The sequence below is a fragment of the Brachyhypopomus gauderio genome, chromosome 18 (assembly GCF_052324685.1).
Source record: "Brachyhypopomus gauderio isolate BG-103 chromosome 18, BGAUD_0.2, whole genome shotgun sequence".
Lineage (NCBI taxonomy): Eukaryota > Metazoa > Chordata > Actinopteri > Gymnotiformes > Hypopomidae > Brachyhypopomus > Brachyhypopomus gauderio.
In genome coordinates, this window is record NC_135228.1 from 692,932 (window position 1) to 837,110 (window position 144,179).

The 144,179-nt window shown below is 41.8% G+C and overlaps 3 protein-coding genes across 9 annotated transcripts in view; all 3 read right to left on the reverse strand.

Moving 5' to 3' along the window:
• Positions 1 to 24,091: 24,091 nt before the first annotated feature.
• LOC143481604 (Fc receptor-like protein 5) lies at positions 24,092 to 80,820 on the reverse strand. Of its 4 annotated transcripts, XM_076979676.1 has the most exons (8): positions 80,708 to 80,820; positions 77,104 to 77,139; positions 76,545 to 76,610; positions 71,527 to 71,802; positions 68,638 to 68,976; positions 64,760 to 65,044; positions 40,373 to 40,621; positions 25,623 to 25,983 (listed from the first exon to the last, which is right to left on the reverse strand). In XM_076979676.1, exons 1-8 carry the CDS (start codon positions 80,736 to 80,738, stop codon positions 25,757 to 25,759), a joined length of 1,509 nt encoding a protein of 502 aa, XP_076835791.1. In that variant the 5' UTR covers positions 80,739 to 80,820; the 3' UTR covers positions 25,623 to 25,756. The 4 variants fall into 4 exon arrangements, with proteins under 4 accessions (XP_076835792.1, XP_076835791.1, XP_076835793.1 ...); XM_076979677.1 differs by lacking the exons at positions 76,545 to 76,610; positions 77,104 to 77,139; positions 80,708 to 80,820 and adding exons at positions 24,092 to 25,328; positions 75,071 to 75,568 and having other exon boundaries at positions 25,867 to 25,983; XM_076979678.1 differs by lacking the exon at positions 76,545 to 76,610.
• Positions 80,821 to 95,253: 14,433 nt separating this feature from the next.
• Positions 95,254 to 129,720, reverse strand: LOC143481602 (Fc receptor-like protein 5). Of its 4 annotated transcripts, XM_076979674.1 has the most exons (12): positions 129,614 to 129,720; positions 127,740 to 127,775; positions 122,562 to 122,900; positions 118,757 to 119,035; positions 108,781 to 109,029; positions 102,750 to 103,016; positions 102,015 to 102,116; positions 101,456 to 101,506; positions 101,272 to 101,343; positions 97,301 to 97,378; positions 97,041 to 97,100; positions 95,254 to 96,606 (listed from the first exon to the last, which is right to left on the reverse strand). In XM_076979674.1, the coding sequence occupies exons 1-12, from the start codon at positions 129,642 to 129,644 to the stop codon at positions 96,599 to 96,601; spliced, it is 1,572 nt and encodes a 523-aa protein (XP_076835789.1). In that variant the 5' UTR covers positions 129,645 to 129,720; the 3' UTR covers positions 95,254 to 96,598. The 4 variants fall into 4 exon arrangements, 1 of the variants encoding a protein (XP_076835789.1); XR_013122041.1 differs by lacking the exon at positions 95,254 to 96,606 and having other exon boundaries at positions 97,039 to 97,100; positions 97,301 to 97,766; XR_013122039.1 differs by lacking the exon at positions 95,254 to 96,606 and having other exon boundaries at positions 97,559 to 101,343.
• Positions 129,721 to 137,252: 7,532 nt separating this feature from the next.
• The window catches only part of ermp1 (endoplasmic reticulum metallopeptidase 1), an 18,464-nt gene continuing 11,537 nt past the window's right edge, over positions 137,253 to 144,179 (reverse strand). The window contains exons 14-15 of the mRNA XM_076980705.1: positions 143,993 to 144,156; positions 137,253 to 140,599 (exon numbers count right to left, since the gene is read on the reverse strand). Of these exons, the coding sequence (XP_076836820.1) occupies positions 140,432 to 140,599; positions 143,993 to 144,156 (332 nt within the window). The 3' untranslated portion in view covers positions 137,253 to 140,431. The remainder of the gene's footprint in view (positions 140,600 to 143,992; positions 144,157 to 144,179) is intronic.

Below are 144,179 nucleotides of genomic sequence, written 5' to 3' on the forward strand. Positions count from 1 at the left end.
AGTGAAAATAGACAAGCTTATGAGACAAGAGCTGCAGATGCCGCTGGAAGAGTCTGTGTTTTGGTCAGACAGTACTACAGTGCTGAAGTACATTTCCAGTGAGAGTATCGAATTTAAAACATTCGTGGCAAACAGAGTATCACTTATCAGAGACAACACAGAACCAAGTTAATGGATGTATGTTAGCTCAGATTTGAATACTGCTGACCATGCATCAAGAGGAATGAACACAGATGCTTTCCTATGGAGTCACGACTGGATCACCAGAGTTTCTAATAAAGAACAAAGAACACTGGCCAGTCTCACCGGATATGAAAGAGACTTTGAGAGATAAGATAGCCTTTTATCCCACATGGGGAAATTGTGGTGTTACAGCAGCTTAGAGAGCATACAAAAAAAGAGTTAGAAAAAATTACTTCACAGTTTAAAGAATATTGCACAAGTTCCGATAAATTATAATGGGTTACGAAAAAAAGAAAATTGTACACATTACAAATTACAGTCTTCTGTTTATGTTTTGGGGCAGTGCTGGTTGTATAGTCTGACAGCAGAAGGAATAAAGGAGCTTTGATGTCTTTCCTTTGAGCAACGTGGATGGAGAAGTCAATATAAGGTGATATTGAAGTTAAAACTACAATCTGTACAAATGTTACTGAGGTGATTGAAGATATTCTTAGCAAATTCATCGGTCACTATTCAGAGTGGTTTAGGTTAAAAAGGGCAGTTTCTTGGATAGTCAGACACATACATCACGAGACTGGACACAGTGGAAGAAACTGTTATCACGACTGAGAGAAAGGTTTGGGATTCCGCAGGCTGACTCAGTCTTCAGAAAAGTACAGTCTAAGTGTGTGGTGTGCAAAAGAATCACAGCAAAACCTGGAGAGCAAAGAATGGCTAATTTACCACCAGATCGGTTGACACCTGACAAGCCTCTGTTTACAAATGTGGGGGTGGATTATTTCGGGCTTTTTGAAGTGAAGCAGGAACGGAGTACTGTCAAGCGGTATGGTGTATTGTTCACATGTCTCTCTATTAGAGCCATACACATAGAAGTTGCTCATTCACTTGAAACAGACTCCTGTATAAATGTATTCAGAAGATTTGTTGCACGAAGAGTCCAGGTGTCTGTCATGAGGTCTGATAATGGATCAAACTTAGTGGGAGCCGAGAGAGAGATGCGGGAAGCAATGAAAGGCTGGAATCATTCAAAAATCTCAGATGTGCTCCTGCAGAAGAACATAACCTGGACCTTTAATCCACCCGCGGGTTCACATTTCAGGGGTGTCTTGAAAAGATTGATGCCTTCTGTTCGAAGAATTCTACATCAGGTTTTGAAACAGCAGCTTCTTGATGATGAACGCCTGCAGACATTGTTTTGTGAAGTGGAAGCTGTACTTAATGGTAGACCAATAACAAAGAGTGTCAGCTGACCAGAATGATGTGGAAGCACTCACTCCAAACCACTTGCTGCTTCTGAAATGCCAGCCAGTTCTGCCCCTGGATTGTTCCAGGAGGACTTGTATGCAAAACGGAGATGGAAACAAGTTCAGTACCTTTCTGACATATTTTGGAAGCGTTGGATGAAGGAGTACTTACCCCTTCTACAAGAGAGACAGTAATGGACAGTCATGAGACAAAATTTGAAACCAGGAGATCTCATAGTGGATGAAACATCACCAAGAAGCACTTGATTAATGGGAAAGGTTGAAAGGACTGTTACAGATTCAAATGGACTTGTTCAGCTTGTGTTCGTTAAAACTAAAAGCAGTGTCTTGGAAAGACCAGTGGACAAGTTATGTTTGCTGTTAGAGATGAATGTTTAAAGGCAGAATGTTTAACCAATTTGTGACATTGTTGGAGCTAAATTTTGAATAAGATGTGTCTGTATGTGGATTTGTTGGATAAACAAGAAATTTTAATGTGCAAGATTAAGAAATGCACCTAATGTTACATTATTGCAACTAAGTTATAGATGATGCTTTCTTAGTTATTAATTGTTATTGAGCCAGTAACAATTAGGGGCCAGAATGTAAGCTTCATATATTTGTTATGCAATTTTGGTTTAGTTTCTAAGTTCAAGTCATGTGTTGTGTCTTTGTTTGTTTAAGCATGTTGGATTTGAAGTGTTTTGCCAACGTTTGGGCTTCTGTGCTTTAGACAGGAAGTGATGTCATGTAAAAAAATAAAATAAAAATTCAGCTGAGCGATACGGTTGTTTTACCGTTGGTGACAAAAAAAGAAAGGAAAATAATAAGATGCCGCAAAGCGTAACTCAGTGTCCGCTCCTTATTTCATAGTTTAACATTTAATAGAATGCAACAAGAGTGAGGAGGAAAATTAAAACTTCGATTCTACAATGCTATGGATTGCTATGGACTGTCCGCACCCCCCACAGGAGCAGTGGAGACCCAGGGCCGCACTTCACGGGGGGGCTGGGGGGGGGGGCGGCTTCGTCTGGTTCCCCAGGGCATGCACTCCATAGTTGTGGGGGTGCTGTCCGGGGTCTCCCTCTCACAGCCGCTGAGGCGGGCATGCGGGTGTTACCAGGAAGTGCGGCCCTGGGTCACCACTGCTCCTGTGGGGGCTGCGGGCATGCAGGATTCCCTGGTTTTTCTCTGCCTGCCTCTGGCTTCTGGGGGAATGTTGTCGCTGCTTTCTATCCCCGCTATTAAGTGCATTCTGTGCATTTATCCTCTGTTGCACTTACATAAACTTTTCTTCTCCCTTTTTACTTTCTCTCTCCCTCTTTTCTCTCCTCTTCTGTGTGGATACAGTTGAACTGTATTATATAATTTTATTATATATTGTTTTCATTTGATGTTTACATAAAAACAAAGTTGTCCTCCAAAGATGGAGGGGAGGGGGTGGAGGTGGGCCAAAAAATAAATATGGGGAGTATAATTTCGGCAGGTGTTCTGTTGGTATTGCCAAAATTATACTCCCCTTACTAACCCCGCCCCTGTTGAACATGGAGACGTGCTTTACCAAAATAAAAGAGAAGTCAGTCAGACACTGCAAACCTGAGATCATGAGGGGAGTATAACTTTGGCAGGTGTTCTGTTATTTCCAAATTTATACTCCCCTGTTAATCGGGGTGGGTTCGAGTACTGTGATTATAACTTAGCTCACTGAGCACTCTAGGTTTGTCCTAGCTACATAATAAGATATATTTAGGTAATATTTGTCTTTTTTACATTTTATCTTATTAAAAATGAAATGTCAGGTTGTCATTAAGATATGCAAGATGCACAGTTGTCAGTAACGACGTGGAACAAAGTCATACGGCGAGGTCACGTAGTCGGAGGTGAACTTTGGTATAACAAGTATGTTACTGTTCTCGTAATTCTTAGTTTGAAAGGCATTCGCTCCTCCCGAGTACCACGGTAACAACCAATCTCGTACATTACATTTTATTACAAATATTTAACACCCGTGAATCAGTGTCTTTATTTGGTTATAGATAATGCTGCATCGTTTCCTATGGTAGATCGTTAAAAATTAGTCCTTATTTGTGCATAGACATAACGGAAATTGCGATTATGATCCGAAGCGCCTATATGCGCGTGCACGCGAGGGGAGTAGGATTCTGCACAACACCTGCTCATGCTGACAGAGAGATAGGTAACGCCTATCATCAGTGTGAGAGAAAGTCACGAGCACACAGTAGAAAAAATCAACAAATTGACGCTGATACTTCAACGCTTGCAAAACGAAACTTAAACATAGCGAAACGTGAAAGAAAAAAATAAAGGCAAAACAAAAGGACGCAGAAAAAACTCAATGCGTATAACAAAACAGAGGATGCCAGGGGAAGAGCTGGCAAAACACGCCGCAGAAAATAAAACCTTCCCAAAATAAAGGCAAAAACGGATAGGAATGAAAACAGTGGGGGGGAAACTTGAGAATGGCTAGAGAGCAGCGCAGGCGATAGAGACTCGAATAAGTGAAAGCAAAGCGAGAGAGTACGGTGGCGAGACACCTTGCGAGCGAAAGCAACACTAGAGAAGGCAGGGAAAGGCTAAAAGTGTAACGGCATAACCACAACGATTCAGCAGTGATTCGTCTCCACAAACTTCTTTAAGAAGCTTATAAAACAGCTGATACGAATCACTGCTGATTATGCTGATTAAGTCTGGGACTGACGGGTGCCTCTTGCAGAGGTAGAGGGCGTGGCACCCGAGCCAGCCCTGACAGTACATAGGTATGTGAATGGTTTATTAATGTGCCATTCAAACCAGTTGAAATGTCTAGCAGTGTTTTATTTACTTAATATTCTTATATTGCATTGACAATTAACATTCTAAAATGCAAATATAAATCTAGGGAACATGACAATTATTCTGCCAGTGCTTTTGGGAAAGTAGTGAGTAATTAAATGGATGTCAGCTTCAGGTTGAACACTGTTGGATTGTCATTGGTCTCATTGTATATTACTAGTATGTCAGTGTCATTTCAGTGGCAATGCATGTTTAATGTAAACCTAATGATGAATGTAAACAAGGTAAACCTATACTATTGTTATACTAGATAAAATAGTCAACATGTACAGATTGATTAGTCCTAATTAAATGTGCACTAATAGTACAAATGTACAGATTCACTATGACTAAAGAAATAGTAAAGGGTTTGGGGCATCAGTTTAAACAGGTGAAGTTCTCTTCCAGTGCAAATAACTGTGGCGATAAACCCCAAGTATCATATCTGTTGTAACGTGGCTTGCGCCACGGAGCGAGGAGACGGACACAATTGCTGAGATGAGCGAGATTTAATACGGGGAATACCATAAGCAGAGTCGATAACATAGGCATGGGTCATAGCAGGCAGGCAATCCGAACAAGAAACATGAACTGACAATCACAAGAACAGGGAGGACTTACGGACCAGGGAATAAACAGGCTGACAGTAAACGCACACCGACGGATACGACCAAACAAAGTACAAGGCACACAGTAGACAAATAGCATGAACAACTGAATAGACAAAATCACGGATGACACGACTGGGGAATGACGGGACTTATATACATAGAACTGAAACAAGGGACAGGTGATAACAATGACACAGGGACGTGGTAACAAACAAGGAATCACGAAGACAAACGAGCGGGGCGGGATTAACGGGCAAGGAATAACAGAAAACACGAGGAACAGACATTGGAGTGACAGCGGGGAGAGGGGGCGTAGCCCTACGTGACATCTGTAATTTGCTAGTTACATGCCAATAAAGGTATATGAGTAAAATAAATTACAGGAAACAGGCAACACACCAAAAGAGGTCCTTTATTCAACAGGGCAATAAACTCATGGCACATAAAAATACACAAAGCTTATAAGGCACATATAGGGTGATGATGTCAAATGTCATATCCAATCCGAGGACACCTTCCTCCTGGGACCATACCATCTGATACATGTGGGGGAGACTAGTCCACGCCAAAAACAACACAGATGAAATGCTGAAAAAACACCCAGTAATTAACAATTTACAGGAAACATTTGAAATCTACCTCATCATTGAGGCCAGGATATTTATCAGCTTGAAGTCTGATAATCAATCTGGTTTCTTGTTGTGTCAATTTTTTAGGTCGGTCCCCTCCTCTAGTTAGGGGGGCCACCTGTTCAATACCAATGACACTGATGGCATGAGTGGTTCCTTCTGGCTGGGGCAAGAGAGAGGTGTTTGGCCATGGCGTAATCCTTATTCTTTTTTCTTATTGCATACTTGTGATCCCATAAACGATCGCGTAGCCGTCTTCTGGTCTGTCCCACATAGAAAACACTGCAGGTGCACTTTAAAAGATAAATAATGAAGCAAGAATTACAGTTTATAAACTGCCGAATCTGATATTCTCTCCCTGTTCTTTGTGTTTTAAAAGATTTACACTGTTCCACCTCATTGCAGTGATTGCATTTTAAACATTTGAAACATCCTATTGGTTTGGAGAGCCAAGGTGCAGTATTATTGGTATTAAAATGGCTGTGAACAAGTTTGTCCCTCAAATTTGGTGCTCTCCTAAAATGCATCTAGTGGTGTTAGGGAGGAATCTGCTTTTATGATTTCCCAATTATTTTTAATAATCCTTTAAAATTTATAAGATAATGTATTGTAGGTGGAGATGAAATTAATATTCTCCCCATTCTCAACATATATTTTATGGTCTGTTGTTAAAAGTTCGGACTCCCGGGCCTCTTGGATAACAGTGGTATCATAACCTCTCTGAATAAATCTTTCTTGCATCATGTTAGCTTGTTCTCTAAATTCATTGTCTGAGCTACAGATGCGTCGTGTTCTTAAAAACTGACCCTTTGGAATATTCCGTTTTATGAATAGTGGATGAAACGAGTTAAAATGTAAAATAGAGTTAACATCAGTAGGTTTACGATATAAGGTGGTGTTGATCACCCCATTCAACAGGCCATATTTAACAGGCCAAAGCTGAAAAGTTGAGAAACGCTGAATTAATTGTGGCTTTTGAAACTTCACTACAACAGATAGACACCAATACTGCCACTCCTTTTCTACAGAGGATATCAGCGGGGCTGAAACAGCTGGAGGAACAGATAAAGATCATTAAGGTACGAAAAATGAAAAGAGATAAAACTGACTATGCCCAAAACTATGTGTATCAATGGCACAGATCCTCAAGGGGACCACAGCGACACAACAGGCCCAGGCCTGAGGCCTCAACATCCTGGGACATGGAGCCATCCACATCACAGCAGGATTCCAACAGCTCTACATCAGCATTATCCACACCTTCTTTTTTGGAAGAAGACTGGCCATCTTTGGGGGCAAAGCCAAAAAAAGACCATCAAGACAAGAAGAGGTAAGAAGAGGAGTAACATACCATCACAGACTGCGCAGCCACGACAGGCCGCACCCACCCCCACGGGTACAAAATCCAGGTCGCAGACCCAGAACTTAAATGTGGTTAACCTCTCGGACTGTACATTGTCGCCAGCATAGCTACGGGTCTTATCCAAGGGTCTTACTTTCTCCCCTACCACTGGTTCGGACCTCTGTGAAGTCAAAATAGACCTTCACAAATTTTACCGTAATTTGAATTTAAAATTATGGTTTAGCAAGAATACTAACAATGAGGAGGTAAATTCACCAACTAGGTCGAAGTTTATTTTCAAACCTAAGTCCACCTTCCATCCTGTGTCTAACAATGCTAGCCTGACAGCTTTCAAGAGGAAAACTGATCATGATATTGAAACACTTATACAATTAGAAAAACACTCTTTTGGGCACCACTCTAACCTCACCAAAGTGGAATTTATAGCTATTAAGAGAGGAGTCCACACTGTTTCCTGCTTGTGTGTTAACTCGTGCTCAGGCAAAGAAACTGAGTGATGTAGTTCCTTTATGTGGAACATTTATGGATGATTCAGTAGTTGGTGGTGATGAGGTCCCTGTAACTACTAAGGAATACGGTGGGGATAATGTGGATGTTTCACATTCAGTTGCAAATCTTGACCATTCTGTTCACATGACTCCAAAGGAGTTGGCTGTGGGTCAGAGAACTGATAATACTCTTAAAAATAGTTTTCCTTGGCTATGATGAGGATCGAAATGGCTACAACAGTGAGTATTGTGTTGTGGATGAGATTCTAATGAGGAAGTGGGCTTCATCTGCCTCTAAGGAAGACTGGAATACCATGATTCAAATAGTGGTTCCTGAAAAGTATAGATCGCACATTCTGTTTTTGGCCCATGATCATCCTTTATCTGGACACCTGGGTGTGAGAAAGACCACCCAACATATATTAAATCATTTTTTCTGGCCCTCAGTTCGACATGATGTGGCACAGTATTGTTGATCATGCCATATATGTCAAAAGACTGGAAAACCAAATCAAGTGATTCCTCCCGCACCTTTATGTCCGATTCCAGTGGTAGGTGAGCCATTTGAAAGGGTTCTAGTTGTCACGTATGGCAACGCCCCCTCTCCTAGCTGTCACTCCAGGTTCCCTCGTGTCTGTGTTCCTTGCCTGTTTATCCCGCCCTGCTCGTTTGTCTCCGTGATTCCTTGTTTGTTACCACGCCCCTGTGTCATTGTTATCATCTGTTCCTTGTTTCAGTTCAGTGTTATAAGTCCCGGTTATTCCCCAGTCTGGTTATCTGTGGTTTTGTGCTTTGTACTTTGTTCATGCTGTTGGTTTGTGCTTTCTGCGTTGTTATCCTGTTCTCGTGAGTACTTGCTGCCCAGTTGCCCTGTGTTATCTGTTTGTTTCAGTTGTTCTGCGTTTTCCCGTGTTTCATTTCCTAGTGTTAAGTATGTCGCTCGTGTTTCGTGTTCAGACTCCCTCTCTGATTTGACCTCTGCATTCTTATTCGACCCTGAGTTTGGTATCCCCTTTATTAAATCTCGCTCTCCTCAGCGTTTGTGTCCGCCTCCTCACTCCGCAGCGCGTGCTGCGTTACACTAGTAGATTGCGTGGGTCCTTTGCCAAAAACCAGGACTGGTCATCAGTATCTGTTAACATTAATGTGTGCTACGACTAGGTACCCTGAAGCAGTCCCTCTCCGTTCGCTTAAGTCAAAAACAGTGGTTAAAGCACTCATTAAATTTTGTACAACTTTTGGTTTGCCCAAGTGTATACAGTCTGACCAAGGAATGAATTTTACTTTGAAACTCTTTTCACAAGTAACTCGTGAGTTAAATATTGACCATCAGCTGTCTAGTGCCTATCACCATGAATCACAAGGTGCCTTAGAGCGCTTTCACCAAACACTCAAAAAATATGTTGAGGGCTTATTGCGTGGAACATAAAAAAAAATTGGGATGAAGGAGTTCCCTTGTTGTTATTTGTAGTTCGTGATGCGACTCAGAAATCGCTCGGGTTTAGCCTGAATGCTCTGCTCTAGCCCGAATGCTCTGCTCTTCGGACAAACGGTACGTGGTCCACTTCAAGTTCTGTATGAACGATGGTTATCTTCCTCTGGTAGTACCAGTGTTCCTTTGTGTGATTTTATAGCAAAAACATTTGTGTACAGTAAGAGACATCGCTCAATGTAATTTGGTAAGTTCTCAAGTTAGAATGAAGGCTGCATATGACCGAAAAATGGTGGTTCATTCATTCAACATAGGCGATAAAATGTTGGCATTTTTGCCCAATGCAGGATCAGTCTTGAATGCTCGATTTGCAGGTCCTTATGTAATACAGGACAAGTTGTCCCCTTTGAATTATGTGATTGCTACACCAGACCAGAGAAAGAAAACTCATTTATGTCATGTGAATCTGCTCAAACCGTATGTGGACCGAGAGAAAAGGAAGAACATGACTTCGACTATGATTGCTTCAATGTCTTCTCCTCTTTCCATGGCTATAGTCACTGCTGTCAATCATTATTCTCCAGAGCACGATGATTTACATTTAGCTATAATTATCTCCTAAATGCTGGTCTTGCAGTTCCAAGTAGGAGCCCCTGGTGTTCTCCTTGTCTGCTGGACCCAAAACCAGACGGAAGCTTTCGGTTCTGCACAGACTACCGTAGGGTTAATGAGGTAACTGTGTCTGATTGTTTTCCTTTGACCTCGTATGGAGGACTGTGTTGATAGGATTGGAACATCAAACTTTGTTAATAGTGTATTGGCAGGTGCCACTGACTTCTCGTTCCTCTGAGTTTTCTGCTTTTGCAACCCCTGACAGATTTCGTCAGTACAACGTCATGCCTTTTGGTCTTAAAAATGCCCCTTCAACCTTTCAAAGGCTTATGACAGTTGTGTTAGGAAATGTGCCTAATTGTGAGGTCTACTTGGATGATGTGACTGTTTACACAAAGACTTGGGATCAACACATTCAAGTTTTTTTACAAGATGCTTCCCTTGTTTTAAATTTGGAGAAGTGTGAGTTTGGAAAAGGTGAGGTGGCTTACTTAGGAAAGATGGTTGGTCATGGCATGGTTCAGCCTGTGGATGTCAAGGGCCAAGCCATCCAAACATTTCCTCCACCAGATAATAAAATAAGTCTCTGACGTTTCCTTGGCATGTCAGGATTTTATAGATGCTTTTGCAGGAACTTCTCTATTATAGCAACACCTCTGACAGACTTAATACGTGAAAAAACAGGAAGACATTACATTACTCCTCTTACAGGAAGACATACATGGTTTGGAACATCCCCTATGTTATTATTCAAAGAAATTTATGAAGCACCAACTGGCTTATAGCACAATAGAAAAAGAAGCTCTTGCTCTTTTACTAGCACTGCAGCATTTTGAGGTGTACCTTGGAGACAGCGTACATCCCATAACAGTGTATATAGATCATAATCCTCTAGTGTTTCTTCAAAAAATGGCAGCCACTCCCTACCTCCAAAATGTACTACAGTACCATCAAGAAACACAACAGATATACATAAAGGCTAACATAGAAACAGACATTAATGCTCACACAAACAATAGGCTCACCAATTCTGTTCTAAGCTCGAGGCATTATTTACAGAACAAAAGTGCCTGCTTGCAGCTGATAATAGGGTGTTAGCTAAAATCCTTCAGCTCACTCAACCCTTTTCTGGGTTCCAATGGTAGAAGTGTTGCAAGACCCTTCTCTGGGCCTTCTAGTGGTAATATTGTGTAATTACTCTAAATTGTTAAGACACATTGTAAAAAATCACAAAAAGTAGCAGATTTATTAGATTTTCTGTAAAATCCCGCTGCACGTAGGTCGCCATTTTTATAACTGCCGACGGGCACAGTAGGTAGTGACGTCAAACGGTTGCAGTGACTGGCCGTAACTTTTGTCTTACCGGTATTTCTATGCTGATAACGTGTAATAGCGAGCTCTTATTGAAGATTGACATTGCATATAAGGTCAAAGGGCTTTCTTTTATACATGTCTAGTTGTGATGCACATTTAATTAACCCTAATCCATTTGGCTGCTGAATCTGATGTAAACGTCCTGTCTGAGTTGCATTATCCATCTTGCATTATCCATCTCGACTATCTGTAATTGATTCGTATCTAGAAGATCATCAGATTTATCAATGACCGCTAATGCTGTACCTTTAAGTTCAGGATCCGCAAACGAGGGAGAAGCAGTAAACCAGGGGTGCTCATTACGTCGATCGCGAAGGAAGTGTCGGTCGATCGCGAAGGAATGTGCGTAGATCGCGTCACATAAAATAGTAGTAGATGAATCGCACATCTGCACTGACGGTTGTATTTAGATTGACATTCACGGTAGCCAATCTGCAATCCACTCAACAAATTACGTTCGCCACCCCCCCCCCCCCCCCCCCCCCCCCCCCCCCCCCCGCTCCACATTCTGGGGCTTTTGGACTTTCTGTGTGGGAAAACTGTGGGCACTGCATTGTGTTTTAGTCTATGTTTAAAACCAACAGCATCCGTCAACTCTCTCACCAGTCGGGCTCTACTGAATGATTGAAACACATCGGGACTGAAGTGATGAGAGCAGAGCCGCGGGTCTTTTGGTAGCTGTGTTCGTCCACACGCTGCTTCCCAAATTTTTCTCCTCTTTTTATCTTTGGGAAAACTGTGAAGACTAATATCAGTCTTCCCACTGCCTTTCGACTGGAAATAACATCCAACGGCAACACACTGTGGCATGGTTTTCTTTAGGGTAGCTTAGCTAACTAACATTAACTCCTTCCAACAGCAGTCAAGTTTAGCGCGCTGACGTCATCTACCCAGGAGGTATTGCGCGTCAGAAAACATGGCTGCACCCATATGTCAAATATTTCGAATAAAAGCATTGATTTGTAAATAAATCTGCTGCTTTTGTGATTTTTTTTTTACATGTCTTAATAATTTAGAATAATTACAGCATATTAAGGCTTACAAGTGTTACCAGCCGGGGTTCCCTTTAAATACTAGTGATGCGGAAAAACTAATCCTTGCATTCATATCCTCTCGTCTAGATTATTGCAATAGTCTTCTAGCTGGATTTTGTGGTAAATCAAATCAAATCAAATATATTTGTATAGCGCTTTTCACAACATATGTTGTCACAAAGCGCAAATCGATAAACAAACTCCAGCTGGTTCAGAACGCAGCAGCGCGAGTTTTAATGAAAACTAAAAAAAATTTATCACATTAGTCCTGTACTATCGTCATTACACTGGCTGCCAGTTAGATTCCGTATTGACTATAAAATACTTTTATTAACATATAAAACACTGCATGGCTTAGCTCCAGAGTATCTTAGTGAACTTATTGATCATTACAACCCAGCACGTTCACTTCGTTCGCAGGACACTGGGTTATTAACTGTTCCTAGGATCAAAAAGATCACAGCAGGTGGTAGAGCCTTTTCTTTTAACACTAGAAGCGCCGCGCCTCATTTACATACTTATACCTAGAAGCGCAGAGGGCCGGTCATCTGACCGATTTCACCACCTCCTACTAGCGCCGTGTTGTTTTCACCTACTTAAAGCGCGCCTCGGGCGGTCAAAAGACCGCTGAGTCTTTACACAGGGGAGTTGGTACTGACACATAATTAACGCTAGATGGCGTTTTGCACAAAAGGAAGAATGAGCTGCCCAAACAAAATATTCGTAATGGTGACATTTGCACGTAACGTCAATATGTTAACAAATTAATGTGACTAAACCTTTTAGAATCAGTGCCTTGTGACCTTGTTCTCAGTAGCTTTCCCATTGTCAGTTTTGTTTAGTTTCATATTGCATTTCCTGGTTTGTGCGAAAACGTAAATGCAAAATATAGTTTCAGTTTTGTTTCTTGGTTAGTGTAATAGTTTGCTTGGTTAGTGTAATAGTTTGCTTATTTGTCTGTGTGTTATTCTGTTGGCATATATGTCACTATATTATCATGTACGTTCGCCACACCACTAACCCACTGGCCCGCACCCCCACTGTGAAGCGTTCACGTCTTTTGTCTTGCTAATGAAACAGACTGCGCTGCAGCCTTCCACCCCCACATCCACAAAAAGCTTGTTCGATACTCAGAGTAGCAAAGTGAAGCCCATAGACCGAGCTAAAGCAAGTTTGTTTGTATACTCAATGTTACGCCATTTCAAGTTTTAATGTCTAAAAGTTGTGTATGTTAGTGAATTGTAGGCTATGGTGAACATAACAAATCTACAAATAAATGTTTATAATGTTTTGTGTTAGACAAAGAACAAAAAGCATAAATAGGCAAAATAATTACAAAAATATCATTATAAAAGGTAGGCTATGTACCTTTGCGTAACAAAACGCAAAATTATTAAAATGATACGGATGGCTTCACGAATATAGTTGCCTCTGTCCTCTCTAATGTTCACTTTTTTATCTCGCCGTATTGTGTTGCCGTTTCAAATGAGGTGTTTGATCGGTGAATAGCCGATGTGTGATCCCACGTCCTAACGACCGCGTTATCACCGAGCGTTATCACCATTCGGTGATTTACATGTAGCGTATATTGCATAAGTTTCGTTCCCCACCTCAAATTAAGTTCCATTTATGTAGTGAATTGTGATCTTGAGAATAAACCTCCGCCGCTGTGGTTAATGTTCATGCACTGTTTGAACAATATTTATTAATTACAGCCAGGTTTTGGAGGTTGTAGAACAGCTACAGGCCAACAACGGGTGCATCCCATCTCTCTTTAGCGTATATTGCATAAGTTTCGTTCCCCACCTCAAATTAAGTTCCATTTATGTAGTGAATTGTGAACTTGAGAATAAACCTCCACCGCTGTGGTTAATGTTCATGCACTGTTTGAACAATATTTATTAATTACAGCCAGGTTTTGGAGGTTGTAGAACACAGCTACAGGCCAACAACGGGTGCATCCCATCTCTCTTTAGCGTATATTGAATAAGTTTCGTTCCCCACCTCAAATTAAGTTACATTTATGTAGTGAATTGTGAACTTGAGAATAAACCTCCACCGCTGTGGTTAATGTTCATGCACTGTTTGAACAATATTTATTAATTACAGCCAGGTTTTGGAGGTTGTAGAACACAGCTACAGGCCAACAACGGGTGCATCCCGTCTCTCTTTAGCGTATATTGCATAAGTTTCGTTCACCACCTCAAATTAAGTTCCCTTTGTTTTGATTTGTGTGTCAGCTTCACACAACTCAACATTCAAAACACAGCTTAGGTGCAGTCTTTGCAGGCTTCAGGTAAAATTCGCTTTTGTGCCACTGCCCTAGCCGCTTTCGCCATTTTCTGCTGTGCACACAGCTCCTTTACCAACTCGAGAATAAACCTTCGTCTGCTCAGGTTAACATTCATGCACTGTTTGAACAATATATGTGCATTTATTGCAGCCAGGTCTAGGAGGTTGTAGAAAACCGCGACAGGCCAACGACGGGTGCCTCCCTTCACCGAATACAGTCGTGCCATTTGATCCATAACATCAACGCCACATTTAGTCGTGTTGTAATATGAAACAGTTTCAGGCAGTTTCTTTGCGCCATTATCAATTGAAACTGTCTGATGCATTGAGCTCAGGATGCATACATTTTTTTTTAGGTTTTGCCTGGTAAATCGTTAGAGTTATTTTTCCAGCCCGCAACACCTTGGTGGAAAATCTTTCAGACTGTGCCTGTGTACATGGGGGCATCTCACGTCTCATTTTATTCATCGTACCAACAATAGTGGTTTTGTTCGCCAAAAGGGTGTTTGCAAGTGCCAATGATGTGAAGAAATTGTCAGTCGTTACATTTCTTCCTTTACCCGTGAAAGGCTCCATCAAACGCAACACAATATTTTCAGACAACCGTTGACCAGCCGGCCTGCTTTCATCTTTTCCTAGATAGGGAATGGCGTTCAACATATATTTTGTTTCAACATCAGCGGCCACCCAGAACTTAATCCCAAATTTATCGGGTTTATTGGCCATGTACTGAGTGAAACGACAGCGAGCTTTAGTTGGGAACAGTTGCTCATCAACAGTTATGTTCTCACCGGGCGTGTAAGAAGCAATACCGTTTTTCACAAATTTATCAAATATCTCCGAGATCATAGCAAATTTATCAGTCGCAAGGCGGGCAGCCCTTGTGCTCTTGTCATCAAAGCGCAGATAGCGCATGATATCTCTGAATGTCTGTCTAGACATTGTCTCTTTGAAAATGGGATTTCCTAAGTCAGCAGACCAGTATTCATCAAGTTTCATGCTTTTACCGGCTGTTATACCTCTCAAATAAACGAGACCCACAAATGCTTTCAATTCGTCAGCTGTTAGTTTGAACTGAGCATTATTTCGTTCAGCCTCTGCCTCTGTGTATTTCAGAATTGCGCCCCACATTTCTGTGTCAATCAAACACAGTAAGCTGGTCAGTGGACTTTTAATTTTGTCCTTGGCATAACACGTAGGCCCTGGGGTTTCTCTCACAATATTGCACTCTTGTGCTCTACCCCGAGGTTTGCCAGCAGTTTCAAACCACACCGTACCGTCTTTGGCCTGAAATGAGTCACCACCACACTCAGTTCAGAGTCCGATTCTGAATCAGATTCAAGATTCAGATCCATTTCACTTTCGCCCTCTCCATCCGACACCTCACATTGTTCGCCCTCCGATTCCATCTCATCAATATTGCACAGCATGTCCAGCACTTGCTTTGGGGTGTACATGATTCTCTGTGCCATTTTTATAATGCACTATGCAACCTTTCAAACGCCCAAACCGAGGAGTCACGCAAACTGTGTTGCTGTTCGATCACACAAACCGAGCTTTCAAGCAAACTGTGTTGCTGTTCGATCACCCAAACCGAGCTTTCAAGCAAACTGTGTTGCTGTTCGATCACCCAAACCGAGCTTTCAAGCAAACTGTGTTGCTGTTCAAACGCCCAAACCGAGGAGTCACGCAAACTATGTTGCTGTTCAAACGCCAAAACCGAGCTTTCAAGCAAACTGTGTTGCTGTTCGATCGCCCAAGCAGTTTTCACTCAAACTGTGTAGCCGCGTCCCGACGAATTTATAGCTCACGTTGCCTCATGAATGCTATTGTGAATAAAGTGTTCATAACAGCACCGCCCATGCCATCATCTCAGTTTCGCTCGCAAAGGTATGCATTTACATACGTAACTTGCATTCTGCTTAATTCTTTTGTAATGCCAGTGTGTCAAAAGCAGCCATACATAATGTATGTATCTAACAGCTAGCCCTGGCGAAGAGGGATTATACCCGAGAGATCATTCCTTTGAGATATTGACTTGATAGTTAGGCTAATTACCATTCGCAGAATTCCTGCAAACTACTAAAGCATTTATTAGGCAAAGCAAGACGCTCTCATGGTTTGAAAACCATTGATGTAAACTTATATATAGTATATATTAAATAATATTAATAAATAAAGTATATATTTTAAGACTTTGGAAAGTGAAACACTTTCACTTTCGTTCAACGGACGAATTCCGTTTTGTCTTTACACAATAATCAGTTTGAACTTTGTGAATAATTTAGTTTTGAAAACTATTGATCTTTATTTAGTTATACTAAATATTAAATGACATACGAATCTTTGCGACACCCGCTGGCAGAAAAGAGAATCACAGTCTTGAAGTGTAGGCGACGACGACAATATTACAGAGATACGAGCGAAATCGATTGAAACTAGCATGTGCAGGGTTTCTTTTAACAATGTAAAAATACTAGTTTATTAAAAGGACAATTCTGGGAAAAGTCATGAAAGGAGGGTTCTGAAATTGGATCCAGTGCAAAGATATTATTTTTTTTTGTGCTGCTGCGGTCAAGTGACCGGTGCTCGGCGCTTCTAGGTATAATTAGGTCGACCAGAGGCGGCGCTTCTAGTAGACGTCACAGCGGTCAAATGACCGGAGCTTTGGCGCTTCTAGTGTTAAAGCTCCACAACTGTGGAATAATCTTCCTGCCTTTATTCGGGACTCAGACACAGTCTCAATGTTTAAAACTCAACTAAAGCCTTATCTGTTTAGTTTGGCCTTTGAATAATCTGTTACATATTTACCACATCACATATCTTTCTTCTCCGAGGTTCACTTGGGGAGTAACACTGCAGTTGGAGCCTACAATACCAGTATCATCGCTCCGACACGGAATGAAAACCTGGCGTTCATCATAAGACATTTACATTGACAATATCAACACCCAGAACTTTCATTCTAGTTACCTTATACTTAGTCTGATTGTGTGATTTGTGTGTGACTTGTGTATTCGTCTGTATAATTTGTTTTTGTGTTATTTGTGTGTTAACGGGCCGCCCAATGGAGGATGGGTTCCCTTTTGAGTCTTGGTCCTCCCAAGGTTTCTTCCTATTCCCCACCATCTAGGGAGTTTTTCCTTGCCACTGTCACCTTTGGCTTGCTCATTAGGGATTTGGACCAGTGGTGATTGCTTTAAGACTGCAAGGGAAGCTTAGCTTCCCCTAAAATGTAAAAAAATAAGTGATCAAACAAACTGTTGTGTGTACATGTCATTGATTAAATATGCGCTACAACGCGCTCAACTTTTGTTCAGGATCAGCTTCTTAGCACTGGTAACGACGCGGCTTTCCTCTCACTCAGTCCCGCAGCTTCACAGTGCTTTAAACGGTGTGGACGCTGAGCGTCAGAGTTCAATAGCGAAACAAAGAGTGCAGCAAAACGAGACGAGCCATTGGATAAATGCTGGGCTTTGTCCCGCCCATCGGACGCTCAGCGTCTCTGGGGGTCTATGGGGCAGTGGGCTGGCCTCGGCTGGCCCGGACGCTCAGCTTCTGCATGATGATTGGATGATCTGTCTGAGGCTGAATCCTTTTTTGATTGACAGCGAGATGAGCGAATCAGCAATCTTTTGGTGTAAACCTCTGTGGGAGCATTTAATTTTAATTTTTTTTTATTTTCATTCTGTTCTGAGTTGAACCAGAGATTTTCCTAATCCTCTTAGCGACATTTTCCTCATTAAAAACGACTAGCGACAAATCGAGCTTCTATTTCTGGTGGTTTTTGTTGTAGTCAGTTTGGAGACTGACTTCTATCACTCAATCCGAAATTGAGCTTCCCCTCCTTGAAAGACCAGCATCCGCCACTGATTTGGACCCATAGTATTGTTAAACTTGTAAATCCTGTAAAGCGCTTTGTGACAACATGTGTTGTGAAAAGCGCTATACAAATATATTTGATTTGATTTGATGTTTGTCTCCTACAAAAACGATATTAAAACAAAAAATATATTTCTCTCCCCCATCTTTTTACATTTTCAAACATTTTTGAAAAAGCGGGTTGCTGACCCCCGGCCTACTATTTTCCAGAGAGAATTGTTAATACAAAAGCTGAATGATACAGTCAGTGAATAAATATTTTTTTAATTGGATGAAAGCTTTGTTTAAAAATTTAAAACTGAACTTTATTTAGACATTGTACCAGATCCAAGAAGATTCAAGTCAAATTGAAATAATTTTACGTGCAGTGTTTTGAAGGTTCTCACTCCTCTGTCACTGCATCCTGGCTTTGGCTCTCATGAGTCTGAGCTGTAGAAAAAAAAATGAACTGATTAAAATTGTAGGTGTTTTGCTGATTGTGCCATTGACATTCATATTATACAGATGTGTGACATGACACATGGTTCAAACATCGGTCTTTGGACTCAACACCAAGAATTTTGTTGACAGCTACTGGTCAGTGACCCTCAGAACATTTCTACAACCAACTTATGAGCTTCTACTGCCATTTTAATTACTTTCTACTGCTGTTTACATTTATTAATGTAAATCCTGTGATGACAGAGTATTTCTTGATGACTGTGCTTTTATTCCACTGTGTGTAACATATAGAAGCATAGAGGAAGAGTTCTTACCACGAGCTCTGTAACATTTTAGCCCCAATATGATGGACACTAGCAGATATACAGAGACAACCAGTAGGCTGCTGAATACCCTAAGAACTGGGAGTGATGTTTCTGAATAACACACACACACACACACACACACACACACACACACACACAAAGTATTTCAATGTAAGCACTCTCCATTAAATGACTAAACCATGGATAAGGACACAGTTATAAAATGTGTTTCCTACTACTGGAAAAGTTATTGTGTGGTTAACCATCTGTGGTTGGTTTTTAAACATTCTGGGTACTGGGGAAACTTTTCACTTCACATAAAGGTTTTGATAAGATGAGTGAACTCTACTGCTCCTCTGTGTTTGACCCATGGCTGGATTACTGGCCGGGCCAGTGCGGCCAGCGCCCAGGGGCCCTTGAGGTCAAAACATTTTGTAATGCCTATCAACATTTATGATACAATATATTTTAATTTCTGAGGGTCCTCCACTAGGATCCTCTGACTATAAGGGACCTCTTGGGGCCCTAGCCATGCTTTTGGGGCCCTTATGAAATTGGATGAGGTGTTGTGGCACTGCTCTGACTTCAATTTCTGGCTATTAGGGGGCCTAGGAAAGAGAGGGGCATATATTTAGAGGGCATATGATTATGAGCCCCTACCAGGGGGCCCTAGAGACGAGCAGAGCATACCAATAGAGGGCCCTTGGTCACGAGGGCCCCAGCTATGGGGCCCTTGACTTCCATAGAAGTCATTTACCATGGCTCTTTGACTTTCTAGGAACCAACAAATTGGCAGGCAATCTACCAAATATGCGATTCAGGCCCTTACTTAATGTTTCTGAATTTGTATTGATTCCAAAATAATTATGTTTAATAATTAACATAAAGGGCAGCATTGTGGTGTGGTGGTTAGCACTGTCGCCTCACAGCAAGGCGGTCTGGGTTCGATTCTCGGTCTGGGCTGCTCTGTGTGGAGTTTGCATGTTCTCCCTGGGCCTGCGTGGGTTTCCTCCCACAGTCCAAAGACATGCGTGTTAGGTTGATTGATCACTCTAAATTGCCCGTAGGTGTGAGTGTGTGCGTGTGTGATGGCCATGCGGTGGACTGGCGACCTGCCCATGGTGTACCCTGCCTTCGCCCGGAGATGCTGGGATTGGCTCCAGCCCCCCCGTGACCCCGACTAGTGGGATTAAGCGGTTCAGATAATGGACATTAATTAACATAATTAATTAAGCTGCTCTTAAGCACAGAGGCACAAATTAATTTAGCAATTTTACAATTATTTCAATTTAAATCAAACAATTTGTCTAATGAATGCTATTTTTGACACCAATTAAATTTTCCGTGATACTGATATCAAACTCACACTCGATGGTACTTGATGGAGCACACAAGCTGAGTCAGCTAAGACTCTTTGGAAATATTATGCAGAGCTGAGAGAGACATTGAATGACGTCTAAAGATGTGGAGGGGAAAAGTGTAACTCGAAGTGAAGCCTCTGCACTCTGTGTCAAATTGGACACGTTGGAAATGGCCTTCATGACATAATTCTGGGACACATTACTACAGAGGTTCCAAGCCACAAGCCTCTAGTTGCAGAAGCATGATGTTGACATATGTACAGCTACACAACTTCTCTTGTCTTTACGAGACTTTGTGGAAGCACAGAGAGATAACTTTGAGGTGTTTGAAGGGGCAGCTTTAAATGTCACCACTGCTGTCTCCCAAGAGTACAGGCATGACCTCCAGCATGCAAAGCAGTGCACAATTATGTCTGATGATACTGCAGAGGCAGTGTAGCATTTAACAGAAAGAAGAAGTTTCTGATCAAAACTTTCAATGTTGACACTGACAAAATGGTGTCCTTTCTCAAACATTGTTTGAATGCATACACACACTTAAATGAGCTATTTGATGTTATTTTCATGCCTAGCAATATGTCCAACAGTGAGCTTACTTTAAATGCTATCCTTAATCTGTCCTTGGTTTGATCTCTTCAGACAGAGGTGATTCATTGTTATAGATGTTGTGTATCACTTTTAAAATCCATCAAAATTGGGTAAAGAAATGTTAAAATGTTACAGTAACAAGACAAGAAGTAGGTTTGCATTTCACAGCTCTGATAACATAGATATTACCTGTAATTACTGCTGTTGGAGATGAAGCACAATTCAATTGTTACCATAGTAACTACTCACCTTTAACAGAGAGATGCACTCTGTTACTGTCCTGTGATGATGTTGGTCTGTAATCTCTCTCTCCTCTACACCAGTACTGATCCTAGTCTGCTGGTGAGCTGATGGTGAAGGTGTTTATCTCAGACTGATGGACTGCAGTATTACTGCTGCCTTTATACCACTGATACCTCCAGTTATTGGAAGACTCTATTTCACACTTCAGAGTGACTGACTCTCCAGTGAACACAGGACTCTGAGACTCCAAAGTAGGGACTTGGACATTTTTTTTCAAAATTATTTAATCACATTTAAAATAGTTTTATTAGATGCAGCATAATATAACAAAAAAAGATGCCTCAATTGTCAAATTTGATCAAGCCAGTCCAAAGATATTCACATTTAAATCGGCCCTATTTTTTTAATGCAATTAACCTAAAACTTGTGATCAAGAAATGTGCGCTAGTTTTAGCATGTGGCCATAGTTGCCAGGTTCGCGGTTTTCACGCCAAATTGGGCTTGTTTGAAAATCCAGCCACGGGTAAAAATTCTGGGGTCGCGGGGTGCTGTTTTTTGGGCTACTTTTGAGTTGGGCCACCGCAGGAGTTACAAGTCAACACAAAGAATCGATCGCGATATAATACTTAATTTGTCTCCATTTTAAACACTCGCCACCACCCCCCCCCCTCCCCCCCATCAACAACTTTGTGCTTTGGGCTAGTTTAGGCTGCTGAAGGGCGGGTTTTACACTGACTTTGTGCGGGATATTTTTGTAGGACCTGGCAACCCTAGCATGTGGCTAGTCCGTGCCCGCTGTTATCATGGTTCATCGGACCAACACGTTGTCTTGGGAGCCTTAAAAACTACTTTAAACTGTACAGACTGGGATAAAACTTCAGGAAATATAATGTAACGGTCCACGTATCTATTAATATCTTTTGAACAGTCCCACAATGTTTTTGAACAGTCCAAACGCAAAGTTAATTTTCAAGCAGGCTCAAAAAGAAACAGAAGCACGAAATGTGGATTCTTCTAACGGGATGAGAGAAAGAGGACATTCAGTTATGTCCTATTATGAAAACTCTGGGAAGAACCTCCTACAAACCGATGAAAACAGCGATTTTTTTTACCACGCGCTTGCGATGACTGATTTCGCTTAAGCCTGCTTTATATTTCCGGACACAGACGAATTTCGTCCGTCCGTACCAAACATAGCCTCCGTAGGGGGCCACTATACCTCTTTCCGGTTCCAACGTTGTTATGATTTTTTTAAAATACATCCTCCAGAGGGCAGTATAGTCAAATTTCCGGCACCGGTCTTCAGAAAAATGGCATCGGTAAACAAGTTGGTTTTGGTTTATTAATAGAAAAAGACAAAAGCAGAAAAAAACACGGTCTATGCGGCGGTGGCATGTGCGACCACTTAATGAAAATCGCCACATCAATGGAGAATTTTTCTCATTAGTTTTGCCTATGCGGCAAATTGATGACGAAAGACACTTTCAATATTTTATATGTTAAATATATTATATATATATATATATATAATATATATCTCAATATATTTCACTGACAACCCAAGCGCACCAGCAATCTCCTCCCAGCTGTTTTTGCATCGCTGTTTATCGCGATGACCTGGCACCGTAGCATCATAGAGGTGAATGTAGCCTCTAACCAACTCGCAAAGTTTCTCTTCTAACTCGAGCGCCATTTTTAAAAGTCCAGTACTCTTCTTCATTGATTTTCCCGAATTGGTGTACTTCCAATGCTTCTGACTCTCTACTGCCCCCTGATTTCCGGTTTATATTGCTCCGTTACGAATACTACAGATTCGTAAGTGCTCTGGCAACGGACCCACTGACGGATGAAACGACCCCCGGAACCGGACGAAAGGGTCCGTATCCGTAATTACCGTAGGGTGTGAATGGGCCTTTAGATAGCGCGACCGGAGAAAAATGGCCGCGGCTCAATCAATCATGCTGAAATATCCAAGTCCCTATCCAAAGTCAGTGTCATTTATTTGTTTACATATAAAAATATAAACCATTAAACTATTTCAATACATATTGCAAACAGCTCAAACCCACCGTGCAAAATAAAATGGACGCGATCATGCCAAGTCTCAGGGAAAAGGAGGGTTTAATATATGTATATTGTTGTGGCTACATTAGATAAATATGTGTTCCACCAACTCAATTACATTGTATTACACCGGGGTATTTCGGTTATTGTGGCTACATTTAATGAAGATGGGTTCAACTAACTCAATTACGTTGTGTTCCATGGAGGTATTTAGGTTGGGTTGAGGCTACACAAAGTTGATGTGTGGAAATCCTGCCCACAATTCAATTGAGTTAATCCAATGAGTTATTGGTGTGTTGCACCACTCATGGTGTTCTAATACTGCTGCACATTCATGAGTATTTGTGAGAGTTTGTGTATCATGTAGATTAAGTTAATACAGTAACTGTGATCAAGTGAGAACAAGTTTTGGTGGGATTTATTTACAAGGTTTACTGGTGTCAACACAAAGAGGTGAAGGTCAGAAGGGAGACAGACATCAACATGAGGACAGAGAAATCAGCACAGAGGAACAAACACACAGACCATAGACACAGCTGAGGAGAGCAGGTCAGAACTCCCGATACAGACCTGTTGCAGTGTTGCACCTACAACTGATTCACCTCAGATAAATGAGGTGCAAAAGCACTGATGTGTTCAGGTCCTCAACCAGTTTTATTACAGTATTCCTGTTAACTGAGTTTTAGAAACTATTAGTTCATATGCATTCTGTTTCCCCATAATAAGTAAATGCACTACATAGAGATTCACTGTGTACTGTCAACTGTGTTGACAGAATTACTGCTCACTCCAGATTCAGACTCACACCAGTACACTGCACTGTGGGATGTGTAGAGGGAGCTGATGGTGCATGTAGATCCTGTAACTGATCCCTGGAATGTAGAACACTCTGACACACTCCTACTGTGTGTGTATCGTATCATTCCCAATTCAGTAGAGTCACTCACAGATCAGAGAGAGTCACCATGAAAGTGTTCAGTTCTGTTGGGACTGATGATCAGAGAGACTGAAGGATACTCACAAACAGAAAACACAAACAGAAAATCATCAAATCAAATTAAATCAAAGTTTATTTGTATAGGGCTTTTTACAACACATGTTGTCACAAAGCGCTTTACAGGATTTACAAGGTTAACAATACTATGAGTACAGAACCCTAATGAGCAAGCCAAAGGCGACAGTGGTGAGGAAAAAACTCCCTATGATGGTGGGGAATAGGAAGAAACCTCGGGAGAACCAAGACTCAAAAGGGAACCCATCCTCCATTGGGCGGCCCGTTAACACACAAAGTACACAAAATACAGACAAATACACAAGTCACACACAAATCAAATCACAAATCAGACTAAGTAAAAGGTAAAAATGAAAGTTCTGGGTTTTGATATTGTCACTGTAAATGTCTGTTGATGAACACCAGGCTTTCATTCCGTGTTGGAGCAGTGATGCTGGTATTGTAGGCTCCGACTGCAGTGTTACTCCCCAGGTGAACCTCGGAGAAAGGATACGTGATGTGGTAAATATGTAACAGATTAATCAAAGGCCAAAGTAAACAGATTGTCGAAATTTAAACATTGAGTCCGTGTCTGAGTCCCGAATGGAGGCAGGAAGATTATTCCACAATTGTGGAGCTTTAAAAGAAAAGGCTCTTCCACCTGCTGTGATCTTTTTGATGCTAGGAACAGTTAATAACCCTGCGTCCTGCGAGCGAAGTGAACGTGCTGGGTTATATTGTTCAATAAGTTCACTAAGATAGTCTGGAGCCAAGTCGTGCAGTGTTTTATATTTACATTTATGGCATTTGGCAGACGCCCTTATCCAGAGTGACTTACATTTTTTACGTTGGTCTCTATGTACATGTGACAAGTTCAAATGACTGATACCAACACAGAGCTGCAGTTGTCACAGAGAAAAGAAATGAGCACATGAATGGAAACTTCCAAAGATTTGTTATTTTACTCAGATGGAAGAAACTTCCATTTCCAACACTGTTTATTATGTTTAGACATGGGTATTATATTACCAGCACATGTAAGGTTATATATTGAAATGAAATAAAGAAAAAAAAAATTCAGATTTGACAGATTTCACACACACACACACACGCACACACACACACACACACACACACACACACAGTAGAATACATGTAAATTCAGCTTGTTAAATCAAGATTTGTGCACAAAGCATAGGAATTTGTTAGCAGTTAGTTGGCAGAGATTAAAAATTATTCAGTCTCTAAACCAGAACTGAACAGATTTAAGTCCAACAGAAGTCACTGTGTGTCCAGTTATTCTTTAATATTCTCACTCCTCTGTCACTGCATTCTGACTTTGGTTTTCACCAGTCTGAGCTGTAGAAAAAAAGACTGAACTGATTAAAAGTGCAGGAGTCAGAATGTCTCACTATGATACACTATTACATCTGGGTTATGCTACTTGTGTCTGTGACATTCACACAGTACAGATGTGGTGAGAGATGTTTCAGACACAGAACTCTGGAAACAACATGATCTTTGGTGACAGCTGTGGGCAGTGGCACAAAAGGGGGGTATGCAGCGTATGCGATGCATAGGGGCGCTGCACTAGAGGGGGCGCCAAATCGATGGTAGAAAATTATTTGCCGAGTTGGTGGGGGTGGGGGGTGGAGTGCGGGGGGGGCGCCGATAGTATGTTTGCATACACCTCAGAAAGTATGTAGTTGCAACCCTGGCTGTGGGTCAATGACCCTCAGATAATTATTACAACAATCTTATGATCTACTGCTATTTTAAATTACTTCCTACTGCTGCCAAAGTGTATTAGTCCAAATCTTCTGTTGACTGTTTCTAGATGTCTGAGCTTTTATTCCAGTGTGTGTGATGTGTACAGGCAAAGATGAAGAGTTCTTACCATGAGCTCTGTAGCATTTGACCCCCAGTATGATGGACACCAGCAGATATGGAGATGCTGCCAGTAGATTACTGAGCAGTCCGAGAACTGAGAATGGAGCATCTGGATGTGACAGACCTGTCAAAACATATGCACACACTGAAAATATTTTAAATGTAAACACTGCACCATTAAATGCCTTAATAACAGAGATGTAGAGCCAGTAGAGCCAGACTTATAACATCCGTTTAGGCCGGCTTATCATACAGTATATAATTATGTACAGTCCTGATCTGACACACGCGCGCACACACACACACACACACACTTCAATTTAAAGATTAAAAATGTCAGTATATAACAAAAATGTCAGTTATTAACATTTTCAGTATTACGGTAGGCTAAGCCAGCCCCACAGGGGAGCCACCCACTTCACATTCCACACATTCCTCTACACAGCCACTCCCACTTTCCAATTCACCCGCCTACACCTTAATCACGAGCACCTGTCCCTCATCAACCTCACTCGCTACTTCAGCCCACAGGTCCAGCCAGTCGTCGCTGTGCATTCCTTGAGCTTTGAGGAGTGAGTGTGCTGCATCGTCTTCGTTTGCCTCCCTCTGACTGCCAAGTCACACACTCTGCTCCTACGGCACTTTGCTTAATTCTGTTTATCGCTGTGTGCATGTGGCTTTACTTTATTTCACTGTGTATGATTGTCATTGCTGTGCTATGAACATTAAGGATTCAACGGCACAATACTCAGCGTCTGCTGCTTCTGTTACATTGAGATTAAAAGCCAATAGCTTCCAAATTTTTTTATTACATATAATCACAGCACACTGTGATTATAATCGATGCAGCACACTCATAAATCCAAGATGGCGGCATGTCCTTTTGTCTGTCTTTTGTCTGCTGAGTGTTTGCCTGTTTTTGGAAATTTTTAATTGAATTAGTCACCCCTTTTTATTTTAAAAAGAATAAGAGTTCTTTAAATAATTGGCCGCATTGATTGCCTGTTGTTTTTTGTAAGTACTTCTATGCTTTGAGGATTTATTCCTGCTTGGTCCACCTGCCTTGAGGTCTATCCTCTAGCTGCAGCTAGTAACATCTATCCAGTGGCCTTGGAATTGTGGTGTGGTTTGGCTTGTTTTTGACTTAGTGCACTGACAGCTGCACAGTATTGGAACTTCACTGGTAAGAAGAGTTTTCAGTCATTGCAGTGAAGATCCTTTTCAGCCTAAATCCACAGCAGCAACTCAAATATACTGGCTATGCTTAGGCCTGTGCTACTAAGGCCTGTATTGCTGAGGCCCTGTGCTGTCTGAAGACACCATCTACCCCACGCTGAAGGTTGTATTGCTTGAAGACATAATCTACTCTACTTTGAGGTTTGTGCTCTTTTGAAGACACCATCTTTATCAGATCGAAGCCTGTGTATCTTGAAGGCACCATCCATCCCAGAGTGAGGCCTATGCTCTGCATTTATTTACTCTGCATCCATTGGTGCTGAGTACTTTGCAAAATGAAACTTCTAATAACCTTACTATGTCTTCTAACTGCGCGGGCTATGGGATCAAGCACTTATTCCTGGGTGAGTACAACAACTACTGTGGTCAATCTGTGGGTTAACACCCAGGGCTGCACTAGTACCAGGACAGCTATACATTCTGAGCAGTCCCCAGTCCATCTGGCACAGGACATGAACTTATCACCGGACTTGCCTAGAGACTTAACTCAAATTCAAAGCCTTTTTGCTCTGCATAATTACCTCACACTCCATGAGAAATCTTGCTATCAATCAACTGATTCAACACGTACTGCAACAAGACAGAATCTATTGATTGTTTTATTATTACTTTTATCTGGTAATGTCCTGCCTAATCCAGGTCCTGAATTGGTATCTATCTCAACACCTTTTGATTTTAAATCATTGTCTGGTCTTAAATTTATTCACCTTAATGTTCGCAGTTTGTTTTCTAAGATGGACATGGTTAAAATTTGGGTTAAATCAACTGGTGCAGACATTGTTGTAATTTCTGAAACCTGGTTAACTAAATCCATTGCTGATGATGATATTAACATATTTGGGTACAATGTTTATCGCACCGATAGGCCTTCAAAGGGAGGTGGTGTTGCCATATATGTTAAATCAAGATTTGACTCTTCAGTTGTTCTATCTGAATCAATCTGCAAACAACTGGAACTGTTGGCAATAAATTTGTAAATTGCCAAAGGACTTTGTATAACTGTTGTTGGATGTTATAGGCCTCCATCTGCTGCCAAGAAAGCCTTACATTCTTTAAAACAACTTCTATCCAGATTAAATTATGGTGAACTTGTTTTATTTGGGGACTTGAATTGGGATTGGTTTAAGCCTGTATCAGAAGATTTGAAGTCTTTTTGTGACTCTATGAATTTTACTCAGTTGGTCAACTTACCCACACGGCCAAACCCTAAAAACCCGGAGAATTCCACCTTGATTGACCTGATCTTGACAAATGTACCCCATAAATTCTCATCTCTGGGTGTCTTTTGCAATGACTCAAGCGATCACTGTGTTGTTGCTGTCACTAGAGATACCAGAAAACCCAAATTTAAACCTTGTGTAATTTATAAGAGGAGTTTGAAACATTTTAATGAGCAAGCATATCATCATGACTTGTCTGCTGTTGATTGGAAGAAAATACATCTGATCCCTGATGTAGAAACAGCTTGGACATTCTTTAGGGATTGTCTTGTGGAAATTGTAAATAAGCATGCCCCTTTCAGAAGACTCAGGGTTAAGGGCCGAGAGAATCCCTGGTTTTCCCCGGGATTAGCAGATTTTATTCATGAGCGTAACCTGGCCTGGGCCAAGGCTAGAAAAACTGGCTCCGTCAGTGATTGGTTGGTTTTTAGACAACTAAGAAACAAATGCTCTTTTTTAATCAAGAAAGCTAAATCAGAGTATTATTTGTCAGTGACCACTGAGAACTTAAATAATCCTCGGAAATTCTGGAAAGTCATAAATTCTCTCTCAGTCAGTAAGGACTCCCAGATTCTCCCTTCATATGTTCTGATGGATTCTGTTCCTGTCTATGACAGGATGGAAATGCTGAATTGTTTTAACAAGCATTTTATTTCTTCTGGCTTCTTATTTGACTCAGTTAAAGCTAATTCAGTGACCCCTTGTTCTTATCACCCAGTTTATACTGGGGAGCAATTCAATTTTGCTCCTTTTACTGTTAGTGAAGTCCATAAGGCCCTTGTAGCTTTAGATCATAGGAAGTCTAGTGGACCTGATTTGTTAGAGCCGTTATTTCTCAAGATGGCAGCTGATTTTATAGCAGATCCTCTTACTATCCTTTTTAACCTCACAGTAAAAAAAATCAAATTCCGTCAGTGTGGAAATCAGCCTTTGTTTTTCCCTTATTAAAAGGCGGTGACCCAGCGGTGCTGACGAATTATCGGCCAATCTCCAAATTGTCAGTGCTAGCTAAAATTCTGGAAGCTTTAGTGAGTGACCAGGTAAAGGAGTATTTACATCATAACAATATATTATCAAAGTACCAATCAGGCTTCAGAAAAAAACACAGTACCATCACAGCTGTAATGAAGGTGGTTAATGACATTTCTGTGGCACTTGATAAGAAACAATATTGTGCATCACTCTTTATTGATTTATCGAAAGCTTTTGACACTGTGGATCATGATATATTAAAACTTAGACTCCTCCAGTCAGGTTTCTCAGAGAATGCAGTCGCCTGGTTCACAAATTACCTTAGTAATAGAACACAGTGCATCAAACATGATGATCTATGTTCTGATTTTGTTACTGTCCACAAGGGGGTGCCCCAGGGATCTATACTAGGTCCTCTTTTATTCATTATTTACGTCAATGACCTAGATCTAAATGTGCCAGGTGCAAATTTGCATATTTATGCTGATGACACGGTTATTTATTGTTGTGGTCCAACTCTATCTCAGACTCTTGAATCCCTGCAACAATCATTTGTTGCTGTCCAGCATTTATTAATTAACTTAAAACTTGTTCTCAATGCAAATAAGACTAAGTTAATGGTATTTTCAAACTCCAGGATGAAGCAAGAACAAACTCCCTCAGTACTCAGTCTGGAGGGACATAAAATAGAGTTGGTGCACCTGGGTCTTCTTCTTGATGATTCTCTTACTTTCCAACCACATGTGGAATACCTTGTAAAGAAGTTGAAGCTTAAGCTAGGTTTTTATTTTCGAAATAAGTTGTGTTTTTCTTTTAGTGCAAGAAAGCGTCTGGTTGCAGTAACTTTCTTGACTATATTGGATTATGGAGATTTGCTGTATATGAATGCCTCTGTAAAATGTCTTCGGATGGTTGATACTGTTTATCATGCCTCTCTTAGGTTTATCTCCAATTGTAAGGTATCAACTCATCACTGTGATCTATATGTTCGGGTGGGGTGGCCTGCTTTGTCCATCCGTAGATCCTGTCACTGGTACACTTTTATTTACAAGGCATTACTTGGGCTACTGCCAACCTATATTTGCGGTTTAATTACACTGAGAAGCGATATTCCTTACTTCGATCTCAGAATCAGCTGCTACTTCCTATCCCTTATGCCCGCACTGATTTGGGAAAAAAGGCTTTTGTTTACTCTGCGCCCTCCTCATGGAATAGGTTACAGAAAGATTGGAAACTGACAGAATTAATTTCTTTGAATGCTTTCAAACTAAAACTGCAAACTTTTGTGGCTAATTCCATAATTTGTACTTGTTTTACTTAACCTATTTGTAAAATCTTAATTATTCTACGAATATATATTTTAACTTTTGTCTTTTGAACATGTATTTTAACCATGTAATTCTTTGCAACAGTGTTTTATTTGTATTTTGTTGCTGCCTATCTTGGCCAGGACTCCCTTGAAAAAGAGATTTTAATCTCAATGGGACCTTCCTGGTTAAATAAAGTTAAATAAATAAATAAATAAATCACAATTTACAAAAGATAGTGAAACATGAACATCTGAATGTAAGAGTCACTTCATTAATCATCTACCTCGGTCATATTGTTCAATTATATAACATCTGTAATCAGGACTAATATAATGCATGTTTACATCACGTAACATAAAAATTTTGTTAAGAGGTGGTGTTCTTGGCATTTTCCAAGGGTAAAACATCTGACTTGTCAATTCATTAATCTATCCAAACTCCTCAGTCATATTTTCCAAAAAATATAACATCTGTAATAATATAACATCTGTAATTATTATGTAATTGTGATATTATGCACTTTTATGTCACATTAATTTTCATACGAAAAGTGAATCTTACTGCCCCCCTGTGGCAGTAGTATGTGCAGTTACACTCTGTCTTTCTCATTCACATGTGAGTGTGACGGTCTTTCTACTTATTTTGTGATCAATTAGGTTACAGGTAATTAGGTAAAATTAGGTAAAAATTACAGAACTTTTATTCTATATTCATGTTCACCTGTCAATCATCTCATGTGTTAGAAGTTTGTAAAACCTACTAACACTGACTATTCACTGCTGTAAAGTTCATGTCTCTACACCACACTGTGTGAGATATGTGTGTACTGTCTTCTTTAGAAACAAAGTTATTAGTGGAATCAGGTCTTATAGTGTAAGGTGGAAAAAAATGTCTTCAAAGAAAAGATGTTTAAATGTTTAATACTGTCACTTCCTTAACAAAGAACGGGACATTATCAGTGATATCAGGTGTTGTATTGCAGGGTGGGAACAAACTCATTTAACCATCAAAATGAGCATCAAAATAAACAGTAGTGTCTTTACTCAGTGGCGCAAAAAGGGGGTATGCAGCGTATTCGACGCATAGGGGCGCTGCACTAGAGGGGGCGCCAAATCGATGCCAGAAAATTATTTGCCGAGTTGGTGGGGGTGGGGGGTGGAGTGCAGGCGCTGATAGTACGTTTGCATACACCTCAGAAAGTATGTAGTTGCAACCCTGTCTTTACTAAGAACATTTATTTTGAAGTGTCAATATAGTCATGTGACAGACATGGTGTTATCCCTCCTCCTTTTCCTGTTTTAACCTTGTTTTGATCAGAAACACTGTGGTGGCCATCAGACTCTACACACTTTTTATTTTTTTACCATTTGAGTAACAACATCATCTGTTTGGTGTAATAAGACACATTTATAATATTTTATACTTGTTTGTCTAAGATTTTCTTTTAACACTAGAAGTCCCTGAAATTTCAACCACCCCCCTGAAGTCCCTAAAGAGGGTCCAAAGAACCTTGGTCCAAACTGACACCTCTGGTGGCTCCAATTAACATCCATTCATTTGCAAAAGTGTCCACTGCCTGAGGAATCAGCAGGGGGGAGAAGAGCTGAACTTGCCTCCAGTGTTATGTAAATGAGGCGTGTGTCAGGTATGGGTGGTTGCTGCTGAAAGCTTGCACCTCCTTGGCTGCCATATGAGACTGTGCAAGATCTCTTGCAAGAAGTCTCCTCATCTACAGAACCATATGTTTGAGATTTGAATTGTGAAAGGTTGAAATAATGTGAAATTGACACAAACATAATATTTGAATTATAATGGCATATAAGTGGCATATTGATTAGTCAAAATGGCTCTGATATTTTTAACCTTATTTTAAGTAGTTTTGTCTTTTGAAAAACTGCTAATAGGTAAAAATGTTTTTACATAAATGTATACAAAAAACCCTCAGCTACTTGAAATAGAATAATATTATTGAGCAATTTTAACTTATCAAGATCAAGATTTTGCAGTGTGTCTCTTCCAAATACAGCCATAACCAGCAAACAAATATAAGAAATTTAGGAAATCTTACCAAAAGAGATATCACTACTACAGATTTTCACTACTCTCTGAAAACTAACAATGTTGTGTGTGACGTTTGTGACCCTAGGCTTGAAAATTGCTTCATATGGGCTTTTCAAACTTTTTTTTTGGCCCACCTCCACCCTTTCACCTTTGGAGGACAACTTTGTTTTCATGTAAGGATAAAAAGAAAACAATTCTGTATAATACAGTACAATAGTGATAAAAACAATTGGGGTTAGGTGAACCATACAGGACAGGAGAGAAAAGAGGGGGAGAGTAAGTAAAAAGGGAAAAGACAGAAGAGCAGAAAAAACAGCTCAAATGATTCACCAACTGCTGCTACTAAATGAAGAGCAGAAAGTAAGACATACAGCACAAATGACTGATGTATGTGTGTGTGTGTGTGTGTGTGTGTTTATGTAAGTGCAACATAGGATAAATGTACAGAATGTACTTATTAGCAAGGCCCCAGAGGCCAGAGGCAGGCAGAGAAAGACCAGGGAACCCCACCCACCCACGGCCCCTCCAGGATCATGTCCAAAGCCTGCTGTGTACTGGAAACCTTTGCTATCCTTGCTTCTCAGTCAACAGAGTAAGTGAAATGTGTGGTGACATGAATTTTCATCCACATGTAGGTGGCTACAGTCATCTTTCTCTGTATTATAAAACTGACACAGACATTATTTGAACTATAATTCCAAAACATCTCAAGTCTGCCTCCTTTGTACTAATTTTGGATTTTTTTCTCACTGCAAAAGGTGACATGATTATTGGTCAAAATAGCTAAAGTTCAGATTTCTCTGAAAGGGTCTTTTCTTCTCCGTCTGAGTCAATGGATCAACATAGCTCACACTATCACCCATCCCCCCGTCTACCTAGAAGTGGCTGCATGACAAAGGATGGCCTCATGATCCAAAATACCTCAGCACTGGCTTTTGGCAGGCTCAGGTAGAAATGTAGTAATGTTAGTAATGTTTTTCTTCTAAAAAAGATAAGTGGGTTCAAAATAACAATTTTTGAAAAAAATTACCAAATTAATTGTGTTGATCCACCTCAAAAAAGGTCATGCAAAAGTCTGTAAGCTGGTCCTGAGTGTGTCTGCCCATCCCCCAGCTGCATTGTTGTGCAGGGGACATGCATAAGGTGAGAGAGGCAGTCAGAGGGCCTGGCTGAGAGCAGAAGCTACAGAGGACATGATGTAAGTTTAGAAATATATACAATAAAGTTGAAATGTTCTCAACAGAGCACTCACATACAATTATCCACTCAGTCTGCCACTCCCTCATTTGGGGAGAAAGCTACACTATTGTGGCTATTCCCCACTTTAGATAATTTAGACAATTTTTAATCATGGAGGGGTCTGAAATTTTCGTCTTAGGTGCATGTCCTCACTGTATTTGAATATTTTATTGTCTGAGTGAAAGAGAAACAAAATGGGGTCACTAAAGTGGGAATAGCCACAATACTGTAGCTTTCTCCCCAAATGAGGGACTGGCAGACTGGGTAGATAGTTGTATGTGAATGCTCTGATGAGAACACTCATGAACAATTGTGCAAATGTGAGATGTGTCGACTGCTACAGATACACGTGTGGCAAATGTACCAGGGAGATACCCTGGCAGTGCCAGGCATGTTCTGACAGACTGCTGAGTGACTGCTGAAGTGCTAGTCACACAAGAAGGACATGCCACTCACACACACACACACACACACACACACACACACACACACACACACACACACACACACACACACACACACACACACACACACACAGCCCTGCACTGCACTGCAGCCTATTGTAAATATGTGTGGAATTGTTTTATTCCTTGTATTTTTTGTATAATTTTATGGCAATAATAAAAAGCATGGAACATAAAAAGCATGGAAACATAACAGTTGTTCTTTTGTATGTTTCTCATGCTGAAATTTCAGTCCTCCTGACTTAGACACAAATGCTTCTGGTCATTACTCACATGTACCTGGCTATAAAATTTCTAATTTTCTATTTAAAATATAAAAAAATTATTTATTGTTTGTGCTTTGTTGCTCAGATAAAACTAAACTAAATACAATATATATAACCTTTATATTATAAAATACAATAAACTGAATAGAACTAACTAGAAACTAAATGGCTAAACTAAATGAAAAACAACAATTAGTTGTGAGCTGAAGCATGCCCCCTCCTGTGGTGCGCCAGTAATGGCCTTATTTACAAAACAAAAGTGCCTGCTTACAGCTGATAATAGGGTGTTAGCTAAAATCCTTCAGTTCTCTCGACCCTTCTCTGGGTTCCGATAGTAGAAGTATCGAAAGACCCTTCTCTGGGACTTCTAGTGTTAATGCACTGCAATTCTGTGTGCACATAACATGTTTTCTCTATATGCAAATACAGCATTTGTTAGATGTGATTGTCCAGAGAGACTTGCAGAAGAGATTTGGTGCTTTGTCATCACTATCAAATGCAGGTCTTCATGTGAACATAGATGTGTGTTAAGAACATGATCAAGAAAATTTCTACTTGTTTAGTGAAGATGTCAGACTACATGTAGACTCCCAATGTACTATGATGATTACTGCCTAAATCAAAACTGCAAAATGTTTGCAAAATTTTGGGAATTTTCAAAGTTGGAAAATTTACCATGGGAATTAATGGGTAATTATGGGAGTTATCGGGAATTAATGGGATTATTAAAAGGTGAGAAACGTACATGTAGTTGGTAAAAATATACTGGAGCATAATCTTAATTAGATATGATACAAAAACAGTTCAATAGCAAAGCTGCTCCTCAGTCCCAGGCACTTTGGCCAATTACACACTGAAAGTTCGTTGCGGTGCGTCTCGGCAAGTAGGCCTATAAACATTCTTTGTTGTTGTTTGCTTTTTAAACCCTGTTACTTGAACCTTTACTTATATATATTTTTTGCTGTTGTGTGGCAATTCTTTTTATATTTTCAGACAGGCATATTTGCGCACTGACAGTGAATTTTTTTTTGTTAATGTTCTCTAACGTTTCATTAAAAAATAAATAAGTAAATAAATAAAAGCTGAATAAAGCCAACCTACCATGTTTATTCATTTATTTGAGTGTTTTAGGTTTTTACTTTGAAGTGGGGAAAAAAAGTCCTGAATGAGAACGGGATACCGTTTAAGGTGCTCTAGATTTTTTTAAAACCCCGATTCGACTATTAGTCGACTAAAGGGACAATCTGACAAATCATATTCGACTATGAAAATCCTTAGTTGAAGACACCTCTAGTGTCTACATTTTTGTGAATTCGCTTAACCAAACCAACTATCACTTATATTATCTTGGCTAGAATAGCTAGCTAACTAGCTACACTGTGAAAAATCCAATTAGCTGTCTGTACTTGAAATGGTTGTTGATTGAACTAAATGAGTTCAACGTTACCACAATTCAAAATGTATTGTTCTGCTCAAGATTTAAGGATCACCTTAAAAAAAAAGAAAAATTAAGTTTGTTACTGAAGAACAATCTGCGCACGAGGAAGTTTTAAGCAGCAAGGGGACGGGAACGTTTGAGGGGGAATGAGTAGGAACATGTTTCATACAGTGAATGTTGAAGGCAAAGTATGAGTAAAATGCTGTTGTATTTGGTAAAATAACCTTACTTTAGCAGTTACATTGAGCCAGGTTAATCGTTGTGGTATGGCTTTTTCTTAGTTAGCTAGCTAGCTACGTAGCTTAAAAAGAACTTCTCAAAGAGGTCAGGATAAGGAATAATGAAAGGGTTATTACTGGCAAAATGGCACACACATTTGTCTACAGACATCAGGAGGTGGTGAACCAAGAACCCAGCATTAAGGAGTTCAAGGACAGATGGCCTGCACTGTTCCAATAGAAGGAGGTAATAGTTAAACTAAATTCAAAATATGTGTTTTGTTTGTTACAGGATGTTGTGTTTTTTTTTAATTGCTCATAATTTGCACGTTTAATTTTGGCATACACTTTAGTGGTTACTTTGTTAAAACGGAGGGTCTATAGAGGCAGAGTCCAGTTTCACTTTTATTTAGGATGCCCTAAATAAAGGATTTATTTTTATGTTTTAGATCAATGCAGAATTCCAAAGGCTAATGGCTGTTCCACTGGAGGAGAGGTTCATCTCCCAGCTAGACCACCACACAAGCTTGTGCCCTGCTTCTCGGTTTGATATATGTGCTTAACCTAGCCTATCCAAACTGATTCGTTTCAGTTTTGAAATGCTCCAGAAAATCTTAATGCAACTTGAGCAGCATAAGATGTCCCCAAAAGTCCAACATCTCTGTGGTAGACTTGAAAGTTTGCACTAGCTGAGAATTTGTTTATTGGGAAAATGGACATGTTCTTCAGACATAGTCAGCTGTGTTTGGCTAATTCATAACCACTGCGACTCAAGTTGTATAATAAATTCTGACATTAGTCAGAATATTGTTTTTCCTTCACTGAAGTCCCCACCTCATTGCCGCAGTCTTTTCACTGTTTCTTTTTACCTTAACAAATGTACAGTTCCAATGGCTGTTTTTAGTCGCATTGTATTACATTTCAAAGGCCAGATTTGGGTCACATTTACTGGCACAAAAAATATTGTCCTACTGCAGTGTGCAAAATCAGATTTGAGGCTTTTCCACAAATGTTTGTAGGAGCAAGAGTTTTTTGTTGACCAAATGTTTCAAGAAGAAAATGTGAGTGGTGTTTTTCTTTCTTTAACCAACTTAATTTTTTTATGTTTGTACATGAATTTAATTACATTTAAGAAACTAAAATGCTACATATTTTGAAACCATACTTTTACACTGTGCACCACAAATATTGTACTTTTAAGTAAAACGCATAATTAAATTGGATAAATTAAGCTGACTTGCCTTAAATTTTGGTTGAGATAAGGAAGATTAAGATAATTTGAAAGTACTCAAATAGGGTGAGTGTCACGTTGAGGACCCCGGCCCCTCCCTTTTGGGCGTATGTCAACGTTGTCCAAGTGCTTTGTCTGCGTCAGTGGATATCCGTGGTTAGGGTTATGTCGTGTGATTAATAAGTCTCACCTGTGAATCGTCTCGTAATCACGTGGGGCTAATGTGGTTTGTCTATTTAATGTGCGCTCGCGCAGTGTCTTGTGCTCGTCGTTGTCTAATGTTTACACGTTCAGTTTATGTTCTTTGTGCGCTATATTGCGTAATTCTCTGTGGAAAATAAAAGTGACGTCAGTCCAAAGGAGGATTCGTGTCTCATCCTTCCCTGCTCCGCCGTGCGTTACAATGAGATGACTCAAAGGAATTGTGTTACTCTAACTTGTTTACTTCATTTAGGAAAACTTAATTCCTTTATTTTGTATCAATTAATTTATTATTTATTATTCAATTATTTTACCAATTTAACTAAAATAAGTTTTTAATTTAATTTAATTTACGCAAAACAATGTTTAAGTTGGTCTAACAATTCTCTTTTTTCAGTGTAGAAACCTAACAGTCATAGCTACTGAAAGCACACATTAGGACCAAATGACAACCTAAAGTCAGGTAAGTTTGACAATCAATGTTCATTGTTTATTGACAGTAATAGCATTGAAACTTTTCTGCAACTACTAAATCAAGGTGTAATCTCACAGTTGCTATCTGGTAAATTAGAAAAGCTTAATGAGAGATTTTACTTCAGTTATCACTTAAATTTCTTAACATTTAATTAACAATTTCACTAATTAAAGACTAGTTTAACAAGGCTAGCAGGCTAACAAGAGGTTAGCTTACCAAGGCTAGCATAGGCTAGCTACCTATATTTAATTTAAGAAACAAAATTAACAAGCAGAGCCAGCCCTGACCAATGTGGTGCCCTAGGCGAGATTTTGGTTGGTGCCCCCAGCATCAACAATCATCGGGTTGATTGTATCAGTATTAAAGAAACAAATAAAAAGCAAGTGAATTATAAATATTACCGTATAACAAGAAATAAATATAAAGCTGTTGCACAAAAAATAGTTTTAAACTATTTTACATAAAGTAGTACATAACTTTTAAATATTAATAATAAATAAAAAAATTAAAAACAACAACTACCACCAGTGCAAATGTGTGCAATATGCCTACTGCAACATTGTTATTGTATCAAAAGTGCATCTGAAATGAACAGGTTTTAATACATATTTATTTAAAAACTTGCTGAGCTAAGCTAATAATAGCACCTACTAGGATTGGGCAGTATGATATTGTAAAATTGTGGCAGTATATTAACCACGTGACGTGATGCAACTTGCTAAATCTGTACTTTGAAAAATGGGGCATTTAAGGCATTTTGCGCATCCATTAAAAAGATCTGTGGGCGGGGTCAACAGTTGGAGCTCACTGATTGGTTATGGAGTAGCGGTGTTCACTAAGATCATACAGAGGGGAAAAAGCCACAATGACGACGAGTGTTAGTTGTGAGTCAAGTGAACTGGTTTCATAGAAAAACACCACAACTATTGGCAGCATTGTTTCAAATAAAAAGGAGAGCCAGCAAACCGCCAAAGATGGAAACACATCAAATATGCATTCTCATATTAAAACTAAGCACCCTTCAATTACAATTCAGCAGGTTCTCGAAAAGATACCACGTTAATTGGAGCTTTTGTCAAATACAAAAAAATACCAGAGATGATAGCAGGCGAATACACTAGCGACATCTGAAGTTTCTACTTATTGTAGAGTCTAATCAACGAGGATTAAGACCAGCTTATTTATTGAAAGTGGGGGGGGGTGTTATGAGATTTTTTCAAATTTATTTAATGAGTTTAGGAAAGACGGTAACTGACGCTATCACTTGCTAGCTATTACCTACCTTTCTAAAGAGAAACACATCACATTACCGCTGTTTTTTTGCCGTACTTCTTTCTCCACTTTTCTCCTTTTCTACCCTGGGCATCAGAGAACTTGACATCTTTACGGGGAGATGTCACTCACTCTGATGTTGTCTTTTTCCCCACAGAGAAACAGTAATGAGGTGTGCACGTCGCGCGGGCACCCCCTTGGACAGACGGCATCCCTAGCATTTGCCTATATTGCCTAATAGAAGGGCCGGCCCTGTTAACAAGGCTAGCAGGTTAACAATAGGTTAGCTTACCAAGGTTTGCCTAGGCTTGGTACCAATATTTTTTGCCTCAATATTTTTGAAGAACATTAGCTTTTGTGTTTTTTCACATTTTCATTTTATACAACAGAATAATGCCTGTCAATAATCTGATGTGTGGGGCCATTTCACACTTTATTCACAGCTAATAAAGATTAGAATGAAGGCTTCTTTGTTTTACATTTTGAATAGCACTTTTTTTTGGGGGGGGGATGCAATCTTTTGATTGTTTTTTATTTAACTTTTGACACTGTCAGTTATTATTTGTATTGTTATGCCTGATGTATTGTTGTCAATGTAATATTGTTATTACAATACAATGTCTGCTGTTGATAAAAACATGATAGGGTTTGATACAGTTCATTTAAATTATACAACATGTTCTATTAATTACAATACATTCCCCAAAGTTCCCAAAATTTCCATAGAAAGTTTGCATTTTGGAATATTCCCAAAGTTCCGGAGCTAAAGTTCTCATGGAAAGTTACCGGTAATTTACTGGAAGTTTGCCACCCCTTTGCAACCCTACTAGTGCATCTTGACTCCCTCCAGATTCAGAAATTCAATAACAGCAATAGTAATAATAAAGATGTGGTGTCATTGCTCTCTCACCTCTGACTGACACCCAGCTGGGGGGTGACTCTTTTATCTGTGGGTGCGTACAGTGGTAGAGACCCTCATCTGACTTTGAGACAGTGTGGATGGTCAACTCTCCTGTAGTCTGGTTTTGGATGAGTAATCCATCTTTATAGAAATGAGCTCTGTTGTCCAATGGGATAGTAGGGCGAAGTAAACAGTGAAGAGTCAAAGGTTCTCCTTCAGTCACAGGATGGACAGGACTCTCCAGGATCACACCACTATCTAGAAAAGAGAAAACTGTTACTGTAGTTACTGGCAGCCCTCCGATTTTATGCCACATGTGGGTCTCTGCAGACTGTTGGTGATGTCCACGGACTAAGCAAAGCTGACGTATCTAAATGTGTGCATGCAGTTACTAAAGCATTGCTTCGCCATGCAGATAAAAAAAATAGCGAACCGTGACCATTAAACAGGCATGAAAATGGGTCAGGGGTTTGATTAAATTAAACAGTTTCTGATTTTTCTGTGGTTTAATTTTTGGGTGGGACAAATCCACCTGTTTCTGATATTGGGTGGCCAACTGTGCCATTGAAATAGCCGATTTCGGAAGTGCTCTGTTTACTTATTAAGTCAATATGATAATTTATTTATATATATATATATATATATATATATATATATATATATATATATATATATATATATATATATATCTCCCGAACCCCCTCACCACAAAAAAGAACTCGGATCGAAACGATTCGTGTAGGTCACCCTTTTCAACTTCAAAACGGCGAATTTCACTGAAAGGTGAAATATTTTCATGCCTGATTAAACCTGGGCCCGCTCCACCCCCCCGCCGCGAAAATAAATTCCTCTCCTAATTAACTGCAATAAAGAAAATAATAGTAATAAATAAATAAAAAACAGACGACACTACAGCTTTAGAAACGCAATAAACAATAATATCTGTACTAATATCTGTACAAAATAAGGTTCCAACAAAATAAGGTTCACAGCCCCGTGTTCCTCGGGAGCGGAATATGTAAACAATGCGCACAAGGGCATCAAAGGACTGAATCGAAGCTAGCTAGTGGTAGTACGCTAATGACAGCTAGCGTCTCTACAGCGGGCAGAAATTATCATTCAGTTAAGCCCACCCACTAAGAGGGAAGATATGATTGGTCAATTTTACTGTCATTTGAAACTGGTATTGTGCTGAATTATCACTGCCAGGCCCTCTGTAAACGAACAGCGGGCATCACAGTGTTGATAGGGGGAGACACAGGCTCACAGGCTTCCACTTAACCCCTCACCTTCCAACACAGATTGAATAGACACGGGTGAATAATTTATTTGCTTATATTTTTGTAATTGTTTAGATGTGCATTGTAAGCAAACTGTAAGTAGATAAAATATAATTGGATATATTATATATATTTATGTTTTAAGAATATTTTAGGCCATCTGAGAGGGCGTAGAGGGCCCTGACGGTTCCCCACTGATATATATATATATCCAAGGACTAGGGATGCTTTACATGAAAATTGGTTTTCATGCAATTTGTAAACATTCCTGGAGTTGTTGGAATGTTCTGGCTTTCAAGAGAGGCGGTCGCACTTTATTTCTGCTCCTACACTCCCTCCCTCCTGCCCTGCTCAGCTTAGATTCTCTGTCTTGTCTTAGTAACTTGACGCTGCTCTTCAATTTTTTACAAGAAAATGGATTTGTTCAGGTGGTCTCTCAACGCAATTGACACTATTTTTTCCACGAGAAGTCATGGTGCGGGAGAACCCACATGCCCGGACGGTACGTTCTCATCTGGATATGTGCATGACTCATGGGGGACCTGGCGTAGTATGTGTCTTGCGCCTCTCTCCCTGGAAGATGTTGAGGACGTGTTCTTATTCGGAACCTTGATCGCGGTGGCTCTGCTGATTGGATTAGGCATTGCCCTGGTGTATCGGCAAATTAAAAGAGTGGGGTCAGTTATCGAACGCCCACGCCAAGTGCCCAACATGATTGATGCGGTGGGTAGAGCTGTTGGAACACAGACTGTGACTGTTGGAAAAAGCTTAGAGACAATCGTGGATGGAATCAATGCTCTACTTGTGAAGTTGAATCAGTTGGGAGACAGCCGACTTTAAGAGGAGTTCATGCTCAAACGCTCAAGGACGAGCTCCTTGCTAAATTCTTCATTCTTCTTATCTGCATTGGCGCCCAAATTTCTCCCAGAAGGTCGTCGTCTTGGTTACCTGCTCCTACCCCCACACATAGACTGCTATGGGGATTTTTTGCATGCACACAGACTGTTGTCCTGTTTGTGAGAATAATCTGTGGTCATACTTTTTTGTCTCCTCCCAATGTTATCTATGTTTCTCTCCCATTCTGCGTAAACGGCAGCGCACTAGTTGCAGCGGCCGCTCTGGGCTCTGGTGCTTTAACCATGGGTTAAAGTTCTCCGTCACCACGACGGATTTCCGTCATTTGATTTTTTTGCGGAAAAAATCCGTCAAATCATAATAATAAAACACACGCGCATCTGTTTTGAGGCCGAAATAAGATCCTCTCAGTGTCATTTGACTGAATTGCGGGTCATCCCGCCTTCTGATTTTCGGACATTACGTTGAAAAGTTACCTCCCTCCTGCCTTAAGTCCAATTTGTTTTGGTCAGTTTATGTGTTCAACTTGTTTGGTCGTGCCGAAGACATTGCTCCGATTCAGTCGACATAAACATCACACAGTATTTCTGACATCGGAAGAGCGTCAGAGGTAGATGTAAGATAAATTCAGTATTTTATCAGAAATATAAGAGTTTTTTTTGAGCCGGTACAGGTAGTCAGACGATGTCGTTCATCACGGCCGCCCCGCCCCGTAATACATGAACAAAAGCACATCATTTATGTCCTTATAAACCAACACAAAATATTTTATATATTAAAACTACATGATTACCTGACTTATTTATTAATGAATTTAAAGACTAATCATTAAATATTCATTCGTTCGTTCATTTTGAATATTATAATGTCATGTCCATACTAAAAACTGACCATTTTATTTGAATTTGTAGTGAAATATAGAAGTTACGGTTATCCTATTGAAGAATCTCTCCACCGATCACAGACTTATCTTCATTTAGTTTTGATATAGTCGGAGAAAAAAGGCGCATTTTTAAACGCAGTCGGTCGTTTAAAAAGTAATTTGACGAATAATGCTTTGGTTAGTAACTTGTAAGCGACGTGATAACGCGGTGAACACGCGGATGGGAGGGGTTTAGGGGTGCAAATCCAAATTATCTTTAAGCTTGCTGATTGTTAGCATGGACGCGTTATTTGTACTGGAAGGTGCCGATGTCAGAAACATCGACAAAAGAGTAAAAAACAACTGGAGATGGGCGTGGATAGATGAAAAGGGACACGATGGTGTGCCTTATAGATTCTGGTGTAAAAAAATGAAAAAACCAGGTACGTGCATGTGCGTAGTTTGCCATAAAAAAATTATCTATGGTAGTAACGGCAAAAAAGTTCTGGCCCGACATTCGTCAGAGGCAACTCACAAGGCTGCTGTGCGCTCTCTTCAGCACACCACCTGCTTACCGGGGGCCTCAGCTACTACAACAGATGCACGCGCATCAATGACTGACCATGTCTGCGATCTGAAAGTGAGAGTGTGTGCTTTCATAGCCGAACACGACCTGTCGCTCACCATGTCACAACCTCTCGTGGATTTAATAAAATCGTGCGCTGTTGATAAGCGCCCTGTCAAGGCTCTCTATATCCAATTCGCATGCCTCTTACCTTTGTACACACGGTATTGCTGCACTGTACAAATCTGAACTGTCGACCAAACTGCAGGGGATGCATTTTTCATTAAACATGGACGAGGCAACAAATGCAAATATGGACCGAATTCTTAATGTCCTCATAAGGTATTTTGATGAAGCGAAGGGGAAGGTTTTAACACTTCATCTTGCTTCAAGAAAGGCCAATGTTGCATGTTCCAAAACGCTAACAACAACACTGTCTGATATTCTTGACACATACTCCTTAAAATGGAACCAGGCTGTGTCTGTTCTGCTGGACAATTGTAATGTTATGAGAGGAAAAATAGCAGGAGTGGAAACCCTAATAAGAAACGAAAATCCTGCCCTCCTTGACATCAGTGGTGACACAGTTCACATGGCATCCAATGCAGCCAAGGCTCTATTTGCTCCCTTTGACGGATATGTGGAGGGATTTAGCAGACGTGTTTATTGTGACGTTGAAAAATTTCCAAAGCAAAAAGAGCTTTTTTCAGAACTTCAGTCCCTGCTACATTTGGAGCCAAAATCCCTCATGCGTCCTATTGGCACTAGATTTCTGCAGATGCTGGATGTCTGCAACCGATTACAGGAGCTTCTGGATCCACTGATTGTTCATTATTACAGCGTCCTCTCACCACAAGATAAACACAAGTACAGGTAAGATACTATCAATAATTTCCTTTAATATGATTTATGCATTTTGCCATTTATTGCCACAATGAAATGACTATGATTGCACTGTCAGACTTCTTCTCTATCACTTTAAACAATTTAATACATTTGTTTAGCTTTATTGCAATAAATCTGTTGTGAACTGGGTGGTTTCAATAATATCCATTTTAGAATTTTCCATAGAATGAAAAATTCTCATTCTATTTTTTTTCAAAAATGAAAATAGACTCAAATGTGTGTTTATTCTTTTTTCAGTGGTCTTCTGAACCAAACAATCCAGAAACATCAAGTTGCACCAGAAGAGAGGGCCAGGATAAGTGTTGTGCAACAAGAAATCTGCAAATCTGCAAGAGTGGGAACCAGAGAGAACAAGAAACGAAAGGAGAGCATCTGTGTTCTCTTTTGGGAACATGAAAAGCTCACCAATTTGATTGACCTATACAGAGGTATAGTTTTACTGCAAACACATACATTAAAATGATATATAATATTTACTATTCTATAGATAGTATGCATTATATGTGATGTTGTGTTATAGCAACATAGTGACTTTTTATTTGTTTAAAATATTATTTAGAGTTAAAAGTGTGCATACAAATGACCCAAAATGATAAATTGTATGGCAAAATTAAATAATAACAATGCTTGTCTTTCTTTTATCTCATTTTGATTTTGTTGCAATGCTAGGAAATCAAATGCATAACCTTTATAACTGACTTCATCTACGATTTAGAGGCAGACTGCACAAATACAATAATGTGACTGTCAAACATATTTACTTTTGCTTTGTTTGTTTTCAGGAGTGCTTCCAACATTCCAGGGCTTCATCAAAAGGCTGCAACATGAGAAACCACTCATACATGCTCTCCATGCAGAGATGGTGGTACTTGTTAGAGAGCTACTTTCAAAGTTCATGAAGCTATCCTTCATTTCCCTCACCGTGAAGGACTTGGTAAAACTTGATGTTACAGACAGATCTCTGCAGTACCCAGACAAAAAGCTGAGTGTGGGCAGATTTTGCATGTATGCCTTAAATAAGGCAAGGATTGACAAGAAACCATGGATTTCTCAAGTTTACAAATGTCTACGAGCAGGATACGTCAAGGCTGGTTTGTTTTTGATTAAAAACTTGCCCCTAAACAACGAAGTCATTGTGGCATTGTCAGCTTTAACGCCATCCCTCATGTCACGAGATTCTCTGCTGGATGCCTTCTCTACCTTAGCCCAGGCCTTGCCCAATGTGTTAGAGCCATTACAGGTAGGTCAACTAATGGAAGAAGTACGGACATACCAAATTGAACCAGATCTTTTACTGAAGGTCAAAGAGTTTGAAGAGGAAAATTCTCGGATCGATGTTGACTGGTGGGGTCCCATACTTTCCCAAAAAACACCAGATGGAGTGGTGAGATTTCCCACTCTGGGGAAGTTGGTAAAGGCTCTCCTGTCACTGTTTTCTGGTCCTCTTGTTGAAGGCACATTCAACATTATGGATGACATCATTGAAAAGGACAGAACAAGCCTCAACATTGAGACCTATGAGGCTTTAGCCATAATCAAATCACACGTAAATGCCTCTGGAAAAACATCTCCTCACATTGAAATCTGTTCATCCCTGAGAAGAATGTGTCTTTCTTCTTACAGCAAATATAAGATGTACCTTAAGCAAAGAAAGGAGAAAAGGAGTAAACTTAAAGAACTGAAACTTCGACAAGCTGCAAAGATTCTCTCAGCTGTTAGGATAAAACCAACAAAAATAAAATCCACTCGTGCCAAAATGTCCAGCTCTACAGCCACTGCTCCTGTCCGAGCCTCCACCTCTAAATCCACTCCACCTGGCAAAATGTCCAGCTCTACAGCCACTGCTCCTGCCAGAACCTCCACCTCTAAATCCACTCCATCTGCCAAAATGTCCAGCTCTACAGCCACTGCTCCTGCCAGAGCCTCCACCTCTAAATCCACTCCATCTGCCAAAATGTCCAGCTCTACAGCCACTGCTCCTGCCAGAGCCTCCACCTCTACCAGTTTGGAGAAACGCAATCTCGTTCAGCTGTGCACTTGTGTATTACTAAATACTAAAAAATGAGGGCGTTCTGAAGTCTGGAAACACTTCAAACTTTTGCCATCAAATAAGGTTATTAAAAAAATTATAAGAATAAATACAATTACCTTATTAATAGCAATTAATGACACTTTGTATGTCTGTTAGATAATAGGCTGTGCACCAATTATGAATTATATTTTACATGTAAAAAATCCATCATATTTCTGTGTGTAGTGTTTCATGTCAACAAATCACTAAAACATTTTTAATTGTTTTGGATACTAAGATATGCACCATTATAAAAATTTCTGTTTCAGGTGAAGTGCCTGGTCTGCTCTCAGCAGTTGGCTTATAACAACACCACCTCATCAATGCTAAGACATTGTTAATAAAAAAAAAAACAACTTAGCCCCAGCACAGTAGAAAAACAGTAGACTTATGCACAATCATGACCACCCACCATAAAAATAAAATGTTCAATGCCCCACTGAAAAATGAGTGATATAGTTATCCTTATAGAAGTCAAAAGACCTGTTCAAAAGACCTGCTAATATAAATCAAAAGACCTGCTCAAAGGTTTTTCTAAGAATTTTTGAAGTTTACAGTGATACATTGTGATGAAATGCATTTTATTATTCAGCCATCACTCCTTTTTCTCAGCATTCTGCTCAACCCAGCAGTGAGATTTGGAAAACATGTGCAACAAACTATGTAGTTTTATCAGTTGCCTTTATTGAAACAACAAATGTCAAAATTTTAATGCATTTAAACAGTTTATGCTGTAAAAAAAAGTAAAAAAAAAAGTTCCCTTGTCTTCAAACCACATAGTTTTGGCCACCAGATGCCGGTACTGTGCACTGTGTCATGAAGCTTAGAGTAATGAACCTTTTTTCAACTCATTTCGGAGGAAAGCTTCAGTGCTTCACAAAGTTTCGGTTTGCCATCACTAGACAAGACGTAAGACTGAGAAGTAACGAGGGACTCACGTACAAGGAATGACCGACACGGGGTAAAACACTAGGGCTTTTTTTTACACAGAAACAAGACGGTGAAACGAGACTCAGGTGTAAGGGACTAACGACGAGGGCATGACAGACAGAGGGAGGAACGTATGGGAGCGGGGAGCTAGGCGGGACCAGGGAGGAGCTGGACATGACACTGACACATGAAATAATAATTAAAAAATCCAATTTATTTAAAATCATGCCTTTATTTTTTTACCTTTAACTAAAAATCACAATTTTGTAATTTTTAAAATTTTGGATAACATCACATATGGTACAGTAGGAATTTGTGTTTATGTGTGGAGTCTATTAACATTATATAAAACAATGTGTCTGTCATAAAAAACAGATTTTATGAAGTTAACAAAATAATTTTCAAAGAAGTCTCTTTGTTTAAAAATGTAGCAAGGAACATGACATGGAGCTGTGGAGAACAACTGCTCCAGTGAACTTTGACCTATTCATGAACCATGAATAGTTTTTTCTCTTTGCAGTTAAAGAAGTTTCCTTCCTGCTGATCTGCACACACCGTGTCTTATTTAGCATGGTGGTAATTCCAATTTTCCAATTCCAATTTATTTATATATAGTTGACCAAAGTGCTGTCCACAAATAGCAGGTAAAAGATATCAGAGAAGAAAAATACAAAGAAGAATAAAAATACAAAAGTAAAGAATAGAGTAATAGATAAATAAATACAAATAACGAAAGGAGGCTCACAAGGTGTCAAATGCCAGGGTATAGAGATGGGTCTTTAAGCGTGATTTAAAGGTAAGCAAACTAGGGGAAGTTTTTATATGCAAGGGCAAGTTGTTCCATATTTTGGGGCCTATGACCGCAAAAGCACGCTCACCCCTGTGCTTTAGTTTAGCCTTAGGAATAATTAATAGTAGTTGATCATTTGATCTAAGTGATCTGGTTGGCCTATAGGGGTGTAACAGCTCAGATATATAAGCAAGGGCCAGTCGTCCCCTTAAGGCTTTAAAAACAAACATTAAAATCTTGAAATTAATCCTGTAGTGAACAGGGAGCCAGTGTAAAGAGGCTAAAGCAGGGGTTATGTGATCACGCTTGCGGGTATTTGTCAGAAGACGGGCAGCTGAGTTTTGTACCAGTTGTAATCGGGAGATGGAGTTTAGAGCAACCCCAGTGTAGAGGGCATTGCAGTAATCTAGCCTGGATGAAATAAAAACGTGGATGACTCTCTCAAACATAGTAAAAGTTAAAAAAGGTTTGAGCTTGGCTAAAAGTCTTAATTGAAAGAAGCTGGCTCTAACAATAGAGTTGATCTGTTTGTCTAATTTTAAGTGTTGGTCCATGATCACACCTAAGTTTTTTACTGCAGGTCTAGTGTACTTACCCAAGTAACCTAAATCAGCTGAGGAGGGACAAAAAGTCTGGTTTTGCCCCAGGATCAGGACTTCAGTCTTGTTACTGTTAAAATTAAGAAAATTAGATGCCATCCAATCCTTAACGTCATCTAGACAATCAAATAGTTGTTTGACAGAGTTGGACTCATTACGTTTTAAAGGTAAGTATATTTGGGTGTCATCCGCATAGCAATGGAATGGAACACCATACGGGGGGCTATCGACCCAGCTCAAACAAGTTCAGTTCAAAGCTGGTATAGGGGTCTAGTACCAACTGCCGACTGGACAAACAGTCTTTAAAAACAGTGGCTATGCCCCCTCCTCGTCCAGTTATCCTAGGCGAGTCCAAAAACTTACAGCCCGCAGGAACAAGCTCAGAGAAGAGAGTCAACTCACCCGCGCTCACCCAAGTCTCGGTCACACACAGTACATCCAGATTATTGGAGGAAAAGAAGTCATTAAGAATAAATGTCTTATTTGTAAAGGATCTGGCATTCACCAGGGATATCCTGATGGGATCTGGGTCACCAGCCGTCAGGGCTGCTCGGTCCAGCAGCCTTAGGTTACACCAGTCTACCCCTCTCCTCCGAAGGCGAGGTGGACGAACAGGCACGAGCCGGACACCCACGTCCGCAGTATCAGCGGGCACCAGCCAGTTGTGATGAGGGTTTTTAGGAAGCCAGAGTCTACACGAGCGACGATCCAAGGTGTACTTAGTTAAAATACTCAACCACCTTGGTCCAGAGGCTCTCTCACATGAACTGAACTTCACTGCCAGGCCTCTGCGTTTACCTCGCCATCGATTACGTTTCTTGCGAGGGAGCAGAGCTGGGACCCGGCACAGGTGCGCAGGTATGTCCCGCAGCAGTGGAGGGAGGGAAGTTTTCTGTCTGCCAGAATTAAACCGTAGCAAACTTTCAGATGCAAGCCGAATGTTAAAAACTTCTTGGCAATCATAGACTAATAGTGAGTCTCAAAAAGTTATACTTAATGAGACAAACAAGACGAATAGGACAAAAACTGATATAGATGGCAAGCCACACACACACGGCCATTTTGTCCAGCACGGCCATCTTGTCAATCATAAGCATAAAAGCAGTTCCGATCTTTGTTCAGGCAAAGATGTACTTTGCATTTTTCACAGTAGACACAGGAGAAATGTGTGCTGGTGCAGTACTTGCATCTTTGGCGGGTTTCCAATGTGGGGAAATTATCGATTCTGTCTCTTCTCACATCATAAGGCACACTGGCTGATAGCCTCTTGCGAGGTGGAGGTGGTGGTGATTCTGGAGAGTGTGCTGGCCTGCCACTTTTTTTTGCCTTGACCTGCACTTTTCAGAGATGTTGCTACATAAGCTTGAAATCGCTGTAGTGCCATTGGTTCTTTGTTGGGATTTAGAGTCTTCTGATGTCGCCGATAGAGGTTCCATGCATTGATGAGTGTAATTATGATGATGTGCCACCAGATGTACATGTACCATCATCGAGACTTTAAGTTGAATTTATACAGAGCAGACAGCATGTCAAGGAGATTGACGCCTCCCATGAACCTGTTGTACATTTCAACAATAGCTGGCCTTGGAACCACAATGTGTGTTTTAGATTTCCGGTCCCATCGTTTCACACTTCCAATTGGTTCTGTACCAACATAAGAAGAAATGAGGTTCACAGGCTTGTTGTCCATCCATCTTACAATGATGGTGTTGTTTTGATTGACTCTGTAGTCAAATGAGCCTCTTCCCATTTTTTTCAGCTCTTTTTCATCCATCAAGGTACAGTCTTTGACTCTGTTCATTCTGACAGTACCAATGAAGTGGATTCCCCTCTCTCTGAGGTGGTCGACTAGAGGCAATGAAGTAAAAAAATTGTTTGCAAATACCTTGTGATTTCTGTGTCCTGGAAGTGTGGATGTCATTTTTAGAACAACCTCTCCTGTAACACCAACATCTGACTTCTCTTTAGTCTTGAGGTTCTGCGCCTTGATAAACATCAAAATCATAAAGGAAGCCATTTTGTCCAGCACGGCCCCACATTTTGAATCCCCACTTTTTGCAGGCATGTATACACGCAGATGAGATTTTCCTTTGAAGGGTACCATAATTTCATCTACTGCATGACACTCTTCTGGAGGAACAAGGAGAAACTGATCTCGAAGGTTCTGGAGCCATGACCTCAGTTTCCACAGTTTGTCCTTCATTGATTCATCTGTTGCACTCTGGTTGTCTTGGAAGTGAATAACTTAGTAATTTCAGGAATCTGTCACGAGACATCACATCAGCAACAGGGGCATACCTGGTTTCTAATTCCCAATAAACTCGGACATTGGGCATCTGCAATAAACCCATGTGGAAGTACATACCCAAAACCTGTTCAATTTCCTTGCTTGTTGTATTTACAGACTTGCCATGTTGCTGTACACTGTACAGGTTGGTTTCATGTGTGATGTAATTCAGCATTTCATCTGTAACAAACTGTTTGAAATACATGTATGGTGACATGTCCAAAATAGCCTATTTTGATGCACTAAATGCTCATCACACATCATTATTCATGTCATACCTTAGATTGCTTTAATTTATCACACTTTGCTTGAAACTTTCCCACCACTCCTTACGATGCTAGCTGCCAAAATGCTATGGTAAATAAATAGCATTCAAACACTAGTATTTCACTCATAGCCCAGTAGGGGGCTCAAAAACATTTCTTGGAAGAGATGTATGTTTCTATTTCTATTGGTCATTTTTATGCGATAGCTTTTGAAAGAGGTGGGTCCAAATATCACGTATCATATATGATACGCAAGGCTCTACAGGGTTAATTAAGTTTAACGTGCTGGTGCAAAAACGCGCAAAGTTACAAAATTCGAGAGGTGCATGACCTCGGGAATCGACAGCGCGCACAGGCGGAGCCACTGCGATTGCGTCATTTTCCCCACGCGGACCCTCGCCAATTGTGTGCGCTGCAGTGACTTCGTGGGCTACCGTTGCATTGTGTAGTGTAGTGTTTGTGCATGCAAAATACCAGCGGGCAGCTGTGGCCTGCGGGCCGGTTCTAATATTAATTAAATATCATCCAGGGGGCCATAGATAATCAGTTCGTGGGCCGGATCTGGCCCACGGGTCTTGACTTTGACATGTGCTGTAGATGAACATGGATATCTATTTAGAATAGTAATTAGGCTTCTCAAATTTATTATTTGTAATGTGTACCAAATTAGCCTTGATAAATAAATTTTATCAGACATGAATAGCTTAAAACACTGCACGTTACAGCTTATTTTTATCTGAATGTAAAGGGCAAAACATTTTATTAACCCTTATATGGTCCAAGGGTCTGTGGGACCCATTTTTAAAAAATCAGCTTAAAAAAATTCTACAATTTTTTTTTTTTCAAACTGAGATTCATTGGTCCTTGGCTCATTTTCTGTGAGCAACATAAATCAGAAAATATTTTCAATGACCACCCCCCCGTACCCCCCCCTTCACATTTGTATTACATACAGGGTCCACTGGGCCCTGGGCTAGTCAAAGTGGGCAATCAACATTGGGTTGGGTAGTTGATAGTCGTCTGTATGACTTTAAAGGATATACAAACAAAGGACAGAGGAGTTTGGCATGCAAAGGTGAGCAACCATCAACACTTTTGATGGTTGTCACATCAGGGGTTGATTGCATATAGTCAGACAGCAGACGAAGAATCTCTATAGAGACAAAGGGGTGAGATCTGAAAGAAGCATCTTTTCTCTCAGCCCTCATTATCCCTCCCTCCTCTCTGGACCTGTGTGTGTGTGTGTGTGTGTGTGTGTGTGTGTGTGTGTGTGTGTGTGTGTGTGTGTGTGTATGTATGTGTGTGTGAGTGTGTGTTTCATCCAATCATGGGGACATGATGCTATAAATGCTAAAAATGCTATAAAAGATGGCAAAGCGATTCTCAGTTCAGACTGCCTTACAGCTGCTATTGGAAGAGACAGAGGATTTTGATGGTGATTCAGAAGAAGAAATTTCAGGATCACATTTCTGAAATATCATAGTCTGATAGTGATAATGAAAAGGAGGATGAGCAGCAGCCAGCTCCGTTAGCACCAGCCCGTCAGCAGCTAGCCATAGGACCAGCCTGTCAGCCAGCATGATTTATGATTCATTTCCTTATTGTGTTACATTTTAATAAAAAAGTAACTAATAAATAAATGAGAGCAAACTAATTTAACATATGTATTGTTTATTTTACTTGCAATTGGGCTAAATCTGCTGATTATTTTAACAAAAAATGCAATGGGTCCCCCACACCCTGCTGGACCCCTAGAAGGTAGACCACGCCCGGATCTCATCAGGGTTAAATGCCTTTCCTTAAAAAAAATATCCAGTCAATACCAAGCTAACTGGGTAAACATTAGGTTGTTATAAGTAACACACTAACTGTGACGCTAAGTTTGTAACGTTATGTCAGCGAGAAGTGAAAAGCATACAGACAGGCGGAGAAATTATTGTCAAATGAACAGTGCTGGACAGTAACGAAGTAAATGTAATTCGTTACTGTACTTAAGTAACATTTCCATGTATCTGTACTTTACTCAAGTACTTTTATTTAAGACTTTATACTTTTACTTCACTACATTTCAAAGCGAAACTTTTTACTTTTCAATTCATTACATTTATACAAACATCTCGTTCCTTTTTTATATTTGAATCAATGCTTAATAAAATACAGAAAGGTCAAAGTGTACCGTGTCACAGACTATAACCAATCAGCGCTCAGATTTGTACGCTAATTGGCTGAGGATCTGACATGGCTGCAACAGATGACTTCCCCCAACACCCCTGGCCTTATTTAGCCGAATTGTTCGAATTCATCGAAAAAAATAATAATTCGTATTCCTTCAAGTGTCTCCTCTGCATTCCGAAGAACACATCGTTGTCATCATTTATGAACTCGCCGTGTAACTTAAAAAAAACACATCGAGGTAAGTTCGCCATTAGAGTAGTACTACCAACAGGGTGGTTTATATACCCCAGTTAATTATATCTCATTGAAATACACTACATTTAACAGATGCTTTTATCCAAAGCAATGTGCTAGTACCCAAATTGCAATCTGTGGAGATGCTAAGCGCCAGTTTAACACAGGAGACTCCCACATCAAACGTTAAAGCCGGGGACACATACATGCAAATTTGGTCAAGCGAAGCGAACTTCACAATTCATTCCTATGAGGGAGGTGAAGGCAAGCAAATATGAGCGAAGCAAAATTATTCAAATTATTATTAAAATTATGATTATATTAATTATATATTAATTTTCAATTTTTTGAAGGCATTCCGAATGTATGGAGAACAGGATGAAAACAACAATGCCACTGTTTCAGATGAGTCTGAAGATGATGGGGAGGAGATGGGTGATGAAGACCAACATTTGGAAGGTGAAGTGGATTTTGTCGACGCCCCAGCTATCTTAAATGAAGATGACGGCCTGCTATTTCAGTTCCCAAAACATCACAGATGCGCCTGCTACCTGCTAAATCTGGTCTCAGTGGATGCTGAAAAGGCAACTTCACATGATTCTTACAAACGGCTGTCAAGATCAACATTTTCAAAATGTAATACACTGTGGCATAAGTGCAGACGAGGTACAACTGCTGCGCAGATGGTGGAAAATGTGTGCAAAATTCAGCTAATCCATCCCAATGCAACAAGGTGGAATTCATTGCTTCTTGCAGTCGAGAGAATCCTGCGCATTGTGAAAGATCAGGGAGAGGGAGCTCTGAGGACCCTATTCACTGCACTCAAGTTGCCCAGGTAAGTACTATTTTTGGACATTCTGCATGCTTTCTTTGCTTCAAATGTATTTTTGTTTGTGAAGTTCTTCATAATCTGTAAGAATTGTGCTCCACCAGTAAGGTTATTATTATAAACATTATTACAGACTTGAAGCCCACAAGAAAGACATCACATGCTATATCTATACATAACATTACAGTATAATAGACATATATTTTTAAAGGAAGGCTGATATGCACTCATACAGTGTTCCCCAGATCATAGACGAATACGCTTCTGAGCATTAAGCTAATTTGTAGAGCGGTCCAGCCTGCTCATGAACTTACAAGGTTCCTCAGCTGGGCCATAAAAATGGTTAAATTTGGAGTATGTATCAATCCCAACATTGCATATAGAACATCTATGATTCTATGATGGGCCTAAAAATTGTCACCCTTGCACACAGTGCAGTACTTTGAGACACACACGCGCAAACACACAGTAAAACATGTGACCCCATCAATTGATGTTTTGTCGTTGTCTTTTATGTTGAGCTCAGTTGAAATTGCCTTTCTGAAGGAGTATGCCAGAACCATGGGACCAGTCAGCAAAGCCCTCAACATTCTTCAAAGAGAAAGTGATGTTCAGATGGGATGGCTCCTGCCTACTTTGACGCTCCTCATCACAAAGCTCAACAAAATCTGCATCACTAGCAGATACTGCAAGCCATTGGTGGATGCCGTTCAAGAGGGCCTGCAGCACTGCTTTGCAAACATGCTTGTGGAACCCGAATTCATTGCTGCTGCCATCCTTGTCCCAAAGTTTAAGACATCATGAACGTATGACGAAGACCTCATACAACGAGGCAAGTCAACATTTAATTATCTTTTTTTATGCCAGAAAAGGAGTAATGTTAACTAGTCACACACACACACACACACACACACACACACACACACACAAATTAATAATCTAATTATTTGTTGACATGTCTATTTCAGGCATGGACTACATCAAGGGCCATCTGGAATAAGACTCTGCCCACCTGTCCCCAGCTAATGGTTCCAATGAATCAGATGATGAGGACTTCTTTGCTAGCTTCAAGAAGTCTGCTGGTCAAGAAGGTGTGAAGCAATTAGAGGGTTACCTTGCCTCAAAGATTGAACACAAGGATGTACTGAAGTTGTACCCTGCTGTATGCAAGCTGTCTTTGAAGCTTAACACGGCCTTGCCTGCATCAGCAGCGTGTGAGCACCTGTTCAGTACAGCAGGGCTCATTTTCAGTCCTAGGCAGTGCTTCATTTGTAAATCAAATGATGCCGGATTGCAAACAGCGGCATGAGACAAGGGGTCACTGAGGCCAACAATGTCATCGGATCGCACACAAAACGCAATGCTTAGGCGCACAAATGTCAAAATAACAAGCCAATTCGTATATATAAATTACTTTTAAATGATTTACGTGTGTTTTATAAGTGTTTTAAGTGCAGAAGTGCATTTTAAGTGCATTTTCAAGTACTTTAGCCTAAATTCCAGCAATTTACAAATCTGAAACACAAAGCAACATTAAAATTTGTCAGGTAAATGTTCCTTCCCCTGTTTTTGAGAGGTGTTTCTTAATACTACCACATATCGTTTTGGAGAGCACTGCATAGAATGTAATGCGGCAAGTATAAATGCCTCCTCCGTTCGCAGAGGTTCGCGCGAGGTGTGCGGAGGCGCGCGCTACAGTCACTCGCGAAAGTATAACTAGCTTTATAGGGGAGACGCCTAAAGGCATCGCTAAAAAGGAGAGCTCTTATGTGATTTAGGAAGCCTGAATGTGGATCTTGTGTCTTTTATAGAATTATTTGTTCAAAATTGGTTCAACGCAGACAGATTTCTTCATAACTTATAATTAGTAGGCTTGAAAGTTACCGGATCGAGGCAGACAGTTCCCGGAACGCACCCTTCAAAATGAAAGAGTTCCCGGATCCTGTTCCGGCAGGATCCGTCTCAAATTAAGCCCTGGTCCTAGGTGAGCACGGCTAGATGCAAAAAAATTTGTTGAGGTTGGTCAATATCTATGTAGCCTTGTGAGTACACCCCTCACATTTTTGCAGATTTGTAAGTCTATCTTTTCATAGGACAACATGGCTGTACGCTTATTGGCACTTCCTGTCATTAACCCTTATATGGTCCAAGGGTCTGTGGGACCCATTTTTTAAAAATCAGCTTAAAAAAATTCTACAATTTTTTTTTTTTCAAACTGAGATTCATTGGTCCTTGGCTCATTTTCTGTGAGCAACATAAATCAGAAAATATTTTCAATGACCACCCCCCCGTACCCCCCCCTTCACATTTGTATTACATACAGGGTCCAGGGTCCACTGGGCCCTGGGCTAGTCAAAGTGGGCAATCAACATTGGGTTGGGTAGTTGATAGTCGTCTGTATGACTTTAAAGGATATACAAACAAAGGACAGAGGAGTTTGGCATGCAAAGGTGAGCAACCATCAACACTTTTGATGGTTGTCACATCAGGGGTTGATTGCATATTGTCAGACAGCAGACGAAGAATCTCTATAGAGACAAAGGGGTGAGATCTGAAAGAAGCATCTTTTCTCTCAGCCCTCATTATCCCTCCCTCCTCTCTGGAACTGTGTGTGTGTGTGTGTGTGTGTGTGTGTGTGTGTGTGTGTGTGTGTGTGTGTGTGTGTGTGTGTGTGTGTGTTTCATCCAATCATGGGGACATGATGCTATAAATGCTAAAAATGCTAAAAATGCTATAAAAGATGGCAAAGCGATTCTCAGTTCAGACTGCCTTACAGCTGCTATTGGAAGAGACAGAGGATTTTGATGGTGATTCAGAAGAAGAAATTTCAGGATCACATTTCTGAAATATCAGAGTCTGATAGTGATAATGAAAAGGAGGATGAGCAGCAGCCAGCTCCGTTAGCACCAGCCCGTCAGCAGCTAGCCATAGGACCAGCCTGTCAGCCAGCATGATTTATGATTCATTTCCTTATTGTGTTACATTTTAATAAAAAAGTAACTAATAAATAAATGAGAGCAAACTAATTTAACATATGTATTGTTTATTTTACTTGCAATTGGGCTAAATCTGCTGATTATTTTAACAAAAAATGCAATGGGTCCCCCACGCCCAGCTGGACCCCAAGAAGGTAGACCACACCCGGATCTCATCAGGGTTAAGCTTAGCACAGTGGGTTCTAGGGCTTTCTCTCATGCTGCACCTAACCTTTGGAATTCACTACCTTATCATATTCGGATGCTGGATTCAATCGCAGAGTTTAAATCTGCTTTAAAAACTCATATTTTTAAAATTGCTTATTCATTTAATTGACTGTGTTTATTTTATTGTATTTTTTACAAAGTGGATTGTTTATATATTCTCTGTATGGGCTTACTGTTTATTGTTATTTTAATGTGAGTTGTAAGGTGACCTTGAGTGACTTGAAAGGCGCCATTAAATAAAATTTATTATTATTATTATTATTATTATTAGTGAAATTTCAGTGAAAAATAAATTGAAGCAGTTATATTTTGCCCTCAGTTAATGAATAAGTTTAAATAAATAAATTAAATAATTCCTTGTTTGATAATTCGTTATTGTAAAAAAAAAAAAAAAATTATATAGCTTACATTTGTTACCTGAGTTTTATTTTGAAACATGACATTCATTGTGACAAGCATTGTGGGTAGCATAACGGAAATAAAGAAAAAGGCTGTAGCCAGCATGCGAATGAATTGCAGCCTAGTTATGTCCCTCTGCCGTCTCAATCCTCCCCTAAGCCTTCAGAGAGCAATGGCTGTAAGTTTATTAGTGTTTTGAGATTATTTTGATTACCTTGTGTGTTTCATGTTTGTTGGAGATCGTTTTGTAGCTTGTTGTTTCCTGCTAGCATGCTGTAGTTACTGAATTAGCATTTCAAAGCAACTATTTTTAGGCATTTTAACGAGCTCATTGACATAACGATGAATCGATTTTTCTGTTACCTTATTTCTGATTACAAAATAATGTATGTTTTTTCCTTTCTTGTTTCTGTACATTTCAGTTTCACTCAACCTTTTAGAGCCAGGAGTTCTTAAAGCATGTAATAAAGAGAAAAGTGGCTCATGAAAGCGAGTTTGGCTTGCTGTTGATCTACGTTCACATACAGCATAGGGTATCAACACGTAGTGGTAACAGTAAAGGTTATATAAGTTGCATGATGGCTACTGTTAACTTTAATGTTGTCCCATGAAAAGATAAACTTACAAATCTGCAGAAATGTGAGGGGTGGGTGTACTTCTGTGACACACTGTATGCAGCCCATCCATCCACATATTCAGTTTACCCAAACATGCATACAACCCTTCCAAACACACACACAGACACACTCTTATAAGGTTTCCATTCTATTAATCTCAAGCACTGTTATTGTCTTCATATAATCGCCTCTTCAAATCTTAGGTAATGTTTATAGTGAATGATTTATCAGTTGTGTTTTTATTGATTTTCATCAGTTGTGATGGTGTTTGTTATTTGTTATTCGTTTTTTGACAACTGAAATAAATGAAAAATTAAATAATGAAGCTTGAATGAATGCTTTTTGTGTTGTTGCTTCAAAAGCACTCTCAGTCCCCCCCGTGTTTTTGCTCAGTGCACCAGTGTGGAGAGCCCCAACATCAGCGCCACTCCAGTTATACCGGCCCCGTATCAGGACCTCGCGGAAGTGTTTAGTGCCGCCAAGGCCACACAGCTGCCACCACACTGGCCATGGGACTGTCACATCACCCTAAGGCAGGCACGACTCCTCCGCGTGGTCGAGTCTATCCACTATCTCAAAACGAGGAGCAGGTCATGAGTCTGTACATAAAGGAGGCTCTCGCGCAGGGCTATATAACTCCCTCCACCTCTCCCGCCTCAGCCAGCGTCTTCTTCGTAAAGAAGAAGGAGGGGGGTCTGAGGCCATGTGTGGATTACCGAGGGCTCAATTCCCTCTTGGTGAATTTTGCCTACCCGCTGCCGCTAGTGCCTTCGGTGCTGGAGCAGTTAAGGTCGGCTAAAGTCTTCACCAAACTGGATCTACGCAGCGCCTACAACCTTATTCGCGTTCGCGAGGGTGACGAATGGAAGACGACGTTTAGTACCTCTACGGGGCTCTATGGCGTCTTGCCTTATGGCTTGGCCTCTGCTCCATCGTTCTTCCAGGCGTTCATTAATGAGGTCTTAAGGGAATAGCTGAATAGATGTGTGGTCGCCTACATCGACGACATTTTGATCTATTCATCATCCCCAGATCAACATGTGCATGATGTACGGGCTGTCCTGGGCACACTCCTGCGAAATAACCTGTATTACAAGCTGGAGAAGTGCGAGTTTCATCTCAGTGAGGTGAACTTCCTGTGCTACACCATCAGGCCAGGCTCCGTGCACATACAGCCTGGGAAGGTGGAGGCGGTCATGAAATGGACGCAGCCTCACACATGGCACGAGTTGCAGAGGTTTCTGGGCTTCGCAAATTTTTATAGGTTAATTCGCGTTTATAGCCAGATCGCAGAGCCTCTGACTGACATGCTACGAGGGGGAGGTACCAAGCTTCGCTGGACAGAGAAAGCGACAAGAGCATTCAACCAGCTGAAACAAGCGTTTATAGAGGAGTCGGTCTTGCACCAACCTGACCCAAACCATCCCTTTATAGTGAAGGTGGACGCCTCTAACGTAGGAGTAGGTGCGGTGCTTTCCCAGCGGCAGAAGAAGCATAGCTCCCTCCGCCCCGTAGACTTTTATTCCAAGAAGCTCACTGCTGCCAAACGTAACTATGGGGTGGGAGACCATGAGTTACTGGCAATGCGTAAGGCTTTCGGTGAGTGGCGTCATTGGCTGGAGGGAGCTAAACATCCATTCACCATGCTTACTGACCACAAGAACCTGAAATACATCAGGACCACTAAAAGGATGAATGCCCGCTAAGCCAGGTGGTCTCTGTTCTTTTCTCGCTTTCGATTCCAGGTGACGTACCAGCTGGGGGAGAAGAACCAGCGTGCGGATGCGCTGTCCAGGTCCTTTCCTGGCATTACCGAGTCTACGAGCAATGAGCCTGTGCTAACCCCTGAGTGTTTTGTAGGAGCGTTGGAGTGGAAAATAGACCGAGCGATTGAGGCAGCGAACCAGCATCCCAGCTGTCCACCACACCGCAAGTACGCCCCCCGCGCAGCGCCCTCATTAGCTGGGCACACACGTCTGTGGGGATAGGGCATCCCGGAGTCTCGAAAACAGCCCGCTACTGGTGGCCGGGGCTTCATAGGGATGTACTCCATCAGGTGGCATCTTGCGCGGTGTGTGCGCGCTGCAAGGTACCACATACTCCTCCTGTGGGTAAGCTCCTCCCTCTCCCTACACCAAGGCAACCGTGGACGCACATCACTCTAGACTTCGTCACGGATCTCCCCCCTTCTGAGGAGAATACGATCATTATGGTGGTGAGTGACCGCTTCTCGAAGATTATTTGTTTTCTCCCCCTGCGTAGCCTGCCCACCGCGTGGGAGACGGCGGAACTCTTGTTTCGGCACGTATTTCGGCAGTTTGGTCTGCCTGAGGATATCGTGTCGGACAGAGGACCGCAGTTCACCTCGCGGGAGTTTCTGTCCAAGCTCAACATCACAGTTAGCCTAACTTCTGGTTACCATCCTCAGGCTAACGGACAGGTGGAGCGTCCAAATCAGGAGGTGGGAAAGTTCTTGCGCACCTACTGCAGCAAGCACACAGACACGTGGTGCGCCCTTCTGCCTTACCATGCCAGCACGGGGATGACGCCATTTGAGTGCGTACTCGGTCGCCAGCCACCGCTCTACCCCTGGAACGCCGCCTCCTCAGACCAACCCATCGTCGAGTAGTGGTGCCGGAGAAGCGAGCGGGTATGGAAGGACACCCATCAGCAGCTGACCGAGGCTATCAGGCGGTTCAAGCGAAAGGCAGACTGTCGAAGGGGAGAGGCTCCATCTTATCAGGTGGGAAATAAGGTGTGGGTTTCCACCGGAGATGGACGCTTGGGGAAGAGAGGTAAGCTGAGTGAGCGATATCAAATCAAATCAAATATATTTGTATAGCGCTTTTCACAACATATGTTGTCACAAAGCTTTTTACAGGATTTACAAGGTTAACAATACTATGGGTCCAAATCCCTAATGAGCAAGCCCAAGGTGACAGTGGCAAGGAAAAACTCCCTAGATGGTGGGGAATAGGAAGAAACCTTAGGAGGACCAAGACTCAAAAGGGAACCCATCCTCCATTGGGCGGCCCGTTAACACACAATTAGATATGCGGGCCCGTACGTCATATTGAGGCGCATAAACCCAGTTACCTTTCGTATCAGCCTGCCCGAAGACGGGCGCGTCTCGCACGCTTTTTACGTGTCCGCCCTCAAGCCCTACAGAGAAGGTGCTCTGGAGGAGACCATGAACACGACTCCACCCTCGCCGCTGCAGCTCTCGGACGGACCCGCCTACCTCGTTGAGAGGCTACTAGACTCGCGGTGCAGAAGAGGAGGAATGCAGTACTTGGTGGACTGGATTGGATACGAGCCGGAGGAGCGTTCCTAGATACCAGCTTCTCAAGTGGTAGGCCCCTCCCTTATCGCCGACTTCCACAGGGAGCATCCTGACCGGCCGGCTCCCTGACGACGAAGAAGACCGCGTGGGAGTCGACGGGACGGGTCCTTGGGGAGGGGCTCTGTCACGGTGAGGGGGTCACCACCGGAGGGCGCGTGTCCCGGCCAGCAGCTGATCCCAGCACACACCCCCGAGCACGCAATCACTCCCACCATCCCGTTCACCCGAATACTAACACCTGTACGCAATTATGTTTCTCTTTTTTAAGCCCACAGGTCGTTCGGTCCAGTGCTGCACATTACCCCGCTGGAAGCCACACTGGACCTCTCTAGCTCATCATTGCAAGCTACCTACGTCCTTTGTTTTCGTTTAATGCCAGTTTTCGTTGTCTGTTTTCATTACCGTTGTCATGGAGAATAAACTCCCTTCATTTCAACCTGCGCCTCCGGCTGCCTGTGTCCCGATGCCCCCGGCATCACACTAGGCAAATGTAAAGCACTGTTTCGTTGTTCACCTGTTGATCGAGTAGGCCTAGGGGTTTTGATGTGACGCTAAGAAAAAAAAAGAATTACTTTTACTTTAAATTTTCTAATAAATGGATGAGGACTCAGACGAGGTTAAAATGATTGATTTAGACAAAAATCACACAGACATGAGAGTATCATTCAAGCATGACACTCTGAAGGCAAGAGGGCAGTCCTCTTCCTTTTATACAGTTCAGCAGTTCTAACAGGCAAGTTATTAGCACAGCATGTACCAAAACACAGGTATCCAGCAGGCTACTTTTGTCTGACATGTATGCATTTCCTAATATGGACTCCCCTAGAGTTAGTGGAAGAAACTGGTGTATCAATAAGACACTGAATTCCCAGAATAGTGGTCTAGTGACACTCAGCTGACAAAGTGCTCTGACCCTCTGCACTTTGCCTGACCTGCGCCATAGTATGCCTAACATGAGCTAAACATGGTTACACTGAATCACACTAAGTCAGTATGTAGTCCTTCTGCTTAGCCAGAATGGACAAATACTAAATCAAAGTTTATAATCTCTTATAATAACTAAACATAATCGAATCATGATAATTAATCAATAATCAATTATTTCTGTCACACTTTTGAATGCATATGCGACTTAAGTGCGACTCGAGTACGAGTCCCCATCTCTGGTCTTAGTCCTCTCCTTTCCGAGTTCTGCCCCCTTATTTTGGCTTGACTTTAGAAGTCATGCCACATGCCATGTCTGATCTCAAAATTCCACTACATGCACTGATATCGTAACAACTAGGAGAGAGGGCTGAACGCAAGTGCGGCCTGAACAATGATTTAATGACAAAACTGATACATATACACAAAACAAAAATAACTGGGGGAACATGGCTAAAGAAAAGGAAAGACATTAACAAGCATATAACTAGAAAAACCAAAATCACACCAAGTACAACTGAATGAAAATATCAAAGAACAGAGTACAAACAAGCTAAATATACAGAGACGACCAAGATTCCAACTGGTATACAAGCATGAGGTACTTACAATAACCGACAACACAAGAGACTAAACACAAGACTTAATAAGACTTAAATACACTAACCAAACAAGGGACTCAACAAGACACAGCAGAAAGCAATAACGAGGGGGCAGAGAACAAGGCAGGGGAGTGAAGACAGACACAACTAGGAAATTTCAAAATAAAAGACACAAACAGACATGACTGACAGGAGGGAGGCAGGACTGACAGAACCCCCCTCCAAGGCGCGCCGTGCCGCTCCAAGGCGCGCAACCAAACTCAAACAAAAAAAACCAATATCAGGCACAGATAGGAGGAAACAAACCAGGAAACGAAGGACAAGCTGGGAGCTGGGGAGAAGGCATTGAGGGGAACGCAGCAGGAACAGAGGACCTAGGGGCAAAAAAAGAAGGCTCAGGCTGTTGACCGTGTCTTTGTTTATAGGCTCCCTGTTCACCTGTGTTCCTCCTTACCTGGTTGTCTACCTTTGTTTGGTTCTTGTTCCTTTAATAAATTACCTTAAAACGCCTGCTCAACCTGCACATAACATCAGTGTTTCACCTGTTTCATCAACCAATTATATTATAGAATTCCTGAAATGTATATTTACATGTAGAATTCTCTGAGAAAGCATTTCTTTTTACCCTTAATAAATGAGTGCACTACGTAGAGACTCACTGTGTACTGTGATGTTGACAGGATGACTGCTTCCTCCAGATTCAGATTGACACCAGTACACTCCAGTGTGGTATGTGAAGAGGGGGCCGATAGTGCATGTAGATCTTGTAACTGATCCCAAGAGTGATGAACAATCTGACACACTCCCACTCTCACTGTGTGTGTATCGTATCACTCTCCATCCAGTAGAGTTACTCTGTCCCTCACAGCTCAGTGTGAGAGACTCACCATGAAAGTGTTGAGTTCTGTTGGGACTGATGATCAGAAACACTGAACCAGATGCACCTTACAAACAGAAAATACAATTTCGGTGTGTTATTATGACAGTTTGAGTGATACATGTTTAATTACTTAATCATGTAATTAACACATTCAACATGGAAATGTCCAGTTTTATAGGTCATTTATGTAATGGACATGCAAAGGTAGCAACTTGTTTTACAACTATTAATTAATTTGTTATAACTAACGTCATCGTCTAATCATTGTTTAAGTAATGAAAACATTCAACACAAAAACATGGAGTTTTAAAAGCTCGTTCGTGCAATGAATATGCAAGGTTTTACACCTATTACCAGACTTATGAAGTTGGATTCATATCTCTGTGCATCAGTAGCGAACCGTGACCATTAAACCTGGGCCCGCTACCCCCCTCCCCCCTGAAAAAAAATTGTTTCCTCTCTTAATAAACTGCAATAAAGAATAAAGAAATAACTGAGATGACAGTACAGCTTTAGAAACGCAATAAACAATAATATCTGTACTAGATAACTTCTTAAGCAAAATAAGTTTCCAAACAAAATAAGGTTCACAGCTCCGTGGTTCTCGGAAGCGGAATATGTAAACAAGGACATCAAAGGGATGAATCGAAACTAGCTAGCAGTGGTATGCTAACGACAGCTAGCGTCGCCACAGCGGGCGGAAATTATCATACAGTTAAGCCCGCCCATTAAGAGGGAAGATATGATTGGTCAATTTTGCTGTCATTTAAAACTGGTATTGCGCTGAATTATAACTGCCAGGCCCTCTGTAAACGAACAGCGGGCATCACAGTCCTGATAGGCGGAGACACAGGCTCACAGGCTTCCACTTAACCCCTCACCTTCCAACACAGATTGAATAGACACGGTTGAATAATTTTTTTGCTTACATTTTTGTAATTGTTTAGATGTTGGTTGTAAAAATGTGAGTAGATAAAATAAAATTGGATAATTATAATGTTTTAAGAATATTTTAGGCCCTCTGAGAGGGCGTAGAGGGCCCTGACGGTTCCCCACTGCTGTGCATAATGTTCAGAAAGTCCTGTGAATTATTCGGTAATTTGATTAAAGCCTTGGGAAAAAAGAAGATCCATGTATTTTGGGAGGCTCACAGTTCCAGCAGGTGGCTACCAGAGGGAGACACTGACCCAGGAACTAGTCAGGGCTCATAAGTCTGATTCCCCTCAGGTGGGTCCACCTTCTGTGAAGACGGGTATACAAACTAATACATCCCGTGTCAGAAAATGAAGACAATTTGGTCAAGTGCTGTCAAAAGCAGGCAGGATAAAACGCCAATAAACTAAGGCAGTGTGCATGTAACAAACACACACAGGCAAACAGAAACTGAGACAATGAAACCAAACTGCATCTACATAAACACTCACACACAGTAGTAAAAATGAAACTCATAGGATGCGGAAAACAACCCGCAAAATAAAACTCAACCAGAAAAACCAACAGAAAATAAACGTGGAATACTCGACACATAAAAGATGAAGCTCAACCGTATAGGCACGGCAGGGAAATAATAAAGGCAACAGAAAGAATGCAGAAAAAACTCAACACATGAAAATGAAACTAAGGACGCCAGGGGAAGTAACTTGCAGCAGGCAAACGCCGCAACAAAACAAAACCCTTCCCAAAATAAATGATAAACTGATAGGAAGAGAAACAGCTGGAGGAAAACTTGAGGTAGGCCAGTAAGTGGCGCAGGAGATAGACACTCGAATAAGTAATAGGGAAAGGCAGAGAAAAGAGAGAACATGAGATAGAGACAGAGAGAGAGAGAGAGAGAAACAGTAAGGTGGCAAGACACCTTGACAATGAGAACGCAACGTAGTGACTGAGGAAACAGAGAAAGGGCTGAGAGCGTAATGGACAAGCCAAAATGAATCAGCAGTGATCCGTCACAACAAGCTACCTTAAGAAGCCATGACAACAGCTGATTACCGCTGACTGCACTTGTTAAGCCAGGCACTGACTTGGGAGTCCCCAGTAGCAGCTGGAGGAGTAGCACCCGAGCCAGTCCTGACACCTTCTCTAAGATGCTTGACAAAACACAAACACTTGGTGTAGGTTACATGTACCCAAGCTTGAAGGTAAATTATATCAGTTGTTTCTGGTTCTCTTGAGTCTTTCCCTTCCCTGTCCTATGAGGGTCTTGTGCTCCTTGTGCCTGTGTTAAAGTTCTGGGAGTAGTTCAGGCTACCCTCAGTGCTTTCAATTGTTCATCTGTCTTCTCCTGTCAACCACTCCATCTCTCTGACGGCTCTGTGGTTTCAGACCAGATTGTGGGCACTAGCACTGACCCACATTTGAGTCCTAGCCGTGAGGTTCCTCCCTTTTGTTTACACCTCTTGTGCCTTGTAGGCATGAGTGAGGTTTGATCCACTTGTAAACCCAATCTGTCTGGTTGGGCGAATCAGTTGTCCCCCTCGTGTCTCCACCAAGCACTCCTCTACCTTCTGTGATCTTCTCACTGGTTTTGTACTCTCTAATGGTACATTGGGCTGAGTTGTGCTCTCCTGCTGCCTCTGTTCCTGGTTATAATCCCTGTTCTGTTACTCACCGCAGTTCGATTTCCCCTCAGGTGTCTTTCCCTTTTCTCTTGCTCTATCATTGTTTGGTTCCTCTAGGAGGGTTTCCTTCTAATGTGTTAATGTCCAGTGCGGTTCCTCCTGCTGCCACAAGGAGGAGCTTGTCCAGGTCCAGGCCGAGCTCCCATAATCAGCAGTGATGTGCCACAACTGTCTTCTTTGCTACTTTAGGAGGATAGCTGTGGCAACTCACTGCTGAATTTGGTCTCCATGCCGAACGTTTTGTTAGCTAGTTCTACTCTCAGTCTCGAGTTTCGTCTCCCTGGGGTGTGTCACCGCCCTGCCTCTCTGTGATCCTTTGCTCATTCGAGGACTTTACTTCTGCACCGCTTCCTGGCCTCTCACAAGTTTTCTACCACTGTTATTTCTATGTCCAGTTTGGTTTTGGTTTGGGATGTTTTGTTCTTTGCTGTCTATTTTGTTATTTCCCCTGGCATCTTTTGTTTGTTAGGCTTTACATTCTCATTTTACGCATTGAGTTTTTCGTGTTCTTGTAGATCAAGTTTGGTATTTTTCCCTGTGTGTTTTATGGTCAAGGTCTGATTTCATGCATTGATTTATTCTGCATATGTTTTCATTTGTTTTGTTTCTGCTGTCTCCCTTGGAGTTTTCACCAGGAGTCTCGCTGTACAATGGTAGTCCTTTGTTTATTTAGTATCGCGAACCAGCACTTAGGTTCACTCCGTCTCTTTAACCCGCGGTGGATTCCGCTGTTGGATCCAACCGCGTCACGCATTTAGATGCATGTAAAAAATAAAATAAAACAGTATTCAATGTTCTACCTTCTTTGAATATCGGCTGTATTATTTGATAGATTATCTGATGGATTACATTCTAAGCAGGCAGAGCTCTGAAGCAGCTCAACCCAGTTCCCTCTGTGCCTCTCACTGTTTATGGCCAGTTTTGCACAGGCCCTTGTTTCATTTCTGTTCTTATATTTTGTTTTCACATTTTTACATGAAACATAACCCTTTGCACCAGAATTGTGTATCTGCCAATTCACATTCTTTTATTTCCTCACCAGTGATCCACAGTGGCTGTGGGTTGCTGTACTGTGTCTGATTGGCTGGTTCTCCTCTCTCTGCTCTGCACACATAAACTCCTGTGTGATGAAGAGCAGCAGGACTGAGAGTGTAGGAGCCTCCAGCTCCTCTGATGCTGTCGGAGAGGAGATCTACACCATACATCACATGGCCTTTAGTGTCATTTATTGGAGTTAAACCTTCTCTGTAGGGAACAGCTCTGTACCAGCTGAATGTCCATCCTGTAGAGGAGTCTTTGACCTCACAGCTTAGAGTCACTGAGACTCCTTCAGTCAGCCAGCTCTGTGGAGACACACTCAGTACTGCCTGGGGTCTCTCTGTAACACAGGAAATACAAAACCATGAGTCTGCTATTAATGTGTAAATCACAATGTTATGCGTCTTAGCATAAACTCTTTTGAAAATATAACTCATCTGTCAGTACAACACCATCATTGCTGGTCGGAGTGTCACCTCAGACTGAGGAGAACAGGTCACAAGTAGTGAAACCATAAAGACCAGGAAAGAAACAAAAACACCAGAGAGAGACAAATATAAACAAGAACAAGTCCATGATCACAGGAGTAAAAAATATCAGAAAAGTGAACAGAACTCAGCAGTGCAGCCAATGAAAAACTGACAGTGATTCAGAATGGATGAAGGAGGAGAGGAAGATGTACAGGGAGGGTAATGAGAGGATGATGAGGGACAGGTGATGAAGATGAGGGTAACTATGGAGATGAGGAGTATTCAGGGGATGAGGACACCTGGTGTATAAAAGTGGTATTGCTAACAGATGTATGTATGACTGTTTTGTAAATCTGACATGGAGTAGTTCAAACATCTTTCCAGGTGGTCAAATCTGGGATCTTTTGAGTGATTTTGAATAAAAGCCAGTGTTCAGTCTTTGGACAGAACTGTCTCACCCTCCTCTGTACACTCATATCAGTCCTCCACTTCCTGGGTCTTCTGACTACCAGCACCGTCCTCACACACCTGCTGCTCATGCCCAACACACATTTGTCCTGGGTTGGTCTGTTTTTTTGTTTTCATGTATCTGTAGCGTTGTCCAGGACAAGTCAGAAACGGGAACACAGCTGCTTGAGTTTAATAAAACTCAACACAAAATACTAAACCAATTCTATGTGGAACAAGGATGTCACAGACTCTAAACTCATGAGAATACACTGAAACAAAACAAGTCTAACAAGTATCCAAGTGGAAGAAACATACACAAACCTGAACAGTAAATCTCAAGATGCAAGATCACGTTAATTATCACAGCACATAATAGAAAGATACTACGAACAATAACCAACAAGGGAGAATCTTTAAACAGGGTTTAAATACACAGGTAGAACAGGAGACTAAACCATGCCAGGGGCGGACTGGCATACATTGCTACCGGGGATTTCCCCGGTGGGCCGATGGGTTAGTGTGCCGCTGGCCGCCGGTGGTTTAACTCGGCCCGTGGAGGAGCCACTGCCGCGCACTGCGGCCCCGGCCCGTAGTCACGCTGCTGTTTAACGGTGTTATTACCTCCCCCGCTCCAGTCAGACTAACCTGCTCAGCGCGGCCGCGGACTGGGCCAGCTGATGCGGGCTGACGGTATGCAGCGGAGATCAGAAAAAAAAACAACTTGTCCCAGAAAATCCGGAACGGACTACCAAAACATACAGCAATTTTAATTGTAAATAACGTTATTTTAAATGTACTGCTGTCGCCTCTGCAACGTCTAAGGCACCATGTACAAATTACCTTAACACGGTTAACACGGATGCAAGTGGCGGTCTTAAAGGTTCCAGAGCACTGCGCACTGTTTTTTTAAGCTATTGAAATTCTTAGATTAAAACTAACCACCACAAATAGGTAAGAGGAAGAAATACCCACGTTAGAGTTGTAGGTCGTTCTTTAGGATGCACTTTGTGTAAAACAACTTGTTTGGTAGTCTTATGATTATATGACTATTTAAAAGCCACTATGTGGCTTTGTAATCATATTATTGCTGGAATTAATATTGTCCATATGACAATAAACGCAGTCATATACACTACGTGTCATGTATAGATTCATATACAGTATACACACACACACACATATATATATATATATATGTATATACCTGTTGTCTGTTCCATTTGCACAAGAGCAGATAAAATTAATTCACAATCAGTGTTGCTTCCTATCTGAACACGAAGTGTGGATGACTTGGAGTTACATTGTGTTGTTTAAGTGTTCCCTTTATTTTTTATATATAGTGGGCCAGTCTGTCAGGAACTCCCGGGCCAATTTTCCTCCCCAGTCCGCCCCTGAACCATGCACAGGCAAAAGCACTAAAAAGTTGTGGGCTTACAAATGAACAAGCATGAACAAACTACAATGACATCACAAGCACATGGAAACCAAGACAAAAGCACATGGAACACCAAAACAAAGAAGAAGAGGACAGCCATGATAGCCACTGATAGGGGGGAGAAGTCATTTGTTACATTATCTGAGATTTATGTTCATGAATCCTGATTTCAGATAGTTTTCTCTTTTTCTTTTGTCTCATTATGTTTACTTTGTGAATTTTATGCTGGTGTCCTACAAACTATTTTGTGTATTGGTTGTGGGTTTTGATATACAGATTGTTTTCTTTTTTCTGTGTTTTTATATCTTCTGTGTTGGAAGTAAAAGATAATGTACTGAATGTATTTGAAGTGTCTTACCAGCTACCAGTACTACAGCTGATTCACCTCAGATAAATAAACTCACCAGCACAGAAGCATTGACATGTTCAGGTCATCAAACAATTATTGAATTCCTGAAACAAATATTTCCTAACATTCTCTGAGCAAGTATTTTATTTTCTCCTTCATAAGTGTTTGCACAACATGGAGACTCACTGTGTACTGTGATGTTGATGGAATTACTGCTCCCTCCAGATTCAGAATGACACCAGTACACTCCAGTGTGGGATGTGTAGAGGAAGCTGATGGTGCATGAAGGTCCTGGGCGTGATCTCCAGCCTGATGAACAATCTGTCACACTCCCACTGTATGTGTATCCTCTGACTGTCCATCCAGAACTAATCTGTCCCTCACACCTCAGTGAGAGAGAATCACCTTGAAAGTGTTGTGTTCTGTTGGGACTGATGATCAGAAACACTGGTGGAGAATCACCTTACAAAGAAAAAGTATGTTGTGTTATTATTACAGTCTCATAATTTGTAATCGATAGGTTATTAAACTGGATTATTTATATCTCTTTGCATTTTGTTCAGAAAATACTGTGAATTATTCAGCAATTTGATAAAAGCCTTAGGAAAACAGAGGATCATTGTGTAATTGGTGGCTCACAGTGTCAGCAGGTGGAACTAGTCAGAGCTCATTAGTCTGATTCCCCTCAAGTGGCTCCACCTTCTATAAGTAGCTTCACAAAACAGTCTTTGTGAGGGTTTGGAGTAGGTAACATTTCCCCACTCACACTGGTAACTGGAATTAGGGGTTGCTGATTCACCTCCCAGTCTTCAGTGATCTCCTCACTGGTTTTCTTACTCCCTAATGGTTCAGTTGGTTGAGTTGAGTCTCCTGCTGCCTCTGTTCCTGGTTCTAGTCCCTGTTCTGTTATTCACCCCAATTCTATTTCCCCACAGGTGTCTTTCCCTTTTCTCTTGCTCCATCTCATCAGTGTTTGGTTCATTCTAGGAGTGTTTCCTACTAGAGTGTAAAACACAGGTGCACCGACCACCAGGGTTCATAACCCATGATCACCCTCATGGTCCTGCTGCCCCCCTAGACTTCAATGTGAATAAAATTAACACCACCCATTTAGAGAGATTCATGTAAAATAATCAACAGATCCTTTGTATTCAACCTCCCCTAAATATCTGCACTTAGTGCTAGATTATCTAATATATTATCTGATGAATTACATCGTGTTGATGAACACATTCAACATGGAAATATCCAGTTTTATGGATCCTTTGTGTAATGAATATGCAAAGGTAGCAGTCGGTTTTACACCCATTAATAACTCTATATGTCTGTAGTTTAAGATTTTAGGTTGGATTTATATCTCTATGTATATTCTTCATAAACTACAGTGAATTATTCAGTAAAGTGATTGAAGCCTTATGAAAATAGGGGATCGTTGTGTAATGGGTGGCTTGCAGTGCCAGGAGATGACCACTAGAGGGAGACAATGACCCAGGAACTAGTCATGGCTCATTAGTCTGGTTCCCCTCAGGTGGCTCCATCTTCTATAAGTAGCTTCACAAAACACAGTCTTTGTGAGGACTTGGTGTAGGTTATGTAGTGGACACTACACTACTCACACTCCCTCTTGCAGTTTCCCCTTTGACTGACCTCAACAACACAGTGTGTTATATGACCTGTTATCACTTCCAAAAACCCACACACAGGACCCACAGGACTGAGGAAACCCTTTATCAAACTCACCAGGGCCTTGGTATGAGGAACTATGCCTTCCACCAGGATAGAGGACCCCTGTTTATGAACTTTCTTGTGAGGGCATGCGGTGTCCACCCACATGAGGGTAACCCTAACCCTAGGTTGACCGGAGAGACTAAAAGAGTGAGGTGCAAATTATACCACCCACCCCTCATCGGCACTTGTCGGCACCGATTTCCTCTCCATCACTCTGACTACATCACCCCAAAGGTAATAGGTTGGGGATCCCACACAGTGCTCAAATAAATGAGCTAAAACCCGTCTTGTGTTGGTCAAAGTTTATAATGAATGCAAGACATTAAACCATAATGCTAAAAGACAATTAGGAAAATAAAAGTTACCAAGATGTGGGGGATGATACCACTCTGCCCAAATCACAATTACACTACAATACAAAAAAGAATACAAATACTTCCCCAAAGCACCTGCACCACACACTATGCCAAAAGAAATTTATAAAGCAAGTGAAACCAAACACACTAGTACCTACTCTACAGCAGATGCTCAAAAAAAAAGAAAACACACTACATACCAATAATATTAGGGCAGAGTGGATAAATAAAATCAAACAAGATTATAAGCTTAAACAAACCAAAGAAATAATAACCCAAAATAAACAAAATACACCCACCCCACACTCTGGCCTAAACACTCAAGGCTCAGCCAATGGTCTGACACCAGAAGAAACCCATTTATAAGGAAATGCATCAAAAGGTCTAACACAGAAACCAGCCAACCAAGGCTAACATCTCCCAATATACCTCTCGAATTCAAAAGTACAAAAACGGATGGGAAAAACAGTGACCAACCAGCAGCCAGTCCTTACTCATTTGAACAAGAGAAACACAAAACAGTTAGATCCATTGTGGTACAGCAGAAAGTAAAATGCTTAACAGACCTCCAGCTGTAAAATAATCCATATATATTCACTGTAAATGAAAAATAAAAACAATTCAACCGTTTTAATAAGACATACTTCTAAATTGAATGTTTAAAACCCAACATGGTGTGTAACCTCGAAAGATCCCAAACAGAAACAAAAGTAGAGTAAGCCAAGACACCTATCGGGTAAACTACATGCGCTGACCCACCGTGTGGTCCTATTGGCCTAATAAACCTTAAACAATGTGCTGCGGTTCAGCTCCAATCTCCACCCGGCCTAAACAATGAGACAACTGTCCTGGCCACCCCCAGATAGCTAAAATGATAACATAGCCACTCGTAAACACACCGACCGTACACAAGTTACACAAACCCACAGACACAGCGACACATTCTGTTGCGACCAACGGAAATGACCCCCATACCAGCACCGAGGCTTTTATAGTCACAATGCCATGTGCCTGCAGTGCTAATTCATCAAAGCAAACGTTCGTTGGGTGAGTGTCAACCTCAACCCTACCACACTTGTTTAGCTTGGTGCATTCCTAACCATAAAACATCCTCATTTGGAATTCACAAACAAACCTAAGAATGGCCAAATTGACCATGATTCTTATATCTCCATATTTTGAGATAAATACTGGATTCCAACCCTTCCCAGATAAAGCAGCTCTTCAAAACCAAGACACCAAGTTTTAAATTATTCTAATAAAGAAAAGATTAATTGTTACAAATAAAGAATACAGGATCATCAGGTCATGGAACCTGAGTGCTATTCAGTGTCTGCAACATAACAAGCAAATTATACAGTGAATAAATGTGCCTGGACTTCTGTGGAGGCATCAAATGTAATGGAAATCCAAAAATTAAGTACTTAGTAGTACTACTCTTAAATGCCTGATATCTGCCTAGTCTGCTGGTTTGTTTAAACTCGCTTAATTTGCTGTACTGCACTGCCACTAAACTTATCTTGCCTCCCATTTTTGTTTGTAGAATTAGGGTTGGTTCTGTTCTTCAGTAGTAACTAACACATTCTATGATAGCGTATCAAAGACTAGCGGACACACCTGTTCAACTCTCTGAAGGTCTTACTTACTCATCCAAGTGTATAGCGGCTCTGGAACAGACCTGCCAACCTTGATGTTCACAGCTCTTATTCTGTTCGCAGCTCTTGGTTTAACCAATCCTAATTTTGCTTCCAGTTTAGACCTAGATTTTACGCAGTTTAGCATAGATGCAGAATATTCCATTATCTTCCTTTTAAGTGTCACGGTACAGCCCCTGACCTCTCCCCTTTGGGCATGTGTTTATGTCGTCTACGTCTAGTCGTCTGCATCTGTGTATCTTCGTGGGTGTGAATGTGGAGCGTGTTAATCAGTTTCACCTGTGGCTCGTCTCGTCATCAGGGTTGCCAACTCTCACGCATTGAGCGTGAGACACACGCATTTGACCGTCTTCACACGCTCTCACACCACACTTCCGATTTCTCACACCGAAAAAAAACAATCTAGTTTATTTACCTCTGATCCACATCTATGTTACTAGTTCGCTCTGGCGCCAACCACCGGCGATCGATTGATCGCGATATAACACTTAATTTGTGTCTATTTTACACCCCCCCCCCCTCAACAGCTTACACTCGCCACCTCCTCCAGGTTCAAATCTCACTCCAAGCGATCTTGGAAAGTTGGCAACCCTGCGTCATCACTCGGGGATTATGTGGTCTGTCTATTTAGTGTGCGTTTGCGCAGTGTCCCATGCTCGTCTGTGTTTGAGTCTGTCAACATTATATGTGCTAATGTTAAACGTGCGCTGTCTGCGCTATTTTTGTTGAAATAAAAGTGTCGTTTGTGCATAACGTTGGACTCTGTGGCTGTGTTCGAAATAGCCTACTACATACTACTGGCGTACTGATCGAGCCCCAAATCAGTATGCCGTATGCAGTATGTGACCAAAATGAAAATTTCCAGTACGCGAAACATACCCGGATGACCTACTACTTCCGCAAAATATTCCAGTATGCGAACAGAGCTATCTTCGTGGTGTACTGCATCCCATCATGCAACGCTACGTTCACGTGACCCCGTAGTGTGCTTTGCTTTTGTCGCATACTGGAAACTGTACTGCATTTACTACGAGGACCAGTATGCAGTATCCAGTATATACTGAGTCCAGTATGCAGTATCCAGTATGTAGTAGTCTATTTCGAACAGAGCCTCTGCCTCGTCCGTCGCCTTGCACGCAACGTCACATTAAGAATCTCCTCCATAATGCATTTTCCTGATAAAGCACCAATCAGCATACAGTTCAATGGTAATGCAACAGCATATAAGTCTGAAAGAAAATATACTACTTAAAATGGATGAATCTACTGATTGTAATGCGCCACACAATCCATGGCCTTTGTTGAAGTAGTCGAGGAAAAATTTACTCATTCATTTTCAAGTGCCTTCTCTGCCTGCCTCAGTATCATACAATTTCTTCCTCCAAAAATACTGCTTGGGGTCTCTTTGTAACACAATAAATACAAAATGCTCAATGTCTAATGGCAAACTTCAGCCCAAACTCACCTGCCACAGAGCTGGTGATGTATTGGATAGTGTTGGTAGTCGACTTTGTAGTCATTCTTATAACAGCTGTATGTCAAGGTCAAGGTTAAGGTCAATTTATTTGTATAGAACATTTAAAAGACATTGAGTGCTGACCAACGTACTGAACAATATTTGTAATAAGACACACCTAAAAATACAAAATATAATACTAAGCATAAAAAGTAAATAAAAAAAATTAAAATAAGAATAACATTTACAAAAGAATATGCATAAAGCACATCTTAATATACATTAAAATAGCTTACAACCATAAAAGATGGCCTATAACAGAAGCTGCTCAGGACTCAAAGGCCTGCAAGAATAAAATTGGTTTTAAAAATATTTACTGTAGCTGATTCCCTTATAAAAAGTGGAAGGTTGTTCCATAGTTTTGGAGCTGCTACAGAAAAGGCCCAGTCACCTTTGAATTTTATACAAAACATCCTTAGATATTTGTTATCAAGCATATGGTGTGTATGCTTATCAATCAAATCAAACACGCACATAAAATAGAAGCAGTAATCAAATTATAAATTACCTTGGGCAAGGTCTTCTCGAAGAAAAGAAATCAGTACTATGAAAGAGAAACAGAACATAGAAATATGAGCAATTAAATTATTTCTTTCTTAAAGAGAACGGTAACACTTTACTGAAGGGCACTCTATAGAATGCTACATGACATCTACATAAACCTTTCAAGACAACTGACAAATGTAAACATTCATAAGTAAAGAGGTTAATCAGAAGTAAAGTTGTTCAGAAGGTTAGGTCACTTAGAAAGGCTAACAGAAGAGAAGTGAACCACCCTTAACCATCCATGAGAGGGCCATCATTCAACCATGAGAAGGCCATCACCCAACCTTTATCAACCATAAGAGGGCCATCATCCAGCCTTTGTCAACCATCAGAGGGCCATCTCCCAATCATCAGGGGGCCATCTCCCAACCATCAGACAGCCATCATCCAACCATCAGAGAGCCATCATCCAACTATCAGAGGGCCATCATTCAACTATCAGAGGGCCATCATTCAACTATCAGAGGGCCATCTCCCAACCATCAGAGGGCCATCTGCCAACCATCAGAGGGCCATCTGCCAACCATCAGAGGGCCATCTCCCAACCATCAGAGAGCCATCTCCCAACCATCAGAGAGCCATCATCCAACCATCAGAGGGCCATCTGCCAACCATCAGAGAGCCATCATCCAACCATCAGAGGGCCATCATCCAACCATCAGAGGGCCATCATCCAACCATCAGAGAGCCATCATCCAATCTTTATGTCCATTCATGACACAGAAGCACTGAGGATGCAGCTCTAGTGTGCATTTAGAAAGACGCTTAAAATTTCCTGCTTGTGACTACATGAATGTTGTAGTCACAATAAATAACAATACATGATGTTCATCTCTAAATACAACCACTGTTAGTATAATCTGTGTAATATATTGTTAGTTTAATCACAGTGTGTAGTTGTAAAAAAATTATAACAGCATTCTTATCATAGGTGTACTAGGTGTTAGCAGAAATTGTGTATTAAGTGAATCAGTCTTCCTATGAACTGTTGTCACTGTGGGGGGGGAGCAGAGAGAGAGAGACACTTGACACGGCGACATTTACAAAGACAGACGTTGTGTTTTGTAAGGCAAACACAACGGTTTAAAAACACAAGTTAATGGGTAGAACAAGAGACAGGTGAAACAAAAGGCAGGCTAACAAGGAGGTGTCTCAACACCATACCAAGAGGGCCATACCAAGTGAGCCTTTATGCCTAAGTCAGGGGCCGGCAACCCAAAATGTTGAAAGAGCCATATTGGACCAAAAAAACAAAAAACAAATATGTCTGGAGCTGCAAAAATTAAATGCCTTACATAAGCCTTATAATGAAGGCAACACATGCTGTATGTATCTATATTAGCCTACCATCAAAATGACTAAGTTAGCTACAAATACGTAATGAGCATTCATGATTAAATGTTTATTCTCCCTGCAGTGTGTTCTGTAGAGAACGACGCAGACGCACCACGTGACTGCTCTGTTGTAGGATGCCGCCTCAAGTTTAACTTCATTGCAATATTAATGAATTATGTTTCATTGATTTGATGAAATTAAAGAAATTCAATAAATCAGGGTTGCCAACTTTTCAAGATCACTTGGAGTGAGATTTGAACCTGGAGGGGGTGGCGAACATAAATTGTTACCGGGCGGGGTGTATAATGGACACAAATTAAGTATTATATCGCGATCGATCGATATCCAGTGGTTGGCGCCAGAGCGAACTAGTAACTCAATGAATCGTAGATGTGGATCAGAGGTAAATAAACTACATAGGTAAATAAACTAACCGAGAAATCGGTTGTGTGGCGTGTGAAGACGGTCAAATGCGTGTGTCTCACGCTCAATACATGAGAGTTGGCAACCCTGATAAATAAATCTGATTTTTGATGTCATTTTTATTTTTACGATTCGACAAAACAACAAAATGGAACGTGCATAACATGCCCCTTATTTGGGCACTAAACAACCCGTTTAATGTGACTTCTGTTTTCGGACATCAGCTTCTCAACATCGCTGGCATGTAAGATGTAACTTTAATCTTGACACAGGACTGCAAACTCTCATCTGTGAGGCGGGTGCGATATTTTGATTTGATGTAGTTAATGTTTGAAAATATCTGTTCGCACAGGTATGTTGATCCAAAGATGGATAATACCCCAAATGCATGTCTTCATGTTCCTATAATTGTCAGGAAGAGCATTCATGTGTCATAGACAAGTTTCTCGGGTGTTGGGAGGCTTTCAATTTCGCTCCATTTGTGGCTTTGGCCAAGTTGAGCTTTCTGGCGAGTGACGTCTTCAAGTTTGCCGCCGGTGTGTTTACAACAGCCACCTGCCTAGCATCTCGCCCTGCTAATAGAAACGTGTGTCGCAGGCTACGACGCAAATCTTCGTTGAAATTTAGTTTCATTTATTCTACACATTCTTACAGCATTGGAAAACGTTAGGAATGTTGGTGTCATGTTTGTCTCCTACAAAAACTATATTAAAACAAAAAATATATTTCTCTCCCCCATCTTTTTACATTTTCAAACATTTTTGAAAAAGCTCCAGGGAGCCGCTAGGGCAGCGCCAAAGAGCCGCGGGTTGCCGACCCCTGGCCTAAGTGAACATGTTTGCTTACAATAAAAATGGATTTACAATATAGGAATATTATACTTTGAGATTAATACCATGCTCTGAATATACAATTAATACATTGAATTGCAAAAAAAAAAAAACCTTGAAAACTGGTCCATATATTGAATACAAACATGTACAAGAACTTCTCCTGCTATCCAGGACAAAAAGCTCATTTCTGTAGTTTGATTATTTGGAGAATATGTCAAAGTGTCACATTATTGCAGTTTATTCTCCAACTTATACTACAGCTGAAATTCAGAGGAACTCTTTTGGGGTGTAATATTTCAGAGTTTATTTGCTAGGAGCGTAATTCAACTCTCCTTAGTATTGTTTCACCTTTATGGCTTTGTTGCCACACCTAAACATGTTGCACTTAAATATAAGCCGCACCTACAAAGTAAAAAAAAAAAAATTTTAATGGAAAATGTTGTATAAGCCGCACCGGGCTAAAAGTCGCATGTATTTACTGAACTGAATACATTTCACTGAACTGATCAGTTTTTGAACGGTGCCTGTAGCATTTCACGTGCGACAGATTTGGCTTTTAGCCGGTGTTGTGGTAAATTCCGACTCCCCTCGTTTATCCGCACATAAAGACGCTACAAATTATATTGTCGATTTCTATGCATAAATAAGGGTTAGACTTTAATTATCCATCACAGCAAACGGCACACCATTATCTATGGCACCTCATTATAAGCCGCATGGTTCAAAGCGTGAGGAAAAAAGTAGCGACTTATAGTCCAGAAAATACGGTATTTCAGAAATTGCTATGCAGAAAGAAACATTTTCCATAACATGCATGGATACAGTGAGAACACCTGGCCAAATGGAACTGAATCTCTGACACTCCCCTCTGAGGGAACTACACAACTATCTCACTGGACCTTATCAGTCAGGATATTACCAACTTCATACAGCACCACTCACTCTAATGAAGACATAAAGAGAACATTTACTCACAGAGAATCACAGGCAGTGGACTGAGCTCCATACTGACCCAGTAATGACAGACAGACTGAGCTACTGTCAGTATTAAATGCTCAACACTTCATGTGTTCATGCACTTATGAAAGAGAGAATGAGAAAAGAGGGATGTGGTTACCTTTTTATATTTCATGTCTCGCCACTGTATTTGTCACTATAGTGTGTGTGTGTGTGTGTGTGTGTGTGTGTGTGTTTGTGTGTGTTTATACTCAGGTTCAGTGTGGAATACAGGTGGTCCTGTATGAAGACACAAACAGAGTGAGGCTGTAATGAGTACTACTGTAGTTCTAGAGTGACCTTCTTCATTAAAGTGTCCATGTGGACAGATAGACAGACAGACCGACCAGATAATATTTTAAAATGAACAGAACACAAATGCTGTGGTGGAACTGGCCTCAGTACAATAAAAGACACATTAATAATGTTGCATTATAGACTTCTTTGCTCTCAGTCAATGCACAATTAAGAGAGAGAAAAACACATATATTCAAGCATCTCAATAGTCTTTACCATAGTTATGCATTATTATTAGTTGGAATCTATCAGATCTACAGTATCATACAGGTCAGATCTGTATACAGCTTTGAAGATGTGTACAACAATCCTCAGTACTGTCAGGTGGATTACTGGGACTAATGTTAATACAGATTCAGCACTGTTAACACTAGAAGCACCGTGCATGTTTGACCTGCTTACATCTGAGTTATTCTCCTCCACGTTTACCTGACAAGGCTGGATGACATCACCAACATCTCAGATCAGATCAGAAGACTCAATGACCAGGAGCCCTTGAGCTCCACACATTCACATGCAGTAGATTAACTGAAGGCTTGATTAAATATGTGGGTCTTAAGCCTGGATGTAATTACTGGAACTGTGTCTGAGTCTCAGATTGGAGCTGGAAGGTCCATAACGTGGGGGCTGTAAAGGAGACTTTTGATCTTCCTGTAGTCTTGTTTTTGTCTTGTTAATTTCCAGAACTAAGACAAATCCTGCATGTTGAGAGTGCAGCGGATGAGATGGGTTATGATGGGCAATGAGTTCACTCAGATATAGTGGGACATATAAAGACCATTTAGTGCTTTATAGGTCAACAGTAGAATTTCAACATGCACACAGACAGTGTTGTGTGAGGTTGTGTGACATAGTTGTGAGAGGAACTATTTATCACTTTCAAAAGGCAGCTGCCACATCCACAATTATACACGAACGCACGCATACACTCACACACAAACATGTGCGTGTGCACACGCACACACACACAGAGGTCACAATAGTTTCTAATGTTCATTACCCCCACCCCCTTTCTCAGCTCCACAGATGACTTATGACTGCTGCCAAGCCACTATAGTATGTGTGTGTGTGTGTGTATACTCAGGTTCACTGTAGAATACAGGTGGGCCTGTATGAAGACACAGAGTGAGGCTGTAATGAGTTCTGTAGTACTAGAGTGACCTTCTTCATTAAAGGCCTCTAAATGTCCACGTGGACAGATAGACAGAAAGACCAGATAATATCTTAAAATGAACAGAACAGAAATGCTGTGGTGGAACTGGTCTCACTACAGTGAAATACACATTAATAATGTTGCATATTCGACTCAGATCATATTTGCTCTCACAGCCAATAAACAATTAAGAGAGAGAAAAACACACAGATTCACCTCCACCAAAAAACCCCCCACACATCTAGATAAAGAGTAAGATTTTTATCCTCAGTGACCCTGTGTCTTCACCATAGTTTTGCATTATTATTAGTGGTAATCTATCATCTGTGTGTAATGCAGTGGGTCTTTCAGTGGTGTTCAGGTCCTCCATGCTGGGAGGGAAATGGGAGGCAGGGCTGCTACACTTCATTCACCTGGAGCAGTTTGTCTCACTGAAGGACACAAGGGGAGCAGTCAGATGGACACAAATGTCATGTGGAGATCTCACAAGTGTCCTATCGTAATAAATGCAGAATGATGTAGTGCTCCATGTGTCTGGAGTTATCGTCTACAGTCTTTCCAAGTTTTTCCTTCTTATATTATACAGTGACACAGTCAGAGGACGAGCACTAGAGAATTCCTGACTGTGTCCTCACAGACATTTATATGAACAGAGTTGCAGGTGTGTGTCATGGCAGGAGAACAAGAACAGGAAACAGAGGCCACAACACCCCCCCCCCCCCCCCCCCCACACACACACACACAGCTGAACCCACATAGCAGGATTAGAATAGAAACCAGACCACAACAGTCAACTCAACAAGGTTTGCAAGTTGTTATTTTAAGACTTTCCAAACTACAAAACAATATAACTGGACCATAAGAATGCATTAAACAGTATGTTATAATGTTACAAGGGGAATTACTGAAGGGGCCATTTAGACCAGCATTTTTTATGTTTGTCCTAAATGTTTAGTGAGTCATTTCTTTGTTTGTGTGTATCCAGAGGAAGGTGTGTGTGTGTGTGTTGGCGGGATTACTAAGAATCTGTTGCTTCTGCAGAGACTTTGCTGTTGACTGTCACACATCTACAGTGGGGAAAATAAGTATTTAGTCAGTCACCAATTGTGCAAGTTCTCCCACTTAAAAAGATGAGAGATGCCGGTAATTGACATCATAGGTAGACCTCAACTATGAGAGACAAAATGTGAAAAAAATAATGGTGACTTTTAAAGAATTTATTTGCAAATAATGGTGGAAAATAAGTATTTGGTCAATACCAAAAGTTCATCTCAATACTTTGTTGTATATCCTCTGTTGGCAATGACAGAGGTCAAACGTTTTCTGTAAGTCTTCACAAGGTTGGCACACACTGTTGCTGGTATGTTGGCCCATTCCTCCATGTAGATCTCCTCTAGAGCAGTGATGTTTTGGGGCTGTCGGCGGGCAACATGGACTTTTAACTCCCTCCAAACGTTTTCGATGGGGTTGAGATTGGGAGACTGGCTAGGCCACTCCAGGACTTTGAAATGTTTCTTACGAAGCCACTCCTTTGTTGCCCTGGCAGTGTGCTTGGGATCATTGTCATGCTGAAAGACCCAGCCAAGTTTCCTCTTCATTGCCCTTGCTGATGGAAGGAGGTTTGCACCCAAAATCTCACAATACATGGCCCCATTCATTCTTTGTTCAGAGAACATTACGTAAAACGTAATTGAGTAAAGAACAGCCGGGAGAAGCATCTCTACAGTCACCATTCGACTGAAGGCAGCAATGATAGCACAAGACTTGAATATCGAAAACTTTTAAGTGCACCTTATGGTCCAGAAAATAGGGTATTCCTTATATGTATAAATATTTGACCCATATTTACAAAGACAATTTCTAAAATGGCAGTACATTGTCCCATATTTCAACATGCTTTACCTTACAGCACTGGCCATATTTTTAGCATTTTCTCTCTGTAGAAATCAAGGTGCGATTTTGCTGATTGATTAATGGTTTTTACTGTAAATTGAAATACAGGCTACTCATCAGCAAAATCTGTAATTTAGACTGAATATATATATATTTTTTTGGGTAATTCCTTGTTCACTACATTACGGAATTATCCAATATATTTTACATAAAATATTGAAATTAACATTAAAAAGTGTGCTTTCTACATATTATGACTGTAAAAATTACAGTTTTTCTCAGTCGCTTTGATGCATTTCTCAGATCAGGATTAACATTTGCACCACAGTCTGTGCATTTCTCAAAACAATTTGTTCAAACAGCACCACACAATGGTTGGCTACCTAAAGCCTGTACCTCACTCACAATCCTTTGTTCATTCCCCAAAGGTAAGTATTTATATCAGTAAACATGTCTGAGTCATCAGAATTAAAAGTTCTTCAATCATTGATTACGAACAACACAGTCAAAATGATTAGTCCTGTAATCATGTTTACTCTGTAAGGATTTTCTCAATGTTGTTCTTTTGACTACGGATTGAACATACTTTATAAAGTATGTCAATTTTAGCAGTATAAAATTACACATTACTGTTTATGTGAGCATGATTGTAAGAAAATGGACAGAAATCCATTGATGCATTCTTTGTAAAGAAATTTATTGATGGATCATGTCATCAAAAAATAAACAAACAAGACAAGTCTGGAAAAACATTACTTTGCACAAAGAATAAAATGTTCAGAAATTTAAACCCAGGAAACAAGCAGCATTGTTGTAACGATTTCGACGGGCAGGCATGACGCAAACGCAGGAATTTAACTAATTTATTCAAAAGATAACCAAACTACCTACAATACACAGAGCCCAGGGAGAGAACCAGAAACGCAAAACAGAAGGAACCAAACCATAGCCAACCAGACAACACTCATACGGGGAATACTTAACAAGAACCAATACTACAATAGATAAACAATGGAAAACGAACCCAGTGCACACATACGTAACAAGGAGGGCTACAGAGCTAAGGACATGAGCAGGTTACAATGTAAAACACAAACCAAGACAGGAACTAGGGCATTAACTAGACAAGAAATAGCGAAACACAATGCTTGAACACAGAGAAACAAAGGAGCTAAAACACACAGAAAACATACCACCAAGGAACGAAACAACCGGGACTGCAAAGCACACGAAACATAAAGTAGCAACAGGGGGGAGAGCAAGGCAAAGAAGCAAAGAGACCTGGAGAATATACAAACAATGACCGACAAGGAGGAATGGGGCAGGGAACCTAAATACACAGAAAACAAGGAGGAGAAACGACACACAGGTGGAAATACTAAAGACATGGGTGTGACAGACAGAAAGGACTAAGGCAACAGGGAAACAAGGCGGGACAAGGGAGGAGGGCGGAGCTGGGCGTGACAATTGTACAGTGTAAATCACAGTGCTGTTTTCTATACCTCCTGACGTTCTTGTCTGTTGGGCCACATATTCTCATCCACATCACAACGGATATCTTCCCTTGCAACGCAGCGTGGAAAGAATCTTTTGGAATGTCTAATCCAGCATCTGCAAGCTTCTGCTGTGATGTCATCACATGCTGCATCCATAGCAGCCAGCAGAGCCATCCGAGTATGAGGCTGTCGATCGTAAACCTTCCACCTCCATGCGGAGAAGAACTCCTCAATTGGGTTCAGGAATGGGGAATAGGGTGGGAGAAATAGCATCAGCACCCTGTTGTGGGTTGCAAACCATTGCCTGATGATGTTTGAATGATGGAATCTCACATTGTCCCAAATTACCACATAATTTGTTACAGGTAAATCTGGAGCCTTTTCATGGTCATTTAGAGCCATATCACCATCTGGGATGAGATCCCTGTAGAGTGTATCTATGAATGTGACGGGATGCTGTGTGTTGTATGGCCCTAAAGTGGGAATATGAGTTAGCACACCCAATTCTGAAATGGCTGCACACATAGTGATGTTCCCTCCTCGTTGGCCAGGTACATCAACGGTGGCTCTGTGTCCAATAATATTTCGACCACGTCTTCTGCCTTTTGTCAGGTTGAAGCCAGCCTCATCCACGTATATGAATCGATGGGTTTGCTCACTTGATTCCAGCTCCATTATACTCTACATTTCAGAAGATACAAAAACAAATAACACAAAGTTACAGTATTATCTTACAGTAACAGAATTCACTGAAGATCACAACAAATGTACATTAGTCAAATTTACTGTACTTTATCATTACACAAGGAACTATTTACTGAAATGGGTAGTTACTGTATGCACGTAGATGATTTACCTGCACATACTGATAGCGAAGCTGCTTCACTCTGTCACCATTCCTTTCAAATGTTACACGATACAACTGTTTCATTCTCATCTGGTTTCTTCTAAGCACTCTGTCAATAGTTGAGATGCTTACTGACTGTATGTTTTCAAAGATGTCATGGTTGTCTATAAATGGCACTCTGGATCTCCCCAACTCTAATAGCATTATTAGCTATGACCATTTCACAGATGGCATCCTCCTGCTGAGGTGTAAAAAGGGGACCTCTGCCACCCCTGTGAGGTAGCCCTGCAGACCTGTGTGGTACACAAGTAGTAAGGCAAAACAAGACCGAGTTGAGTATACTTTTAGAAAATATGTAAAATTGTAATATGAAGTGTTAGTGTGTACTGTAAACATAAAAGTATTACAGTATAGAGTTATTTGGATTACCCACCTGTTCTCTCTACGAAAAGTTTGGATTATTGAGGACACGGTTGATCTCCCAACATTTGGCTGCACCCTTCGTCCAGCTTCAGCCATTGTTAGGCCATGATTGACAACATGGTCTATAAGTGTGGCCCTTATTTCATCTGCAACATGCCCATGTCCATGGCCTCTTCTACCTCTCCCTCTATTATGCCTCCTTACTCCCCTTCCATGCACTCCTACTGCTCTTCTTACTTCTGGCTGTTGAGCCTGCTCATTTCTTTGTGGATCTTCCATTGTTAGAAATTGTAGAACTGTGTTTTGCTTCCGGTAGTCTATATATGCTTGCCAATTGAAGGTTCATGAGATGCACATTAGAGTACTTTCAGAAAACTGCTTGATAATTAGTTGATCTAGAGTATCAAACACTCCCCTTCATTAGTAAAAGTCATGATTCAGCTGACAGCTAATCACCAGTTCAAACAATATTTACAAAAAAGTCCACTAGAAGTGTATAAAATCGGCTTATTATGTCCTGACAACTGGCTTAACTATTTTGATTATAATGATGTATACAATGAACTAATGGCTAAGTGTTTTGGTGGGGTAGGTCAGTTTAGTAGAGAAAAGTATAATATATTATGATTTGCATGACAAAAGCGATTGAGAATTTGGGAAACAGCTGACAGTTGTACAGAATCATTTGCTATAGTGCTCGACATAATTTGCTGTTTGTATAAAGGAGTGAGAAATGACGATTTGATGTGCACAAGTGACTAGATGATATGCAAATTGAACGAGTAGTTTTAAGAAATCCAATTCTGATCTGAGAAATGCTCCAAAGCGACTGAGAAAAACTGTAATTTTATATAGGCCTACTGTTTATTTTTTTTAAGTAAACTATTGCATCTGTTACAGTGATATACTATTTTCTACTTTATGATCTTTTACTGTTGCTATTTTATAGTTTATTACCGTAAATTCAACAAACATTTTTACAGTGCAGACAAACACGACATGGGCGACAAGCTACGCGCCAGGAGGAGGGCGATCAGGGGAGAGAGACCGGGAGCTGCTGGTGCTGCGCTAGGCGGTCCTCCTCCTGCCTTCGCTGCGAACCCTCCACCGGGTGCAGCGTGGCTGGCGGACGCGCCTGGAGCAGCGCGGCTGGCGGACGCGCTGGGTGCAGCGCAGCTGGCGGACGTGCCGGGTGCAGCGTGGCTGTTCTCTCCTCTGGGTGGACCGTATGGGAGTCCCTCCTCGATCTCCATCCGCTCCTCCTCACCGCCCAGGCTCCACTTCATGGACTCTGCTGGGCTCTCACCCCGGGAGTTGTCCATAGTGCTAGCCTCAGACGATCTGGAGGACACGCACTCCTCTGGACTCCTCCTTTTCCTCACGGTCTGTACGGAGTGTTCTAAGGGGGGAGGACTCTCTTCCTCCTCCTCTGTGTAGGACCCCTCCTCCTCCTCCTCTGTGTAGGACCTGTCCTCCTCCTCCTCCCCACCATAGTCCATGGTGGGATCGGAGCACATGGACGCAGGGTAGTCCTATTCATCCTCCTCCTCCCCACTGTAGTCCACGGCGGGAGTGGGACACACGAGCGGCAGATGGTCCTCCTCACCCTCCTCCACAGAATCCTCCTCCCGAACTCGCTCTCTGGGGTTGATGTGGTGGCGCCTATCACGCAGGCGCCCACCCTCAGAGGCGAGAGGGCGCGGGAAGGAGGGGGGTGTTGTTCCCTCCATACCCTCACCACGCCCTCGCGGAGCATTTCCGCCAGCTCGGGGTTGTCGCGCTCGCACCCCCGAGCCGTAGCCAGCTTGAAAGCACATGCCGGGTCTTTCTCCATCTCCTCAAACGTTGGTGTGGTTTCGTGGCGCGGAGGGGAGGAAGAGGCAAGGTGATGCCGCTTGCTAGGGCGTTTGCCCTTCTTCGGCCGGGTGGTGTAGCCTGGCATAGTGTCTTGGTCGGCTCATCGTTCTGTGACGGTGAGTGCGGCGTGAAGGACGAGACACGAGTCCTGACTTGCCAACAGACGTCACGTTTAATTTTAAAAGATATTGCACAATAAGCGCACGAGCGAACACACACATGAAAACGTGCAGACTCAGACAACGACGAGCACAGGACACTGCGCGAACGCACATTAAGTAGACAAACCACATAAGCCCTGTGTGATTACGAGGCGAGCCACAGGTGAGACGGATAATTACAAGACACAACCGCACCCACAGAGATCCACAGACGCAGACTAGGAGACGTAGACGACGTAAACACACGCCCAAAAGGGAGGGGCCAGGGTCCTCAACGTGACACAGTTACACTATATAAAATGCATTTACATCTATCAAATTAAATTAAATTATCTCGACCTGAGACAACTGGTTTGTTCACAACAGGAGTAAACTTAACAATAAATCCTCTATTCTTAATTAAATAAATCAAATACCCAGTCTGGTAGACATTCAGGAACTTCAAGTATTTTCTTAAATGTTTATATCGCCACCTTGAAAATGCTAATTTTTCTTCAGCTTGCTCCTGACTCGCCATTTCTGCCTCTTCTCCATTTGTGTCGTGTGTCACTAGTGTGCTTCGGCGCGCATGTAAAAACACTGGCTCTGATTGGCTACCATAACGCTGCCTTAGCCAATCGCTTACTGACTTGTTAAGTTAAACAGGTGTTACACCGAGAACTGTGACCTATCGAGATCTGTTACTCCTCACTAGCCTGGGCAGCGGTCCGCTCGGATTACTGTTAGTATATCAATATATAGTAACGCACCGCTTTTAATGACCAGTAACGTCAACAGCGTTGTAACGACAGGAAAAGTAATTAATTGTATTATCCCATTACTGACAAAATGACGCCGTTACCTAATGCAGTTATTTCTAACGGCGTTATTCGCAACACTGGTTGTTATTTTAAATAATAGTTTTTATGTTGTATTGAAGGTAGGATGTGCAGCAGGTTAGGATGATAAATGATAAAGATGGAAATGTGTTGTCTGGTGAGGAGAGTGTCTTGGGAAGGTGGAAGGAGTATTTTGAGGAACTGATGAATCAAGAGAAGGAAAGGGAAAGAAGATTAGAAGAGGTAGAGGTTGTAAATCAGGAAGTGCCTCAGGTGAGCAAGGAGGAAGTAAGGGCTGCAATTTCAAAAATGAAGTGTTGTAAGGCGGTTGGACCGGACGATATTCCAGTGGAGGCATGGAAATGTTTGGGAGAGACAGCAGTGGAGTTTTTGACTGGGTTAGTTAACAGAATCTTGGAAGGTCAGAAGATGCCTGAGGAGAGGAGACGAAGCATAATGGTGCCGAGTTTCAAGTATAAGGCTGACGTTCAGAGCTGTTGTAATTACAGGGCAATAAAGTTGATCAGTAACAGCCTGAAAATCTGGGAAAGAGTAGTGGAAGCTAGGCTTAGAGGAGAGGTAGAGATCTGTGAGCAGCAGTATGGTTTCATGCCAGCTAAGGGCATCACATATGCTATGTTTGCTTTGAGAGTGTTAATGGAGAAGTATAGGGAAGGACAGAAGGAGTTACGTTGTGTGTTTGTTGACTTAGAGACAGCTTATGATAGAGTACCGAGACAGAAGCTGTGGTATTGTATGAGGAAGTCAGGAGTAGCAGAAAAGTATGTGAGGGTAGTGCAGGATATGTATGAGAACAGTGTGACAGCTGTGAGATGTGCGGTAGGAATGACAGACGGGTTTAAAGTGGGGGTAGGACAAATCACGGATCAGCCCTGAGTCCCTTCCTGTTCGCAACTGTCAAAACCCATGACGGACGGTGTTAGGCAGGAGTCCCCTTGGACTATGATGTTTGCTGATGACATTGTGATCTGTAGTGAGAGTAGGGAGCAGGTGGAGGTGAGCTTGGAAAGATGGAGATATGCTTTGGAGAGCAGAGAAATGAAAGTGAGCAGGAGTAAAACAGAGTACATGTGTGTGAATGAGAGAGCAGACGGTGGACAGGTACAGTTACAAGGAGTTGATTTGGTGAAGGTTGACGAGTTTACCTACTTAGGGTCGAGGGTACAGAGTAATGGAGGAAGTGAAAGAGAGGTAAAGAGGAGAGTGCATGCAGGGTGGTGTGGATGGCATAAAGTGTCTGGGGTGATCTGTGATAGAAGGTTGTTGGCTAGAATGAAAGGAAAGATCTATAGGACAGTGGTGAGACCTGCTATGTTGTATGAACTGGAGACAGTGGCACTGACAAAGAGACAGGTGAGGGAGATGGAGGTGTCTGAGATGAAGATGTTGAGATTCTCATTTGGAGTGACAAGGAAGGATAGGATCAGAAATGAGTTTATTAGAGGATTAGCACATGTAGCATGTTTTGGAGATAAAGTTAGAGTGAGATAGAGATGGTTTGGACATGTACAGAGGAGGGAGGAGAGGTATAGCTGTAGGAGGGTCTTGAGAATGGAACTTCCAGGCAAGAGGAGGAGAGGTAGACCTAAGAGGAGGATTATGGATGCAGTGGTAGAGGATATGTGGGTGGCTGGTGTGTCAGTGGAGGACACTCAGGACAGGGCCAGATGGAGGAGTTTGATCTGCTGTGGCGACACCTAAATGGGAATTGCCGAAAGAAGAAGAAGAAGATGTTGTATTGAAGGTAGAGGGTTTGTGCCCTTGTCATTTTATAGATGAAGATAGAATAAAAGAATAACAAAAATAGAAACATTCTTGTTCATCAGTGAGTATGCATAATAAAAGTAAGTCCTTACTTCAAGTATAACGTATTGACCAGACAGAGGGATCCAACTGTGGAAGTATAACGCTTTTATTTAAATTAATCACATATACAGAAAACGGCACATGAAGCACTAGCACTATGATTAGTAGCGATAGCATTTTCTTGGGGTGGTCGGGATGATCCAGGGTCATAACGGTCTACTTAGTGTTTTAATCCTTGCCATACTCCAGAATGGCAAAACAGACCTATAGTCACTGTTGGGATTCTTATTTCTCAAATGCAGGAAATACTAGAACAACTGGCGATTTTAGGAAGTTGACAGCCACTGATGCTGGAGCTGGGCTGCCCAATGAGATACACATCACTGGACCACCTTGTGGCAGGAGCTTTCTCCACCTTTCTTCTCTTCTCTGTTGGTTCATCCTGTTCACTTGTATCGCTGACCACTTTCCCGCTTTGTGGTCTTCCAGATGCCATTATCTCAGCAGTTCACAATCTTAAATGAAGATATGAAACTGAATTGGTTCAAACCTATTTCTCAATGATCATTGTGATAAATGTACAATAGAGTAACATGTCTGAGATAAAGTCATGTATTCAGGGTGTCTACAGGTTTGACCAAGTGAAAATTAAGACATTTTAAGACTTTTTAATCGCCTTTTCCAAATAAAATTAAGACCAACTCTCAAGATTATACACGTTAAAATAAAGCACAAAAACCAACTGATTATTTACATTATTTATCTAGCTGCTTGAACACTTAAAATACAAGGGTCCGCGCGGCGAAAATGACGCAATCGTGGTGGCTCCGCCCATGCACGAGGAGCTTGCGCGCTGTCGCTTCGGGAGGTCGTGCACCTCCCGAATTTTGTAACTTCGCGCACGCCACGCTTCAGCGCAATGAAACAAGTCATGTTTGCAGTGTTCATACACCTATACAAAGTGGAATTAAAGGACTTGTGCGGCACTTTCAAGGTCCATTTCTATATTTTCCAGCACGTTAAACTTAATTAAGTTAAATATTTATACATACACTCGAAATGATTCGCTTTTTTATCACATTATTTAATGGTTGTTTATTTTCAAAACGCCCAATCTTAACGTCTTCACGTTCTCTCAAGATTTGTATTTGTTAACGTAATACAAGAGAACTGTTCAGTCAGACAGATATTTGTTGTGAAACCAAGTAGTTACAGTTTCAAGCATTTTTAAGTACTTTAGCTCTTTAAATTACAGCACTTTTCAAACTTGAAACACAATGCAACATTAAAATTCGTCAGGTAAATGTTCATTCCCCTGTTCATTCACAGTGTTTTTTTATACTACCACATATCGTTACGGACAACAGTGCACAGAACGTGATGCGTCAAGTATGAACGCTTCCGCCATTCGCGGAGGTTCGCGCAAAGTGTGCGGAGTCAGTCACGGTCACTCGCAAAAGTATAAACCAGGCTATGCTAGCAGCAGGGCAAAACGGTAATATTGCAGGCTGCTGCTGACGAGCCTTGATGGTATCTGACAGCTCTGAGCCACCAATAATATATCGGGTCTTCCAACAATTTCTGGCTACATTTGCATTTCCCCATCTCTCCGAACAGACGTTAACGTACACACATCCAACAACTACGGGTGCTTGTAAAGCCCGAAATACTTGCGAGCAATACTGCGAAGGTTGTGCACTGCATGGCTACCGATTTCCGCCCCCGAGGTTCAACACAGAACGGAATTATTCCTCCCTAAATTTAGCTCCGCAAATTTAAGACATTTCGGTTGAAAATTTAAGACAAAATAAGACTTTTCAAGGCCTTATTTGACAAAAATGAAATTTAATACCATTTAAGACTTTTTAAGGATCCGCGGCCACCCTGTGTATTGTACGGTCATCCTTTCCAAGCATTAAAAATATGCACAATTAGGAGAACAAGTATTTGATACGCTGCCAATTTTGCTGGTTTTCACACTTGCAATGCATGTAGAAATCTGTCATTTTTATCATAGGTGCTCTTCAAGTGTGAGTGATGGAATCTAAAAACAAAATCCAGAAAATCACACTGAATGACTTTTAAATCATTAATTTGCATTTTATTGCAGGAAATAAGTATTTGATACCTTACCAAACAGTACGAATTCTGGCTCTCACAGACCTGTTAGTTGCTCTTTAAGAGGCCCTCCTGTTCTCCACTTGTTACCTGTATTACCTGCACCTGTTTGAACTAAATAGAATAAAAAGACACCTGTCCACACTCACATACAAACAAACTCCAACCTCACCACAATGGCCAAGACCAGAGAGCTGTGCAAGGACATCAGGGACAAAATTATAGCCCTGCACAAGGCCGGAATGGGCTACAGGAAGATAGGCAAACAGGTTAATGAGAAGACAACAACTGTTAGCACAATAATCAGAAAATGGAAGAAGACAAAGATAACAGTCAACCTCACTGGGTCTGGAGCTCCCTGCAAGATCTCACCTCATGGGGTTGCACTGATAGTGAGGAAGGTAAGGAAAGAGCCCAAAACTACTCGGCAGGACCTGGTCAATGACCTGCCGCATGCTGGAACCACTATTTCCAAAAACATTGTCATGGCTTAAAATCCTGCAGTGCACGCAAGGTCCCCCTGCTTAAGCTAGCACATGTCCAGGCCCGTCTGAAGTTTGCCTATGAACATATAGATGATCCAGATGAGGTGTGGGAGAAAGTAATGTGGTCAGATGAGATGAAAATAGAGCTTTATGGTCTAAACTCCACTTGCCATGTTTGGAGGAAAAAGAAGGAAGAGTACAAACCCAAGAACACCATCCCTACAGTGATGGAAGCATCATGGTTGGGGGATGCTTTTCTGCAAAGGCGACAGGTCGACTGCACTGCATTGAGGGGAGGATGAATGGAGCCATGTATCATGAGATATTGGCCAACAACCTTCTTCCCTCAGTAAGAGCACTGAAGATGGCATCTATCCACTGCAGCTGAAATGAGTCTGGAGGACAGAATGGACCTTCACAAGGAGCTCCACAGTTCAGTCATTGAGGCTGTGTATGAAGAGTTCATCAGAAGAGTTAATACCATGATGGATGTGAGTGTCATCCAAATATTCAACAGTGCATGTCCAGTGCTTGCAGGTGCCCTTGCAATTTCAATTGTTAAGGCAATCCAAAGGAAAGATCTGGCTCAGGTCTGTCCCTCCACACAATATTCTTTGGACCCAACCAGAACTGCCAGTATAAATGTGGCCAAGTGGAATCTGGATACATACATACATACATCCATCCAGCTCAGATCCAAAACCAAAGATATATGTAATCTTTGAGAACGTGTTCAGTGACCTCAGTCAAGAATTTGGTGCAGAAACGTTGTTTGGAACAGCATCTGCACCGCAGGATTGCATTTATGAAAATGCTTTGGTCGCTTCTTTGACCAAGCCGATTTTGAAATGCAGCAGTGACTCCAGATCTGCAAATCCGATAGTAAGGACTCCTGCATGTGGTGCAGCAGAAGGTGATGTTAAGCCCAAGATTTTTTATTATTAATTTAGTCTGTTGTATTAAATATAAATACTCCAAATATTTTCTATAACCCACAACAAAGGAACACTTACACTATTGTATTGCTCTGTCAGACTGTGTTTGCCAGTCAAACAATGTGTGACAAATGGACTTTAAGCTTTCCACTAATTCACTTGATACAACAGAAACCCAAGGCTGCCAAACAGACAACATACAGGTCCAGCAAGCTCTGAGCTCTGTTGTACCTAAAAGTGAGGTTTCTCATTCTTCATAAGCAACGCAAAACAGTGTAGCAGAACACATTATAAAGCATAAATGTTCAGCATGGTTTCTTTTATTTTCTTCTTTCCAAACTCTCTGGAAAAGACAACATGTCAGAGCTCTTCCTTACAGAGGATTTGCTCCATGTTAAAAAAAAACAAAAAAAATAGAAGGTAGAATAGAAGGTTTTTAGGTCCATCTCAGAAGACAGATGCTACATGGATGAAGATGCATTGTTGCTCTCCTATGCTAAGAATGTTACAAATGTGGGGGAAATAAATCAATATAAAAAGTGCTGCTATGACATATAGAGAAGTTATTTCACTCACTATCTGCCAGAATCTTGAAAGGCAAGCTAATAATGAGTAAATGTTTTAAAAGTGCTAACTGCGCAGCTTTCGACAAATAAAGTCTGTTTGTTAATGGCTCGTTTCGTCATCCTGCCTACCTCTCACTGTCACAAGTATCTTAGTGAAATTAATATTATTTTATCACTGATACAATAATACAAGGTACTATAACAAACAATGTATGTTTGTTTTTGTAAGTAACAATTTTGAGAGGAATCATATTTTTAAATCGACTTATATTTAGATTTTCAGACCTTTCACATGTGAAGGGGAATAAAAGTAAAGGATTGACTAAAACATCAATAAAATGATAAAAACCTATAAAACATTTCCAATTAACAGTAGAAAAAGCAATAGTGATGGTTCTGGTCCAATTCTGTGATATTCCCACTATAATAATTCAATAGGAACCATTCAGGACAGACAGGCAGTCTTGGGTATCAAAGGCATTTTCACTTACACAGAGAGACAGGATTTATATAGGCTAATCCATAATGGAAAAATCAGGGAGGCATTTCAGAAGGACAAAGTTTAGCTATTTTCCCATACCAGATAGTCATACAACTTCGCTGGAATGTGTGGTACTAGAGATCACTGTCATACCAATTAACTCCAGACAGACATGTAACTTTATAGTGGAGTGTTGAAGAGACCCTTGCCATAACAGACAATGACACAGGAGAACGTTCCCTCATCTTTCTACAAAGATGGTAGAGTGTTTACTGACACAATCTGCCATAATCACTTATCACAGTTAACTGCTCAAAACAGTCACAAAGAATAAGCACAAAGGTATTAGGGAATTAAAATGTTTAATACATTAATGGAATGTTTTTCACTATATAAATAAATGGACACTTGAACAAGTTTAAATGTCTGCTGGTATAGAAGCCTGGAGTGATAAACACAAGATAATTAATTGCTCTGTTTCCCTCAGTTTTCTGCCCATGAAGTCTCTGATCTTCAACAACCTTGAAAAGATGATTTAAGAAACATTAATTAGTATCAGATTGACTACAAAGAATCATGTCCTACAGACTGCCTGTCCTACACATAAAGCTGGTTTGTTTCATTCTGTGTAAACACAAAAACAGTGTAAACATGAGCACAAGTCATTCACAAGTTATTCACATTAACTTCATTGTTCTGTCGTGTTTATTAAAAATATAATAAAAAATGTAAAACAAATAGGAGCTGATACTGGCAGTAATGAATGGAGACCAGTAATCACTCTATGAAATGATCTGCTGACTGTGTTCATCTATATTTCATTGTTAGCTGGTTTTGAAGTATTTGTTTAACGTTTCATATGACCAGGTACAGTGTTCATGTAGGTCTTTATTGTATCCAGGAGTGAGTCAACCTGGTACCTCTGAAATGGTGCCATAAGTATTGTAGCTCTGACCTTTGTGTGTGTCCTGCCTCAGCTCTGAGTACACAGTGTCTGTCCCCACTCTGGTCTTGTCTAGTAGGGGTAAAAAAGACTGAATTAGACCACTGGAAGAACTAAAACCTCAAAAATAAGGAGAACATGACCTGAATTCAGTGCACCAAATAGCATACAACATTACTGAGTGTTGAATCAAAACTTATAACCTAAATTATTTGTAAAGCCCTCAGGTATCTTAGTTTGCCACTAGGGGGAACCAAAGACTCTCCATGTACCTTGATATTTCTTTGGTTTTTTTATGGGTTTCATTTTAACTTCAACATAAGTGACATCACTGGGTCCAGCACCAGAATCTACAGTAACACAGAACAAAATCAAAACAAATCTCTCACTGACATTTAGCTTTGTAACAAGTCAGTAAACATTCCATCATCCATGCTGTAGATCAGACTGCATTCTACACTGAGTAGTTACAAAAAAATTTTACTCCTCCTGACTCAATCTGGGAGTCAAAACAACCTGAAGAGTCCTACCTGATATGGGTGTAGTGGAGACAGCCAAGGCCATTTTACTATCACACCGAGAGATGACTCCTTCCCCCGCTGAGTGTGAGAGACTGACTCATCTAAATCTCTTTGATTGTATGTAAAGGTAAACAGTGGTTCTTTGCCCATCACAAGGCTCCAAGGAATTCACACTCATAACGGCTTTCTTCTCCAAAGCTTCGAAGACTAACCTTATCTGATCAAGTGTAAGACAAAGACCCTTAAGTTAAAGTTAATTCTGTTTGGCCGACAGACATTGATTTTAGTTTAGCTTCGAGTAAACTTCCACAAGTGAACAGCGCAATTGCGCATCTTCATCTGCGACTGTGACGTCACTGCTGTCTTCGCCATTTGAAGTCTCAGAGAGCTGGTGTTGTGCCGAATTCCAACTCCCCCGGCAGAATCAGACTCCCCTCGTTGACCCGTGCATAAAGACACAACAGATGGTATTCGCGATTTATGTCTGACCACATGACTATGCAGTATCATGGCAGTATTATGTCTAAATATCTAGTTAGGACAAAACTAGAGTTCTCAATGAACTAAGTTATAATCACTGTAACTCACAGGATTGAAATGTCTGCATAGGAATCACATATTTGAAAAATTCCAATCTGGTTTTAGGCCCTATCACAGTACTGAAACAGCATTAGTTAAAATAACAAATGATCTCCTCCTTGCTTCAGATCAAGGCTATGTATCACTGTTAGTGCTTCTTGATCTTAGTGCAGCTTTCGACACAATTGATCATAGGATCTTGCTAGAAAGGTTAGAACGCTGGGTTGGAGTCTCAGGCACAGCCCTTTCATGGTTTTATTCTTACCTAACAAATCGCTATCAGTTTGTAGAGCTCAATAATATTCCATCTAAACGTACAAAAGTTAAATATGGGGTCCCGCAAGGCTCCATTTTAGGACCACTATTATTTACATTATATATGCTACCATTGGGCACAGTTATAAACAAACATGGTGTCAATTTTCACTGCTATGCAGATGACACTCAACTTTACATATCAGCCAAACCTGATGACAAACTCAGCTTAGGAAAAATTGAGGCTTCCTCCAACTTAATGAGGACAAAACAGAAGTTCTCCTCCTGGGCCCTAAGGCCTCAAAACAGAAAATTCCAGATCTAATGCTTAATCTCGCAGACTACCCCATTACACCTGGCACAGTAGCCAAAAACCTAGACGTCATACTCGACTCTGACCTATCATTCGATAAATACATAGATAATACTACTAGGATAGTAGTGCACGCCTTAGCTGTTAGCTCCAGATTAGATTACTGTAACTCACTACTGTTAGGATGTTCAAATAGGAATTTAAATAAACTTCAAATAGTTCAAAATGCCGCAGCCAGGGTTCTGACCAGAACTAGAAAATTTCAGCATATCAGTCCAGTCCTATCAGCCCTGCATTGTCTCCCAGTTAAATTCCGTATTGACTTTAAAATTCTTTTATTAACTTATAAAGCATTGCACGGGCTTGCTCCTGAATACCTTCAGGAACTTATTTCCTATTATGAACCCCCACGTCCACTAAGATCACAGGGTGCTGGTCTTTTATTAGTTCCAAAAATTAACAAGGTAACAGCAGGGGGAAGAGCCTTTTCTTGTAAGGCCCCCCAGCTTTGGAATGATCTTCCTAAATGCGTCCGGGACTCTGACACAGTAACAATCTTTAAGTCTAGGTTGAAAACCCACTTATTTAGTTTAGCGTTTGATAATTAATATCCCCCCTTAGATAAAGGTACAGATCCAGGGGTTCACAGGCAAAGGGTTTTACGGTAGACTAGGGCGCTGGTGCTGTCATCCTGTCACTGCTTGAGGTCACTCAAGTTTGTTGACAGTGCAGTGGATGCCTATGTTACCTTCTGGTTCTGCCTTTTTTAGCTAGGCTGTAATAGTTTAACTTAATGCCGGAGTTGCTGCCACACTCCAGAAATGTTTATAATTTCACCTGTCATGTATATGTCCCCATGCAGCGCTAATTTTCCCTGTTTCATTTCTCCACATGGCTGCCCGCCTGCTTGAGGAATAATGAGATGAGGAGACCAGCGATCCATCCTGGGCCAGCCACCTCCTGCCTAACCGGATGCCTACACCATGATGGACATTATTACATCTTTTTCCTTTTCTTTCTGTATAAATTGTTGTTGTTGTCATGGTGACCGGTGTCGGCCAGAGGAGGATGGGTTCCCCCCCTGAGTCTTGGTTCCTCTCAAGGTTTCTTCCTCATGCAAAAAACTAGGGAGTTTTTCCTTGCCACTGTCGCCTTTGGCTTGCTCACTGGGGGCTAGGACTCGGCACTTGTAAAGGTGCTTTGTGACAACAACTGCTGTTAAATAAAATTTGATTGATTGATTGATTGATTGATTGATTGAAATGTCTGGTTAATTATGTTTTAATGTTTGTGATTTATCTGGATGTGTAGGCTATTACATAACAAGGGTTATTTTAATAAGGGGAGTATAATTTTGGTGACGACAATGCCTACCGAAATTATTCTCACGAATATCATCTGTAGAGTCTTTATGCACGTATAAATGAGGGGAGTCGGATTCTGCTGGGGAGTTGGAATTTGCCACCACACCTGTTTAGCAATTGTTGTTATCATTAGCCTCTGCCCGAATCCTCCCTTTTCCTAATTTCCTTCTAAGACTTCGTGTCCCTCCCTGGGTCCTATGCTAGTTAGAGATGTCTTATGGTAGCCATATAATCTTTAATTTAAAGATAATTTAAAATCCCATGACTGTCGATAGTTGCTTATTATTCTCTATTGTTGTTTAATTTTCTATTCTTTGTGGTTTATTATTATATCTCTGGTTTAGATTAGTAGATTTACATATAGGTTTAGTTTAATTCTTGAGCCAAATCATTCCATATGCTATTCCTAAAAATGCATCAATTGTAATATCAACCATTTAATGAATTTGGACATTTATTCATTACTCTTGTTATGGTGGTAAATACACATTTTTGTCGATGGTATTAGGTCACTGCGCGGAATCAGAACTTAACCCTTTGGTAATGAGACTGATTAAACAATATTCCACCTATCTCCATTATCACAATATTGGTTCCTGAGCAATCAGGATGGTGCCCCGTTCATAATTCATGAATAACCAGTGAATTTGCTACATGGGAGATTGTGAGATTATGAGACATGTGTTTTGATCAATCTATGCAGACTGATAGTCTGTGCATGGTACATTTAATCAGATACTCTATGAAAATGTGTGTGTGACCTGCTGATGGATGTGTGTGTGTGTGAATTAAACCCTAGAGTATGGGTGATGTGTGAAATAAACCCCAGTGTGAGGGTGACATGTGAACTAAACCCCAGTGTGAGGGTGATGAGTGAACTAAACCCCAGTGTGAGGGTGATTTGTGAACTAAACCCCAGTGTGAGGGTGATTTGTGAACTAAACCCCAGTGTGAGGGTGATTTGTGAACTAAACCCCAGTGTGAGGGTGATGAGTGAACTAAACCCCAGTGTGAGGGTGGTGTGTGAACTAAACCCCAGTGTGAGGGTGATGAAAGAACTAAACCCCAGTGTGAGGGTGATGTGTGAACTAAACCCCAGTGTGAGGGTGAGGTGTAAACTAAACCCCAGTGTGAGGGTGGTGTGTGAACTAAACCCCAGTGTGAGGGTGATGAGTGAACTAAACCCCAGTGTGAGGGTGATGTGGATGTACCTTTATTCCTGCTTTTGTTGTGTATCATGACCTGATCATAAGTGACATCACTGGGGTCGTCTGCAGCTTCATCTGGTACAGAGTACAGTGTGTTAGTCACTACAAGAGACTTCTGGACTTTACTGTATAGCTGCAATTTATGATCAAGTATTTCTACAATTAGTGGGAAATGAAACAACATCACCTGTATCACTCCTGTCTGGTCGACCAGCACTGTCATAAGTGTGAGCAGAATCTAGATTTACAAGAAAGGGTAATTTAATAAATACTAAAATGCAAGGTTATCTAATACAGCATGAAAGTGAGTCACAAGTTTGGAAATATTATTTAAACTGGTTTATTACTGAGGACAAAGCTATAAGTCATTATGAATGAGAAATGTCAGTGTCTTATTGTCTGAGCTGTGTACATTTTAGGGGTTTCATCTACAAACCCTTTAAAGTAGATATAATTTATTTTACCTCAATTATTAATCAGTCTCATTAATTAAAATCAGTCTCATGTTCAAATCAAACCAGAATCACAATCTTTAGTTCGTAACTAAATAAAGTAATTAATGATTTGATATCTGAAGGACTTAAAAAACCATGAAACCATGAAGAGTTATTGGCAACATCCACAATCTGTGTAATGCTTTAAGTGTAGAGCAATTTGGAGGCAAACACAAGCGCTGAAAAGAGTGAGACACACACACACACATACTGTCTATTATTAATATAATAAATTGTGCATTGTTATCAGACCTTTGTTGGTTTTGTAACACCACAGTAGGACCAATAAGATGAAGAGCAGAACTAAACTCAGACCCACAGATAAACCAACCAGGACATGAGGGGGTAACGCACCTAAACTCACAGGAACAAAAACATTCATGCAAAATAAAATAAATTTTATGAATACATTTCTCTTCACTGATCAATAATTATGTCAGGTCTGTTGGCAGCAATCAAATAAAACAAGTTTAATTATCAGCACACACATGAGAAAATGTAACATAAGGTAGTGAAACTTCTAGTCCAGAAACTAATTTATATAGAACAAAGTAGCAGATGGGGGAAATCACCAGCTTAATTCAGGAGAACAAGAAGTGTACAGTTATTATTATTGTTCATGTCTAAATATCTTTATCATATGATCAGTAATGTCAGGTCTTCTAGCAGTAACTGAAGAAACACACAATTCCTTCATATAGAAACAGGAAACTGACATGAGAAAAGATTTAAATGTGCAGCATTTCACAGACGCTCTTATCCAGAAGGACTTACATATTTATTAGTGTGACATTATGTGTGTGATCGTGTGGTAATCAAACCCCTGATCTTAGATCTTAGTGTTGTTAGAACTTTGCTGTAGCTGCTCCATCAGGTGAGTTACTGTTTATTACTACTGACAGTTACTGGTTCACTGTAATTCTGGTGGAGATGAAGTGGCAGAGTTCACATGCTGCTCTCAGAGTTGTTACCAAGGTAACTACTCACCTTTAACAGAGAGAAGCAATCTGTTACTGTCCTGTGATGATTTTGGTCTGTAATCTCTCTCTCCTCTACACCAGTACTGATCCTGGTCTGCTGGTGAGCTGATGGTGAAGGTGTTTACCTCAGACTGATGGACAGCAGTCTTACTGCTGCCTTTATACCACTGATACCTCCAGTTACTGAAAGACTGTATTTCACACTTCAGAGTGACTGACTCTCCAGTGAACACAGGACTCTGAGACTCCACAGTCATTGTAGCAGTGGGTAACACTTTAAAATGAAAAACAAAGGAATACTCTGATTTATACATCTGTTAGAAATTCTCACATTCTCAGATTAAAAGATTATAATTCATTAAACTATTTCAATACATGCTGCAAACCTGTGTGTTTGTGTGTGTGTTTGTGTTCATTCATCACACCTGTTACGTATCTCGTTATCATTATGTGTTGCACTTGTTTCTCCTTGTTATAGCAAGAACCTTAAATATTATTGTAGAACCGTAGAACCACCCTGCAACCACGGACTTGTGCTAATGGGCCGCCAAATGGAGGATGGGTTCCCTTTTGAGTCTTGGACCTCCCGAGGTTTCTTTCTAATCCCTACCACCATCCTTGCCACTTTTTCCTCGCCACTGCCACCTTTGGCTTGCTCATTAGGGATCTGGACCCATACGATTGTAAAGCTGCTTTGTGACAACATGTGTTGTGAAAAGTTATTTATGTGCTATATAAATAAATTTGACTTTGACTTTGACTTTAAAGTGATTCAGAATCATATGGCATTTTACATGTTGTGGATGATATTCTGTAGGGATCCCTAAAACACAATTAGCCTAGCTCTAAAAAGACCCAGACACATGTGGCACATGCGAGACTAAAAAACTCAGTGATGTGATTGGTTACTTTCAATGTAAAAGGGACCACAAAGAGGAGCAGGTCAGTCAGTCCTAGGGCTGCTCCTTTGTTGTTACTCTGTGTGGTTGAAATAAAGTATTTTTATTTTCTGTTTTTCACTTTCCTGTGTCCAAGTGTTTCTTCACTGGCCTCACAAAATGTCAGTTTTTTGCCATGACAATGTAAATGAACATATAATAATAATAATCTTTATTTGTATAGCACCTTTTATACATACTGTAACGTGGGGTGCATGGAGAAGGACGAGGCACGAAGTCCAACGCAATCTCAACGTTACGTTTATTGAGACACAAATATAGTGCAGATAGCGCACATATAACAAAACACACTCACAAGAGACTCCGACAAAGACGAGCACAGGACACTGCGTGAACGCACATTAAATAGACAGACAACATAAACCCCGAGTGATCACGAGACGAGCCACAGGTGAGACTGATGAACACAATCAGACACAACCACACCCACCACGGACGTAATTTTGGGGGGGGACGGGGGGGACATGCCCCCCCCACTTTTTCAAAAGCCGGCTTTGGTCCCCCCCAGTTTTTACGGTTAAAACCAAATATTTAAATAGCGACGAATCTATGTCCCCCCCACTTTTGAAATCAAAATTACGTCCATGACACCCACGAAGATCCACAGACGCAGACGACTAGACGTAGATGTCATGGTGGGTCGGCTGGGAGGCCACCAGAGGGTACGTGTACCCAGTAGCGCACGCACACGGCACACACCCCCTTGCAATAAGCCACTACCCCGGTCACAATCACCAGACTACTGACACCTGTTCTTTGTTATTGTGCACTCTTTATTTTCCCACAGGTCGTGCAGTCTAGTGCTGCACATTCCCCGAGGACAATGCGCATGCTGCAAGAGCTGCACCTTCAAAGAGGAGAACGAGCCTGTCTCTTGTTATTTTTGTTCTGTGCTCTTCGTGAGCTTTTGCATTGTTGCTTTTTGTCTTCGCTTTACTTGGTGTGCTTTGGGCTTTGGGCCATAGTGGCTAAAAGCACCCTCGCCAATCTTTAATAGGCTTTTAGGAATCACCAGTAGATTACTGTTTGAAGACCTGAGAGAGCTGACTGGAACATATCTAACCATCATTTCACTGAGGTAAAGAGGAGCAAGACCATGAAAACATTTAAAAACCATGTCTAGAACCTTAAAATCTATTCTAAAGCTGACAGGTAACCAGTGCAGTGAGTGGAGTGCAGGTGTAATATGATCTCTCTTTCTCCTGCGGGTCAGGACCCTTGCAGCAGCATTCTGAGCTCGCTGTAGGTGAGAAATAGAGTTCTTTGTAAGAGCAGATAGAAGAGCGTTACAATAATCTAGCCTTGATGTGATAAATGCATGGACAAGTTTTTTACTGTCAGCAGGAGAGAGCATATCTCGGACCTTAGCGATGTTTCGAAGGTGAAAATAAGCTGTCTTGCACGTAGTCATGATGTGTGATTTGAAGCTGAGCTCATTATCAAAAGTGACACTCAGGTTCTTAACACATTGTTTGGCATTCAGATTCATTTGATTTAAATAAGTCTGAACATCATTCCTCCTGGCCTTTGCCAATAACAAGAACCTTTGTCTTCTCTTTATTTGATTGCTGAAAATTGTCAGACATCCATGTCTGTATATCATCTATGCAGTCAATCAATGAGCAAATTGATTTTAGGGCTTTAGGTTCTAGAGAAATGCAGAGTATCATCTGCATATTGATGGTAACTAATACCATGTTTGCTAATGATATGTGGTAACGGAAGCATATATAGATTGTATAGTAATGGCCCAAGAATTGATCCTTGGGGGACGCTACAAGTTATTTTTTGGAGGAAGAGGTACCTAATGCAACATAGTAATCACGCCCAGTTAGGTACGATCTAAACCAGGTCAAGACTAAGCCACTAAGGCCTACCCAGCTCTGTAGTCGATCAAGAAGTATTTCATGATCAACAATGTCAAAAGCAGCGCTTAAATTGAAGTAATAATAATATAGTAAGCTGAACCTTTAGAGCAGGGGTGCCCGTTACATCGATCGCGATTCAAGGATTCAAGGATTCAAAGTGTTTATTGTCATATGCACAGAGGGAACAGGTTTCCTAAGATGCAATGAAAATCTTACTTTGCTCCTCGCTAAGAATGCCACAGTGTCACGTATGACCGTGCCCCCCTCCGTTAGCTGTCACTCCAAACTCCCTCGTGTCTGTGTTTCATACCTGTTTACCCCGCCCCGCTCGTTCGTCTCTGTGATTACCTTGTTTGTTACCACGCCCCGTGTTATTACCGTCACCTGCCCCTCGTTAGATTCCTTGTATTTAAGCCCCTGAGTCTCCCTTGTCCTTTGTCTGGTATTTTGTTTGATTGGTTTGACTAAGTTCTTGTTCAGCGTTGTACCCGACCGTTTTGTGTCCCTGTCTTTTGATTCCTCGCCTGTTACTCGTGTTCCCCTGTTTTGTAATGCCCGTGTTTGCATGTTTTTCGGACTGCCCTCCTGTGATCGACCCTGCCTGGCTTTCTGACGATGAGTATGGTATTCCCTTTAATAAATCTCGCTCCTCTCAACATTTGTGTCCGTCTCCTCGCTACGCAGCGCGAGAACCGTTACACACAGGAAATATACACTAAATAAAATAATAATATAATAATAAACCTAAGCTACTACAATATAGAATCTTAAATTTACACCAGAGAATAAATTACAGCGGAGCAAAATGTACAGTGTATAAATTACAGTGATGTGTTGTAAAGTGCAACAGTGCGATTGTAATCTAAAGTGTGAGGAGTCATTTCTGGTTCAGAGCTCTGATTGCGGTGGGGAAGAAGGAATTCTTTAACCTGGAGGTCTTGCACCTCATGCTCCTGTACCTCCGGCCTGAGGGCAGAGGTTTGAACAGTCTGTGCTGGGGGTGGGTGGAGTCCTTGATGATGGCGGCAGCTTTCCTTCAGACTCTGTGGTTGTATATGCTCTGCAGAGAGTGCAGTGGAGAATTGGTGATCTTCTCTGCAGTCTTCACCACTCTCTGCAAGCATTTACGGTCCATCGCAGTCAGGCTGCCGTACCACACGGTGATGCAGCTGGTTAGGAGGCTCTAACCAGCTGGTGAGAAGTTGGTGAGGATCACAGGAGACATCCCAAACTTCTTCAGCCTCCTCAGGAAGTACAGCCGCTGTTGAGCTTTCCTGACTAGCTGCCTGGTGTTCAGTGACCATGTGAGGTCCTCACTGATGTGGACCCCCAGGTACTTAAAGCTGCCCACCCTCTCCACCTCGAGCTCCCGGATGAAAAGTGGCCGATGAGGTCTCCTCTCCTTCCTCATGTCCACTATCAGCTCCTTCGTCTTGTCCGTGTTGAGGGTAAGGTTGTTTTCATCACACCATGCCACCAGTCTGGTCACCTCTCTCCTGTAAGCTGCTTCATCTCCCCCAGTGATACGTCCTATCACTGCGGTGTCATCAGCAAATTTCAGGATGATGTTGTCCTTGTGGGAGGCGACGCAGTCATGGGTGAACAGGGTGTAAAGAATAGGGCTGAGGACGCAGCCCTGTGGAGTGCCGGTGTAGGTGGTGATGCTGGCTGAAGTCCTGTTGTTAATCCTGATGACCTGATGACCGAATCGCGATGAACGGTCGATCGCGAAGGAAGTGTCGGTCGATCGCATGACAATGTTTAAGTAGTGGATGAATGACAGGCTATTGTCCATCTGCACTGATGGTTGTATTTTGATTGACATACATGGTAGCCAATCTGACATCTAGGGTTTGACACACGCAACACCCCCATCGCCGCCCGATACCGATCGACACACACCGAGCCAGCACCTGGCAACTCAATTGCAATCAGCAGTGATGACCTGCAGCTGTCTGTACCTCTATTTAAGAAAGGCAGTTGCAGAGTCTCACTGCTGAGTTTTTTGTAGCCCATGCTATGAGCGTGTAGCAAGGCTCTGTGTAGGTATCGTCTTGCGTTCCAACGCTTTCTCTCTCACGTCGACATTGTTTTGCCACTGGAGTTTCTCCATTTGGAGACTTCATCCTGTCCATGCTCATTTGAGTGTTTTCACTCATGCATCTTCTCTGGCCATTGTCATGTTTTCCTTTGCTGTTTTTTCTCTGTTAGTTTTAGGTTGTTTTTGGGAAGGGTTTTTTGTTATCTACAATTATGGCCAGAGAGACAGCTAACTATTCTGGTGTCCTTCGTTTGGTTATTGAAGTTATTTAGTTTTTCTCGCATTGAGCATTCCGTGTTTCCTCATTCCTCACATTGTTTTTGCGGAGGTTCCAGTTCTTTGTTTTGTGTGGGCAGGCTCTTGGGTTCGCCTATTGCTTAAACCCTCACGGTGGACACTTGCGACCGAGACCCGCCACATTACACTCTGTTTTCCTTTCCTGTTTGTATTCTGTTTTATTAATGTTTATGATCATTACAGGATTTGTCCTTGTCCTTGTCCAGAGTGACTTACAGAAGTGATTTGGTGCTTTGTCATCACTATCAAATGCAGGTCTTCATGTGAGAATAGATGTGTGTTAAGAATATGATCAAGATAAAGCTCTGTCTACTTGTTTAGTGAAGAGGTCCGTCTACATCAAAGGTCACTAATAGGCTGACCTCGGTCGGAATCCGGACCCAAAACCGATACCAAAACCGAAACGACAACATAAAATCTTGTTGAGCACTTTCTGGTTTTCCGGTGCAGCTTTTACTGTACTTAATGGTAGTGGTCACACGTCCTAAGAAACCTATGGACCAATTGCATACCATGAGATACCACCAACCCGCTTCCAACCAGCTGATAAACTTTGAAATAAAGTGAGACCGAATGGGAGTTTGTGGAAGACATAACTTAGCGAAAGACAAAAATAAAGAGAAGTATAAGTAGAGAGAAACGGTGAAAAGAAAGAAATATACAGGCGGGCAGATAAGGAAGGACAGAGACGATGCATTATAAATAGTTGGACTTCCAGACCTCATAAAATATTGCCAGACTGGACCTGTTTAAATTTTAATTGAATACCCCTGGTCTACATGGAGACTCCCAGTGGACTATGATGATTATTCCCTCTGGACTCTGGACTCCCTCCAGTTTAATAATAAAGATTTGAAATAATTGGTCTCTCACCTCTAACTGAGACCCAGCTGTGTGGTGACTCTCCTCTCTCTGGGTGTTTACAGTGGTAGAGACCCTCATCTGACTTTGAGACAGTGTGGATGGTCATCTCTCCTGCAGTCTGGTACTGGATGAGTAATCCATCTTTATATAAATCAGCTCTGAAGTCTGATCTGACAGTGGGGCGAAGTAAACAGTGTAGAGTCAGAGGATCTCCCTCAGTCACAGGATGGACAGGACTCTCCAGGATCACACCACCATCTAGAACAGAGAAAATATTACTCATCATTTATGATACAGTCAAGAATGTTCACACCTTTCAACACCCATGCAGTAACCATCCACACAACCAGTGTTTGGCTTTAGATATTTGAGTAGACAAAGACATAACAAGCTCAAAATCTAAGTTGGTGCATGCATTGTGTGACTTGAGGGGAATGTATCACACAATTAGTATTCATTTGCATTGAATTGATTTATATTTTAGCATTCTCTAATCCTTCCCACCTTCTAATCCTTCCTTTCTGTTCCAGAATGTTACGAGCAAGGAAATTTGTGTACACCGTGAAAGATGTCATTGAAGCTGTTCGAACTGCAGAAAGTGATTTTGAGATGGAGTCAGACCATACCTGTCAAGTTTTGTATTTAAAAATACGGGACGTTTCCCGTATATGACGTCATCGCCTAGTTTGCATAATCGGTTATTTGCATATAGCTGGAATTGAGGCTGTAGGAGAGACGAAAACATCTTTGGAGTGGCACAAAGTGAAGAAAAACACCCCAAATATGTTTTGAACTACAAATGAATAAAAAAAAAATTCTAGTAGTATTTCTAGCTACAAATGGGGACATCTCCTGGGCATATTTATGTGCCTTTAGCCCGCGTTTGTGCTTGGCAGATTGTTTGTGCTGACGGACATCATTCCTTCCCCCATGAGAGACACTAAAATCACAGCTACAAATCTTACAGAATGAGTAGCTATGCCCCTTCATGCTCCTCTTTAGGAAAGTAAATTCCCTGTCCCATTCGTCAAGGTACTTACACGTACGCTTAGCTTTTTTGGCAGGACTGCCTTCTCTCGTTAAATCCATCTCTGATTTGTTGTTCCAGGTTTGCTCCCACTGTCAACACTAAACCCGCGAGTTTTCAATTTTTATTTGTTTTAAAGCATTCATGTGCCGCGCCAAACAGAATTCTGTCACTAGCCTCGCGAGAACCTGCAGTAGTCTGGGTGGCAGTTCTTGCGAGGCTAGTGACAGAATTCTGTTTGGAGTAGTACATGAATGCTTTAAAAAAAAAATTTGAAAACTGAAAATACGGGATGACGCCAGGACAGAGCGGTAAAATACGGGACTGTCCCGGCCAAAACGGGACACTTGACAGGTATGAGTCAGACACCAGTGAGTCAAGTGACGAGGAGCTGGACAAACAAAACCAGGCACCCATAGATTGCCCAACTGCTGATGAAGAGGAAGTTGCAGCAACTAAACTAGGGTGACCAAACGTCCGTATTTCCCGGGACATGTCCGTATTTCACGTCCTGTCCCGGGCGTCCCGGGATATTTTTTAAAACTGTGGAAATGTCCTGGTCGCTGGTACATGTACATCTTCTGGCACACCATGACCCTTGCTGTTATAAATGCCTGGCTCCTATACAAGAGGGACTGCAAAGCTTGCAACATACACAAGAAAGATTCTGAACAGGAGAGGGTTTCAGGTACAATAGCATCTTCTCTCATCCTGATAAGGATCAATCTTTGTTTGTGTTATTAAATATTCCACTAATTACATAATTTTAATCTCTGTTTGTAATTCTAATTTATCTTTCGGAGTGTCTATTTGCACCCGGGTACAAGTAGCATTTGCCACACAGCGAGGCTATTTTCACCCCTTAATTAAAAAAAAAAAAAAAAGCGAACCCATCTGCGCATGTCTACCAATGAATGCGCGGGAGCGAAAAGGCGCAAATTCAAAGGAACCGAAACGGAGACAGTAGGAAACGGTAAGCAGAATTTGGTTAATAGTTATGTATAAAAGGTCCATCACTCAATTTAACTTTACATTTTAAGATATATATTTAAGAAATAGTGTGAGAATTATTATCCAACGAACACTGATATATTTTTGAGCTAATAGGAGCATAATAGTGGCGAACGTAAAGTGTTACCGGGTGGGGGGTGTAAAATGGACACAGCGAGAAAAAAAAGACAGATTTCAAGTGTGCAGAAACAGTCTAAATAGTCGTTTGAACTAACCTAGTGAAAACCGGGACATTAAATGATTTTTATTTTTTGCCGGGACCGAATATTAAAAAGAAGGAAAACCGGGACAAACCGGGACAGCGACGTGAAAACCGGGACAGGTGGCAACACTAACTGGCGCTACAGAGCTTGGAGGCAGACACAAACGCTGAGGAGAGCGAGATTTATTAAGAGGAATGATCATGATCAAAGTCGTTCAAACAGGCAGGGGTCATAACGGGCGAGCCATCCAGGTTTGACAAATAAACAGGCATGAAGATACTAAGAATTAAACTAAGACACCGAACGAACACTTTAAACCAAACACGGGGTAAACGCATACAAACTAGAAAATCAGGCTACGGAAAACACAGACGACTGAGCAACGAAATGAGTAGAACTCACAGACCAGGAAGCGTAGAACACTGAACAAAGAGCATGAATAACAAGAGCACAACACGACCAAAGAGCATGAATAACAAGAGCACAACACGACCAAAGAGCATGAATAACAAGAGCACAACACGACCAAAGAGCATGAATAACAAGAGCACAACACGACCAAAGAGCATGAATAACAAGAGCACAAACTAACCAAATAGAACAAAACAACCAATAACCGATAAGTGAAACACTGGGACTATAAATACACAGAACTAAACTAGACACACAGGTGAAGACACTGATGACACGGGCGTGTCAGACGAGGGGAAACCATGGAGACAGACACGCAGGGAACAACACAGACACAAGGACAGGAACCCGAAGTGACAGAGAGGGGGGTGTAGCCCTACGTGACAGTCGCATTGCTATCTTACAAAAACAATTTTGTCCAGTCTATTTTTTGAGTTTTGTGTAAAATTATATAATTTTGTCTTTTTGTTCTCTATTTTTGTGTTGTTTCAGTACACACAAAGGACATGAATGTGTATAACAAAAGATGTACAGTCCTTTTGAATTAAGGTTTTTGCATGACAGAGTCAATATGCCAGACTTATAATGTAATGACTATTTTATATAAGCTAATATTTGTGTTTTCTCCCAAGAAGGAAGAAAAGCTAAAGAACATTTGTGAAGGATACTCCTTCGACAGTTGTGAGGAATTCCAGAGAGCACTGAGATTATGGAGTGAAGAGGGCTACCATCCAATGCACAAAATTAAAATTTATTTAAACATGATGTAAATAATAAAAACCCCAATTTATTTCTTTAAAAAATGTACAAACCATCCAGAAAAAATGAATTAAAAAGTCAAATCTGTCTTCTGCATTCTGTGAAATTAAATAAAATTAAAGAGGCTGATAATGTACTGGCAGGAAGAATATTTGTATACATCATACTGTAACGCTGGCGACTGGGTGAAGGACGAGACACAGAATCCTGTTCGCTACAGACGTTACTTTATTTGTCTTTACACATATAGCGCAGACAGCGCACGTTTAACACTCATATAGAGACACGTAGACTCAAACAACGACGAGCACAAGACACTGCGTGAACGCACATTAAATAGACAAACTACATAAACCCCACATGATGACGAGACGAGCCACAGGTAAAACGAATTATCACAGGACGCAACCGCACCCACGGAGATCCACTGACGCAGACGACGTAAACACACGCCCAAAGGGAGGGGTCGGGGACCATAACGTGACACATACAATGTGGTGTACATATCAGGGTGCTACAGACAGATATTAACTTGTGTTACATTTTGTTTTAACATTATTTATCACTGGCAGTGTATATTACATGTAGTATTTACCATGTGATTACTGCCATTAGCGGTAAGCGACTTAGGATAATTAAATTGCTATTTAAATTCTAAGCATGGTAAAGAAAAAGACTCACAAGTGAAAAACAAAATTCAAACAGGTCTACCCCATAACCCCAAATAAAAGTATCTTCACTTCTTGTAAAATAATTTGTAAGTAAAATGGAACACAAAAGAATAGTACTAATCTTTGATAAATCAAAATGTTGGGTGCAAATAGTACACACTGCTACGTATAGCCGGGTGCAAATAGCACACACTGCTGCATATACCCGGGTGCAAATAGCACACACTGCTATGTACACCCGGGTGCAAATAGCACACACTGCTGCATATACCCGGGTGCAAATAGCACACACTGCTATGTACACCCGGGTGCAAATAGCACACACTGCTGCATATACTCGGGTGCAAATAACACATACTGCTGCATATACCCGGGTGCAAATAGCATCTGCCTTTATCTTTTTCAAATTTTCTTCAGGTAAACTCAATTACTCCAAAACCAAGGCGAAGGCGACCATCTTTAGGCAGGGGGAGCCCTGTATCACAGACGATATCACGGAGCTCTGTATCACCAGTGACATGACGGAGCCCTTTGACGTCCATGACAGTGTACCGCCAGTGGTATGTGTACCGCCAGTGGATGTGCGCAAGGACATGGTTGCACATTTCCCGGTGAAATTTAAAAGAGGATGCTGCAGACACTGTCACCGGTTTTCCATCCACCGAGTTTTTGCGCATTTTGAAAATGCGCATGAAAAAAGCTGGATGGAAAAAGACCAAAATTCGAAAAAAAGCCCCAAATATCGCAAAAAGATTTTTACGCTAGGAGGAGGTGGAAAAGTTAGACTATCGCATCGCCAAAATTCGAAAAAACTGGATGGAAAAGGGTTTTTCGCATAAACGATGACGTATCATGCCTCAAGTCATGTGGTTCTGTACATGATCGCGATGTAAAGATGGCAAATGCATGCAAAAACAGTTCTGGAGAGAGCAAAAATTGAATTTACCTTCTCCATGTATAGAAAAGAAAAAGAAAAAAATGTTTCAAAATCTCAACGTGCAAAAATGCGTAACTGCCAGATGGACGTAAAACCACTATTGTTTGGCGTCCTCTCACGTGATCTAAAGTTTATTCGCATAACTGTAATGAATGGAAACAAGGCTTAATTCGCATTTTTTCCTGCCGAAACTTGGAAATTGCGCATTATTTTTTTGAAAGATTTGGATGGAAACCCAGCTATTGATAAAGGCTACACTAATACCCTCTGCAGGAAGTGTAGTGTGCGGCTATGCTTGTCGGACGAAAGGAACTGCTTTTTGGAGTTCCACTGTACATAAAAACAAGTGGTTATCACCATTTCCTCACACTAGTCTGGGTTCAGGCTGCTTGTCCTGGGTATGCAACACAGTTTTCATTCTTTTTTTTCTAATTCTAATTTTTTTACCAATAAATTAAGATTCATAAAAGTATGACTGCTGTGTGATTATTAATAATGAGATTTACTGTTAAAGAGCTTTATACGCAGTCCACAGTGCAAATCAAGCCTTATTCGTTCAGTATATTTGTTTTGACAGCATAGGGGCCCGATGTTGCAATATTGCAACATTTCTGTAAAAACTTACTAAAACATAAAAAACTTGGTAACACTTCAGTTTCTGCATCAGAGGACCCCTTTAACGTCATTAGAGAGAAGAAAAAAATTGATTTCCTTTTTTTCAAAATTTGGGTTCGGGTAGTCATATAATCCATTTAAATCTAATGATCACCGACAGTTGTTTATCATTCACTATTGTTTAATTTTCTATTCTTTGTTTACTATTCTATCCCTGGTTTAGATTAGTAGATTTACATATAGGTTTAGTTTCATTCTTGTGCCAAATCATTCCTGTAACGTGGCTCGCGCCACGGAGCGAGAGGACGGACACAAGTGCTGAGAAGAGCGAGATTTAATAAAGGGAATACCAAAATCAGGGTCGAGAAGGAATGCATGGGTCAAATCATCGAGGGAGTCAGAACAAGAAACACTGAGCGACATAACTGGATACTGGGAAAACAAAACACGGGTAAAACGCAGAATAACGAAACCAACAGATAACACAGGGTGACTGGGCAGCAAACTAGACGTACTTACAGACAGGGTAACTGGATGAACACGGCAACACGAAAGCAGACAACCAAACTAGATAGACAAAATCACGGATGATACGACTGGGGAATGACGGGACTTATATACATAGAACCAACCTAGGGACAGGTGATGACAATGACACAGGGGCGTGGTAACAAACGAGGAATCAAATATAAACGAGCAGGGCGGGACAAACAGGCAGGGAACACGGACATGAGGGAACCCAGAGTGACAGCTACGAGAGGGGGCGTTGCCCTACGTGACATAACCCCCCCTCAAAGCGTGCCACTCCGGGGCACGCAAGGGCAGACAGGACAGGGACAGCGGACACAGGACAGACCGGAGGGACAGGACCAGACAAAACAGGACGAGGGACCTGGGACACGGCAGGGACTGGAGACAGGGAGACAGGCCAAGAGCTGGACAGGGACGTGGTACGACACGGGACACAGGGAGGCCGGACAGGGCCAGGAGCAGGAGCAGGGCCGGACAGTACAGGACTGGGGACAGACACGGGAGTGGGGCCAGGGGACAGGGCAGAGGCACACACTGAGGCAAACACGGCTTGTACAACCGAGACTGGGACAGGAACAAAGTGGGTCACAATCTGGGGAACAGACACGGGAACCGGGACAGAGAGGACACCACTGGAACCAGACACAGGGACGGGCACAAGGACACGAACAGGCACACACACAGGGACTGGGACCAACACAAAACCAGGGACAGAACATGGGAGCAAGGGGAACATGGGCAAAGAGACAGGGGCACATGGCAGAGCAGGGGGCACAAAGAATCCAGGCCCAATAGAGGGCAGCACAGTCTCTGGGGACACAGGCGCGGCCGGGCGGCGGGCAGCGGGCACAGGAGCCGGCAGACAGGCAGCGGGCACAGGAGCCGGCAGACAGGCAGCGGGAACAGGCAGGGTCCGCTGGCGGGCAGCGGGAACAGGCAGGGTCCGCTGGCGGGCAGCGGGAACAGGAGCCGGCGTGGACGACCTCTCCTGGGTCGCAGGGACAGGAGCCGGCGTGGACGACCTCTCCTGGGTCGCAGGGACAGGAACCGGCGTGGGCGACCTCTCCTGGGTCGCGGGGACAGGAACCGGCGCGGGCGACCTCTCCAGGGTCGCGGGGACAGCAGCCGGCGCGGGCGACTTCTCCAGGGTCGCGGGGACAGCAGCCGGCGCGGGCGACCTCTCCAGGGTCGCGGGGACAGCAGCCGGCGCGGGCGACCTCTCCAGGGTCGCGGGGACAGCAGCCGGCGCGGGCGACCTCTCCTGGGTCGTGGGGACAGCAGCCGGCGTGGACGACCTCTCCTGGGTCGTAGGGACAGCAGCCGGCGTGGACGACCTCTCCTGGGTCGTGGGGACAGCAGCCGGCGTGGACGACCTCTCCTGGGTCGCAGGAACGGGAACTGGCGTGGACTGCCGACGGGCAGCGGGAACGGGAACTGGCGCGGACCGCCGACGGGCAGCGGGAACGGGAACTGGCGTGGACGACCTCCTCGGGATCGCGGGAACAGGCCGCAGACGTGACATGACGTCCTCGGGGGGCGGAGTCGCCGCACTGACGTCCTCGGGGGGCGGAGCCGCCGCACTGACGTCCTCGGGGGGCGTGTCCGCCGCACTGACGTCCTCGGGGGGCGGAGCCGCCGCACTGACGTCCTCGGGGGGCGTGTCCGCCGCACTGACGTCCTCGGGGGGCGTGTCCGCCATACTGACGTCATCGGGGGGCGTGTCCGCCCTACTGACGTCATCGGGGGGCGTGTCCGCCGCACTGACGTCCTCGGGGGGGCGTGTCCGCCGCGCTGACGTCCTCCGGGTTCTGAGCCGGCCACTCCTGGGGCGAGTGGCTACTGCGTCCCCCCAAAAAATTCTTGGGGGGCCTTCGGGGAGCAGCTTCCGGGATCAGCGGAGGGAGGTCTTCTTCCACGGGGTCCGGGTCGAGCCTGGAAGAACACACAGACACACACGCCCCTCGGTGGCTCTCTCTGCGATGGCTCCGCCTCCTCTGAGGCGTCGGGAGCTCGCAGCAGCCATTGAGAGCCGACCGAGGGGTAAGCCAAAGCTCGTCTGTGCATTCCCTCCGTCTGCCCGCTGCTTGTACCACAGGTTGCTCACCCCTGTGGCGTTCGTCAAGCAGGGCAGACTCACAGCGCTCAAAAGGAGTCTCGCCGCGAAAGCCAGTAGTGAGAGACTGCGCTTTCTTCGGTCTGCGACGAGACTTCCTTGTTCCCACAGCGCCAGGGGTATTCCTGTCTCCGGCTCGTTCGCGCTGTAACACATGAGAGTTAAACTGCACGGAAGCAGCCAACAACTCGTTACAGCGACTAAACTCACCGGAGTCTCGCTCTCTCGCTGTGTCCTCGTTGGATCCGTGATTATGTAACGTGGCTCGCGCCACGGAGCGAGAGGACGGACACAAGTGCTGAGAAGAGCGAGATTTAATAAAGGGAATACCAAAATCAGGGTCGAGAAGGAATGCATGGGTCAAATCATCGAGGGAGTCAGAACAAGAAACACTGAGTGACATAACTGGATACTGGGAAAACAAAACACGGGTAAAACGCAGAATAACGAAACCAACAGATAACACAGGGTGACTGGGCAGCAAACTAGACGTACTTACAGACAGGGTAACTGGATGAACACGGCAACACGAAAGCAGACAACCAAACTAGATAGACAAAATCACGGATGATACGACTGGGGAATGACGGGACTTATATACATAGAACCAACCTAGGGACAGGTGATGACAATGACACAGGGGCGTGGTAACAAACGAGGAATCAAATATAAACGAGCAGGGCGGGACAAACAGGCAGGGAACACGGACATGAGGGAACCCAGAGTGACAGCTACGAGAGGGGGCGTTGCCCTACGTGACAATTCCATATGCTATTCCTTATAATGCAACAATTGTAATGTCAATCATTGAATAAATTTAGACATTTATTCATTAATCTGGTCACAGTGGTAAATACATATTTTGGTCGATGGTATTAGGTCACTGCTCGGAACCAGAACTTAACCCTTTAGTAATGAGACTGATTAAACCATATTCCACCTATCTCTGTTATCACAATACTGGTTCCTGAGCAATCAGGATGGTGCCCCGTTCATAATCCATGAACTAACATATGTATCCGCTACACCAGCCTCTCCTGCTTTTGCGTCTCGCCTGCTCTAGTTTATCCGTTACAGACACCCAGAATCAGATCTGGATTTGTGTGGCCACAGAACAACCCTGTTGAGTGTTTAACCTGCTCTACCAAAGCTGATTCTCCTCAACAGTAAACACTCAACAGTGCAGTAACGTTGCACCACTCATTGTTGTTTAGATATTAAAGAACATTCAGTCTTTGTGGGTGTTTGTTTATTATGCAGCTGAAGTTAATTCAGTAACTGCACAAGTCAACACGGGACCAGGGAACAGACAAAAACAAAAACAAGAACAAATTCATGATCACAGTAGTGAAAAATATCAGAAAAGTCATCAGAACTCAGCAGTGCAGTCAATGAAAGAACTGACAGTGATTCAGAATGGATGAAGGAGGAGAGGAAGATGTACAGGGAGGGTAATGAGAGGATGATGAGGGACAGGTGATGAAGATGAGGGTCACTATGGAGATGAGGAGTATTCAGGGGATGAGGACACCTGGTGTATAAAAGTGGTATTACTGACTGATGTATTTATGACAGTTTCTAGTTTTAATGAATAAAGACCAATGTTCAGTCTTAGGACAGTACTGTCTCACATTCATCTATAGTTCATAATAATATGTGATCAAACATTTGCCTCTTAATAAGTAAATGCACCACATAGAGACTCACTGTGTACTGTGATGTTGACAGGATTACTGCTCCCTCCAGATTCAGACTGACACCAGTACACTCCAGTGTGGGATGTGTAGAGGACACTGATGGTGCAGTTAGATCCTGTAACTGATCCCCAGTCTGATGAACAATCTGACACTTTCACACTGTGTCTGTATCGTCTCCCTCTCCATCCTGTAGAGTTACTCTGTCCCTCACAGCTCAGTGAGAGAGAGTCACCATAAAAGTGTTGAGTTCTGTTGGGACTGATGATCAGAGAGACTGGAGGAGACTCACCTATCAAACAGAAAATACAATTATGATGTGTTATTATGCGTCTAATTATTACATGGTAATGATCTAATTGAGTGATGAACACATTCAACATGGAAATACCCAGTTTTATGGCTCCATGGTGTAATGAATATGCAAAGGTAGCAACCAGTTTTACACCCATTAACAAACTTAATAACTATATATGTCTGTAGTTTAAGATTTCAGGTTGGATTTATATCTCTATGCATATTCTTCATAAAATACTGTGAATTATTCAGAGATGTGATTAAAGCCTTGTGAAAATATGGGTTAGTTGTGTAATGGGTGGCTCGCAGTGCCAGGAGATGACCACTAGAGGGAGACAATGACCCAGGAACTAGTCAGGGCTCATTAGTCTGGTTCCCCTCAGGTGGCTCCACCTCCTATAAGTAGCTTCACAAAACACAGGCTCCATTCCAAATGCCGTACTTCCCTCTTATTCAGTATTCCCAGAGCAGTACGAGATAATAGGTAGCGTGTACGAGGTTATGACAACTGCCCAGTCACCTACTGAAAGAACACACTAATTTAACGGTTGAGTAGAACGTACTGCATTGAAATCAAGTGTCTACTGCTTAAGTACCGCATTTCAGATTCAGCCACAGTCGTTGTGAGGGCTTGGTGTAGGTTTTCCCTTTGCAGTTTCCCCTTTGACTGAGGCTAATAACTCACTCACTTAGATGGCCTGTTTATTATGGCTTCCGCCAGGATAGAGGGCTCTTGTTTATGGTCTTTCTTGTTTAGTTTGGTGCATTACTAACCATAAAACATTCTCATTTGGAATTCACAAACCCAAGAATGCTCAAATTGACGATGATTCTTATAACTCCACATTTTGATAGATAGATACTGGATTCTAACCCATCCTAGAGGAAACAGCTCTTCAAGACCAATTCATAGACACCAAATTTTAAATTCAGGCTTTAAAAGAATTTTTCTTAAAAAGTTCAAGCTTTAAAGATTACAGGATCATCAGGTCATGGAACCTGAGTGCTATTCAGTGTCTGCAACATAACAAGCAAATTATACAGTGAATAAATGTGCCTGTGTCACGGTCACAGCTCCGGACCCTTCCCTGTGGGCGTGCCGTTACGTTGTCTGCGTGTCGTTCCGTGGGTGTGGGTTGTTTGTGAGCGTGTTCGTTTGTTACACCTGTGCCTTGTCTCGAGGTCACGTGGGTCTGTGTTATTGACCTATTTAATGTGCGTTAGCGCGGTGTCTTGTGCTCGTCTTTGTCTATAGTTCATGCCTATGCAAACATCGCGTCAGCGTGCTTGCGTCACTTGTGCTGGACTCATCGTGTTTGTGTTAAATAAACGTTCATTGTGCACTCCAAGATGCTCGTCGTGTCTCTTGCTTCCTCCGGCACGCCAGCGTCACATAAAGACGAGCCGATCCAGATGCCCGGATACGCCAAGCGCGCAAAGGGGAAGAAGAAAGGCCGACATCGCCTCGGTGCTTCCCCAGCGCGGCGGCATGATGTCCCCGTCACCGAGCGGACCATGAAGCAGGACCCGTTCTGCGCGTACATGCTCTGCGCGGCACGGGATGCGAAGGACGCAGAGACGGCGGAATGCTTCCGCCAGACCGCGAGGCGCGTGTGGAGGGAGAGAGAGAACCCCGCGTCCGTGGACCTGCCACCCCGTGCAACGGGCAGCTGTGAAAGAGAGGAAGACGGCGCACTGCTCCCGGTCTTCCCCGAGGAGGAGGAGACCGATGAGCCGATTATGGTGAGCGCGGGCGCCTTTTCCCTCACCCCTCCCGAGGAGGAGTTCGAGGAGAGCAGTCTCCCACCGTCGGAGGAAGAGACGGAGGGGACGGACTCCGAGGAGTATTCCCCGTCCGTATGCTCGAAGAGCACCGTTCGTTACGGAGGGGATGACGTCAGTCCCCTCCCATCCGACTACGGCGAGGAGAGCGAGGGGGAAAGCCCTCCGTCTGTGTGTTCGCTCCCGACGGTATACAAAGGGGGAGGGAGCGGACCGGACAGTTCGCTCGCGTCGGGGAGTGGGGATTCCTGCGGGGAGGAGCCCATGGACCACTCCCGATGCGAGACCCCCGCTCGGTCCATGGACTGGAGAGTGGCCGAGGAGGAGGAGCCGGAGATGGACACCACCCCCGATACCGGTTCCAAAGGGGGCTGGCCTGGCAAAGGAGGGTCTTCCTACGGGGGATTCCCGGAGAGGGAGTGTCGGCAGGCCTATCGAGCAGCAAGCCCCTACGGTTCTCCCGGAGGAGGGAGTCACAAACCCGGGAGTAAGGGTGCCATGAGACTCGCCGGCCGTGCTGCCTCCAAGCGGGACACAAGTCGCGCTGCACCTCGCGCGTCCGCCAGGTGTGCTGCCCCCAAGTGGTCGACCAGTCGTGCTGCACCCCACGCGTCCGACCGAAGCACGGCCCCCAAGCGGTCGGACAGTCGCGCAAAGCCTCGCGCGTCCGCCAGAGGGACTGCCACCAAGCAGTCGTCCAGTCGCGCTTCTTCCAGTCGCGCTTCGCCCAGCGCGTCCGCTAGCCGTGCGGCACCTGGCGGTGAGCGGTCAGAACAGGCGGGAGGAACACCGCCAGCTGCAGCGTCTCCAGCCCCCGGAGCTTTCGCGCCGCTACAGGCGTTGCCTCAGGCGGGAAGCCTAGCTCCGGGAATGAATGTCTGTGTTCCTATGTTTTTGTCTATCCCCTTGTGTCTCCCTAACTTCCTTTTCCCGTTTGTGCCTCTTGTGTTTCATGTTCCAGTGTGCGTGTTTGTGAACGTGCCATTGTTTAATGTTTTCTCCCCTGTCTTCCCAGGGAGGGTGTACTAGAGCTGTTCGCGGCGGTTCCCGCCGTCGGGGGCGACTGCTCTCGGAGGCTCGTGATCCCGGCGGCTCCGGACCTGCCCGTCGGTGTTGGATCGGGGCATTCCAGCTGCGCGGGACGCTCCGGGAGTAGCGAGCCCCTGGCGGAGGGTTCTGTCACGGTCACAGCTCCGGACCCTTCCCTGTGGGCGTGCCGTTACGTTGTCTGCGTGTCATTATGTCCATGTTTGTACTTCCGTGGGCGTGGGTTGTTTGTGAGCGTGTTCGTTTGTTACACCTGTGCCTTGTCTCGAGGTCACGTGGGTCTGTGTTATTCACCTATTTAATGTGCGTTAGCGCGGTGTCTTGTGCTCGTCTTTGTCTATAGTTCATGCCTATGCAAACATCGCGTCAGCGTGCTTGCGTCACTTGTGCTGGACTCATCGTGTCTGTGTTAATTAAACGTTTTTTGTGCACTCCAAGACGCTCGTCGTGTCTCTTGCTTCCTCCGGCACGCCAGCGTCACAGCCTGGACTTCTGTGGCAGCATTAACAATAATAGAAATCCAAAAATTAAGTACTTAAGTACTACTCCTTAATGCCTGACAACTGTCTAATCCGCTTCATTATTTCAAGATGTTTTGTTTTTTGTTGTTGTCACTTTAAACATCTCCCGTATCCTGTATCTTATCATAATTATTTCAGACACCAACCCATATTACTGTTGTATTTCCTCACCAGTGATCCATAGTGGCTGTAGGTTGCTGTACTGTGTCTGATTGGCTGGTTCTCCTCTCTCTGCTCTGCACACATAAACTCCTGTGTGATGAAGAGCAGCAGGACTGAGAGTGTAGGAGCCTCCAGCTCCTCTGATGCTGTCTGAGAGGAGATCTACATAATACCTCATATAGCCATTAATGTCTAATACTGGAGTTAAACCTTCTCTGTAGGGAACAACTCTGTACCAGCTGAATGTCCATCCTGTAGAGGAGTCTCTGACCTCACAGCTTAGAGTCACTGAGACCCCTTCAGTCAGCCAGCTCTGTGGAGACACACTCAGCACTGCCTGGGCTCTCTCTGTAACACAATAAATACAAAATGCTCAATGTTTAAAATCCCTCACACTCAATGATGACCTTGATATGAATGTCTAATAGCTAACTTCAGTCCTGCCACAGTCAGTATAACAGCATTACTGATCTCTGAGTTCTGAGGGTCACCTCCCTTGTCCCCTCTGCAGGTGTATGAACCACTGTCAGACAGATTAACAGAGCAGATGAGAGTATAAATTTGTTGGAAAGTGTTGGTAGTCATTCTCATACCAGCTGTATGTCTATCCAATAGGTTCTTTTCCCCGTATGTCACATCTGAGAGTGACACGCTCTCCAGTGAACACCTGATTATCAGGTATTACACTCAAATTATGCAGACACATTATGTTTCAAATGTTTGAATTTTTTATTCACTTAGCTGCAGAAATATATTTTATCATTAATATTCACAGACATAAAGACACTAAAGTTAGTAATTGAGATTTGGCCAGACATGATGAATGTACGAGTCCTGATGGGTTTTTTTACAGACATGGACCTTTAGGCCAGTCCCAGCCCCTAAGGGACTAGGAACAGAACCACACACACACACCAACTCACACACCTCCTCATTCCAGCGTCCTGCCTCTCTCTCAGTCTGCTGACACACCCTTCTCACCTGTTCTCATTCCCCATTAATACTCTTCCAGAATAGGTCCAAACCTGCAGTGCTGAGCATCATTCAAGTTTGTGCCTCTCACTGCCAGTGTTTGTCACTGAATCTGCTGAACTTACAGCACATTGCACTACTTGTTTTACGTGCCATTGCACATTTCTCTTTATTTTGTGAGCTGTTATTTATTATGAACAATAAAGAGATAATGTTGCCATCAACCTCTTCTGCTCCCTCAATCCCTCTGTGGTGTATTAAAGATGAGTCGGTTGCACACGTTTAACCACATTTACTGAAGTACTTGCATAAACAATATTACAACATGCCAACTGGGGCTCGCGTTCTGGCACGCATCTATCTGGACATGCGCATATGCGAAAATCTGTCACCTTTCGGCAAAATTCACTGTTTTGGAAGTTGAAAAGGGTGACCTACGCGAATCATATTGACTTAATAAGTATACAGAGCACTTCCGAAATCGGCAATTTCAATGACACAGTGGCCAGCAATTTCCACCCAGAACCATCATAGAGGATCTGGTGCTATCTATGCTGGGGACAAGACAGAAGAGCGTACATTTACCACTACATTTCCTAGTGGATTAAATTGGGTGATTAATGGTTTCAATCGTTTTGGAAACGATTGGAAACGTAATGGTTTTCATATTTTCCGGTAATACAAAGTTACTGCCGTTTGCTACAGCTTGTGTTGAACACTCAGAGCTAGCCACAAGCTCTTGTGATAAATAGGTAGATAGATAGGCCTATTAAGTTCGTGTCAACCCTGTGTAGTTAACGGTGACATACAGTTGTGATCAAATTTATTCAACCCCCACTGAAATAAAGTGTTTTGGCCAGTTTGACATTGATTTTGATCATTTCAGTCATCTTATTTACAATTATATCAAAGAGGCACTTATAAATTAGACAAACATAACATAATATTTATGATGGAATAACCACAAATGTCTTTACTGTGCTCACATCATTATCAGTTTTATTCAACCCCCTAGTGACATTATTTTTTAGTACTTAGTACAACATCCTTTTCCAGTTATGACAGCTTTCAAGCGTGAAGCATAGCTTGACACAAGTGTCTTGCAGCGACCTATGGGTATCTTAGCCCATTCGTCATGGGCAAAAGCCTCCAGTTCAGTCACATTCTTAGGCTTGCGCACTGCAACTGCCTTCTTTAGGTCCCACCAGAGGTTCTCAATTGGATTTAAGTCTGGTGATTGCGATGGCCTCTCTAGAATGTTCCAGCCTTTCATGTTCAACCATGCTCTAGTGGACTTGGATGTGTGCTTCGGATCATTGTCCTGTTGGAAGGTCCAACGTCTCCCAAGCCGCAGATTTGTGACTGACTCCATCACATTTTCCTCCAAGATCTCCTGGTACTGAAGGGAATTCATGGTACCCTGCACACGTTGAAGCTTTCCTGTACCATTAGGGGGTTGAATAAATTTGATCACAACTGTATATATATATATGTACAGTTGTGATCAAATTTATTCAACCCCCAATGCTGCGAAGGGTTTTATGGAATTCAGTGCACATTTGTAATTGTGTTCATAATGAAATCTTACAAGGACTTGTTAAAGAACTAAATGCAACTAAGATAGCATCAATTTTTTTTGTCATAAAGTATTAAATGGCCTTTTTGTGATTTCTTCATTGACACAATTATTCAACCCCTTTACGACTACCACTCCTAAGAACAGAGGTTCATTCCAGTGTTTTCCATCAGGTATTGAAAACATCTGTGGATGTCAACGAGCAGCAATCAAGCATGATAAGCACCAATTAGGCAGATTTAAAAGGACTGTGATACTCAGCTCCTTCTAGACATCTACTGGTGTGTTTCCAAGCATGGTGAAGGCAAGAGAATGGTCCCAGAAGACAAGAGAAGAGGTTATTGCTCTTCACAAGAATGGCAATGGATATAAAAAGATTGCGAAGTTGTTAAATATTCCAATAGACACTATCGGAAGTATCATTCGCAAGTTCAAGTTAAAGGGCACAGTGGAAACGTTACCTGGTCGTGGCAGAAAGAAGATCCTGACTGCGACTGCTGTGCGCTACCTGAAGCGTAATGTGGAGAAAAATCCCCGCGTGACTGCTAAGGAACTGAAAAAAGACCTGTCAGATGTGGGCACTGAAGTTTCAGCTCAGACAATAAGGCGCGCACTGCATAACGAAGACCTCCATGCCAGAACGCCCAGACGCACCCCCTTGCTGACTCCAAAGAACAAGAAAAGTCGACTGCAGTATGCCAAAAGTCATGTGGACAAGCCACAAAGGTTTTGGGACAGTGTACTGTGGTCAGATGAAACTAAATTAGAACTGTTTGGGACAATGGACCAGCGCTATGTTTGGAGAAGGAAGAACCAGGCTTATGAACAAAAGAACACCTTGCCTACTGTGAAGCATGGCGGGGGGTCAATTATGCTTTGGGGCTGTTTTGCTTCTAATGGTACAGGAAAGCTTCAACGTGTGCAGGGTACCATGAATTCCCTTCAGTACCAGGAGATCTTGGAGGAAAATGTGATGGAGTCAGTCACAAATCTGCGGCTTGGGAGACGTTGGACCTTCCAACAGGACAATGATCCGAAGCACACATCCAAGTCCACTAGAGCATGGTTGAACATGAAAGGCTGGAACATTCTAGAGTGGCCATCGCAATCACCAGACTTAAATCCAATTGAGAACCTCTGGTGGGACCTAAAGAAGGCAGTTGCAGTGCGCAAGCCTAAGAATGTGACTGAACTGGAGGCTTTTGCCCATGAAGAATGGGCTAAGATACCCATAGGTCGCTGCAAGACACTTGTGTCAAGCTATGCTTCACGCTTGAAAGCTGTCATAACTGGAAAAGGATGTTGTACTAAGTACTAAAAAATAATGTCACTAGGGGGTTGAATAAAACTGATAATGATGTGAGCACAGTAAAGACATTTGTGGTTATTCCATCATAAATATTATGTTATGTTTGTCTAATTTATAAGTGCCTCTTTGATATAATTGTAAATAAGATGACTGAAATGATCAAAATCAATGTCAAACTGGCCAAAACACTTTATTTCAGTGGGGGTTGAATAAATTTGATCACAACTGTATATATATATATATATATATACATATATATATATGCACACCCTGAAATTCCTTATTGTGTCTGCCTTCATGTCCCATCCTTGTACCTCGTCATTGTTTCTAGCTGTGTCTAGTTTAGTCCCCTTGTTTGTCTTGTATATAAAGTATGTGATCCTCTCTGTGTTGGTCATTGTTGTAAGTTCATTGTAAGAATTTCTGATGGTTATGCATCTGTTGTGTTGGTGTTTATGGTCATGTTGTAATTATATATGTATATTATGTATTATATAGTTTGATTGTTTCTGTAGTATATGGTTCTTATGTGTTAGTTGTTCTGTGTCTAAGTTTCTGTGATTAATCTTGTTTAGGTTACATTTGTGTTCTAGTGCCTTTGTTATTTTACATGTTAGTGTTTACAGTGAGATGTTGTGATTTCTTTCAGTAGTGTTTGGTGGTTATAGTTAGATGTGTTCATGTTTGAAGTGTGTTTATCTTTATATTAAATCAATCCAAGATCTCCTGCACTTGCGTCCAGCACGCTATGCCAGTTTGTTACAACCACAGGGACAGTCCTTCACGTGAGTTGAGGAGGGGAGCGTGACTAATACATTTCTAGTAATTTTTTAATCAAAGTTATATGTATTCATCCCTAAAGTAGCTTTAGTGATGCTATAGTTGATGGTGTGGTCAGAATTCTTCACTATTTTATACAAAACATTCTTAGATATGTTATCAAGCATATGGTGTGTATGCTTATGATAAGAAATCTTTGTCATTGTAACGTTTACAAGAACAATGAAATTGCAGTGCCTTGCACTCAGAGGTGCTGAGAACTGAGAAAATAACTATACAAAAATTGTATATATAAGTGGTTGTGAATAATTGCACCAATTCCTGTTTGTATAGTAACAGTAATGTGCAAAATTATGCAGATTGATAAACATTTGAAAATGAACACTGAGCAAATAAGATGTGTCCGGAAAGTTAATTGCAGCACTATTATTGTGAGTTTAAGGCCATGATGACTTTGGGATAAAAATAGTTTGTCCTGGTTTCCGTAGCCCTGTATCAAACATTTCAAACATGCACATAAAATATACGCTGTAATCAAAATATAAATTACCTTTTGCAAGGTCTTCTTGAACAATGCAAAACAGTACTGTGAAAGAGAAACAACAAAAATATGAGCAATGAAATTATTTCTTTCTTAACCGGTAACACTTCCAACACTTTCTTAAATGACCATCATCCTACCATCAGAGGGCCTTCATCCAACATTTATGTCCATTCATGACACAGAAGCACTGAGGATGGAGCTCTAGTGTGCATTTATAAAGATGTAAAATGTCCTGCTTGTGACTGCATGAATGTTGTAGTCACAATAAATAACAATATTCTAAATCTAAATATAACCACTTTTAGCATAATCTCTATAATCTCTGTAATATATTAATTTAATCACAGTCTGTGATTGTAAAAAAATATAACAGAATTTTATCATGGGTGTATTATGTGTTAGTAGAAATTGTGCATTATTGAAGCATTATTGACGTTTACAAACACAGACAATGAAGGGCAAAATACAATGGTTTAAAAACAAGAGACAGGTGAACCAGGTAGGTGTGTCAACACAGTAAACAACATCCGCAACAGCATCAAACATGCACAACAAAGACTCACATAGAGCAACGTATGGGGTGGGGGGGATAGAGGAGTGTACCAGGTGAGCCTACATGGGGTAGGGAGGATAGGAGTGTACCAATTGAGCCTATATGGGGTCAACAGAAGAAATTTCTGGAGTTCGTTTATGTGGAGATAGAATGTGTGAAAGTGTCACATTATTGGGGTTTATTCTCTGAATTATACTACAACGGAGCTCAGGGAAACTCTTTTGGGGTGTAGAATTTCAGAGTTTATTTGCAAGGTATTTAGGAGCGTAATTCAACTCTCCTTAGTTGTTGGTTCACCTTTACTGCTTTGTTTGCTCCTAAACATTCTGCACTTGAACCTCGTTGTGAGACAGGTGACAGTAAAAGACTCTTTTTTTCCTTAAGTGGCCACAATGCTGATAAAAGTAAAACATGGAGGAACAAAGAAATATGTGAAATTGGAAGAGTGGAGGAACTTTTACTCTTACTTTTACTCTTTACTTTTACTTGTACTTTTACTGTATTTTAAACAGGGGTGTCAACATTTGCACAAGACTAGTGATATGTTATTGTCATGGTGGGTCGACCAGGAAGCCACCAGAGGGCGCCCACGTGCGATGACTCACAGACGCACACGCCCACTTCAGCTAGGCAGACACCCTCAGTCACCAAACCACTCCCCAGTTTCCAATCACCACAATACTGACACCTGTTCCCGATTTCAAAACACAGCACTTAAGCCCACAGGTCTTGCAATTCAATGCTGCATATTGTTGAGCCTTTGGCTCACATCCTAATACAGTTGTCGTCTTCTCTTCCTGGACTTCTCTTCTTCATTGGTCTGCCTCTTTGGACATTGCTAAATGCTGCTATCTTCACGGTTATTGCCTTTTGGCCTGAGTTTTTGTGTTTCCTTTATCATGGACAATAAAGATTCAGTTTGCTCCCTCTGCCTCCTGCCACCTCTATACCCACGTCACAATATGTTTAAAGTACAATTGATTTTTTTTATTTTAAGTATATTTTTACATTTGTCCACACAATTTCTTTTAAATTCAAATGTCTGAAATTCAAAATATGTCTTGTTACACAATTTTCCATAGGCTGTTGAACAAATGTATTTCAGAATTTGCTGTGCAGAGACAGATCAAACAGAACATTTTCCATAACATGCCTGGATACAGTGAGGATACCTGACCATAGAGAACTGAGTCTCTGTTACTCCCCTCTGAGGGAACTACACAACTATCTCACTGGACCTCATCACTCAGGATCCTCAGACTGTATATTACCAACTTCATACAGCACCACTCACTCTAATGAAGACATGAAGAGAACATTTACTCACAGAGAATCACAGGCAGTGGACTGAGCTCCATACTGTCCAGTAATGGCAGACAGACTGAGCTACTGTCAGTATTAAATGCTCACTTCATGTGTTCATGTAGTACAAACTCATCTGAAAGACAGAAGGAGAAAATGGGGATGTGGTTACGCAGAGAGTTTCACAGATCGTTGACACAAACTGTTGAGTTCTAGTTCAAATCTTTGAGTTCTAGTTCCTTCCCTTTTCTTATGAAGAGATCTCATTTTACTCCCCCTTACAGACACAGACACACTCACATCCAGATCTGGAGTATGAAGAGCAGCAGCAGATGTTCATTGTAAAGGTCGTGGTTGCCACTACCTGCAGTAAGAGCACTGCCCACCTGCCCAAGTGGGATGTAGAACAAATCTGGAAAATATCCAAGGTATCAAAGTAGAATTAGACATCAGGATTCAAGGATTCAAGGAGGTTTATTTGTCAATTACACTGTATGTCCATGACATATAATATAATCAAGATACTGTTTCTCTCTCACCTAACACTTAACACGTAACACACAACATTTGATTTAAAGAATAAAAAGTAAAGTAAGTAGTATTCATAAAAATAAAGATGATAATAAGAGTAATAGTGCTGAGGTACTACAGTGTTCACTGTGCAAAATAGCAGTAGTGCAAGTATTATTATAAGGGATGAGAATAGTGGTAGTGCAATTTAGTCTGTAGCAGCATGATTGAGGTAGAGTTCTGGTGTGCAAAAAGGTTCTTATGTGGATGTATGTAGAGCCAGTCTGTTTATTGCATTAAAGTTCAGAGTATGAGATAGATGGTGGATAGAGTTCAGCTTCCTGACAGCCTGATGGACGAAGCTGTTCAGCAGTCTTGTGGTGCGGGCCCGAAGGCTCCGGTACCTTTTCCCTGAGGGCAGAAGACTGAAGGATGAGTGCAAGGGGTGAGAGGGGTCTCCAGCGATGCTGATGGCTCTACAGGTGAGGTGGGGGTGGTAGATGTCTCTGAGGGAGGGCTGAGGGGTACCGATGATCTTACTGGCAGTATTTACAATGCTTTGTAGTGTTTTCCGGCAGGACGCACTGCAGCCTCCAAACCAAGCAAAGATGCAGCCAGTAAGTAGGCTCTCGATTGTACCCCTGTAGAATGAGGACATGATGGGGGGCGGGACTTGTGCACTCCTCAGTTTGCGTAGGAAGTACAGGCGTGTTTGTGCTTTCTTGGCCAACAACGCAGTGTTCTTGGACCAGGAGAGGTCTTCAGTGATGTTCATCCCCAGAAATTTGGTGCTGCTCACTCTCTCCACTGCAACTCCGTCAATAATCAGAGGGGAATGCTGTAGGTGGCCTCTCATGTAGTCAACAACAATTTCTTTGATCTTCCCCACATTCAAGAGCAGATTGTGTTTGTTGCTCCACTGTACCAGTTGGCTCACCTCATTCCTGTAGTTGGCTTCGTCGTTGTTAGAGATGAGACCTACCACCAGTGATGGCTAAGTTACCTTGAGAAAGTAATCCAATTACTGATTACTGATTACTCCTTTTAAAAGTAACTTAGTTACGTTACATATTACTTGATTTTAAAAGTAACTACGTTAGATTACAAGTTACTTTAGTAGTTACATTCAGCAGCAAAATAAAATTTTCCAATACTCACTTTATTGGAAGTGCATTTTTAACAGTAACAATGTATTGAAGCAGGTTCGGTAACCGAGGCAGAAACTGCTTAATCCAAAAATCCAGAGGAGGGAAACTTTATTGATAACGCAACCCTGGCAAACGTGAATCACGTCTTTAGCAACAGTTCTCTGTGTGGCAGCGCAAATGTGGATCACAGTGACAGTACGTTCAGTGAACGAATCAGAGAGTGAACGAGAGCCCTCAGTAATTCACAGACCACACAGCAGTTCGCGAATGACACAACACTAATTGGAACAGAAGATCGAGTCGCACTTGCGACTATATTTTATTATTACTTTTGTCAGATTCAAGTTATTTCTGCTACCAATGTGGGTTTTTCTTTCTTTACTGAGGGGTACCAACAATCATGTCAATGTGTGTGCATATATACATGCACACACAGCTATTAAAGTTGCTTGAATATGTTTTTTTAAATGTTTTCCCAAGGAACAGTAGATTTGAAATGGGTTTGTAGTTGCTTAAATTTGATTGAGCAAGAAGCAGAGTTTGCATGATGGAAACAAAACGTAAAGAAATTCTGATAAACCTGAAAAATTCTGAAAAATTATAAATTAATTTATTGATATTTTAGACCACAAAGGATATCAGAACATTTGTTAAAATATAAACTTCCAAAACTTTGCTATTCAACCTCAAGTTTAGTTATTCAAACCTTCTAATGGGCCACAGTAAAAGCTCTTTTAATGGACTTTTAGTCAATACTGACTGACTCCAGTACATTGTGGATACACACATGCCTAGTGTGTGCATTTAGTATCCATGTACTATATTTATAATTTCTGGTTGAATTCTGCATAAGGTAATGTAACCCAGTGATTCTCAACTGGTGTGTCGCGACCCAAAAGTGGGTCGCAGACACGTTCTTGGTGGGTTGTGGACAGCTTGTTAAAAAAAAAAAAAAGAAAGTCTACTCTTCAGATTTTGTACTCGACTTTTATCTTGAAAAAAGACAGAGGCACATGCCACAGCTCCAGACTGCGACTACAATGGTCGCAATCGCGACCATAAATGAGTAATAAAATTATTTCACTCGCCAGTGGCGACAGGTGATACAAAAGCATTATATTTTATGGGTGAAGATTTTTTGTCATTGGAAAAATATCCACAATTTTCTTTTGAGGTTGTATTTTAAAAGTTAACCGATATGCTGTAGTTCCCACTCTCATGTTCGCTCTGCCCATTAACTCCTATCGTGTTTGACCCTTTTCAAAGTTTGAAGATGTAGGAAAACTATTTAAAATATTTTTTTCAGTATGAAACTTCTTCTGCTTGGGTTAATTAGTGTAATCAACATATTATATGAAAATAATTTATGTCAGTTATTTGCAACCACCCCCTACATGTTTATATCACATAGATACTGTGTGTGTGTGTGTGTGTGTGTGTGTGTGTGTGTGTGTGTGTGTGTGTGTGTGTGTGTGTGTGTGTGTGTGTGTATGAGAGTGTGTGTTTGTGTATGTGTTTGTGTGTGTGTTTGTGTGTATGTGTATGTATATGTGTGTGTATGTGTGTGTGTGTGTGTATGTGTGTATGAGAGTGTGTGTGTGTTTGTGTGTATGTGTGTTTGTGTGTTTGTATGTGTTTGTGTGTGTGGGTTTGTGTGTATGTGTGTTTGTGTGTTTGTGTGTGTGTTTGAGTGTGTGTGTGTGTGTTTGAGTGTGTGTGTGTGTTTGAGTGTGTGTTTGAGTGTGTGTTTGTGTTTGTGTGTGTGTGTATGAGAGTGTGTGTTTGTGTATGTGTTTGTGTTTGTGTGTATGTATATGTGTGTGTGTATGTGTGTGTGTATGTGTGTATGAGTGTGTGTTTGTGTGTATGTGTGTTTGTGTGTTTGTGTGTGTTTGTGTGTGTGTGTGTTTGTGTGTATGTGTGTTTGTGTGTTTGTGTGTGTTTGTGTGTATGTGTGTGTGTGTCTGTGTATGTGTGTGTGTGTGTGTGTGTGTATGAGAGTGTGTTTGTGTGTATGTGTGTGTGTGTGTGTGTGTGTGTGTGTGTGTGTATGTGTGTGTGTGTGTGTGTGTTTTTGTGTGTGTGTTTTTGTGTGTGTATATGTGTGTGTGTATAAGTGTATGAGAGTGTTGTGTGTGTTTGGTATCATAGTTTGAACATGGAAATTTTCACATTTTTATGAAAAACGATCCTAATTGAACCATTACCTATTACAAGTAAGGAACACCATTGCACTAAATATTGATAGAATAATTAGTAATGTAGTTAGTAATTAAATATTCACACTGTTTGTTAGGATTTTTTTGGTTTCAGACATCTTTTGAACAATTAGACATGCACCAGGGTTAACAAAAGCGGGAATCACCAGTGTGACTCGCAAAGCAGCGGAGCCGAGCTGAAACTTTAGCACTAAGCGTTAGCTTGTTGAAAATAGCGAAGCCAAAAATATTGGATTTTTTCACACAGTCACATTTCTGTCGGACCATAAGAGGACACACTCCTTTATAACTGTACATAGTTTTAAGTTCAATTTAATGGGATCAAAAGTCACTCATATACATACTATGAAACTTGGTAAAGTTCGTTTTACGTTCGCATATTCGGAATTCTTTCTTCAATACCTTTAAGTTAAAGGTACCAAAATATGCACACTCTTATTTCTGGCACCCAAGACAAACATCTACAACTTTGTTTACATCAGGAATATATGTATTTTAAAACATGTTATTTTAAATATACTCCTGTCACCGCTGCAACGTCTAAGGCACCGTCTACAAATGACCTTAACACGGAAGCAAGTGGAGGTCCTAAGGGGCCCCAGAGCACTGTGCACTCTGTTTTTTGCAATAATTTCAATAGCTTTTAAACGGTCCATCTAAGACCACCAAAGAAGTTGGATTACATAAAGTTAATCTTTAATAACAACCTACAACTAAAAGATGGGTATTTATACCTTGCACCAATGTGTGGTGGTCAGTTTTTGTCAAATTTCAATAGCTTTTAAATGGGTCATCATAATTCCACAAAACAAGGTTGTTGATTAGGATGCACTTAACTATAACTTGTTTTATGCTCTTATGATGGACATTTTTAAAGCTATTTAAACATTTGACAAAAAGTGCACTTAATATTTATACAACTTGTTTTTATCTTATGAAGAATCGTTTAAAAATTATTTAAATCTTTGCAGAAAAAAAGAGTGCGCAGTGCTCCGGGGCCTTTACGACCACCACTTTTGTCCATGTTAAGGTCATTTGTAGATGGTAATAGTAGTACATTTAAAACATATCTAATTTCGAATACGCAAACATGAAACCAACTTAACCACAGTTACAAGGAAGAGAAAACATCAGTCATGTTGGACGACAGAGATCCTAAATAACAGCTGACCCGATGTGAGTGCTTATTAGTTTATATTATGGCACCTAGAAAAAGTTATTGGTGCCTGATTTTTTCCTTTTAGGACCTACTGGCTCCTTGAGTAATTTTTAGTATGTAGCCCAGCATGAGAACCATCTTGTTGCCATGGTAACCACCAATTGTTTACCCTTTTAATTTGTTATAACATTTGTACTGTATAAAACTGGGTCGCAACTTAATGACAATGAGAAAAAGTGGGTCCCGGGCTGAGACCAGTTGAGAACCCCTGATGTAACCTATTAACACAAACTTCACATTTAATTATGTTTTAGAAGTTTACATTTTTTCGTTAGGTCCTGGACCACTGGATTTTGCCATCTTAAACACTGCAACTTCAAAATTGTATAATTTACTCAGTTTCATTTCGAGCTCAGATGTGCTAAGGAGTGAGCAACGTAGACCAGGATAATCCATTATGTAGCCCTGTGATATTACAGATTTTCTTGAATTCCCACAGTAGAATGCTGTCCAGAAGTGAGTGGGGACGTTGACCCTGCCCTCGTCCTTCAGCGTAACGCGACCTTTCCCGCCACTCGCCACGACACCTGTGATGACGTGGGCGGCTCCGTCTCCGTCTCCACCTCCGATGTTCAGGCAATCATCAAGTTCTTTTATGACTTCGGCTTCTGCGCAGCGGAACCACTTGACGTTGAAGTCGTGCGACTGCGGCGCTGCGTTGGTGAGGGTGAAGGTGCTCTTCATCTCGTCCTCGGTGCGAGTGTGACACACGGGATACAAGTGGCCTTTATCATATCCAGATTTTTCATAGTCTGCATTCACAGCCTGAAGGTCCCCCAGCTTTGCCTTTTTGCTGCCTGTCCCAACTCCTTTAAGCTGCATGATTAAATTAAGTTAATAACCATAAAGTTATAGCAGCTAACAGGTTGGTAATAAATGACATCCACTTGGCTGCAGGTTGAGTTTTATTACACTGCATACCTGTTAGTTTTGCTTTTCAATACTTTTACACAAAATAATCTTAACTAATTTCTTACCTCAGGTTCAGTTCTCCAGTTAAAGTTGTTTCTGAGTGGAGCCTCTCCCTTTTGATAGGTATAGGCAGAATATACAGGAATCTTTTCTTTGGTATCATATAGAGTTGCATAGAAACAACGTCCATTATGCATCTGACAAATCTGTTGGTAGCGTTCTGGATCTCTACCTGGTATAAGTTTGCCATTAAATGTTGGGTGTTCCTTATTTTGAAAGAACTGTTTGCAGTCCTTAAAGTTCTCTGACACTTTTCCCTGAGAACCCAGAGTCAGGAGCAGCACTGCGGCAAGCAGTCTCATCTTCACAATCTAGTGATGTCAAAGAGTAAGATGGACACACCTGAGGTGTCCCCCACACCTGAAGTCTCTGAAATGTGAGGTGGAAATTTTAGATCCACTCTCTAGGAGGAACTCAGATCTTCAAGAGCAGAGGAGGAGGGCATGGAGTAGAAACCCGGACCTATCAGAGTAGAGGAAGAGGGCATGGTGTAGGAACCCAGACCTATCAGAGCAGAGATGGAGGGCATGGGGGAGGAACTCAGAACAGCCTAGCTTCACCTATTACACTATTCTACAAAGGTGAAACATACACTTTAACTTGAAAAAATATATAAATAGCAGATAATACAACATGTAAAAGTTAAAGCTTCTGGTAAGGTCTGATAATGGCTTAAACAAAAGATTAACAATGTGATTCTTGGCAGTGTTTAGGTGCACTCGGGTGCAGGTGGAGCCAAACCAAACTAAAGAAAGTATTGAAGCAGTAGATCAGGGTTCACACATCACTGTTTTTAACGGATCACAAACACCAAGAATTAAAACCATCCTGTGCATTAATAGTTTTTAATAGGATAATTGGCTAATTTCATTAAATAAACAAATTATTTTATTTTGAAATAAAACTTCTCTCCAGACCTGTCTTTAATCTTAACTGATAGAAAATGGGCTTCTTGGGAAGAGCCTGTTAACATGCCTTTAGTTATCATGTCTACATGAAGAATATTTTACTATTTTAGGTTTATAGTAGTGGATCAGCCTTGTCTAAATTCCAAATTTCTAAATTGTCTAAATTAATTTTTATGTCTCTGACTGTGCTGAAAAAATATGGTTAAGCTGATACATCATCATGGCTATTTAGGAGTTCCTTTCTACTGGGTAGACGTTCATAGAAGCACTCAAAACTTAAAGTTGACAAATGGCCCAAGATACTAAGTTAGTGTTAGAGGAGGAAGTTAATATATGGATTTATTTACATACAATTGCTCACAAGGTTACAAGGGTTGATGACTTTTCTCCTGCCTATCAAACCATTTTGATCTAGCCTTACAAAAGCAGAGTTGGCTCTGAAGGTTTTCTCTGTATCACAACAGTATACATTAATGCTATCACACTAATCCCACTATGCATTCATCAGTTAAGAGGGAAATTACATCAACTGTAGAGAAAACTTGGTGCTTGACTTTTTAGGAGTGACCCAAATCTCACTGATGTTGTAACATGTTGTAAAAAGATGTTGGAGGTTACTGGTGGTTCTGTGGGTGGAAGTAAAAATGTTAATTTAATTAGTAGTTGAAACGTGTGTGTGTGGGGGGGAGGAGATCAGGTTTGAGATGAGCTACAGAAGTTTCTTCCTTGATGGTCCTTCAAGGAATCTGTAGTGGCTACACACATAATTCATCAGTATTATATTGAATTGAATGTATTTGTTGTCATTGTAATGTTACAACAAAATTGAAAAAAGTGCAAGTGCAAAAAGATTTCACAAATAATAGACAAAATAAACACTTGAACACAATGAACACACACAAACATTAATCAGTGCACTAATCATCCACCTTCTGCAGTTGAGCATTGTTTGATAGTGCACCTACAGCTCTATCATAAAAACTATGCTGTTCACACCTGAGATTAACCCACAACTGCACCTGGCCAGACACATTAGAATGTCCCACCAAGACAAGACAAAGCTATCAAAGCAAACTATAGTATGCAAAATATAGTATAATATAGTAGTATAGCAAAATCAAACAAATGAACAAACCCACAACAAAAAAGAGCCTTTTTTAGTGAGCTGAAACTAAGAGTGTACAAACTCAGAAAAGGTCCGGCATCTCAGCCCCAGCCCACTGCAAGCTCGTGTTTTATTATTATTTATTTAGGATTCATTAATGTGATTTTATAACACACTTATAAGAATATTTATAAAAATCATTAAAACATCACTCTTCTATTTCAGCCTCTTCCAGCAAACAGGAGAAGGTGGTTGCCTGCAGACGTGAAGAAAATGTTTGCTAACTCAAATACAAGTCTAATACACACACACTACAAAAACTAGCAATGAAAAGTAAACTGTACAAAACAGCTTGATATATACATGTCAATTTAGAGTAAAACTATTTTCATTCTTTCATATTTTCATTTTTTTATTGAATTTTACTGTTTTTACTCATTTTTCTGCACAGCTGGTCCACCCACATTGATGGAGACACATCTGCACAACCTACCCATAAACCCCAGCAGCAGACATCATTGCTAGAGACACAACCCTTAACACTACTCTATCTTCCAGTGTGACCACTAACCCCCCTCACTAACCCCTGACAGCAGAGCCCACATTTTGGATCTCAAGTAATTCACCCTGGCAGAAGCAGATACTCACTCGGCTGTATCACACTTTCTGTTATACCTTGGGCATTATTTAAGTTTTTTGTTATCTTTTCCAACAAATTGCATTTGGTCTGGAAGGAATTACACTGGGTTATAAATAACCTTACTCCAAGTTCCAATGGTGAAGTCCTACAAAGTCCTCTGAAGAACAGCTTGGAGAAAATAGTGTTGTATGTTATTTACTACGCAATCGAAATACACTCAAAATGTTTGGATTTCTCTCTCAGGTAAAATAAATAAATCAACTTGAGCAAGACAGACATCATTTAGTTGATTACTCAAATTCTTTTAATTTTCTTCACGCATTAGACATTTGGTTTTAACCACAGGATGTAATGTGATGAGACGTGTCAGTTGTATGTAATACTACGGGATTCTCCTGCAGTCATAACTCTTCAGATGGTACGTTACATTTAAGTGCGGTCTTTTAGAACTACAGGCTCAACCCCAATCCCAACCTCAAACGGTTAAGCCTAATCCCAACCTTACTGGATGTAGGCGTGTTAGTCCTGGGAAGCAGTAATTAGAGAAGCTGTCCAACTGCACATCGTAACGAGAGGCGCAGGTCTATTCTCACTAGGTTGTATATGACCACGCCCACCTTATTCTCTAGCCTCAGCCAATCAGACATTAATTAACTGGCTCATGTGCAGAGAAGCAGTTCCTCCCCAGATTTTCAAGCACGACGCCTCATACGTTATTTACACTGCTGAAAAGTGTCAATAAAAATGAAATCAACATTCAGTTTTAAAATACTGGTCACCAAAAGATACATGAAATAAAAGCATCAGATCAAAATTATTTCATAATCTTCTACAGTCAGCGTTAGATCTTAAAGAACATTTGCATAGATTTCGTACAAACCACTATTTCCATAAATACTGAAATTTGAGACAAAAAACAAAACAAAACACAAACATCCAATGGAATGAATCTGCTTGGTCTGGCCGGGTCTCTTCCACCAGAGAGCAGGATTCCCAGTGTGTACGAGTGTTGTACGTGGACGTTAAGTGTGAGTAGACGGAATGTTCACAACTAGACCTCTATGGTCTGAATGATTCAATTAACAGCCATAACCAGCCGCCAATCCAAAGTCGGACGTGTCCTTTTCCGAAAAAGATCCCCAAACACCTTAAGAAATACTAGCAGCACACCAACCCGATTTACAGTAAAAACAAGAAATAAAAAAGCAAAGACTAAAACCATCCAGTCTACCGTCAGTCACCATCCAGGTAGACAGCCAAGCAATAACCGAAATATAACCAACACACAGACAAGCATTGAAATTGCTTACAAATAAAAACACAGGAAGAAAAAAAAAAACAAAACAATCATTTCATACCCCAGTACCCACTGAAAGGAATGACCCAAGCCAACTCTTAATATTATAGTGGTGATGTTTAAGATCTACGGGTACTGTCCCATTAATCAGACAAAACAAATACACTTCAAATGAATCATCTTCTGCACGTCAGGCGTACATTCTCAGTGTCACACAGTGCAATGCGTTCAAGTCACTGTGAAGCGCAGGATGCTAATAGCCAACAGTTCAGTTACAGATCAGTTACATTGCTGTTTGACATCATTGTTAAATTCATTACCGTTTGGTTAGTCACTCGTCCTGCAGAAGCTGGAAGTGCAGAGAGGCTTCTGTATCCACATAAACATGGAGAACTCATGTCTCTCAGTACGTTGTGTTTATGTGTAGGTAAATACTGCAAGATGTGATGTTAGTGCCCCCTTGAGGCCACATTGAGGCATGCATCACATTTTTAACACCACAGACAGACCTGTTGACGTAACGACATTCACTTCTGAACTACAACATGTAAATATAAGAGGGCAGATGTATATGACCATCTGGTCAGAAAAGAAAAGGGAGGGGGGATGCTGAGAGGAGTAGAGGAGAGAGAGAGAAGGAGAGAAAGAGAAAACTGAGAAATGAAGCTGAGAAACCAGACCCTGCCAATAGACGGATGTCTGGTGTGAGCTTGGCTTTGCAGAGACTCTTGATGTGGGGACTGCAGTCACTCAGTCAGCCAGACGGTCTCAGGAGCTTGTAAGAGTAAGTAAGTCCTTTCAGAGCCCCGCCAGCCAATCAGGGCCTCAGTACCGGTACATGTGGTAAGTGCTGACCCAAGAGGAAGGGAACGTCCAGGCTGGGAACCTCTCCAACAGGGCGTCCAGCTGAGGGGTCCGGGGGTCCTTCCCGAAGTAGTGGCATGAGACAGCGATGGAGATGATGCCCTCCTCAGCAGGAGGGTCTGAAGGTGGCTGAGGGAACACAAATCACGACATTCTCGTTAAAAATCTATATAGTTTCTAATGCTTTTACATTTAACTGGGTTTGCTAGAACACATCTTAGTATAGCTGTAATTCAGTTGTTGTAAAATGTTTTTTTTTGTTGTTGTATAAAGTAATGGGGAAAAATAAAAGTTGACCCATAGTTTTGATTATTTAAAGTTTTGAATCACTGCTTGCAGCACAGAGGATAGTGAAAAAGTAAAAAACCTAAAAACAAGTATGGTATAAAGAAAGAAATAATTCATCGAAGAGCAACTTTTTGGCAAAAGCATATCAATAACTCAAAAACATTTGATTTCTCAAAGTTGCCAGTTCAGGATTAAAACTGAAAAAAATATAAAATATTGAAATTTGTAGCCATTACTGATCATTATACCACAGTTAGTTCCAACCCTACAATGTGATTGGCTGAGAGGCGATCTAGGAGTGCCAATATTACATGTTATAGCACTGTAACCGAAGCTCTCCATGTATTTCTCCGCCACATACAGGTAACCTAGCAACGAAGCAGCGTTTACACGCCAAACAGCGCAACTACAAACAAGCATCAACATTATCAAAATGAATTACAGGGAGTTCGTTAAATCTATTGGCTTCGAAAACATTTATTTCGATCTGAAACTGGAGGATGAAGCTATAAATCACCAGCCTGATTCCTCCAATGAGCCAAGGTTTGTCACGCTTACAAACAATGATTTGGATGAGCTGGAAATGCAGAGAAATTAAATTAATACCGTAAAACAAACGTCCTGGGCTCTTAATGTATTTACATCCTGGTTAAAGAGCAACGACATTGCAGTCGATTTTAGTATCAACAAAAATTAAATGAATCAGCTTTTACAACGTTTTTATGGATCCGTCAGAAACGTGAAGGGAGAGTTATATAGCATCAGCAGCTTCGTTGGTTTAAGAGCTGGACTGAACAGATACCTGAACGAACCTTCAATCATGGATGGTCAATAATTGTTGTACTTTATTTTTAATAAATACAACTTTATCAACAGTTGTTTTGTGTATATTTACCGCTATAATATTTATTGGGTAAGGCTGTTCCAGTGTTGTGTAAGTTTAGCAGCGAGCCATTGAATGGAACTATTTTAACTGGCGGAGTATTTTTAACCAAACAGGTCGTATTTTCTCGTCCTCTTTAACTCAAAATCTTTCAATAAACAGCGATAATTGAACTGTGGTATAATCGCAATAATACACTCAAGGTTCGTGCAATATTGTGTAATATTGGTACTGCTGTGCTGATCTACGACCAATATTACACATTATAGCACTCCCTCTCGTGTATTATTGCTTCATTAACTGGACTGTAGTTCAAATCAACTGAAAATGGCAGTATTCATCTGTCCTGACACAAACTGGTCCAACAGAACCAGAACACCAAATAGAACAGAACCCCTCACCGTTCCTCTCACTTAGGGCGTACTCACACTAGGCACGGTTTGCTTGTTCCGTGCTGGGGCCCGGTTATCCCCCCTCCCCACTCCCCCGCTGGCCTGCACTCACACTCGCTTCAGCAACCCGGCCCGAGCACGCTTACGTCATCACAACGCCGCTTTATTTGGAAAAAAGCGCGCTCGCACAACACTATAGAGTTCACGATTCTCTTTTTATTGTATTTTTGGAGTCGTTTTGGGAGTGCAGAAACACGGTGCAAGCACAGATTTATCGATAATTTAACACAACGATTGTCTGCTAATCGCTTTGCCGCTATGACTGTTTAACGTGAGCGTCGCATCACTGATGTCATGTTTGAGTTCCAGCGAAATGAACCAATCAGGCGAGGCACCAAGCGGGCCCGGGCACGGATAGCGCTCACACTAGAAGCGAACCGTGCCCGAGTCCACATGAATCGTGCCCTGGCCCACCTCTTCAAAGCGGGCCCGAGCACGGTTAACTGATCCGGGCCCGGGCACGGTTGGAGCGCTCACACTAGCCAAACGAACCGTGCTTCGGCAGGCAACCGTGCCCGGGCCCGGATCACAGAGCCTAGTGTGAGTACGCCCTTACAGACCGCAGTAGGTTTGAATCCCAGGAGCTGATGGCTGATTAACAAGCCATTGTTGATTAACAAGTTCCCAGTATCATCAGTAACTCTCGGCTCTGGGTAGTATCTCTCAATAACACAAGTGTGGTCCTGCAGATCTACTGTCAGAGAACCATACCAGGTGTATTGAGAACTATACGAGGAACACAGAGAACCATGCAGGGATCATAGACCTTGTGGGTTTGATCTCCAGGAAAGGTGCTTCTCACACATAACCCTCTAATACAGGCGTACTCAACTAAATTTGTCCGCGGTCCAATTTTGGCAGATACCTGTGCCCTGAGGTCCGGTGCGGCGGGGGTGGCGAACGTAAGTTGTTGAGCGGGGGGGGGGTACGGTGCGCGAACGGTGGAGGCGTTTATACTTTCGCGAGCGTCACTGCAGTGTTCTCCGAAACGATAGGCGTTTTGTCCGAAACGATATGTGGTAGAAACACCCCTCAAAACAGGGGAATGAACATTTACCTGACCAATTTTAATGTTGCTATATGTTTCAGGTTTGAAAAGTGCTGGAATTTAGGTTAAAGTACTTTAAAATGCTTGAAATTGTAACTACTTGGTTTCACAACAAATAGCTGTCTGACTGAATAGTTCTCTTGTATTAGGTTAACAAATACGAGCCTCTTGTAATTCCAGGACGAAACATGAGAGAACGTGAAGACGTGAAGATTGGGCGTTTTTTAAATAAACAACCATTAAATAATGTGATAAAAAGCGAATTATTTCGAGTATATGTATAAATATTTAACTTAATTATGTTTAACATGCTGGGAAATATTGAAATGGACCTTGAAAGTGACGTACAAGTGCTTTAATTCCACCTTATAAAGGTGTATGAACCCTGAAAACGTGACTTTGTTCATTGCGCTGAAGCGCGGCGCAAAGTTACAAAATTCGAGAGATGCACGACCTCTCGAACCGACAGCGCGCGAGACACTCGCGCACACGCGGAGCCACAGCGATTACGTCATTTTCGCGAAGCGTCAACCAGGCAGGCTTGTTGTTGAGCGGGGTGGCGAACGTAAGTTGTTGCGCAGGGGTGGCAAACGGAACACTCGTGACGGAGTGTTTTTTCAATAGCCCTGAAATAAATGCTACGGTTTTGTTTTGGTCCGTATCCAGTTAATCAGGAATGAGATTGGGTCCGGACAGGACTGCGTTCGGGTCCGGATCCGGACCGCGGTCCGCCAGTTGAGTACCCCTGCTCTAATACTAATGAGTATAGGTAGAACAGCAGTAACAGTAGCATTAATCCCACTTAGTTTACCATGTCATATATTGTTCATCTTGGAAATCTTCATACACACCTGGATCTCAAGCCAGAAGTGCCAGGCAGGGGCGTCCAGGCCGTGGGAGTAGAATATGAAGTATTCTCCGTTCAGGTCAAATTGTGGAGTCCCATCTCCGAATGACCAGCTGGAGAGGGACGTCCCAGTGTGGGGACGCAGGTACACAGACATGTGGCTGGGCCCTAGAGCACAGGAGCAAGGAGTC

Bases quoted from the DNA above. Each gene is read 5' to 3' on its own strand.
- LOC143481604 (XM_076979675.1), bottom strand. From the start codon at position 75,224: ATGGAATATTCTGCATCTATGCTAAACTGCGTAAAATCTAGGTCTAAA. The intron at 68,977-71,526 runs GTGAGTCTCCAT...CCTGTGTTACAG, and splicing joins CATCAACATCACAGTACACA to AGAGACCCCAGGCAGTACTG. The intron at 25,984-40,372 runs GTGAGAGAGCAA...ATGTTTTGACAG, and splicing joins CAGCTGGGTGTCAGTCAGAG to GTCTGTCACATCCAGATGCT.
- LOC143481602 (XM_076979674.1), bottom strand. From the start codon at position 129,644: ATGGAGCTCAGTCCACTGCCTGTGATTCTCT. The intron at 102,117-102,749 runs GTGAGTAGTTAC...CTGTGAGTTTAG, and splicing joins ATTGCTTCTCTCTGTTAAAG to GTGCGTTACCCCCTCATGTC. The intron at 101,507-102,014 runs GTCTGATAACAA...TTGTAAATCTAG, and splicing joins GTGTTACAAAACCAACAAAG to ATTCTGCTCACACTTATGAC.